Source organism: Meles meles, chromosome 2 (assembly GCF_922984935.1).
Source record: "Meles meles chromosome 2, mMelMel3.1 paternal haplotype, whole genome shotgun sequence".
NCBI lineage: Eukaryota > Metazoa > Chordata > Mammalia > Carnivora > Mustelidae > Meles > Meles meles.
In genome coordinates this window covers 37,474,386-37,618,564 of record NC_060067.1, presented here as the reverse complement: position 1 = coordinate 37,618,564, position 144,179 = coordinate 37,474,386, and the positions used below count along the sequence as shown (strand labels likewise).

The 144,179-nt window shown below is 44.1% G+C and overlaps 2 protein-coding genes and 1 long non-coding RNA gene across 6 annotated transcripts in view; 2 read left to right on the top strand and 1 right to left on the bottom strand.

Moving 5' to 3' along the window:
- Positions 1-41,524: 41,524 nt before the first annotated feature.
- On the bottom strand, positions 41,525-44,180 carry LOC123935370. The gene is made up of 3 exons (XR_006816895.1): positions 43,467-44,180; positions 43,274-43,313; positions 41,525-41,857 (listed from the first exon to the last, which is right to left on the bottom strand). It is a non-coding gene; the product is annotated as an uncharacterized LOC123935370 (long non-coding RNA).
- Positions 44,181-47,201: 3,021 nt separating this feature from the next.
- PGM2 (phosphoglucomutase 2) lies at positions 47,202-89,150 on the top strand. The gene is made up of 15 exons (XM_045996109.1): positions 47,202-47,219; positions 47,348-47,635; positions 52,681-52,848; positions 57,395-57,501; positions 61,867-61,951; positions 64,002-64,085; positions 64,208-64,401; positions 73,825-74,014; positions 74,737-74,834; positions 76,069-76,249; positions 76,338-76,431; positions 78,103-78,232; positions 79,069-79,258; positions 80,955-81,088; positions 88,363-89,150. The coding sequence occupies exons 1-15, from the start codon at positions 47,217-47,219 to the stop codon at positions 88,463-88,465; spliced, it is 2,049 nt and encodes a 682-aa protein (XP_045852065.1). The 5' UTR covers positions 47,202-47,216; the 3' UTR covers positions 88,466-89,150.
- Positions 89,151-113,692: 24,542 nt separating this feature from the next.
- Positions 113,693-144,179, top strand: part of TBC1D1 (TBC1 domain family member 1) — a 231,156-nt gene continuing 200,669 nt past the window's right edge. Inside the window, exons 1-2 of one of the 4 annotated variants that reach the window (XM_045993594.1) lie at positions 113,693-114,162; positions 123,118-123,619. In XM_045993594.1, the coding sequence (XP_045849550.1) occupies positions 123,203-123,619 (417 nt within the window). In that variant the 5' untranslated portion in view covers positions 113,693-114,162; positions 123,118-123,202. The remainder of the gene's footprint in view (positions 114,163-123,117; positions 123,620-144,179) is intronic. The other 3 variants (XM_045993559.1, XM_045993568.1, XM_045993576.1) reach the window with 3 other exon arrangements.

Below are 144,179 nucleotides of genomic sequence, written 5' to 3'. Positions count from 1 at the left end.
ACAGCAGGGAAGGCAGGGCTCTTGTGCAAAGTGGGATCACTAGGGGGTTGGGATTAGGGGATTATCACCTCAGACACCAGTGCCTTCACTGGCGCTCTCCCTGATGCAGACAACTTGTTTATTCTGCTTGCTTTCGGGATAAACATGCTTTGTGTTTTAAACTCCTCTCAAAAACAACGTATGTAATAACAAATTCATATAAACATTTTTATGACATCTCTTAATTTCAACATGTTTACCATTTATCACAGGGAGGTATAAACACACCATTGAAACAGGTTTCATTTTGCAGAAAGGGAGAGTGAGACATCCTCTAAGTACGAGGATAAGCCACACACATCACCGGGGCAGAGTGTGGCATGGGGAGGCGACAAGATTCTGAGTGGCTGTCCTGCCAGCCTGGATTGACTGGGGAGAGCAGAGGCTTTTTTCCTTCTTAAGCCACCGCATTTCTTCATTTCTTTGTTATAGCTGCTTACCCTTTATCCTGGCAAATACACTGACTGAGACAGAGAGGGTAGACATTTCCTGAGGGGTGCCTGGGTGGCTCAGTTGGTTAAGCGTCTGCCTTTTGCTCAGGTCCTGATCCCAGGATCCTGGGATGGAGTCCCAAGCTGGGCTCCATGCTCAGCTGAGAGACTGCTTCTCCCTCTGTCCCTACCCCCTGCTCCTATGCTCATTCTCTCTCTCAAATAAATAAAATCTTTAAAAAAAAAAGAAAACACTTGCTGAATAAATTAATGAATGCATGAGTAAAATGCAAGTAAGCCCAGATCTCCTCATGCTTCTAGAATTACGAAACATCCCGTACTGTTTCATTTCATCTGTTTCTGGAAGAGCGTGTCCCCAAAGACAGCTCCAAACTGACAAGGGACACACTGAGTCACACTGTGCCTGAAGGGGAGTGTCAGCTGCAGAGTGGGGAGCGGGGCCCACCTCTGCCTCCCACAGCTGCTGGTGCACCCCCGAGAAACCAGGGCAGGAACTCCGGCCTCCAGGTGCTCTGGGGGAATGAGCACAGCAGCATGGCCAACCTTCCCAGCACAAATGCTCGTGTGTCAGAGATTTCGGAATGAAAAAGCAAAGAACAGATGGCAAAATAAAGACTCTTTACAAATGTGAATGAAGTCTCTGCTTTGTCTGTATGCACATCACACTTTCTGCTTGCGCCCTTGGCATTTACGCCTCTTCTGGGTAATGAGATCTCTTTGCCAGCTCCATTTACAGCTAATAACAATGAACAGTCCTGGTGACTGACGGCCTCCTCACTGCCACCTTCTACCGCAGGAACATTCGTGGTCAACTCTAATACGAAGAAAAGAACATCATTTCAAGAGCTACCAAATCACGTCTCAGGGTAAAAATAGTCTTTCCTTGACTGTGGCCGCTTTGATCAAACCACCGCAAGATAAGCATTGGAATGTGGATTTCTTGAAAGAGCACATGGGTTGTTAAGAGGAAGGGGGAAAGAAGGTGAGCCAGCCGCCAGTGGATACGTTGGCTGTCTGATGAACCAAGGAGAACAGTCCGTAGGCTCTATTGGCATGGAACCCAACGAAGTCTAATTATGATCTTAGGCTCAGAGACCGTGGGAATGAGCCCCATTTCCTATGCATGACAAAGTGCCTGGTTAATGGCTCCTTTGACTAGAGAGGGCACAGGGAACATTATGGGAAAAGTAGTCTGAGGGCAGATGGTCAACTTACCTGTTCCAAAAGTGACTGGTGGTAATTCTAAATTGTAAACGCCCATCTTCTTTAAACCACTCCACAGCTGGGTTTCTTTTTTTCAACTGCTCAGCTCTTAACAAATACACCAAGCATGACAGGTTAAGTCCCTAATCATACAGGTGTTGAAGCGTGCGTGCACGCAAGCTTAGCTTTCGGATGAATTCACTGGTGTCATCAGGGGTCAGGGAGGGTGAGGTATCAGAGAGGGTAGTTCTAGAACGGCAGAGGAAAAGGAGGGTAAAAAGACACCTGGGGCCTGGGATCAGAAGGAGAGAGAGAATAGGGGACTCCGTTTCTCCTAGCTGGCTTTGCAGCTCTAGTAAATGCTAACTCACAGTCATAGGGTGCTTACTTTGATTAGGAACTTTCTTTTTTCGAAGACTTTATTTATTTGAGAGAGAGAGGGAGTGTGTGTGTGTGTGTATGAGTGGGGGGAAGGGCAGAGGAAGAGGGAGAAGCTGACTCCGCACTGAGTTGGGAGCCTGATGCAGGACCCCGGGACCCCGAGATCATAACCAGAACTGAAGTCAGACTCCCCAAGGACTGAGCCACCCAGGCGCCCCTGATGAGGAACTGTTTTTAACTTTTTGTGTGTTAAATCATTGCATCCTCATGAGAACCTTTGAAATAGGTATAGTTCTCCCTGATGTATAGACAACGAGCCCAAGTCAAAGAGAGGTGAAGTCAGTTGCCTAAGGTCACATAGCAGTAAGTGGTGGAGTGATAGTCCGATCCCAGGAACGAGGCTTGACCCATGCAGTGATAGTCCGATCCCAGGAACGAGGCTTGACCCATGCAGTGATAGTCCGATCCCAGGAACGAGGCTTGACCCATTCTGCTACAGTGCCTAGGCCCAGGGGACAGGTGGGGATCAAAACGCTACCACTTGTTCCGCCTTGGCTTGGGACTATGTCCGTGCAAAGAAAAGGGTACCTTTTTCTAACTGGCTCGAAGAGACTTCCGCTTGCTGGTGAAGGTCGGGCAGCCTGTGCGCTCCCTCTCATTACTCTGGACTAGCTCTCGGAGGGGGGGGGGGGGGCAGCAGGTGCGCGTGGCCTCTGCTGGGAGGCTTGCTGATAGACCTCCAAGCTCCTCCCACCCCTACTAATTACGGCTTTTGTGCTCTGCAGCCATCCACCTCCCCTCACCTGACCCGCCCTGCAGAAAGGATCTACGATGAGCTGGAGCCCAGCGCCCAGGGCTGGCCGCCCGCCAGCCCCTCCGAATCGTGAGGGAGGAACGTCGCGCTGCCCGCCACACTGTGCCCTGCCCGACAGGGGCCGGTCTTTGGGGATGGCTGGGGATGTTCACAACCGAATGAAGGGCCACGCACAAAGTTAAAATCTCCACCACAGAAGGCTTTTAGTGTTGCTTTATAAGGGAAGAAAAAAAAAAAACTAAACAAATGTTTTGACTGTTCTACTTTCGAAAATAAGTAGCAAGAAATTAACACCTTGATCGGGGGGTGCCTGGGTGGCTCAGTCATTAAGCGACTGCCTTTGACTCGGGTCATGATCTGCAGGTCCTGGGACCCAGGCCTGCATCAGGATCCCCGCTCAGCGGGAAGTCTGTTTCTCCCTCTCCCATTCCCCCTGCTTATGTTCCCTCTCTCACTGTCTCTCTCTGCCAAATAAATAAAATCTTTAAAAAAAAAAAACCACCTTAATCTAGGGATGATCAGATGTACACCAAGTTTCTACTGCAGAAGACAGACGTGGAGTCAAAAGACTCAGAGCTCGGCCACCTCCTAGGACACAGAGTTAGCCAATTACCTCAGTTCTCTGGATCCCGTGGTGCCCATCTCTTCCCTTCGTTCCTGACACAGAGCTCCTAAACCCCTTGAAAAGTGCTGGGTGATAAGAGCATATTTTGTTGTAATGAGGTGACCCTTAGGGGTGGGGCGGGGAATCCTGAATAGCTTCAGGGTAATCGCCGGAAAGACCAGAGTAGGATTAGAAGCCTGGAATTTACAGGTCCCCTTCTCTTCTCCAGGCTGGGGAGAGAAATCGGAGATGGAGATCGAATGAATAATCAGGTCTGCCTAGAGGAGGAAGCCTGCACAAAAACCCCTCAGCTACAGAATGGGGAGGGCTTTTGAGCTGGCGAACACATTTGCATGCTGGGAGGGCTACACACGCTAATCCCACAGGGACCAGCTCCTGCACCCGAGGCCCTCTGTACCCCCTCAATCGGCTGTTCATCTGTATCCTTTGTCAGATCTTTAGTACTAAAGCAATAAACACTAAGTGTTTCCCTGAGTTCCGGTGCTGTTATAGCAAATTCTCAAACCCGAGGAGGGGATCGTAGGAACCCCTACCTTGTACCCTGGCAGGACAAAAGCGTGGGGATCCTGGAGACCCACACCTTCAGGCTGGCGTCTGAGGAAGGGGCAGTCTTGTGAAACTGGCTTCTTGACTTGCGGGGTGTGCCCCAGCTCTGAGTAGTTAGCGTCAGAATTTATAAGACGCCGGTTGATACCAGGGAGTTGGACAATTGCTTGGCGTGGGGGAAATCCCATATTCTGACTGTCAGGATTGTGGCCAGCGGACTAAGAAACAGATTTACTTTCACCATCAAAAGGAAATAAGTAAGTCTGTCTCACAAGGTCATGGTGAGGACATGAGACAGTAGATGAAAAGGGACTATGGAGAAGCTAGGAAGGTGGGCTGAGCTCAAAAACCCAAAATAGCCTTGATTTGAATCTAGTATCCAAAAAGTGATTTCATGTTATGTTTTGCAACCCACTCCCTTCTGCTAATATTACACCTGTTCCAATACATAAGGCATTTCAGGTTCAGAAAGGTTAAGTGATTGGACCCAGTTCAGGAAGTTGGAGAGTGATTGAGCCAAAATTCAAAACTCAAGTCTGCCTGACACCGGGTCTCATGCCAGGCACAGAGAAAAAGGAGAGGCAGAGGGGAGAGAGGGGACAAGGACAGACACACTGCAGTGAGAACGGGAATTGAGAGCCACGCAGGCAGGTGAACGAGGCAGGAGGCAGTTAGCTCACCTCAGGTGTTGGGGGACACGGGACTGGGCTCCTACCTGGATCTGTCCTGTCACCGCCCGCCTTCATTGCGTTTCAAACTCTCCCGTAGTTAACTCACTATCTGAAGTGAACTTTCTTAGTTTTCAAGTTTTGGTATGTTAAGGATCTTGAGATGAGTGGCGGGAATTGTCCAGGTGGGTCCAATGTCATCACGAGTGTCCTTAGAGGAGGGAGGCAGCAACCGTCAAGGTCAAATGAGGGGCAAGCACAGAAGCCAGGGCTAGAGGAGAGAGAAGACGCTCGGCGGCGGACATCTTTGAAGATGGACGAAGGGGACGCTGACCCCAGGAATGGAGTCAGACTCGACCAGCAGAAAAAGGCAAGGAGGCATTTTCCCCTCAAATTTCTAGAAGAAGCCAGCCCAGCGGGATGGTTTCCAGACTTCTAACCTTCAGAAATACCGAAATTTGTGCTGTTCTTCATGATTTGCCACAACAACTACAACAGGAAACTGAAATGGTACCTCACCCCCTCCGCTTGCAAATTTTCGCCTCTACGGTTTGGTGCTGTTAGGCCTTTGTTGGAATTACAGAGTTATAATCGCTACTTGCACAGTGCTTCAAGATTTGCGAAGAGAATGGAGCAAAGCCTGAGCGTGTGTCCTGGGACAGGCATTCTGTGAGCACGCTCCATGCGCTGACCACTGGGTCCCCCGGATATCCTCCTGCTTGTCCGATGCACGGGAGTCCAAACTCAGACCACATGTGTCTAGCCTCATAACCCATGCTCTCGATTAGAACCCTCAACTGCCTCTTTACTTTATACATTCAATTATCTCCTTCAATCCTCATGCAAAGCCTTTAAAGGGGGTATTTTTAAAAATCATCCTTCATTTAGAGATGAGGAAGTCGAGGTTCAGAGAGTTTAAGTGATTTTACCAAAGCCATTCGTGCAAGAAGAATCAAAGCCAGCCCTCAAACAGGTGAAATGCTTCCTTGTCTCTGACCCATTCATGAGAAAGAATTGCTCCTGCCTTGAGCCCCACGGGACTTTGTAAATGCCTCTGTCGCCACAAAGCATTCCAATTCTGTACGTGTGTAATGGGAGCCTTTAGAATGCCAAACCCTTGTGGTTCAGTCTTTCTATGACATCGTAATTAAAGAGGCAGAGGCAGCCAAAGACATGCAAAAAGGAAATCTTTATTCTTTATCTCTCAAAAATGAAGGGATAAGGGTCTCGTTCAAAGTCTCCGGGTACATGTGTATCCCTGTCCTCCAATCCCTCCCAGTTCCCTCACCCCACAGCCCCATTCCCATCCACCCTCCTGACCCTGTCTTCTCCCGGCCCCAGGAGCCATTTTTTTTTTTTCTCTCACCTCCCCTCCTCTCTCACTCAGTGCCCTGTTGGGTCTACTTGGCCTCTCCTCTATGCCTGTCATTTCCTATCACCTAGTTGTTGTTTTTTCACTGAAGTATAGTGGACACGCAATGTTGCATTAATTTCCAGGGTACCACGCGGTGATGTGACAATTCTCAGCATTACTCAGTGCTCACCACGATCAGGACAGTCACCCCCATCACCCTACAGCGTTATTACAGTATTGTGGACTATCTTCCCAATGCTGTGTCATCATCCCTGTGACTTATTTTATAACTGGAAGTTTGTACCCCTAATTCCTCTTCACCTATTTTCAATTCTATATCCTCATCTTTAGCCTCACCCCCAAGAGTGTCTCACACCCGTAGAAGCCCACCAGCGAGCAGCCCGAAAAGGCGGTCTCTGTCTAGAGCGGGATGGGGGGTGGGCAAGGGATAGGCTGGAAACACTTGGACTCAATAATCTCTTACCCCATCACACTAGTTACTTTTGTCCCAGATGCTGGTCAGGTCAGCTTATCGGTGTTATTTCTCACATTCGCAGCACCCCTGAGCAGTATTTCATTTGAAGAAACCAGCTGTGAGATTATGTGGTATACCCAGCATTCCACAGGACACCCCAGGAAGCCCTCTTCCTCTCCTATCCCTCATCCAACATCACCTCCCGCCGGGTCTTCTCAGTAGACTAGGGGCTCCTCAAGGTCCCAGGTACCCTGTCTTACTCATCATTTTATTCCCAGAGCCTACCACAGAGTCAGGCACAGGAAAGGTATTTAACAAATGTGATGTTCTCACCACACCTTCAGCACAATCTGAAGAAGTCATCCTGACCCCACCCCCGCCCCCCAAGAGCAACCATTTCCTTGCCCTCCATGACTGAAGCCACAACGTTCACACCTATCTGTGTTCTTAGAACCCCCCCTCAGGCATTGGGTTGGGTGGACTCGTGCATACATCTCATCCACAAGTAAAGGAGTTCAGGAAAGTTGGTCATCTGGTCAGTGACCTTGTCCAGTACTTTTTCTATTCTGTGCCACGGTTTCTCCTTGCTGAAGGGTAGTTGCAAATTCAAAGCAGGAATTTGGCATTGGCATTCATCAAGTGGTTTTCTAGGTGCCAACCTGGACCTATTCCCAGCAAGCATATGGCAAACAGGTTATCTTTTTTACATAATTTTCCAGGAAGTTTTATGCTCTATCACTGAACTCGGAACAGGTTGAACCCCAAATTCTCCTTCAATTCTGGGAAAGCCATTTGACCTCTTACAAGTTTTATTTATTCATCAAAAAAAGGAAAGCTCACCGAGCTGAGAACAAAGGAGACCTGAGTTCCAGTCCTTACTTTGATGTTTGATCTTGGGCAATTTCCCAAACATCCGACAGGAACTTTCACTCAAGGGCTCCTTGATGGTCTTTGAAAAACTATACAGCAATCTAGGATGCTTCTACCCCAACTTTCCTTTTCTCTCTCTCCTTTACTCAGGGTCTGCTGGCTCACCTAGCTTTGCCTGGATCCCTCTTCATTTTGTCTTGGGTGCTTCCCTTACTAGAATCCTTGCACATTTCATTGCACGTGGTGTCTGTTTCTTGGAGATAACACAGGGTCCCAACCTACCTTTCCAAACACATTGCTTCATTATTCAGATCAGTTTCATTCGAGTCCTTCCAAGACCCAGAACTTATTTTCATCCAACCAGGATTTACAGACTGTCCGTCTTGTACCAGGCACTGTGCTGGGTGCTGGTGGCCACAGTGATGAGTAAGCCGGACACGGTCTCTCGGACCCTACATTCTGAGGCAATGTTCTTCCACCTTAACTCTCATTATTGGAATCCCACTCCGCCTTCAAGAGGTCCATCCGAGCTCTTCCCCACACTACTCAACCATCCTGCCCCAGAGTCCTCTGGGGTCTGCAGAACCTCCCTTCTCCTCATTGCTTATATTACTCCTTGAGTACTTACACTGCCTTATGTTACCTTTTGCATTTATATATTATCTATGCAACTTGATTATTAAGTGTTTGAGGATAGGAACTATCTTTCATATGTTTGCATGCTAAAGCACAATTGGTATATAATAAAAATGACATTTAGGGGCGCCTGAGTGGCTCAATGGGTTAAAGCATCTGTCTTCGGCTCAGGTCATGATCCCAGGGTCCTGGGATTGAGCCCCGCATCAGGCTCTCTGCTCGGCAGGGAGCCTGCTTCCTCCTCTCTCTCGCTCGCTCTCTCTCTCTCTCTCTCTCTCTGCCTGCCTCTCTGCCTACTTGTAATCTCTGTCAAATAAATAAATAAAATCTTTTAAAAAATGATATTTAGCATTTATTGAAGCCCTACTATTTTCCAGTCAAAGAGATTTTCAAAGCTGTGGGAAGGGCTGAGTGTATTAAGCACATCTTTGATTTTCTGTATCCTGATGCTTTGATATCTGGGGCTCTCTGACCTAGCATGACTTCTCTTCCCAGGGTTTGTCAGTTCCTAGAGAAGATAAACAACTCACCCGCTGGTGTGCTCTTCAAATACAAATTAACCAATCCAGAGTCCACACCCCAACCATCTCACCCTCCAAACCACTATCTGTCCACCCTCGTGCTCACAATGTCAGGTACCAGACAACTACGGACAGCTCTTACCTATGCACAGCCCACTGAAATTACTCAAACTACCCAATAATTAAGACAGTTTGCTCCTCTTCACCCGTTCATTCCTATAATAGCAACGATAAAGAGTCTTGCCCACGTTTCCTCTCTCCTTCTGCCTCCTGACCGAGACCCCAGCGCTTCCCTGTGTGGCCCCAGACCCTTTTCTCTTGAGAACAGTAACAAATTATCTTTTCAGTGGCCATCAACTCCTGATCTATCGGCTTTCCTGTACCTCAACTTTCTACTAATAGACTATATTTTATTTTTTTTTAAGATTTTATTTATTTATTTGACAGACAGAGATCACAAGTAGGCAGAGAGGCAGGGAGAGAAAGAGAGGAGGAAGCAGGCTATCCTCGGAGCAGAGAGCCCGATGTGGGGCTCGATCCCAGGACCCTGAGATCATGACCTGAGCTGAAGGCAGAGGCTTTAACCCACTGAGCCACCCAGGCGCCCCTAGACTATATTTTAAAGCAGTAAGGGAGGTATCAGATATTTTTTCAGAGTGGGGAGCTTGTATGGGAAAAATTAAATAAGGTCCTTTTACATCTGGTAAAAATATCCAGTTTTTCTAGAACTTTCAATAAAGTCATCTGACTCCATTTTCTTGGTGGGTGGAAATATCTAGAATCTGCAGTGATTTTCCACCAGAGTCAAGAGGGAAATAAATACATGAGGGGAAAAGGAGAGACATGTTTGTCTAGATGGGGTTGTATTTGCTAGGACAGGACTACGATCTTGTCACAAAGGAGAGCAGCAGGAGCTGAAGAGGATGGAAATTTGTTGCTTGCCCAAGGAGCCACTAGTGTGAGGTGGGTATCTGAGGTTGTTAGACGCTCTGCTCCGGTCATTCAGGGCCTCGGGGACTCGGTCTCATCCACATGGTCAAGGCTGGGCAGACCCATAGAAGAGGAACATCCAGCATCTTAGTCCTTAGACCCCATGGCCCACGTGGTGTCCACTCACATTCCACAGGCCAGAACTTAGTCACGTGACCACGCGGACCTGCGGACAGCCTGGAAGTAGAGAGTGGCTGAGCCGCCCCTACCCAGCGGCCACTTAATGGCCACGGGAGGAGAGAAGTGGCCGGGCAGGAGAGAGGCTGACTTGGCTACAGCACCAGAGACTGGAAACGCTTGAGAAATCCAGCTTTGCCGGCATCTTGGGAGGTATTATTATTTTCATCGGACAGTTGGGCACACTTGAACTCCGAGTGATAAATAATTAATTAGTCCGAGGCCACAGCCTAGATGAAAGTAGTACTGGAATGTGAAGCCAGCACTGTGAGATTTTAAAGCTTTGTTTCAGCTTTCTTTCCCCCCACCCTGCTTTATTGAGGCATCATTAAATAAAACTGTAGGATGTTAAAACCACAACGGGATGTGGAAGGACTCCCTCCCTCAAGGTGATTAACACATCACCCCACCCTTTTTTTTTTTTTTTTTTTTTGGTGAAAGCATTTAACTTCTCAGCAAATTTCAGTTACACACTGCAGTCTTACCAACTATCGTCCCCATATTTTACCCTCGATCCTCGTGCCTTATTCATTTGACAACTGAACATTTGAACCCTTTGACCAACTTTCCCCTAGTTCCCCCAGTCCCCAACAACCACCTTTCTATTCTGTTTCTGAGATTATTTTAACCTACCTTTCTTTCTTTCTTTCTTTCTTTCTTTCTTTCTTTCTTTCTTTCTTTCTTTCTTTCTTTCTTTCTTGGGATTCCACATGTCAGCGACACCGTGAGGTATTTGTCTCTCTGTGTCTGGCTTAGTTCACTCCCAGGTTCATCCATGTTGTCCCAAGTTACAGGATTTCCTTCTTTTTCTTAAACATTTAGCATACTTAGCATCTCTTTCTCTTCTTACTCACATTCTTCAGTTAATATTTCTTGACTCCATTAGCCTAGAGTTAAGTTTTTATCTTATTCTCCCTCTTTTTCTTTTAAGCCTGTAAGTTACAAAATGTGTCTATATTGATTTTTTTTTCCAGCTCGCCTATGTCTTATTTGGTTTTGCTCCGGTTCATTATTCTTGCGTTGGGTCATCCTTCTTTCATTACCTAAATTATAATTCCAGTGTTGTTGTTCTATTCACTATATCATTTTTTGTTGCTTTTTCTTACCTTATCTTTTTTTTAACAATTTATTCCTGAGGGAATAAGCTAATTCAGACCACAGATAGTCCTACCTTGATTGAAATGAATCAATAAAGCCCATGAAATGTTACCTTAAGTTTTCAAAATGTTTGAATATTAAATATCAAGCTGTTTTATTAAATAAACTGGAATTAGTATTGATTCTTTTAATTCAATGCACAAAACAAAATGTCCTATACTACAGTCATTAAAATCACATAGTGGGTTCCTGGAAACAGCTAAATTCTAAGCAATGACATCATTGTTCCCTAGAAAGAAATTTAAGAAGGTAAACTTACAAGTGTAGGGACCAACTTGACAAGCAGCAAAAACTTGATCTCTTGGTTTTCATTTAGGTAGCCTCTCAATATACTCAGGCTTTAGTCTGGGGCAATGATTACATAAATCAGTCAGATTAATAAAGGGAAAATCAGTTGGATTTCTAACTTACTGATGTCAAAAGAATACTTCAGCTAGCAAGAAAAAATTTATTTTCCTTTTATAAGTAGATCTACGCAAACATTGTCCTAAAACTTCAATAGCTTATATCATCAAAAAAAAAAAAGTTAAATACTATTTCATTCCCCCAATATAATAAATATTCTCTTGTGTGTTTTGGTAGTCATAGGATATGGATTATGTTTTTATGTTTAAAAAACACAAAGAGGTCGTGGGGAGCCTGGGTGTCTCAGTCAGTTAAGCATCTGCCTTTGGCTCAGGTCATGATCCCAGTGTTCTGGGATCGAGCCCCGTATCAGGTGCTCTGCTCAGCGGGGAGTCTGCTTCTCCCTCTGCCCCTCTCCCCTACTTATGTTGGTGCTCTCTGTCACTCTCTCTGAAATAAACTAATAAAATCTTTAAAAAATAAAATAAGATAAAATAATAAAATAATAAAGGCAAGTAACAAAAGTAACACCACCAGATTAATGATACTCCTCTAAGCATCATGTGGAGGAGCCCTGGGGCCACAGGCAGGATGAAATCCATCAGGGGACGTTAACTGTTGTGACAGTCAGTGCTTGGCATAAAGAGTTTGCTTTCGGGGCGCCTGGGTGGCTCAGTGGGTTAAAGCCTCTGCCTTCGGCTCAGGTCATGATCTCAGGGTCCTGGGATCGAGCCCCGCATCGGCTCTCTGCTCAGCGGGAAGCCTGCTTCCTCCTCTCTCTCTGCCTGCCTCTCTGCCTGCTTGTGATTTCTGTCTGTCAAATCAATAAAATATTTAAAAAAAAAAAAATAGAGTTTGCTTTCACTCGTGAAAATGCAGTGTTCCTGGCCAGGCAGTCCTACTATGTGATTGTCTTCCAAGCAATCACTCAGGACCCAGGCTCCTTCATCCTTGTGTCTTTGCCATCCTCCGGGGCAGAAGAGTCCTCTGATTCCTAACTTCCTAGATGGCAAGACACCAAGAGAGTAGAGGATTGTGCGGGAGGGTAGTTACCGGACGATCCAAGGGGGAGCCTGGGTAGTGTAGCCTGGTTCTGTATCCAAAGGGAAAGGAAGAAGTCTGTGGCTTCCTTGGCTTCCGTGACGGTCACTACCACTATAGCTTAAATAAATAGCAACTCGTTTTCAAAGTGTTCCCACCTACACCTACTTTCATGGGGGAGCAACCCTGGAAATGCAAGCTCTATCATACTAGGGTCAACAAGCTTGCATCCATGAATAGTGGTATCTGGGAGGAGGAAAACATTCAACAGAGGTAAACAGAGGCGTCCAAGGATAGCTTCTGAGAGGTTAGCTTCCTTTTTTGAGGATACCAATGATGGGCAAAATTTTAAGATCACCTCCAAGACTGCCACTCCATAAGCTACCACTCTTGTGATTAGGTCATTTTCTATGGCATAGGAAAAGGGACTTTATAGCTGTGATTAAGGTCCCTAATCAGTTGATTCTGAGTTATTCAAATGGGAGAGGTCCTGAGTGGGCCTGACCTAACCAGGTGAAGCCATGGAAAAATAAGTTGAGATCAGAAACCAAAGTCAGAGGGATTCAAAGCAGCAAGCTCTCCCATTGGCCTTGAAGAAGTAAACTGCCATGTTTTTTTAAAGAACTCAGAGCCCAATATAAATGTAGATAATGCCTCTACCATTTACAAACAAAATGTAGCTTTCTAGTTTAACTATTTCATGCAGAGGGATAAACCAACAAGGAATTTTATTTATTTTTTTAAATTTTTTTAAGGTTTTATTTATTTATTTGACAGAGAGAGAGAGAGAGAGAGAGATATCACAAGTAGACAGAGAGGCAGGCGGGGGGGGGGGGAGCAGGCTCCCCTCTGAGTGGAGAACCCGATGTGGGGCTCGATCCCAGGACCCTGAGATCACGACCTGAGCCGAAGGCAGTGGCCTAACCCACTGAGCCACCCAGGTGTCCCCCAACAAGGAATTTTATACTGTACAGGTCACTGCATATATATTATCTCTATTTGGGCCTGTGTCCCCGTGGGGACCCACTGTCCCCTGTGGCTTTCTCTAACGGTTTTAAGACCAACATTGCTACCTAGCAAAAAAAAAAAAAAAAAAATTCCACAACTAGACTTTCATGGTTTGCCACTAGCAATATCATTCCTTCCACCAAAGTATTCTCTGCATGCAGAAGCCACTTAACAGCAAACCTTTGGAAAGACTGAAACCACAGAATCTTTCACATTCACAAATCTGATCGTGTCACTCGTGTGGTTAAAATTACCGGTGGCATACCATTGTCTACACCACGAAATCCAGTCAGTGCTCTGAACAACCTCACCACTGTCTCCCTGGCTAGCTTCCTCTCTGGCCCCTCTCTGTGTCCAGGCTTTCCAGCCTTCTTTTGTTCTGAATACAAGTGCTTAAGCCTCGCTTGTGCACCTCCGCCGTTTGGGCCTTTCTCCTTCATCTTTGGACTAATGTCTATCTACCCTCGAGGTGTTATTTCAAATACCACCTTCTGTGGCTTTTGGTATATGCCTCAATATACAAGGATCATTTCCTCTCCAAACACTGTTTCTGATATTGAGTGGTGAGAGCTTACGTCGCAACTCTTGGTACAGGTAGATAAACACGCACACACACACACACACACACACACACACACACACTCCCCTAATCCGTTTCTGACGTTGGATAGCAAGAATTCCGAAAGTGAAGCCGACTTGACTCCAGTTTTGTTTCGTAACGCACTTCTGCGCATATGAGAAATGCGTGATGCTGTCTAGAGGATTAATGGCACAGGGTCAATGGCGAAACTTCCTGGGTTGAAATCCCAGCTCCGTGGCTTATCTTCCTCACCTCCACAGCTGTATGACAGGGATCATAATAATGCCAGTATCATTACGTTATGGGGATTAAATGACTTTTGTTTGCTGCAAAAAAGATATATGGCATATGGTGTGCGTGTGTGTGTGTGTATGTGCCCTTCATTCTTCAATTTGACTCTATGCTCCCTGGGACGACAACCATGCTTTCTATCTGTGTATTTCTCGAATGGCTACAGAGTGCCAACTATATGGTGAGCACTTATTAAATATTAATCCCACCCCCTTTCCCCCAAGAATACACACCATTCCGGCACATCTGTCTACTCCCATGATGCTGAGCACCATGCTTGGCCCAGTGGTAAACGTGTGCTGATTGGCTGGTTGAACTGTGATTCACTGCTGCCGGCTATCACGTCCTACAGAAGTGCCTTGATCTAGGGTGGACATTCAGTGACCCATATGAAAGGGTTCCAACCATCCTGGTCGCCATCTTGTTTGCAATTCAGGTGAGAAGTGATAATGGGCTCTGACAAGACAGGAAAGACTAGTCTCCTAAGAACAACGTAAAATCACCCACTCTTCTCAAAGGCCTAAAGCTGGAACCACAGTGAAATACAATGAAGAAAATTGTGACTGAACCTCCATTTGAAAGAAACTGTGTCTTATATTTAAAAATATGTGAAAAGCCATGAGCCTAAATGAATACAGTGATTTCAGAATTTTCTAAGCAATCACTGCTGCCAGAGAAGAGAGAGCTGACCCCAGAAGACCCTCCATTCTACCCTTTCTCGAAGTATCTCCCATGGAAGCTTCATTATGAATGAAAGCCTTTCAGCAAGCTGGTTAGGGGATTCAGGTATGCGAGGAGGTTTGTTTCAAGCCAGGGCAGAATGTGTGGTTGTTCTTCATGACCTTCACGTGTAACCTCCAAAAGCATGCTACCTACACCATCTCCTGGGTCCCCAAGAACTTCTTTGTCCCTTGTGGGCTCCCCCACAGTCCTGCCCATGGAGAAGCCAGCTCCTGCTCCAAGAAGGAGTTTGCACGATGCAAACATGGTGAGATCCCGTAGGGAGGGAAGACTATTTGTCAGGCTGAACTAAAACAAATCAAAACAAAAACCTGCACTAACGCTCAGGCATTTCGATGCTCATATAAACTCAACAGCTTTACAGGGTTCTTTGATGTGTCTGCCATCCCTCACATACCCAAATTACCCATTTGCTTTTATTTTCCTTTGAAAGAGAAAAACTTCAATCCCTCCGCCACTTCGCATCTAGATGGATCTTAAGGTGATGAGCTTTTGCTCCTCCCCACAATTTTATGGTGGCTCGGGAGGAGAGAATGAGCATGAAAGGGGAGACAAAGGCCAATAAGGATATAAAAATAAGTGACCTGCTTCCTACGTGTCCCCTCTCTCAGTGGCATCTGCAAACTGCTTTTGTAGGTCGTTTTATGGCTGCTTCAAAGCTGTCTAAGCTGAGCCACAGGTAAAAAGCCGAAAGGACCTGGGATGGAAACTGCAGCAATTTCCTGGGGAGAGAGTGCCCCTGGGTGGTCCACTGAGCTTCATTGTTTCCTACTAGACACGTAGAGCTCTCTACCTCCAATAAAATTGAGCACCACAAAGGTCTTTTCGGGAGGATGCTTTGTGAGTATTTCTTTATTCCTTTTCAAGATTGCCTGCTGCTTTTGAGCATATGGGCCAAGATTTTGCAAGCACAGAGAAAGAGCATTCTGGCTCTCCGCCCTCGAGGTCCTGGGGGAAAAAAAATCTGAGAAACACAAAACAGGTTTGCATAAAGCTGAACAGCACAGAGTAGCAAAACTGGTTGAGTCTCCACATACTTTGTAAAGGGCAGTGCTACTAATTTGACTTAAATGCTCAGCATGATAAATCTAAACCAAATTCTTTTGCACCAAGTATGCTCTCGACAATCAATTAAGCATGGGAAAATTCAGAATTCTTACCTCTGTGACTGCAGCAATACTGTGTGGTTATAGCAAAAACTAGGAGCGCACACAAAGAAATCACAAAGCCGCGGAACAAAGGGGGTTGGGGTGTTCAGAGTCTAGCATTGCAGGCCGTTCTGTTAGAGTTGACTTGTTTGTCGGTACCTACAGCTGGACTGATTTACCTCTGGGTCTGTCACCCTGTTGGAAATAACCCCATGGGAAGGCATTTGCCAGTACCTGTCTTGAAGTGAGAGATAGCAGATCTGTGGGGCTTGGCACTGGGTGGAGGGTGGGGTTAGCTTCTAGAATCGTCCTGGCAGCTTTCGTGACAGGCTCTCACTTCAGGCTGCCAAAAAAGCCATGGAGGGGGGAGATTGTTGGTGAACTTTGATCATTTGATTATTTTAAAATAACATTTTTTTGATGAGGAAAGTACTACAGCTTCATCTTGGAAAAATTAGAAAATACAGATGAAAACAGAGTAAGCTTTTTTAATAATCCCATTATCAAAAATCATGCTGCCGGCTTTCTCATATACAGGATATCCATTTAAATCTTCTTTTTTAATGTTGATATGCTGACTAGCAAGTGATTCAAGCTTTACCTCTAAAGTCAGCTTAAAAAGGGGCAAATTTGCAAATTATCCCTGAGCTACCCTCAAATCACTCATAAATTAAGACTGTACACGGTTTTATGTTTCCAAGCCTGGAAAATGCTTCTTAGGCATACTGAAGTCAGAGAATGGCTCAGCTAGACTAAAGAAAGAAAGAAAAGCAGTATCTTAAAATACCCGGGGTGGGGGAGGGGGTAGGTGGAGAATTTTAAAGTTGGCCTGCTTACTCGAAGTTTCTACTCTGTTACATTTTAATATTAAGCAACTGCAACCTTGATACATATTAATATATTGGCTATTATGTAGATTAAACATGATCATGGAGACACACCTTCCTGGAGATGAAATTCTAAACTTAGTGCCCAAGATGAACGTATAATGCAAAGTTTCCATGTCTCTCGCTCTGTATTTGAGAAAACTCAGTCTAAGCATCCTGATTTGGAGCCCACTTCTCCCATTCAGCAAGATATTTTAAGCATTTTACCAAGACAAATATTCTACAACACATTTCCTATTTATAGATCTTGTTCAAGGCTTGTTTTATGATAATTATATTTCTGTTGCTTGTTATGGAGAGGTGTGACCTATCTATTTGAGCTTTGCAGATAATTGGCACCAGAAATTATTGGTGTGGGCTTTCTTGGTACTTGGGAACCTAGAGGAGCTCTGTGCCTCTCTGACAGGGGGCTAGAGAGCTGAGGGGGAAGGACCTCTGTGTTTGAAGATGGAGCTCTCAGCAGTGAATGAGGGGACATCTCCACCCCAGCTTTAGGATGAATGTTTCCGTTACCAATTTCTCACCACCATGTAAGACAGCCCATCTTCTCGCCATTTATTCATTATGCTATTTCTCCCCGAAAGCAATATTTTAGTTTTTATAGGTATTGGGCAATAGCTAGATAAACAACAAGCTACAAAAACATGAACTAGAAAGAGAAAACCTGAAACAAGGCAAGTGATGGAAAGGTGGAGAAACAAGGCAAGTGATGGAAAGTTCCAGAATGGCATGCAAGACATTAGATTTGACGTTAAAGAAAAGACTGTGTGAAAGCGGCAAATTTGAAGACCGGAGAGAAGAATAATTAGTAGGAACTGGTGATTCACTAGGGGCTGATACAACTCAGACATCAGTCATGAGATCTAATCCTTGCGATTGCCCCGCCCCTCAAATCCACAGCCTGTGAGCTCTCACCACGATTTCTGCTTCTTCTGGAAGGCTGCATTCTCCTGACCTTCCTTGCTTTGTGACCTCTGACTCTCCCATGACTGCTTTTGTTCACACCGGAGCAATTCCCAGGATGAAACTCTTTGCCCTCTTTCACACAGCTGACTTCACGAGTTCAGCAGAGGAGGCAAGTGGTGGAGCTTGGCTGGCCCAGCACCACGCCTTCTCCCTTGCCTGCCTCGGTTAAAGAGGATATAAAGGCTAATTATTTCCTTTCGCCCCTTGAGCTCAGGGAGACCACGTGTAAGTAGTAAGAGTTTCCATGAAAGATTTCACTTTTTTAAAAGAAGAATTTGGGGGCGCCTGGGTGGCTCAGTGGGTTAAAGCCTCTGCCTTCGGCTCAGGTCATGATCTCAAGATCCTGGGATCGAGTCCCGCATCGGGCTCTCTGCTCGGCAGGGAGCCTGCTTCCTTCTCTCTCTCTCTCTGCCTGCCTCTCTGCCTACTTGTAATTTCTCTCTGTCAAATAAATAAATAAAATCTTTAAAAAAAAAAAAAAAGAAGAAGAAGAAGAATGTTGCCAGGGGCGCCTGGGTGGCTCAGTGGGTTGGAGCCTCTGCCTTCAGCTCGGGTCATGATCTCAGGGTCCTGGGATCGAGCCCTACATCAGACTCTCTGCTCGGCAGGGAGCCTGCTTTTCCCTGTCTCTCTGCCTACTTGCGATCTCTGTCTGTCAAATAAGTAAATTAAATCTTATAAAAAAGAAGAATGTGGCCATCCTTGGTAGCTTTTTCCCTCTTTTTCCTTCTTTCTGCCTTAAATACCAACTCAATGTGTGAGCCCACAGCAGCTCCCCAAGACCACACCTGGTAAGCAGGAGCAAAAAGCCAACAGGATAAGGATGATAACATGGAAATACAGAAAGCGTGTGGATCCCTGCTGGTATCACCCAGCAACTGAATCCACACCAACAATTACGTATCTCTGATTTTAAATGAACTCCCGTTTATTTAAGCCACCAGGAGTCTGGTCTGGTACTACCTGCAGGCTCATAGATCCCTAAAAAGAGAGGAGATTTTTACTTTGGGGAGCTAGGGAGGGTGAAAATTGTACAACCTTTTCCCAGCTTGCTTATTCCTCCTCCTTTCTATTTCTCTCTTCCCCTGTCCCTTTTATTTCACTCTCTCCTCCAAAAGGCAAAGCAGAATCATCCCTTTGCTTCACAGAAAGCATTGGTAAACATGATCACCCTTTTCACTTAAAATGCAACAAACACCTCTTCCTTCATTCCATGTATCCATCAAATGTTTGTTTTTCCAACAACATCAGCTCTCCCTAAAAGGAACTCTGATGCCAAATATTCAGATTAAAATATCCTCCACTCTCATACATAAAATATAAGCATTTCCTAAAAGGCTACCAATGCTTACATCCCTAGAGGTCGAGAAGAAAACATTGCCAGTATCGATGAGGTAATTCTGCCTAGCAGTAAGAATAAAACCCCGTGTTGAGCCCATCTGTCCGGAGAGCACCACCCATCAAAAGCTGAACAATTTGGTTTGCTCTCTCTACACAGGGAAGGTCATTTCCATGGGGCTTAGTCACCTGGCATGTTCCCCATATCTTTCACAGTCGCTTTATTTTATCTATTTATTATTTTCTTAAGTAATCTCTACGCCTAATATGAGGCTGGAGCTCACGACCCCAAGATCAAGCGTCATACGCTCTGTGGACTGAGTCAGCCAGGTGCTCCTTCCTCATCCACTTGGAGAGAAAGGTGTAAATGCTGGGGAGAGGCCATCTGCCCCAACCAGCTTCACCTTAGCCCCTGCCCTGAGGTTGATAAGTCATGAAATACTCATCAAATAAAAGCTTGAGTGTCTGTCCCAGACTAGGCCCAGAAGGTTCCTGCACTCAGCCAGCAGAGGTCAGCTGCCAAGAACATCCAAACTTTGGTTTGGAGAGCTCAAGACAGCCGGTGGCTTTTTTCAGAAATAATATTGTGTGTTTTCTACCAGTAAGAGTCAAGACTTCTAGGAATAAATGAGAGCAGAATTCCTTGAATAAATGTTTTTAACTGTCTTTATTTTTTTCTTTTCTCACTGTGCCAACCCCATACTCTACCAACCACATGTTTAATCCTTTGTTAAACCAATTTAGGACTTCAAAAAATTTTTTATCTAAATTAGTGGTTCTCAGGAGGAGTGATTTTTGCCTTCCAGATGTCATTTGCCAAGGTCTGCAGACATTTTTCGTTGTCACACTGAGGGGTGGGGAGGAATGGTATTGACATCCAATAGGTAAAGAACAGAGATGTTGCTAGACAGCTAGAATGGCACAGGACAGCCCTGAACCTCAGGGAATTATCTTGCCCCAAATCTCAATAGCGCTGATGTTGAGAAACCCCAGTCAAATGCAAGGACTAGTAAAACTTAAAAGAGAGAAAGAGTTTAATTCCTAGATGTACTGATGCATTTTTAATTTATTTCTTTTATTATACGCTGTCAGTGCCTCTGGTTATACCTACTGTCTCCTAATGTAATAAATATATTTTTATAATCCAGTGGCAATAACCGGATATCTAGAATCGCTTGCCAATATTGATTTTCTTGCCCTACCTTCTTTCGTATTATGTTTCTGCTTTTTTGGTCTTGAAACAAAACTATCCCTTAACATCCTTGCTAAAATGGAATCATTTATCTGGCTTTTTCCCCTTCATCATGCCCTGAGCATTTCACCTGGGGAAGTCTACAGACAAGCCAGTTGGTGTGTACAGTTGCTTGCTCTGCAACAGAGGGCCTACCATTGTGCTACCACTGGTGAAGTTGTTTCCTTGGGGCTAAGTAGTTACCAATTCCATGCTTGTGGGAGGAATCAAGTTGTGGGGGAAGGGGGGGCGAGGAGGGTTGGTCAGTAACAATTCCCCAGGAAACTTCCCTCCCATCATTTCCTCCCCTGAACCTTGCTATTTCAAATTCTACCAATCTCATCTCCTTTTCCTTTCTAGAAACTTCTCTGAATTGTCTTCAATCAGCTCTCTTCCTTCAGAATTCTAAATGTATATTCTCTCTTCTACTCGAATTGTATTAAATATTCCTTGCAATGGTTGCCATATTTTGGTCTGTAGAGTTATTCAACATTTGGTTTCTCTCCAACTACAGAAGCTTTCTGGAAGGATGGACCATGTCTCACTTTTTATTAAATCCCTGAAATACCAGGCTATTATAGAGCCTGATTAAAAAACAATCCAATAAATGGTGAATTCATGAATAAAATATAGATCACAGATGTATATGCTTACCACAACACGGATATCCTATTTTATATCCTCAGGCTCCTAATTTGGCCATAATGAGGCAAAAGAAAAGCATCTTGTTTCCCTGAGAACATTTTTTCCTACAATTAAAGTTATAGGTAGGAGCACCTGGGTAGCCCAGTGAGTTGAGTATCCAACTTCGGCTCAGGTCATGATCTTGGGGTCCTGGCATGGAGTCCCAAGTCTGCTTCTCCCTCTCCCTCCGCCCCTCCCCTCACTCGTGCATGCTCTTCTCTCTCTCAAATAAATTAATAAAATCTTAAAAAAAAAAGTCATAGGTAAACTTGGCCAAAGTTCACGTGACTAAGTCACGACCAAAAAGAAACTTGGTCCGTGACCTTCAGTGAAATGCTTGAAGTAGAAAATGCAAATGAGCTTAATGATTAGTGATGCTTGTTGAAAATTAATGCTTTAAAAAAATTTATTTATCTGAATTTTAAGCCTGCACATACCTGGAGGTAATAGGTGATTCCCTTCTGACCAAATTTCTGTTTCTAATGTTTCTTCTAACAGTCTTCATTCAAAGCAAACAGAACAACTTCACCAATCGGAAAAGCGACAGGAACATATTTTCCATATACCTATTGTCCAATTTCCTTTTAGATGAATCCTTGGTCCTGAGACAAAGGGCTTGCTCCAAAACAGCTCGATTTAAAATACCTCCTTCCTCTAAGTTCCATAATAAAACTATGTCTACTATTCATATGGTCTGAGGGTTTATAACTTCCTTAAAAAGTTTTTCTTTTGCCAGGAAATGTATATCCTATTATTATGCACTATTTGTGTTTAAAATATTTTTCTGAACCCAAAATGGAAAAAACAAACCAAGACATCATATAAAACAGCACCCCACTAAGGAAAGAAGTACGACAGAGTCTAGAGTACATCCCTGCTACGGTCCATGGGAACCCCCCATCAGGTTCCCACTCAGTGGGGAGCCTGCTTCTCCTTCTCCCTCTGCCCACTCCTAACACCCCCTGCTTCTACTCTCCCTCTCTCTCAAATAAATAAATTAAATTAATTCTTTTAAATGCCAATTTTACTACAGCAAAACAGCTAGCGAGGATAAAAGATCAAGGAAATGTAGGATGAGGAGTTCCAGGCACTTGGGCATTGGCGAAAGCCCTTGACCTGGTGAAGGGCTTCAGAATCAGCACCACAGCCTGCCAAGGCTGACCTACACCAGAGGACACGGTGGCCACAGGCAAGGAGTGACCTCAAGGGAGGAGAGCAAGTGCCAATGCATGAGAAAGGATGGCTCTTAAGGACTGGGGTGCCATGCACTCGACCCTTCATTTCCAGGAAGGAGTTTCATTGTCCCCAAGGCAAATTAAGAATATGAAAGCCTGATATGCTTTTCCTCAAATTTAAATGCAAGCGTCTTTGGGGCGCCTGGGTGGCTCAGTCCGTTGAGCATCTGACTCTTGATTTTAGCTGGGGTCACAACCTCAGGGTTGTGAGATCAAGCCCCACATGGGGTTCCATGGTGGGTGTGGAGCCTGCTTGGGATTCTCTCTCTCCCTCTCCCTCTCGGCTGCCCCTTGCATGCTCTCTCTTTCTCTCTCTCAAAAAAAATTAAATAAATAAATAAATGCAAGCATCTTTGTTCTCCATATTTCTGTGTTCAACTAAATTCTGTTAAGTGTCCTTTGCTGAGCACTAAGGGTATAAAGGCAATAAGACTTCTCATAAGAACCCACAGCCTCACCGGACCAGGGACTGAATCTTCTTTGCCCCTGGAGATCCACACTCCACCCTGCCCAGTGCCCCCGAGGGCTGACTTTTATGGACCTTTTTACGACTAGGCTCCTTTGCTCCCTGGCTCAGATAGGCTTACTCAACGGGAGGTACAGTAGGAAAAGGGTGGGGGAGACAAGAGTAAAGTTTTGTTTTTGCTTTTTTATTGGCCCTGGCTCCGTGGGCCACGCCGTGGCTTGACGGGGGCTGCATTCCCTTCCAGCCACAACTAGAGAGGAGCCGCCTTCTCCCCGAGCCCCAGCTGGCGCCAGATTCCAGTAACCACCCATCCCATTGGCTCTTGCAGGCCCAGGGCCCACAGTGGCTTCCCCCTGAGGCAGAGTGGGAGTGTCTCATTACCCCCTGGGGCTCTCCTTGACCTGGAAACATCCTGCCTAAACTCTCTTTCATCTATTTCCTGTAGGCTGATAGAGCAGGCAAGCCGAACAAGAAAATGTCACAGAGCTTCCAGTGTGTGGTGAGGGTTCAAAGGAAGGAGTCATCAGTCCAGACCAGGAGATCAGGTGAGGCTGTGGTTTATAAAATCCTCTTCCTATATACCCTTTCAATTACCCGTTGATGTTTCCTAGGAAGACGGTATCAGCCACATTATTTTCCAGCCACTGCGGTGGAAAAATGTAATGACAACACCAGGAAAAAGTTCAGCGGTCATGTGATTGATTACATAATGAAATTCCATTTAGCTAAAGAGGGTATATAATCACATCGGTGTGTCCGAAGGTTATGTAAGTTGACCTATGAGTTACATACCTAGGGCAAGGGAAATTACTTTTAAAATCGATTCCATTTTCTAGTTGGCTAATAACAAAAAAGGTTAACAGTTCTTCTCACTAATTATTCTACTAATTCATATAATGCAGTATAATATAGCAATTACACATGAAATGGCATGTATAGACATTACCCATAGTAATTGGGACAGGATTGTTATTAGGCCCATTTCACAGATGAAACTGAGCACTAGTGACTCACTCCAAGTCAGACAGCCCATAAGTGGCCAAGCAGGATTCCAAGACCATCTATCTCCATTTTTTTTTTTTAAGATTTTATTCATTCATTTGACAGAGAGCAAGAGAGAAAGTGAGAGAAAGCACAAGCAGGGGGAGCAGCAGAGGGAGAGAGAGAAGCAGCCTCCCCACGGAGCAGGGAGCCTGCCCTGGGGCTCGATCTCAGGAACCGGGATCGCAACCCAAGCGGAAGGCAGAAGGCAGATGCTTAACCAACTGAGCCACCCAGGAGTCCCCATCTACCTCCATTCCTAACCACTATCCTCCCAAATAGAAAATTCTCTTAGGTTAAACATTAGTTCATGTAGCATTAAGGCTATAACAAACTCCCGGATCTCAGGGACTGTCCAGAAGAGTTTACCTCTCACTCATCTCAAATCCAATCGGCAGAGGTCTGTGGTGTTAAAAGGGTCTGCCCCACAGTCACGGGGCCAGACAGGAGGAGGCTCTGATGGCTTCAAAATCTGCTCCTAGAGTTGCCCCAAATGTTAAAGTCCAGTCAGCAGAAAGGGGGAGAGAAAGAGCAGGAAGATTTTTCTGGCCGGGCCCGGAAAAGTAGATATAAATTCCATCCATATTCCATTTGCCAGCAATCCACTGTATGGGATTGGGAAATGGAGTCTGGCTGAGTGTCTAGGAGGAAAACAGAAAGGATTTGATGGATGGTTAGGTTCTCTGCTTCGGGTTATAACTCCCCATTTGAACAGAAGTGTTCTCGGGGGACAGGAAGCTCTGTCTGAGTCTGATGGCTTTAGACTTCACCTGAAGATGAAGTAAATTTCACAATATTTTGTTTTCTCTATGAATAGTAGATCAGTCAGGATCCTGTCAGAACAGAAAACACTTTAGGGCTTTCAAGCAATGAGAATTTCAAACGGTAAATTTATAAAAATGTATAAAAATTTAAAATCTAGTTTAAATTTAATTTAATTTAAATTTTTAAAAATTTATAAAAAGGACTTGAGAAGCCAAATAGGGACAGTGAGACCACCCAGATATTAGAGACGTGGGAAGTCTCTACCACCCCCAGGACAAGAGGGTCAGTAGGACAAAATGATGTCATCAGAGTCCCCAAGCTGGGGCTTTCTGGTGGGAGGTGCCCAGAAGGAGAGAGGGGGCTAACGGAGAGGAGGCGAAGCCACAATGGCCGGCCATCAAAACATTTCACCAGAGAGAGAAACATGGCGGCAGGAGGGAGAGAGGGAGGAAGAAAGAGAGAAAGAGAAGGGGCGGGGGAGAAGGAAGATGGAAGGGAGGCATGCACAGACCCACAGAGAGAAGTACTCTGGCTTCTCTCCACTTCCTGGCCCTAAATCTGCCTTTAGGCCTTTAGCTGACCTTATCAAGAAGCCAGTAGATGAGGGACCCTGAGAAATGTAGGTCCGGGTAGTAAAGAGCAGATAGGGAGAAGGCAGAGAATGACTCTAAGAGCAGACAGGCAAGGGGTACACAATAATATCTAACCTGGCCAAACAGACCCTTTAAACCAGAGAGCCCACAGATGTACTGAAAATGTTTAGCTTATATCTATACACATGAAGCAATGAGAACACCTAGTTAATGAAGCAAAAATCTAGTAAGGCTGGGATTTAGGTCCTTGTAAGTCGGGTAGAAAATCAGATTAAGTGGGGTACCTGGGTGGCTCAGTGGGTTAAAGCCTCTGCCTTCGGCCCAGGTCATGGTCCCAGGGTCCTGGGATCGAGCCCCGCATCGGGTTCTCTGCTCAGCAGGGAGCCTGCTTCCCCTTCTCTCTCTCTCTGGCTGCCTCGCTGCCTACCTGTGATCTCTGTCTGTCAAATAAATAAATAAAGTCTTTTAAAAAAAGCAGATTAAGTCATTATCAGGGCAGTTAGTAAGCACAATTTTCTTTTTTTTAAATAAATCAGAAATATAGAAAACTCCGCAGAAGGAAAAAAACCTATTCGACATTCATTGACTTATGTATTAAGAGCTGCCCTCTCTGCTCTGAGCTGGGACAGGTCTGTCACACTGAGCATCACCTCTGTCCCAGTCCTGGCATTCCACATTCCACATTTTCTTTCAGTTGGCTTTGATGTATAACTGCATAGTATCCATGCCTAGAAGTCTTGCGAGCTCGTCCTTTTACTTTCAACCCCTGATGTCCTACTGACAGCCTCCTATCTTCCCAGCACTCTCATTCCTGACATTCAAACATCTTCAAAATCTCCAGTCCCATTATCTCCCTTTTCTCCAAATCTTTTCAACTACCATCTTTTCCTCTCATCCCAGAACCAAGGGTCCAAAACTCAACCACTCTCTCACAACAGTGAATAACAGGGTTGTGTTGATCGTTTTCCTATTCAGGGTCTAAACCCCCTTCTTCATGGGGAGAGGGGATTCCCATGGTGAGAATCTGCTGGGAGGTAGAGACTCTTTTCCAGAGTGGAAGCTGAAGGGGCCAGACACTTCTCCCTTCCTCCTAGAAGCAGACTGGACACATGACCAAGGGTTAGCCAGTTGGATGCTCCCACCTGAGGTCAACTCTTGACTAGAGAGGACAAATGGCTAGTTGAGTATGTATTCATGGCTGCAGGATCCGGGCAAGGTAGGTCCAGATATAGAGGGAAGGAGGCCCCAAGGTGCAGTGGGCCACCTTGCCAACAGTGGTAGCCATTCCAGCAGGAAGCCCTGGTCATTCCTTCCTGTGTGAGCTGTCTGGTCTCCCTTGGTTCACATCTGTTTTTTAAGCCTGAGTCTCTAACCTTCCTGTTCATCTATGAGCCGTTCATTATTTACTTAAGTCAATGTTTCACGTCTGCTACCTTCAATGAAATGACCAACGTATTGGCCGATACTTCAACTCACCCATTCCATTGTCATTCTTTTCACCTCTCTGCAAACTCTGAACTTCTGTTTACGGACTCTGTCCCCATTTTGTTGCTCCCACGTTCTGACTTGGGATCACTGCCAGGAAAAAAAAAAAAAAAAAACACTCTTCAGACTGCAACAAAGTCATGATCCGTAACTTCAGCCGTCAGTCCTTCCAGGAATACTTGTTCTTTATCCCATGCCCCAAAGCAGCCACTTCAGTTCTTAGACAGCCTTCTCTGGTTTCCGCCTCCTCATCTCCTGCCCTCCTCATGCCCAAGTGCTTTCAACGAAAAACTCGGTCTTCTGATTCACGGAGGAAACAAGACCATGAGACCTAAACTCAACTGAATAATCATCACATGAATGGGTTCAGCGGCACTCAGTATATAATTACGATCTGGTGCTTCTCCTTTTCACCTTAAGATTATTTTCATACAAACAATTCCAAGTACTTACACTTCACACAGACCACATTAACTTTTGCTGCCTAGAGAACATATCAATGGGTGTATAATATTATGTATCCTAAGTACACACATACATATATATAGGTACATACATACCTATACATACACACACATGTGTACACAAGTTCCATATTTTTTCTTCTGGGTAAAATAAACTTTCTCTTTCTATTTACTTTGTACTATAAATGGAGAAGCTATATTTGTGCCCTTTTTTAAAAAGATGTTATTTATTTATTTGACAGAGATCACAAGTAGGCAGAGAGGCAGGCAGAGAGAGAGGGGAAAGCAGCCTTCCTGGATGTGGGGCTCGATCCCAGGACCCTGAGATCATGACCCGAGCCAAAGGCACAGGCTTAACCCACTGAGCTACCCAGGCGCCCCAATATTTGTGTGTTTATCACTGTTTTTCCTTCTGTGTTTATTTCCTTAGGGAATATTTCCAAAATAGAACTAATGGGTTAAAGGGTACGAGTAGTTTTTAGTAAAAGGCGAAAGATTTATGCAATCTGAAGAGAAACCAGAGTATATGGGTATGGGTAGTTTTTAAAGAACCTGCTACATATTGGAAACTTAATCTCCAGAAAGATGTAACTCTTCTGTAGTGAGAAAGCACATTTTGTTTCCTCATGATGACCATGTAGCTCAGGCTCCATTGAACATTACTATATTCATTAATCTTTGCCACCTTACTTTGTATGCCTTCTTCCCATCAGCTCGTGGACCCTCTCCATGAGATGATGCACTGTCTCTTGCTCTGGGTCACCTTCAGTGCCTCCTGTTGCTTTTTGCATTGACGTGCCTGCTGTATTTGAACAGTAAAGCTGTTATCCGATGCTCATTTCCTCTATCCTTTTAGTTTCTTTCAATATTCATTTCAGTACAGTTAGAGTGCCCGCAAATGTTAGTCTGACTTCCCATATTGCATCTCTGACCTTAGCCAATACTTGCAAAGTATCAGAGATTTATCTCTCCTCCACAGCTGGATTAAATCTGGCATTCCATTTTTTCCAAGGACTTGTTTTGTGGTGTCTTTAATAGATTGGTATTAAATATTGAACTTCTGGGTTCCCCTGAAGTTGAATTCGGTAAGTAACATGAAGTACGGATCCAAGTGAATTTTTCTCCCTACTCTTCTGCTTGCCTGAGAGCATTTATGGAACAGTGATGTACCCCATCATCATTTTTTAAAAACTCCTGACAATGATTTTCAATCCAATTATTTTTTAATGGGTTCCACACCCATCGTGGGGCTTGAACTCACTCCCAGATCAAGAATCCCATGCTCTACCAACTGAGCCAGCCAGCGCCCTTCCATCCAAAATTTTTCATTACGCATTTAGAGGAGTGAATTATTGTGGGAAGCTGATGTAGACGATTCCGACCTGAAAACCCTCTGAAAAGCAGGGATTTGAGACTTCAAAATACCAACTGGTGAGCACATGGAAAGTTAGGGCTAAGAGGGATTTTTAAACTATTTGGTTCAATTTTTTCCTTCCTAATACAAATAAGGAAACTGAGGCACCAAAGAATTAAATATAATGTATCACTCTGTTACAGACTGTGGGAAAATACAGAGAACATACACATAACTAGTCATTACGGAGATGGATTTCAGACGAAAAACACACATAAGCATTAAAAATACCACTAATAAAAAGCAAACAGCTAATACATAAATATGTAGCTAATAATAATAAGTACACAGCTAATAAAAATATATTCTTAGTAATGAGGGCAGCTTCTATTAATTGAAGATCTACTGTGTTTCAAGCACTCCCTGTCTCTTTTAAGCCCCGTGACAACCCTCTAGGGTATATATTATTATTCCATATTAAACCCGTAGCAATTTCCCCACCACCTGCCACCCAGTGGTAAGAGCCTGCTCCCTGCTCTGTCTCTCAGACTTGGAAGCTCTTTCCCGCTATACAACACTGCCTCCCAGCTACCCAATGGTAGAAGACTGGGCATGCCAATTGCCCTTTAAGTAACACAGTCCATTAAGATAAAGACCAATCTGCTACTTAAGTCCATTTGAAACTGGTTAAAAGGGTTAACTGAATTACTACAACTGTGTGATTTGGGACCAATCAAGTGGACACATTAGAATTCCCATTTATTCGGATGAAGGCAGTTGTCCTAGGGAGGGGGCAACAGACAAAATAATCTTTCAAGGGGCGCCTGGGTGGCTCAGTGGGTTAAAGCCTCTGCTTTCGGCTCAGGTCATGATCCCAGAGTCCTGGGATCGAGCCCCATTATCGGGCTCTCTGCTCCGTGGGGAGCCTGCTTCCTCCTATCTCTCTCTCTCTCTGCCTGCCTCTCTGCCTACTTGCGATCTCTTTCTGTCAAATAAAAAAATAAAATTTAAAAAAAAAAAAGATAATCTCTCAAATCTAAAGATTCTAATTCCTCTTGTCTATTTTTCTTTCTTCCATACATAATAAAAATAGTACACATTTTCAAAAGCAGCGCAACCACTTTTTTTACTCAGTTAATATGTTTTGCTGGAAAACAAGTTTACAGCCAATAAAACCCTTCATAGAAATTCAGTTTATGATAGCCATGGAAGAAAAGAAGGATAAGAAATTAAGAAATATGTCGCGATTTTTTCAAACTAACATATAATGTTCAAAAAAGGATTTCTTTACAAAGATTCTTTCTCATGCACTAGTGGTCTGATGATCTGGGAGAGAAAATACTATGATTTAAGGTTAAGATGACAGTAGGCATAAATAACTTTATTTGGTGAGTTAACAAAGGAACAAATATAACTAAATTGTAGCGGCTGGGTCAAAAAACCGGCTTTATTAGTTCCAATTCACTATTGCTACAACTTCAAGTGTATTTTTGGTAATTATTGACCAAACAGTAATTTTTGTTCAGATCCTTTTCAGAAACCGCAGTGTGGTGTTATATAGTAAAGGGAGATCTATGCTAGATATTTGGGCAAGCCAGGGCAGTCCCCACAAGATTTTAGATCTGAATAGAATCTTCCTCTTTGAATCGAATGCTGAAATACTTGTGGAAATAAATAAGCTGTTGCCGGTGACAAGAAACCCGGTCTTTCCCACCTACTGGAGTGATTACAGACCACAGGAGGCATCTCAAGCTAAACACTTCCAGACTTGTACCTTAAGTCTTCCAAGAAAGGGATCTAAGCGACTTCATAGACTGATAAAGAAGTAGAAATTAAGATATAAAGGAAAGGAGGATTTTAAAAACTAAACCAAGTCGTATTATTAAATGAAAATAGAAAAAAATGCTTCCCTAGAGACTTCTAAAAATAAATGACTTCAGCTTGACTAAGAATAAGCATAAAACAACTCAAAGAGTACCTCTTAGTCATGTCATTTTATGAGTTTCTGGTATTTTAAAAAGTCTACAAGTTTTCTGTTAAGACATCATTCACAGCATTGGACATATCGCCAGAAGAGGGCACCCTTTCCTACAAAACCAAGATCTGTCTGCTCCATCCCTAATATGTAAACAAATCCGTGGAATAAAGCACTGTATTAACTTCAAATCAACAGAAGCAATGCTTTTTAAAAAATTATATTTCTAGTAAAGCATACATTCATATGTATATTGTTTATAGATATACAATTTAAAGTGTGAGAAGGAAAGGAACTCCTATGTGCTCGGCACAATAATTTAGGAAATAGAAAAATTCCAGTAACTCGGAAGCTCCGGTCTGCTTTTCTCTGCTTCTCTCGACTCAGCCTCATCTCTTCTGGTCCCAAGGGAGCCACTGCCTCAAATTATGTGTTAATAATTTCTAGGACTGTCTTTATAGTTGGATCACCTATGTATTACTTAATTTTGCTCCCTCCCTTTTTTTTTACCCTCCATGTAACTATCATATTGCATGAATCCCTTTGTGACTTTTTTTTTTAATCAATATTAAGTGTTTGGGATCTATCTATAAGATACATGTAGGGATGCCTGGGTGACTCAGTGGGTTAAGTCTCTGCCTTCGGCTCAGGTCATGATCTCAGGGATCTGGGATCGAGCCCCGCATCAGGCTCCCTGCTTGGCAGGGAGCCTGCTTCCCCTCTCTCTCTCAGCCTGCTGCTCTGCCTACTTGTGATCTCTCTCTGTGTGTGTCAAATAAATACATAAAATCTTAAAAAAAAAAAGATATGTAAATGTATTCATGCCGTTTTAGGACTATGTAGAGTTCTGTCCTATGGCTACTCCATAAACTAGCGTTCACTGTCTATGCTTCTTTGGTAGACTTGTTATTTTGTTGCTATTACAGGAACACTTCTGGAGCCTTCTCGCAAGAGCTTCTCTTATTTTAGTATTTTATTTAAATACAATTAATATATAATGTATTATTAGTTTCAGAGGTAGAGGTCAGTGATTCATCAGTCTTATCTAATACCCAGTGTTAATCACATCACGTGCCCTCCTTAATGTCCATCACCCAGTTACCCCATCCCCCCACTCTCCTCCCCTCCAGCAACCCTCCGTGTGTTTCCCAGAATTAAGAGTCTCTTACAGTTTGTCTCCCTCTCTGATTTTGTCTTATTTTATTTTTTCTTCCCTTCCTCTATGATCCCCCAATTTGTTTCTTGAATTCCACATATGAGTGAGATCATATGATAATTGGCTTTCTCTGATTGACTTGTTTCGCTTAGCATAATACCCTCTAGTTCTATCCATGTCCTTGCAAGAGCCTCTCACATGTACATGTGAGAGGAACATGTACAACAGTTCCTCTAGGAAAGTCTGCTGCCTGTTTTGGTATGGCCCATTAAAATGGGAATCGTTTTCACATTTTAAATAGCTGAAAAAAGAAAGAAAGAGAAAAATATTTAGTGACATGTGAAAATTATATGAAAGTCAAATTTCAGTGTCTACGAATAAAGTTTTATTGGATAAACACACCGTTCCATTCCATGTTATCTATGGCTGCTTTCCACCTACAAGAGCAGAGCTGCGTAGTTGTGACAGAGACCTTCTGGCCCACAAAGCCCAAAACATTTACTGCTTAGGTCTTCACAGAAAGTCTGCAGACCTTTGCTCTAGGTTCTATACCTAAATTGGAAGTGCTGAGGCGGAGAGTACGTACCATTTTCAACTACACTTGTTTTCCAAGATGGCCCTGCCAATATACCAATTTATATCCCCATTTCCAGTGCATGAGCATTCTCAAGGTTGTCGTGGTGGGGACAGGAAAGCTAGATAGGCTACACAGGTACAGATGCTACATTTCTATGGACATATGAGTTGGGGTAGCCATTTGTCACACTTCTTTTTTTTTTCTTTTCTTTTTTTTTTAAAGATTTTATTTATTTATTTGACAGACAGAGATCACAAGTAGGCGGAGAGGCAGGCAGAGAGAGAGGGGGAAGCAGTCTCCCTGCAGAGCAGAGAGCCCTACGTGGGGCTCGATCCCAGGACTCTGGGATCCTGAGCCGAAGGCAGAGGCTTTAACCCACTGAGCCACCCAGGCGCCCCATTTGTCACACTTCTTATACTAATAAGCTATTAGTAATTATTTTGACTCTGTCTTGGCTAGCCTTGGATAAACTTTCTTAGCTTAAGCTTGTCAGTAGACAAGATCCTGGAAGGTTTCTAGAAAACTACCATACCTTGACCCAAGACCATGCCCTGGGGTTCCCAGCTCCTTCATCTAGAGGGCTATCATCTAGCTAAGACCATTCATGGGCCTCCTACGAAACCAGGAATTGAGTGTAGTTGACACAACGGCCACGTGCTTGTGCATTTATCCTGTAATCTTCTGCTTGTGAGATCTAGAATAAGCTCTAGACCGCCCAGGGCCAGGCAGTCTGCATTATGACCGCTGTGTCTTCACGCAGCAAATATGTTAACAGGAGGCTACCACTGAGCACTTGAAATGAGTCTAGTCCAAAGGGAGATGTAATCCACTATAATATACTCACCAGATTTCAAAGAGTTCATGCGATAAAAAGAATGTAAGATATTTGTTGTTTCTAGCTGCTAAACTTGATCTCGAGGTCATGAGTTTAAGTACCACGCTCGGCAGAGTCTACTTTAAAAAAAAAATGAAGAAGTGCTTGGTAGCTCAGTCAGTTAAGCAACCGACTCCGGTTTGGGCTCAGGTCAAGGTCTTATGTCACAGGTCTTGAGTTTGAGCCCTGTGGCGGCTGCTCCGCACGCAGTGGGGAGTCTGCTTGAAGGTTCTCATTTTCTGCCCCTCCCCCACTCGCGGGCGTGCTCTCTCACTCTCTCAAATAAATAAGTCTTTTAAAAAGTTAAAAATAAATAAATAAATAAAGATAAAAATATGACCTCAGGATTAATAACTGAATTATCAACTGTTTTGTTGGGGACACCTGGGTGGCTCAATTGGTTAGGCATCTGCCTTCAGCTCAGGTCATGATCTCACGGTCCTGAGATCCAGCCTGGCAGTCTGGTCGGGTGCCCTGCTCAGCAGGGAGTCTGCTTCTCCCTGTGCCGCTCCCCACTGCTCCTACTCTCTCTCTCTAAGAAATAAATTCAATCTTTAAAACAAATACATAAATGAATAAATTGTTTTGCTTGCTGCGTAAATTGTGCTTTAGAAAAGCCATTAAAAGGCAGTTTGGCCTCTTTTTCTCAATGCTTAACATTTTTATTAAAAAGAAACAGACTGGGGGTGCCTGGGTGGCTCAGTTGGTAGAGCATGTGACTCTTGATCTCGGGTTTTAAGTTCGGGCCCCACCTTGGGTGTAGAGATTACTTAAAAGTAAAATCTGTTTTTAAAAAATTTAAAAAAGAAAAGAAACAAACTGTCTGCAACGTCCGAATGGCAAGTGTGCTTATGCATAGGAATAGACATCCCCCATTGTGAAGCAACGTTCTGGAAGAAAAATCCCTTCCAAAGTGCAGTCCATTGACTTGAAAGCAAAACGGACATTTTAAAACAGGACACTGAAACACACACCAGATATGAAGCCAATACTTGACACAAGCTTCATATATGTGAAGCAGCAGTTAGAGCTGAGAACAGAACATCTGAGGTTTGAGGAGGAGCAGGGTTGGTGGGTGTGGCCAGTCCCCACCGATGGGCTATTGTTCGGGATACAGTCTAGCCAGGCCTGTGTCCCCCAAGCCTTGTGGACCGCCAGAATCAGAACTTCCACTTCTTGGGGCGCCTGGGTGGCTCAGTGTGTTAGGCCTCTGCCTCTGGCTCAGGTCAAGATCCCAGAGTCCTGGAATCGAGCCCCGTGTTGGGGTCTCTGCTCGGCGGGGAACCTGCTTCCCCCTCTCTCTCTGCCTGCCTCTCTGCCTACTTGTGATCTCTCTGTCAAATAAATAAATAAATAATCTTTAAAAAAAAAAAGAAAGAAAGAAAGAAAAGGAAAAAGAAAAGAACTTCCATTTCTTTTTTTTTTTTTTTTTTTTTTTTTTAAGATTTTTTTTTATTTATTTATTTGACAGACAGAGATCACAAGTAGGCAGAGAGGCAGGCAGAGAGAGAGGAGGAAGCAGGCTCCCCGCTGAGCAGAGAGCCGGATGCGGGACTCGATCCCAGGACCCTGAGATCATGACCTGAGCCGAAGGCAGCGGCCCAATCCACTGAGCCACCCAGGCGCCCCAAGAACTTCCATTTCTTGACATGCTCAGTCCTAAGCCCCGCGGTAAAAACCCAATGGTCTGACTGCGGTTGGAGTTGTGAGTGTGCGTGTCTGTTCCTGTGCATGAATGTAAACTCGTCCGAATAAAGGAGCTTTTCTTTTAAGGTTCCCAGCTAATTTTGGTTTGGGAATCACAGAGTTCTGAGGCTAATGGTTTCCTTCCGTCATCCCAAACAAATCCCTGCAACTTGTGTAGTCCTTACCCCAGGGGTAACTCACTGAACTTTCCTTCTGTCCTTGCAGCCACATTTCAGCATTTCCCACCTCGAACAGGCCCCTCGCTCACCTTCACGAACACCACCCCCGCCCCCAACCGTGTTCCAGCAGCATCTTCCCAGGAGTCTCCGAGGACTGGGGAGTCCAGAGCTTTCTCCTTGAAAGAAAACCAAGTGGGCCAAATTCACAAAGAGCCTATTCAAAAGTTCCACCTCAAAGCCTCTTCTCTGATACAGATTTTTTGGTTTATTTATTTATTTAGGGAGCTAGAGGGAATGGAGGGGTCGGTGAGGGGCAGAGGGAGAGGGAGAGAATCCTCAAGCAAACTCCCCATTAAACGCAAAGCTCAATCCCAGGACCTTGAGATCACGACCTGAGCCGAAATCAAAAGTGAGACCAACAACCAATGGAGCCACCCAGGCATCCCAGCGCCCCAATATTACCTATGCCTATAGTTTAAAGACTCGTCTGTAATTCTAAAAGGTTTGTTATGAGAAACCACAGGCTCTACAAACACCACCGCTTCCAAAATGCAACTTCATTGAACTCTTCAACTAGTTCTGTATTTTCCCCATAATTCTATATAACATGCTAATATAAACACACACTGGTGTTTTGTGGGGTGGTTTTTTTGTGTGTTTTTTGTTTGTTTATTGTTTGTTTTTTCCTTTGAACATTACGTACTGATTTTCCACCGTAGGAGATGAAGATTTTACATTTTCTGCAACACCCACATGCGCAGGGCTCTCTGAGATTCGCCCTCCCAATGTGTTGGAAATTTGGTTAAATCAATAGTCAGGGTTCCCATTTTACTGCCGTGTAAAATGGAAACCCTATTAACAGCTAATTAATTCATGGATTATTAATTTCTCTTTGCTGTCCAACTTATCTCCTGAGAGTTTTAAGCACTTTTTAACATTTCCTTACATTTCTAATACTTAACACTAATTTAGCCCCAATCACTCCTCCCATTAAGTAAATCATCACTTCCAAATACATCAGGTACTTTATCACTTACCTTTTTTTTTTTTAACTTTAGTTTTTTAGAGCAGTTTTGGGTTTTAGGTTTACAACAATATGGGGGAGGCGCAGTTCAGGGATTTCCCATATACCCCAGCCCTATACATTTTCAAACCTGTTTCTCCGATCTCACGTCTTCCTCTCATTTTGGTTCATTCCCCTGTCTGGGCAGAGTGTTCTGAAATTAATTTCACTATCCTGTGTCTTAATGTGGGTCTATCTAGATGTACTTTATCAGGGACTCAGTGGGCCCTTCAATCTGGAGCTTCATGTTTGGGAAATTTTCCTGAGTTATTTCTTTGATGATTTCCTTCCCTCTATTTTCTCTGCTCTCCTTTTCTGGAATTCCTAAAATACTTTAATTCCTTACTTTATATATTTTTTCCCCTCCTCTTTGTATTTTGTTCTGCTTTTTGGAAGATTTCCTTAACTTTTTCTTCCAAAAGTCTTTGGGATTTTTAAATTTCTACTTATGTTTTTAATTTCCATGATCTGTTTTGTAGTCCCTAAATCCTTTTATTTTCACTCATTCTGTTATAATGTTATAAGTACATATTTTCATTATTTATGCAAGGGACTAATTTGGGGTTTTTTTCACATTTTCTTTTCTATACATAATCACTTTCATAAGGCTATTTCCTTTCTCTTGTTTTGGTCTCTGTCTTTCAAAGTGCAGGATTTACTTAAAATCTGGTGATTCTTAGCTGTCTTCTCATACTTAAAAGTAGAACACGGGGCACCTGGCTGCCTCAGTGGAGTGTACAACTCCTGATCTTCGGGTTGTGAGTTCAAGCCCCATGTTGGATACAGGGATTACTTAAAAATAAAATCTTAAAAAATAAAATAATAATATATATTTTTAAAGGAGTAGAGCAACAAAGTATCCATTGGAAGTCCGGTGTGCTACATGGCTTCAGTGTAAGATGACTTATCTGCCTATTCCAATGAGCTTCTTTCTTCTTGGGCTGGTTATAAACCCCAGACAAGGCTCTACCCCATTCTGGGATGAGAGATAGGTAAGAAGCCTGGGGTGTTATCAATATTCAGCATAAAAATTTTTACTTATTCTTCCTATTGTCACTTTGGTAATCTGATCTTAACCCATATCTGGGGTTCCTCAATCATGATTCCCTTGATTTAAACACCAGAGTATAAACCTGCTTTCCTCTGCTGGTGCATTCAGCTAAGGAGCAACCGCCATTGGCCTGGAAGGCAGGAAGTCTAGAGAGCTAATCGCCTTTTTTTTTAAGTAGTCGCTACACCCAGCATGAAGCCCAATGAAGGGCTTGGACCCACGACCCTGAGATCAAGGCCTGAGCTGAGATAAAGAGATGGACTTTAACTGACTGAACCACCCAGGCGCCCCCACCTAACTTCTTCCTCAACAGACTTTCAACCAAACTTTCTGATCTTACTTTTACTTCCAGAAGTATCTGGGTTTACCAATTCGGGGGAGGGGGAGGCGGGGAGGTGTTCTGCCATTGGACTGCCTTGTTCCTGGCTTTCTCCATTCCTTTAGGATTTAGCGGTCTCAAGGCTGCTATGACAGTTACTTTCTTCCATTTGCCTCCCAGCCTCCAAAATTTGTTGCTGTCTCCCACCTCTTCCCATGCTCTCTGTTCCTGTGGCTTTATGTTCTCGTAAATTTGTCCCTTCATTTGCATCCTAGTGTGGTTTTAGAAGAAACGAAAGCAAATATATGTGGCCAACCTGCTATTTTCAGTGTAAAGTCTCAATGCTGGTCTTACCATTAATAAAACTAATATTTTAGTGTTTATCAGAATGATTCTGTGGTTTGAGGCATTTCTTCACTGTTGTGAGCCTTTTCTTTAATCCTGTTTTTCTCGTTCATCATAATAGCTGCTGCATCTAGCCTTTTGTGAAGTAGACACATGCCATCAATGTCACATGAAATTAAACCATTGTACTATTAGCACATTCTTGTGAAAAGCAGTAACATTTTAAAATGTAATTTTAAAGTTGAGCATGGAGCTTTTCCTCCATTACTAAAACAAAATATTATACACACATACATATGTACATAAAATGTAAGTGAAAGTTAAGACATAAAGCTAAGCAATGGGCCTTTTGACATTCAAAAATGATAAAATTCCCTGAAAACCTTTAATTATTTAGATGTCCAACTATATAATTACCTAAACCCTTAATTTAAGAAGGAACTTGTCTAGAGCAAATTACAGTTGTCAAACTACACTTTAATAAGATTTCATCAAGTCAAACTATGACACAGTATTTTTCAGAATGTGATAATTACCAGTATTCAAGAACTGTGGAAAAATGTTCATTTGTGCTTTTTCTCATTTGCAGAAGTCTATCTGTGTGCTAGTCAGAGGCCATTTGGAAAAGCAAAACATGAAAAATTTAATAGTAAAAACTTTTCAATTATTTAAGGTACATGGTGCCTGGAGTTGGTTGAGAAACAATTGTCTGTTTTTGTTTTGTTTTGCCATTGAGAGGAGGCTGAAAGCCCAGATTGTCCCTCATCAAGCAGGGGACCCAGGGGGAAAGCTCAGCTATGATCTGGGAACTTGTACTGAATTCTTTTATCTTCATACGCTACCAGAAAACTTAGAAGGGCTGCCTTTTAAAATCCAACATTCCTTTATTCCAGCAGGTAAAGGCCACTCCAGGATGGGCCAGTCAGCTTTGTTGCAATAGGGAATGATGGCGTAAACCCCTTGTGGCTTACAATAGCAAATACGTCTCTCCTGGCCCCATGACACCGCAATGGTGCTGGGTCAGAGTCAGACAACTCCTTGCTGGTGACTTCTCATCCCTAGATGGAAGCTGAAGGAGAAGCACCATCTGGCACATGCTGCTGGGTGACAGAGGGAGAAGTACCTAAAAAATGTGACCCTTGTCTCATGTCCTCACATTCCTCCGAGCAAAGCAAGTCACACGGCCAAGGCCAGCACTGATGGGGAAGGGAAGTTTCTCCTCCAACAGGAAGTCCCTGTATGTTGCATGGTAAAGGGTGAACGTATAATCCTCTAATAAAGAAGGGGGTGATGCATGAGTCACCAAAAATGATAATATAATCTCTACAGGTGGAGGAGGCAAAGAGAGAGAGAGGGTTTAAATCATTTAAGAAAGAAAGTGGATTTAAGAAAAGTTGATACAGCTGGGGAAAAAAGTTGAATACTGAGGAGTATGGGAAAGTCTACAGGTTTAAAATGTTTTTTTTCTTGAGTTAAACACAATGGTACTTTAAAGAATTTAAGCCTGGATTATCTATCTTAAATAATGATTTGTCCGTTATCCCTGCAACATAATTAATGTGACCAGTATTTCTTCTAGCAGTATGCTTTTGGATGCCTTTCTAACACTGTTCAGTTCCAGAGGTACCAGCTAAATTCCACTTTAATGCAGGTAGGATTAACAGACTGAGTTGAGAAGATAGTAAATCAAAATAATTTGGATGAAAAAGCAAACCGCACCCAATCAGTCAGTGTCATCTAGACACTAATCATTTACCTGATGGCTACCCAGAAACTGTAGGTCCTCTGGGTTCTGGCTTAAAATGTAAGGCTCAATATTCAGTTGATAAAACAGTGCTGTCTCAAGAAAACTAGGAATTAGGTGATGCTCAGAAAAAAGAGAAAAGAAAGAAAAAAAGGGAAAAAAAATCCCTTCCTACTAAGTCTCTTAAATTCAACACTTTGTAGGAATATAATTAAAAAAAAATTTTTTAAACATTATTTATTTATTTGACAGAGAGAGATCACAAGTAGACAGAGAGGCAGGCAGAGAGAGGAGGGGAAGCAGGCTTCCCACTGAGCAGAGAGCCAGAGTGGGACTCGATCCCAGGACCCTGAGATCATGACCTAAGCCAAAGGCAGAGGCTTAATCCACTGAGCCATCCAGGCACCTGGAATGCATTTTTTTTTAATGTAAGGCCTAGCCCCAAGCTGAGATGAGTATACTAACGCTTTAGTGCTCGAGTCTCAAGGGTGTTGAGTTTTGAAACATTAACCTCCTGGAGAGTGTTACCTCACTTACTCTGACAGTGTGATCAAGCATATGTTTATCTGACCAAAGCAGAAACCAAGACACACAGTAGTTCAGAGAATGAATGACTCTTTCCCTGAGATCCATCTAGTTGGGACAGGTTGGGGGTGAAGGGTGGGGGAAGGTGTGCTAGACTGGGCACCGTGAGAAGGAAAAAGAAACGTGGAAGTTTTGAAAGCAGGAGCTGGGGTAAGGGAACACAAACCAGGCCTGGTATTAAATTTCTAATGATCAGAAGGCCCAGTAGAAATTCAGACTCAAAGAATTATTAAATAAGTGATGAGAGAAAACTAAGCAAGTTCATGAATTAACTTAATGAAAATAGGCATAAATAATAGATAGTTAAATCTTGTCACCGAGAAAGACTATCGAACTCCAGCTGGTCTACAGAAATGATTGCTGTTGGTACAGTTTGGGTTTATGGCTGGTAATGAATATACTGATAGGGGCGCCTGGGTGGCTCAGTGGGTTAAAGCCTCTGCCTTCAGCTCAGGTCGTGATCCCGGGGTCCTGGGATCGAGTCCCACATCGGGCTCTCTGCTCAGTGGGAAGCCTGCTTCCCCTCCTCTCTCTGCCTGCCTCTCTGTCTACTTGTGATCTCTCGCTTTCTGTCAAATAAATAAATAAAACCTTTAAAAAAAAAGTATACTGATACAGTCTCCTGACACATTTTTTTTTTTTAAGGTTTTATTTGGCAGAGAGAGAGAGAGCACAGGCAGAGGGGGATGGCAGAAAGAGAAGGAGAAACAGACTCCCGGCTGAGCAGGGAGCCTGGTGCAGGACTCAATCCCAGGAACCTGGGATCATAACCTGAACTGAAGGCAGACGCTTAACCCACTGAGCCACCCTGCCGCCCCCACTGACACATTGTTATTCATTCTTTCATCAACCTTGAAATTGGGGCACTAGAGAATAGTGACAAGCATTTCACTTTTCTTGGTTAAATTCAGAAGTGCTAGCTTATTTTAGAGAAAAAATTTGTCTTGGTGTATCTCATATTATTATTATATTCAACCTTTCTTTTTTCTTCATTAATGTAAGGGGACCCAGTGATTCATTTTTCAACAAACACCTATTGAACATCCCTTATGAACCAAGCACTGTTCTAGGTGCTAGGGACTCAGACAAAAAAGGACTTACATTATAGCAGCGTAGAGAGACAATAATAAAATCCAAATTAAAACATTATGGCAGGTACTGATAAACACTTTAAAGAAAACTAAAGTAGGATAAGAGGATGGTGGTGAAGTTCCCATTTCAGGAGAGGCCGTGGTGTGCTGGTGACGGCTCACTCCACTGTCAACAGAACTGACTACATTTTTAGGAATGTTGCTAGTCATATATTAAACTGCCATCATTATAAATTAAATTACATAAGTTTATAAGTAAACATTATAATAAAAGCAAAGGTAATAAATACGCAAAACTCACCATTCATATTCATTTTCTACTTGTTACGACCATCACTGCTCTTCGTTTACATCCATTATATCTGCATGTTGTAAATTTCACATAACGGTGTGCTACTGCCCATGTCCTCCTGCCTCTGTGTTGAATGAGGTCACGTTGGCAGCTTGTAATCAGCCACGGTGGTTGTATTTACACCATGGAAATTGGCAAACAGCGCAAACCGGGGATTTTTTTTTTTTTTTTTTTTAATTCCAGAGAGCTCCTTAAACATTTGCCAGCACTTTCCAGAGAAGAGTCTTTCCGATGAGGTGATATTTGAGCAGATGCCTGAATTATATGTGGGCGTTGCCATCAGGATATCTGGGGGAGAGCAATACAGACACGGGCCTCAGACCAGCCCCTGCTTGAGATGGTCAAGGATCAGCCCAGTGAACAGTATGGCTGTTAACTGCAGTCAGTGAAACCTGTGGCAGGAAATCAGGGCAAGGGAGAGATTCTGCAAAATTTTGAAGTTCATGGTGAAAGGTATTTTTTATAAGTATATTATGAAGCCATGGAAGGATTGAAAACAAGAGAGGGTCACGATCTGATCTCTATCACAAAGCATCACTCTATTGCATAGAGGAAAATAGATGGTTCTATCAAGTGATTTGTTCTAAATTTCAACTGAGTGGTATCTAAGAATTCTTAGATTACCACTCCTCGCCTGTTGGAAATGTACCAGAACCAGTGAGATGTGCAATCATCCTAACAGTGAATCACAGACAAGACCAAGTCTATGGAAGTGACTGTGAAGGCTTATTCCTATCCACTTCTCTTCTCCTTCCTGTGCACATGAGTGGTCTATACTTCCCAACACTCTTGCAGTTAAGTGGGTTCCTATGATGGGTTTGGGTAATGAGATGCGAGTGGGAGTGATATGGGCCACCCCCAGGCAGAAGCATTTAGAAGCCACTGGGGAACCTTTACACATTCCCTCTCATCTTCCACGGCGACTACAGAGGCCACGTATTGAGATGGAAGAACAAGATGAAAGCCTCCCGATCCCTGAGTGACTGTGTGGAGTATACTGGCCACCGACTTGCCCTTGACATATAACAAGAGCAACGAAAGAAAAAAAAATCTTTGTTTCACTAAGTCCTGAGATTTCAGGATTAATTTCTTATTTCAGCTTGACCTAGCCTATTGTGACTAACACAGAATTTCAAGCGAGCTGTGTTTTCAGAACAATAGCTAACATTTATGGAGTGCTTACCCTAGGCGGGGCACTACGCCAAGCATTTTACACGTATTTCCTCATTTAAGGCCCAAGTCACCCCACGGAGGTGGACGCTATTACTGCTTCATTTTAGAAATGAGGAACAGAGGCCAAGAGAGGCTAAGTGACTTGTCCAGAACAAAGGGTAGAACTAAGACCAAGACCTGACTTGGTGCCTTCCCTTTTTCTAATCAGGAAAGAACACACAGCCTCCTGACTTCATTTGTTCCTTTACCCATTTATCAGGCACTTAGAGTGATAGGCTCTTGGTAGGCCAAGATAAACAAAACACCCCAAGGAGCTCACACAGTCAAGCGAGGGAGAGATCCTGAAGAGCCAATTGTAATGAAATGAATTTACAGGAAATACAGCAGACAGAAGGACGTGCCAGAAACTTCAGTCACCAAAAGCCAGATTGTAGGAAACCCTACACAACAAATAACCTGGTTTCTTCAACAAATAAATTGCAAGGAAACTGAGGCAGAACCTATAGATTAAGAGAGACAGAAAAGACTTACCAACCGATGGTAAGATATTCTGGCTCCTGGTTCAAGCAAACTGTGAACAAACAAATGAACAAAAAATGAAGACTCTTACTAGATATTTGAAAATTTGAGCACTGAGTGGACACTTAATGATATTAAGAAATTTTTAACTTTAAAAAGTTAGGGTGAAATAATGGTTTTGAAGTTATTTTGAGTGTGTCCTTACCTTTTAGAGATATGTGCTGATATTTATAGATGAAATGATATGATGTCTGGAATCTTCTTCGAAGCATTACAGGAGGGAGAAGTGGATAGACGAAACAAGCCCGGCCAAGGATGATCACTGTTAGCCTGGGTGATAGTTCCATGCGGATCGATTTTAGTAAATATTTAGAACTTCCCAAAATAAAAAGTTTTAGAATAACTATTCCTGGGCTGGATACAAAGGAACTGATAGAAATGCTGACAAGGTGTTTGGGGAAGTTGGGAAAGCTTCCAAGGAAAATGGGACATCCATGTGTGAAACAGTCCTCAGGCAGCAGGGAAGCACGCACAAACAAATGAAATTATTTTAAGCATCACCCAACATTATCGGTGCCAGAGATGGTTAATATTTGTTTTTCAACCACAGCCGGCTGCTATCACATGGAAACAGGTTACCAGAGTTCATGAAACTTCCTTCTCTGCACAGGCCTAGAAATGGGCTGAGAGAACAGGAGACTGAGCATTGGATTAGAAAGTCAGGAGACCAGGCATAAGAAGCCTGGCTCTGTTGTTGACCAGCTGTGTGTCTTGGAGAAGGATTCTTAACATTTTGTGTCCCTGTTCCCTCCTCTGCAAAACAAGGAGGTCCAGGAGCACCCAGGTTGTTCATTCGGTTAAGCATCTGCCTTTGGCTCAGGTCATGATCCCAGGGTCTTGTGATCTAGCCCTACTTGGGGCTCCCTGCTCAGTGGGGAGTCTGCTTCTCCCTCTCCTCCCAACTTGTGCTCTCTCTTGCCGTCTCTCTCTCTCTGTCTCTGTCTCTCTCTCTCAAATAAATAGATAAAATCTTAAACACACACACACACACACACACACACACACACACGGAGGTCTGAACCGTTCCCAAAGAACCCTTCCTGCTCCCACTACTCTACACAGGCTTCCACAGACATGAGCTGTGATCCGGGGTCCTGTGCGGGAATCAGCAGCTTCTGGTTCATTCCAGAACCAGAGAGACTCCCAGGGCAGGCATCTTAGTTACAAGAGACCCTGGGAAAGTTCCCCTCACAGAGAGACTCCCTGATGCAACCTTAGACTGTTTTCGACTTCACGAGGGAAGCAGACGGGAGCATTGCCATGAGACCATTGTCCCTTGTTTCCAGCACAGTACCCCAGATCCTGGTGCCCTTTGCAGAGGGAGGGAAGAGAATTTACTTATAATTTGGCAACTTCCTTGTTAACAATTCCTCTCAGTTTAAAAATCCTATTGCTTTCTCTCCTTGAATGTTGAATATTGAGAAATCTGCGCCCTGGATGTCCCAAATAGAGGTTAAAATGGTACTGACTGAATGATATGATGGACCCATAATTCCGTGCTGAGGAAAATAATGAAAAGTGTCAATGTATCCCCTGACAGCCCCACTCCCCAAACCTTCTGAACCGCAGCAGAGACTCACCTATAGTCATCCCCATCATGGAGGAAGAGATAAGACCTGAGGTCCAGGACCCCACTACCTCCCCATCCCACTCACCCTACCTGGCAGAAGCTGAAGCCACACAGAGCGGTCCGGGAGAGTTCTGGCATGTGAGAGGGACACAAAGGGCAAGTGAGACCCGCCTGGTCTTTGACTTTCTGGGTCCTGCAGCTTCTGTCCTGGCATGATTGCAAAGAAGGCTGGTCTGTCCTGTTGACAGAACAAGACAGCCCCAAGTGGGGTTGGCCGGCACACAGCCTGACAGACTGAGCCCGCTCATCCTTCTTCACTTCTTCTTGACTGTGCTCCAGTCTCTCCCGCCGTTTGGTTCAGGAGAGGGACCCCACTTGGAGAAGTCTGTGAATCTGGAAAGCGTTTTCCAGGCTCTCTCCTCTGCCATTAACTGTGTCCTTCCCTCATGTCTCCACATAAGCTTCGAGTGTGAAGGGAAGCTTCCCAGACTAGGACAACCCCCTAACGAAAGAGATTCCCCTCATGGAATCTCCTTGCTTCCCTTCTAATGTTTTTATCAGTCTGTAATTATATCTGGTGTCATTATAGGATCAATCTGCCTCTATAAACAAATACAACAAATCCTGGGTATACATTGTTCTCTCTCTCCCGTGGTTTGTTTGTTTTTTTAAAGATAGATTTATTTATTTATTTATTTATTTATTGAGAGAGAGAGAGAGAGAGATAATGCCCATGCAAGGAAAGGAGGAGCAGAGGGAGAGGGAGAATCCCAAGCAGACGGGCTCACGGAGGGTGAGCCCTCCTCAGGGCTGGATCTCCTGACCCTGAGATCATAAGAGTCAGATGCAACCAACTGAGCTACCCAGGAGCCCCTGTTCTCTTTTTAAAATTGAAATAGAACATATAGAAAATAAACAATTCATAAGGGCAGCCCAGTGGACAATTACAAAATGAGCCCACTTATGCACCCACTACACCAGACAATAAAACAGTCCCAGAATCCCAGAAGGCACTGTACTCCTTCCCAAAGTAAGACTCTCCTGACATCAATAGATTAGTCTTACCTCCTTTTTATAGTTTTAAATCTTGGGGCGCCTGGGTGGCTCAGTGGGTTAAGCATCTGCCTTCAGCTCAGGTCATGATCTCAGGGTCCTGGGATCCAGCCCCTTGTCCCACCATTCCATCAAGACCCTCTGCTCAGTGGGGAGTCTGCTTCTCCCTCTCCCTCTGACCTCCACTCCCCCTGCTTGTGCTCTCTCTCTGTCAAATATGTAAATAAAATCTTTAAAGTGTTAAATCTTAAGGCTTAAACATAGAGATAATACACTGTGAATTTAGGTACAATGAAATTTATCTGAGTATGCAGTTCTAGGATTTTTCTTAAACAGAGTTTTATTTATCATACTTCAATCAAGATACAGAACAGTTCCCTCACCCCCAAAATTCCATTGAATCCTTTGTAATCAATCCCTCTCCCCATCCCCAGGTCTTGGGACCCAATGATCTGTTTTCTTTCCCTATAGTTTTACCTATGGTAGAATGTCATTTATCTGGAATGGTCTAATATGGAGTGGGGACAGGAGGGAAGGTCTGGTTTCTTTCACTCAACAATGTTTACAAGATTTATCCATGATGTATATAACAACTGTTCATTTCGTTGCTATATAAATATACCATAATTCATTTACATCATTTTATGATCATACTATAGTATTAGCCATTGTATTGTTGACGGACATAAAGTTGTTTTCACCTTGCAGCTCTCACAGATAATGCTGCTAGGAAAGTTCTTGCACACACCTTGTTAGGCTCACTGCATTAATCTTTGTGGTTTAGTGATCCCAAAGTCGTGAAAATGTACTCCTATCTTAGTTTCTACAATTTTCACTCTACCTTTCACACTTAGATCTACAACTGACCTAGAACGCTTATTTGTATGCGATCTGAGGTGGGGGCTCAAGCTTCTTTTCCCTTCTCGCCACCTGGATACCAGCTGAACCATCACTATTAACTGAAAAAACAAAAAGTCCTTTCACCCCGCTCCACCGTGCCCTCTCTGAAATAAGCTGTCCATACACCTTTAATTTTGTTTCCAGGCTCTCCATTCTGTTCCACCGTCTCTTTATATTAATCCTCCACCCCCTCTTTTTTTTCCGAGATTTTTTCTGTTATTCGTGACTCTCAGAATTTCCACATAATTTTTAGGCTCCTACCTGGATTTACTCATCCGTGGCCCCGGCACTGACAAGGTGCCTGGCACACAGTAGGAACTCAGTGAATCGCTGTTGTGTGGGTGGAGGTGACCTCAGGACTTTTCAGAGACGATGGTAAAGACCTTCTCAGCCACACCCTCCCCACCTCCACTACCCTGGCCGGCCTCCTGCCCCCCTCTACTGCCCCAGCTCCGTTCCCCCTTTTTCTCCCCCTCCACTGACCCAGCCCTCGGTCCCCCTAGAGGCGCTCGGGTAAACTGCAAGGAGGCGGAGCTCGTTCCTTTCCTCCCGGACGCGCCTTCCAGCGGCGGGTCCTCCCCGCCCCGCCTCCTGCCGTCTCCGCCCCGCCCCTAACTCTCCAAGCCCCGCCCCCGCCTCTCTGCGGCTGGCCGGAAGGGCAGCCCCGCGGCCTCCCCAGCTTGGCTACTGGCAGCGCCGGGAAGGCAGCGGCGGCAACTGCGGCTCGGGGAGCGCCCGGCATGGACACCCGGTTGGACCAAGAGACAGCGCAGTGGCTGCGATGGGACAAGGTGAGGGGCGCCAGGGGAAGGGAGCGTCCGGGGGAGCCGTGGGACCCTTAGCATCCCGCAGGCACCCCGCTGCCTTTCCTGCGGAGAGCGCGGGCGCCTGCGCTTCCTTCCATCCTGCCGCTCGCCCCCGCCGGGCGCACGGCCCCGAGGAAGACCCGAGCTGCAGTACGGAATTTACCAACATGCAGATCCCGAGCTGCTGCGTGGGGAAACGCGAGCCGGCCCCGGAAGGCCGCAGCTCGCTCCCTCAGCAGCCGGGCTGCCGCTTCGGGGAAGTGGAGCCCACCCGGGCAGGTTGATGCTAGGCGCAGTTTCAGTGCATCCGCACAGAGGAAGTAGAGTCACAGCTGCATGCCGGGTCCAGCAGTGGGGAGTGGGTGCGGAGCCGGGGCGAGGTCAGCCCTCCGTCCCCGGTCACCGAGGAGTCGCAGAGAGAGCAGGGTAGCAAGCATCCAGTGTGGGGTGGTTGGGGGGCGGTCGCTAACTTTTCTCCCCGCAGAACTCTTCAGTGGTTATTTAAAAGGTGCTCCGGGAAAAGCAAAGCGAAAACTGAGGGCGGGAATCCCTCTGGGTGTGAGCAGGGTTATAAGGTTGTAAAAGGCTTGGCAGCAACGCAGAAAATCCAAGTTGTTTTTCTCATCAAATACAGGAAGACGGAGGAGGAGGAAGCAGGGGTGGCCAGGCCTCCTTGCATTTGGACTGTTTGTGGCACATCCGAAGTTTCCCCGGGCGAAGTTGTCCCGGGACAAAACCAGCCATCTGGCCGTCTGGGGTGCCGGTGGAGGAGTGGGAGAGCAAGCTGGAGCTGGTCTGGACTTGGCCGGTCCCAGAGGTCATGTCCAACTGGGGCGTGCGCGCGTTGGTGTCACTCAGACTGACGGCTCAGCCATTCTTCCGCCGCTCCTGGTGCAACCCCAGAGACACAATCCTTCCGCCCACCCTTTGCCTTTTGCTCCTGGGAACTTTGCAGAACAGTTTTCCCATCCACCTCTCCCAGGTAGTCGGTTGTGAACATGGGTCCTCCTGATGGGGCCCGCCTGGCTTCCAGCGTCTTCTTCCCCTCTCTGACTTTGCTGGAAAGATAGCACTGCCAGCTTTTCCCCTGTTTATTCTTAGGTGCTCAAGCAAAGAGAGAGAATCAGGGACCCCACTCCAGAAAGCGCCCCTTCTCTTGTCTAACTCTCCTACTTGCTCTTTGGGGCATGTAGTTTGTTTTCCCAGAATGTTCCTTGGCTCCTCTGCTGAACTTGTTTCTCCTGGTGTTACTTCTGTTTGGGGTCTGAACTTCAAGGTGTTTTAGGTAGACAGGCCTTGCCGGGCAACCAGTGGTAAATTATGTCTCCCTAATACTATCTCTAGATTGGTCAAAAAAATGAAAACAAAACAACAAAACACAAGAAAACCTTGTTTGTAGGTGTATTTGTTAATGTCTGGCCCCAGGGTTGACTTCAAAGGCAGGATGCCTTTGGTGGCACAGCCCCTGTTCAGGAGGGCCCAGCACTTGGTTTAATCCTCTGCTGTCCTGTTTTGAAATTCTTAAAACTTGTTAAACAAGGAGTCCCACATTTTCATTTTGCCCTGGGCCCAGACAAGTTAAATAGCTGTTCCTGTCCACTTCCTCATTAACTTCCGTGGTTATTAGGGCCTGGCCCGGTGCACAGCTCATACTTGTGGAGTGAAGGAAGGGAAATTGCAAGCTGTCATAGGAGGCCAGGTCTTCCTCTCCACCTCTAGCCCCTGTGTGAGAAATGAGGACACATCCCACACAGGATGCTATTGGCAAGTTCCTGGGTGGTTTTTCTTTTCCTGGAAAGAGGGCATTGTAATTCTTTAGGGAAGGAAACCATTTCTGATAACTTAGTAACTTGAGGTGGGTAGATTTGTTGTTGTTGTTGTTGTTGTTGTTGTTGTTGTTGTTGTTGAAGAGGATGGGGGAAACAGAGGGAGAGAGAGAATCTTAACCAGCCTCCATGCCCAGCACAGAGCCCAAGGTGAGGCTCATATCCCTGAGATCATGACCTGAGCTGAAATCAGGCACTTAACTGACTAAGCCATCTAGTGGCCCCTAGAATCCTTTTAAAGTCATAATCGTTAATGCATTTTTCAATGAGACTTTCCCTTTGAAGAAATAAAAACCCAATTTGCACAAAGTGTTGTATCTGTGTATGAAGAGAGAGTACCTCCCTGGGTAGAGGTGAAGGGATATTATCCTTTTTATCTATTTGTTTTTTAAGATTTTATTTATTTATTTTAGGGAGAGAGAGAGAGAGATCACAAGCAGGGGGAGGGATAGCGGGAGGGGGAGAGAGAGAATCCCAAGCAGATTCCGCACTGAACACAGAGCCTGTTGCGGGACCCGATCCCAGACCCCGAGATCATGACCCGAGTGGAAATCAAGTCAGATGCTCAACTGACTGAGCCATCCAGACACCCCTCCTTTTTATTTTTAAATTTCTGCCACTCCTGTTGCTCTTTCTTCTCCTTCTTCCTCGGTTTGAGACAGACGCCAAGTGGGGAACATCCCCCGCAACCAAAAGCTCTGGAGCGGTCTGGTCTGATTTCCCCCAGGGCCACAAGGCAGGTGCCTTCTGGGTTCCCACTACACCTTCATCCCCCATCCCAGCCCCATCCCTTGTGGTGCCTCTGCTGTCAGCTTTGTCGCTCTCCTGGCTGATGCTGATCTACTCTGCCCTCCTGACTCGGCAGTTCTAGCTCTGTCTCCTTTGGTTTCTCTCAGGCAATTGGGTCTTTAATGGCTACCAAAGGCCACCTGGCGTCTTCCACATCTACCCCGTGTACAGGAGACTCACCAGATATTGGGTGTGACCTTGAAGTCTGCGTTTCCTCTTTCACTCAACAAATATTTATTAAAGCTCTTCTGTGTTCCAGATCCAAACCTTTCCTTGAGGGGACCTGACAATCTGATTGGTCAGATTGTGCTCTGTCATCAGTGGCTATTGCTTTTAACCCAAAAGGTGGGGGGGGGGGGGTTTATCCGACCCCAAGGTGGAACAATCCGGAAATATGGGCTTGCTGCCAGAAAGCCTAGGTTTTATTGCAATAGCATTTCAAAGTTTAATTACGTGGCATATCTTGGCTGCATGTTCGGTAGTTGGATGATCACTGTGAGATAAAGTGTTTACTTGCTGGTTCCTCTGAACTCTTCATTTAAAAGTCTGATGTGGAATTAATGTGATTGTCATTTTTCCTCCATTCCTAACATTTTCTGCGACTCTTGAACAAAGAAAATTGGGCAATGTAAAATGAACTTAAATGATTCATGAGTGTCTATTTGAAACAGCTAGTGTAATAGAGAAAGTCACTTAAACTCTGAGGCTTCTCCTCTGTAAATTGGAGTGTCCGTTATTTGTCCGCTTCTTGTGGCCATTGCAAGCTTCACATTTGACCAGGTCTGTGAAAGGATTGTACAAATTAGAAGATACTACCGTTGTAAGATTTTGATTTAAAGTATATAATCTCGTAACTCTGTAGGAAAATTTGAAGATACTAGGGAAGAAAATGAACGTTTGAGTACAACTAAGTTCCAGACAGAGAAAGAGGTTTTGCATTAATTTAATGCAAACCACCTCCGACCAGCTTGTAAAGGAGGTTCTAGACTGTTCCCATTTTACGGATGAGGAAACTGAGAATTCAGGAAGCTAAATTGGTCTTCCCAAGGGCATCTGGTTGGTAGGTGATGGTATGGCTGGCATTCCACCCCCAAGCCTATGTGTTCATTCCGTTTCAACAAAAGCACTTGCCATGTTGGGAAAGAAAGTAACGCATTATAAAGGAGAAAACTACTTCCTTCTAGTCATGACACTTATTTTTTTTTCTTTTTTTTTTTAAGGTTTGATTTATTTATTTGACAGAGAGAGATCACAAGTAGGCAGAGAGGCAGGCAGAGAGAGAGAGGGGGAAGCAGGCTCCCTGCTGAGCAGAGAGCCCGATGCGGGGCTCAATCCCAGGACCCTGAGATCATGACCTGAGCCGAAGGCAGAGGTTCAACCCACTGAGCCACCCAGGTGCCCCTAGTCATGACGCTTCTGACACCAAATGTACGGGTTCCCACACCAAGTTATTTTCCAGTTCTCTATGGATACCGACCGACATCCTACAGTTTCCCTCAGTTCTGACACTCAACCGAGCAGACTGAACACAGACCCCGCCCTCAGCTTAGGGGCTCAGTCCCACAAAACGAACCCCTACCTCAGATGCCCATCAAAAGCCCCAGGTTGTCACCTGGTACTTCTGAGCAGCCAGCGATACATCAGGGGTACCCATGACCCACACTTCTCAGGTTTGAGAATTTGCTAGAATGGCTCACTGAGCTCAGGGAAGCATTTTACTTAGGATTACCAGCTTTCTTATACAGGATACAGCTCACGAACAGCCAAATGAAAGAGCTGTGTGAGGCAAGGTGTGTGAGAAGGTACAGAGCTTCCCTGCTCTGCCAGCGCCCCAAGAGTTCACCAGCTCCAAAGGTCTCTGACACTAGTAGTTGAGGGTTTGGGGGGATTTTCTGTTACCCTGGGCAGGATCCAGTCATTGGCTACTGGTGGGGGAAACTCTACCCCTCTAGTCACTAGTTGGTTTCCCTGGCAACCAGGTCACTCCCTGGGCATAAATTCAGGTTTGGCTGAAAGGGGTTTATTATGAATAAGAGAAGTTGTTCTTACCCTGCCACTCTGCAAATTCCACCGGTTTCGGTGAGAAGCTCTATTCCAGGAGTCAGGGACAAAAATGAAATCTGTATTTCGTACTGTATCTCAGTGTCACAGATTGTAATTAAAAAAGGAATCCCCTGAAACTAATGTAACATTGTGTGTCACTATACTTCAGTACACACACACACATAAAAACCTTACCTCATAGTTCGCATTTTAATGTCATCAGAAAACTGGACAGCCGTAGGTATAGGGCTTTTCAAAGATATACATTTTAACCCTATAGGTTAAATTATTATGGGTCTTTTAAAAATATTTCAGATGTTTAATTCTGTTTTTCACTTGGCTGTATCTGTTGTACACGTTTCTGTTTTGCAGAATCCTTTAACTTTGGAGTCAGCAAAACAACTAATTAAGGATGGAAATAAAGAAGAACTACAGAAATGTTTTGGGGCCCGAATGGAGTTTGGGACAGCGGGCCTTCGAGCAGCTATGGGAACGGGAATTGCTCATATGAATGACTTGACCATCATCCAGACTACACAGGTACCACATTTTTCTATTTCTTGGTTCTTCTTTTTTTTTTTAAGTTTTTTTTTTGTTTGTTTGTTTGTTTTTTTGACAGACAGAGATCACAAGTAGGCAGAGAGGCAGGCAGAGAGAGAGAGAGGAAGGGAAGCAGGCGCCCTGCTGAGCAGAGAGCCGGACATGGGACTCGATCCCAGGACCCTGGGACCAAGACCCGAGGGCAGAGGCTTTAACCCACTGAGCCACCCAGGCGCCCCTATTTCTTTGTTATTCTTAACATGTTCCCAGCTGTAACGGATAAACTGAGGAGTGTTAACAATTTTAAGCATTTATTTGAGCAAAAACCTGTTTGAGTCTTGGGCAGTATCAAGCTAGAAGTCCTGAGGAGCACCCCCTCTGGCAGGAGCGGGGAGAAATTTCCACAGAAGAAGCAGAAGCAGAGCAAGGAAATTAATAGATTGGTTATAGCTTCTGTGGTGCCTTTTTCGGGCAGGTCCCTCTGGCTGTTTGTAATTGGCTCTCCTTAGGTTTTAATTTAACCTTCAGGCCTTTACAGGCTCAGGTTTGGGTTTGCTTCTATAGGCTACCAAGACACTAAAGCCTCCTCAGTCTCATGGCCTCCTTGTCTAATTAATATAGCCCTGGGCTCCTTTTGTATTCAAGGGACCTATATAATTTTAATTATGGCCAGGTCTTACGGGTTTGCCAAGACCCAGGGAGTCACACACTTACTCAGTACAGTAAGGTTTGTGCAGTTGGTGTAAAGGTACATTTCAAAATTCATACAGCCTGCTTTTCTTTCTTTCTTCCTTTTTTTTCCCTTCCTCCCTCCCTCCCTCCCTTTCTTTCTTTCTTCCTTTCTTTCTACAGAGATTTATTGAATGTCTACCAAGTGCCAGGCTTTGAAGATACAACAATGACTAAAACAGACAGATTCCCTCATGGAACTTTCATTCCCGTGCAAATCCACCAGCTAAGCTGGAGACTTTTATGGTCTCGTACTTTGCAGTGGTGATACCGATGCACACACTGAGAAGCTTTTCTCACTGCCAGAATAACCAGAAGCTGATTCTGTTTCATGTGAATTGATAGTATAGGTGGACATTATTGCTGAGTTCCTTTTCCTTCATTTGTCAATTTTATAGTCAAGAGTGTACACCCAACTTTTAGGAATACAGATGAAACCTTTCTGCCACGGAGTAGCTAGAGTTTTGTTTACGAAGGAAATGAAGACTCGATTATTCTGTTTCTTCAACTACTTAGACTTGTTAAAAGATGCAGGTGACTTTAATTCGGAGGGGAGAAGAATCTAGAATGGTTGACTAACGATGATTATGTGTACTTTACATGTAGCTCCCAGCATCAAAGGCAGACCTGGGCATGTTCTAGTGAAACCCTAATAAGGAAGTCTTGCATAAGGGCATGGGGTTGCCATGGAAACGCTGGCTCGGAAGTCTTGTTCAGCACTAGGGTTCCCTGAGATCTTTTTGGAGGGAAGACTCAGAGTGGAGTGAGCCTGGGAATCCTATTGCAGTTTATGGCTAGCATGGAATCGTGCCCCTGGCTAAGGTCACCCTGTGCTCTAGGTACTACGGCTGTATAACACATCACCTAAGCACGGTGGTTTTAAACAGCCACATTTATTTGGCTCAAATCTTTAGGTGGAGTTCAGTGAGGACGGCTCACCTCTGCAGGGCTTCACATCATTGGAGCCAGCTTACAGGCTAGAATCACTGAAAGCTCATTCACACTCGAGTCTGCAGTTCCTGCTGACTTTCGGCTAAGATCTTAGCTGGGACTGGAGCCTTCCTACAACGTGGCTCGGAGAGCTGCCAGTGAGAGCACCCACAGGAGTGCATACAGGTCGCAGCTGTGTTGACTTTTCTTTTAGGACCTAGCCTTGAAAGTCACACAAATTCACTTCTGTCATAGTCTCTTTGTGACCCAAGAAGGTGGTTCCTGTTCAAGGAGAAAGCACATAGACACCCACCTCTCAATGGAGGAATGTCACTGTCCCATTAGAGGAGCACAGGGAACGGGATATAGGCTCATGGCTCTCTTTGGAAAGACCACTTGGTTCCTTCCCCTGTTAGGCATAATTGTTGGGGATTCTTAGGGAATCCAGATGAACCCAGAACCTTTCCTTCTGTATTCACCTACATCTCATTTGTAGGTATGGTGAAACTGATCCTCAGAAAGCTCTTACGCCCTATCTCATACATCTTTTCCCCTAGGGGAATCGGCCTCTTCCGGGAGTAGACCTTGTGATAGGTAAGAATCCCACAAAACTAAAATGAGTAGATCCTTGAAAGGTCAGCTGATGCAACCAGCCACTCCTTGTGATAATTTCCTCTAGAGTCCCTGCCACTTTGAAGTGGTTATCCAGCCTACACGGAACGCTTACAGCAGGCGACAAGGATGCTACGAGTTAGGACAATTTTTGAAGTCTTAGGAGTGGTTAATAATCAGCGAAAGAACTGGACAGACCAGCCAGGCTTCCATCCCCAGCCTGGGGTAGTGTCACCGGCCAGAATGTGCTGACTTTCTCCGTGGTCGGGGCCCTCCTGCTGCTGGCCTCCAGTGTAATCTCTTCCCCTAACAGTGCCCCAAAATTCATCTGCTTGGATTTAAGAAGCAGGTATATGTGAGTCATAAATGTCGTAATGGGAAACGAGGTAGAGACTGGAGGGAACTTTCTGTGTTGCTGGCCTCACGATAGCAGTTCTAATTTCCTCAAAGGCTACTTCACCAGGCCACCTCGCGTTGATGATGGAGAGCACTCACCGTGTTCTGAAATAGCCATTCTGTCTCTGGGTTGTTCTATTAAAGAATGGTTTCAGGGCGCCTGGGTGGTTCACTCGGTTAAGCAGCTGACTCTTAATTTCTGCTCAGGTCATGATCTTAGGGTTGTGACATCGAGCCTCCCACTGGGCTCTGTGCTGGAAGTGGAACCTGCTTAAGATTCTCTCTCTCCCTCCGCCCCTCCCTCCTGCTCTAAACAAAAAGACCAAAAAAAAAAAAAAGAATGATTTTGTGATTTTGAGCTTAAATCTGTCTTTAGCTTTTACATGTTGGTCATGGTTTGAGCTTTTGAAGCTGTGCAAAGTTCATTTCATGTCTCCTATAATCACATTTCAATTCCGTAAACCTCCCTCAGCGCACACTGAGTCTTTTCTCTAGAATAAACATCCCCTCTTCTCTTAGCCATTTTCTCAGGCCCTCAGTCCCAGCTGGCCCCAGAGTTTTTTAGAGCGACTTGGTGGCGTGAGGATTCTGGGCTAAGACTGGGTGCTTTTTGTGCCCTCAAACACTGAAGCCACAGCACAGGGATGGATGGGAGCTGGGGAAGAGGGTGCTGTCACTGGTATAAGCCTTATAGGCATCTGGGTACCTTCTGGAAAACCCATAGAACCAATGCACACATGTCCTTCTTATCGCTCAACCTCAGAAGGGCTGCCCAAAGCAATATTTTTGTCTAAGAAAAATGAAAGGCATTCTCCATTGGCACTGCTGTGGCCACAAAGCTGTAAAGTATCTCCCCTCCTAAACATAAAGAGTTATATTTACTTTTTTAAAAGATGTCCCTTTAAGGGTGGGGATAAAAAAAAAAAAAAAAAGACTTTCTTCAGTCAAAGTGAAATAAGTATTATTATTACTCAGCCCGCCTTCTCTTTGTTCCTTAATAAAAACCTATTTTGTCCCATGAGATAAACCTATCAAATTCAGGATTCAGTGTTTCTCTAATCTTCCATGTTTCCAATTGATGTGATTTATGGTGCCCACTGAGATTCGGGAATTGTGTGTTCCATCAGCAGGTGGGAATCGCCCAAAATCTGCACAATTTTTAGATGTGTAATTGGCTGAGCTGTGTGATGAGACTGAAAAGACCTCGGCCTGCTAGTCAACAAGATCACAAGTAGAACAGGTTTAGATCAAATAATCGTCAAAAACTTATAAAACATACCAAGTTTCCTTGACCTACTGTGTTACTGAGCAGGGAGAAATGTCTGAAACACCTCCCTTTCCTCAAACATCTTAGAACTCGTGTGAAGGGAAAAATGTAGACCTTGAAGGAAAGTAATAAAAATAATGCTCGTGACAGCAAACAGATAGTGCTTGCTGGGTGTCGGATGCCAGCCTTAAGGTTTTAATTAATTTAATCCTAGAAACAGCCCTTTGAGGTGGGTACTATTATTTTCCTGTTTTACAGAACAGGAAAGTGAGGCATCAAGCAGTTAAGGGATTCATCATTTGTTCTCGAAGGTGGCAGAGGAGAGTAGGAGCCCACAAGTTCTGTGTGCTTTTAACCCCTGCCTGTACCACCTCTAACTGGATCCGGGTAGATATCCGGGCTTTGTTCTTCATGTGTCTGGGCAAGCAAGCACCTCTGAACCTTAGCTTTCCCTTCTGTACAATGGGATTCCTTGGCAAAGTTTATCTGGGGGTTACTGAGAACAGATACTAAGTGTCTAGCACAGTGCCTCAGACATACAGGGAGACAATAAATAAAGCTGTTATTTTCTTATTGTTCAGTTTGTTTAATTATCCATGGGATATTTTTTAGGGGTTTTGCAGATACCTGGAAAAGCAATTTAGCGACCTGAAGCAAAGAGGTGTTGTGATCAGCTTTGATGCTCGAGCTCATCCACCGAGTGGAGGCAACAGCAAAAGGTATGGAAAGATACATAAGAAACCATTTTTTTAATGTATTGTGTGATTTTATCTTTAATCATCTCGCGTACATTTGTCAGCCCCGTTGCTTCCCTATGAGAATGATGAGTACATTCCGTTTGCAACTTTGACGAATTCTGGTTTTACGTTTGGGTTAAAAGAGTGAAATTATTCAGACAAAAGAGAATTTAAGATCTGTCTAAAGGAGAGACATATTTTTAAAGGGGCAGCATTATTTCTCCTCTCCCTTTCTTCCATTTGTCATTTTTTTTTAAAGATTTTATTTATTTATTTGACAGAGAGAGACCACAAGAGAGGGAACACAGCAGAGGGAGTGGGAGAGGGAGAAGAAGGCTCCCCGCAGAGCAGGGAGCCCAATGTGGGGCTCAGTCCCAGGACCCTGGGATCACGACCTGAGCCAAAGGCAGACGCCTAATGACTGAGTCCAGGTGCCCCCATTTTTTTTTTCTTCCCCCACTATTCATTATGCCACCTGAGCTCCTTCCCGTTTTGTGAGCACCTGTTTTCAGTTTCATTCTTGTATCATCCCCAGACCATTGGGACTCTCACGTAGCCACTGGCAGATGATGACAGAGATGCTGAGGCCAATGACAAAGATGCTATTAATAGTAATTGCAGCAATTGCTTGAGTGCTGGATATGAACAAGGCCCTTAGCTATTTACTTATTCAATTCTCACAACAGCTGATAAAGTGTGTACTTTTATCTCTGTGCTCTGATGTCATGAAGCGAGAGAAGGAGTCACAGTTTCAGCATAAAGAAGCTGACAGCAGTGGTCAGCTAACTTTATTTCTAAAGGGTAAAGAGTTAAACATTTTACACAATATGGGCCGTACAGTCTGGCACAACTACTCAACTCTGGCCCCGAGCACAAGCACAACCATAGCTAAGGCGTACTGAATGGGCATGGTGATGTTCCAATAAAACTTTATTGACAGATGGGCCGTAGGTTGCCACCCCCTGCTCTTAATGATGTTACATGACCCTCTTCCACTTGCACGCTTCCCCTATTATGATGAATCTTTGTGTCACTCCAGAGTGTATGTATTAGTAGTTTCTTAGAGTGGAAGAACATACAAATATTTAATATTAATGAAAGGTCTCATTACCTTTACAGCACAGAAGTTCATAGAGTCTTTTTTTTTTAAGATTGTTTTTTAAATTACAATATGAGTATGAGTGTGAGAAACAGAACGTGGGCAGTGAGGAGCATCAGGACCAGAGGGAGAAGCAGGCTCCCCACTGAGCTGGATGCAGGATTTGATTCCAGGACCCTGGGGTCATGACTCAAGCCAAAGCAGATGCCCAACTGACTGAGCCACCCAGGTGCCCCAAGTTCACGGAGTCCTAATCTTTGCCCCTGAAGAGCTTCTAATCTAAGAGAGAAGCATTGATAGGAACAAATGTGCAGCTCCGAGGGACTATGTCCAGGGCATAAGGTTAGGTATTGTTAGCTGCTAGACTAAACTCAGAATGACATAAGATTTTTGCCCTTTTTTCTTTTTTAAAGATTTTATTTACTTATTTATTTATTTATAGAGAAAATGCAAGATGGAGGAGAAGGACAGAGAGGGAGAGAGAGAACCTCAAGCAGACTCTGTGCTGAGTGACGAGTCCCAGACGGGGCTTAATCTCAGGACTCTGGGATCATGACCTGAGCCGAAATCAAGAGTTGGATGCTCAGCCAACCCAGCCTTCCAGGCGCCCTCATAAGATTTTTGCTCCTAAGCTACAGGCTCAAAAATGTGGTTTATGTTCAGTACAGCAAGAGAGAAGCCATAGCTCTACATTTTTAAGAGAGAGGCCTAGTATAAGCCAGAATATTAGTTCATCAGTTTTTAGTTAGTGAGTCTACAGTTAGAATTGTGTCATACTTGGGGCGCCTGGGGGTGGCTCAGTCAGTGAAGCATCTGCCTTCGGCTCAGGTCATGATCCCAGGGTGCTGGGATCGAGTCCCCTGCCTGGCCCTCCCTGTTAAGCAGGGCATCTGCTTCTCCCTCTCCCTCTGCTGCTCCCTCTGCTTGTGCTCTGTCCTTCTTTGTCAAATAAATAATCTTTAAAAATCTTTAAATAATCTTTTTAAAAAATCTTTAAATCTTTAAAAAAAAACTTTTAAAAAATCTTTAAACAATCTTTTAAAAAATCTTAAAAAAAAAAAAAAAGGTCATAAGCGTGCTTTCCTGTCCCCGGGGGCCGGGTCACCACCTCCAGCCAGAGCTTGTGCCATGCACATACGTGGCCAACTGTGCCTGTGGAGCTTCTGAAATTGCTTCTTTTGGGGCTGATTCTCAGCTTCTGGTTTACACATCCTTTGGATGTGTTCATGTTGGCGATTTAAGGTATGGATATTTCTTGCTCTGGCCTTGGAGCCATAGCATTTCCAGAAACTTACCGCTCTGTGAGTTTATGGCTCAAATCTCTGGGTTTGATGGGATGGCGTGGAGCCCAGGGTTGCTCTCTTCTCCCCCACAGCATGCAAGACGTTCAGAGATAGTTGCATAAGTATTGAACCAGTACATGGCAAACATTATGAGTAAATGGACTCTCTTTAAAGAGGCAGAAATGACTGCAGGTGCACAGTTTTATGTAAAGAATTGTTTATTAGTCTTTTCATATTCCAATTTTAAATATCTGATGGGGAACATAAATACATAAACAGTACCCATCAAGCATACACAGAGAATACATTGAATCTCTCCTGTGTAGATTTGTTACTTAGTTGGTATATATAATGTGTGTGCTGAGTGTCTCCCTTGCTTCTTTCAAGAAAGCGCCTTTAGGACACCTGGGTGGCTCAGTGGGTTAAGCATCTGCCTTCGGTTCAGGTCATGATCTCAGGGTCCTGGGATCGAGCCCCACATCGGGCTCTCTGCTCAGTGGGGAGCCTGCTTCCCCCTCCACCCCGCCTGCCTCTCTGCCTACTTGTGACCTCTGTCTGTCAAATAAATTAAATAAAATCTTTAAGAAAAAATTTAAAAAGCACTTTTAAAGTCAGCCAGAACACAAGAGAAACATTCCTTGAGGGGGAAAGTGACATCAGTTTGAAGTTACTTCAGTTCTGATGACTACAGTTTAGACTTACTTCAGATTTTTATTAAAATTGTTTTTGCTGAATTTTGTTATTTTTGTGAGTTTCCCTTATATAGAGGCTCTTTTTTCCCCCACTGTCAAAAATCTTGTTTTTATTACTGTGAGTCCTAGGAATTTTAACGCTCATGTTGTGAAAACACAGAGATCTCTTTGTGCCCAGCCAGCTTCCAGAATAGTGTTGGCTAAAGCTGGTGCTCAAGAAATATTTGGGAAGAGGGGCACCTGGGTGGCTTAGTTGTTAAGTGTCTGCCTTCAGCTCAGGTCATGATCCCAGGATCCTGGGATCCAGCCCCGCATCAGGCTCCCTGTTCAGCTTTTCCCTCTCCCATGCCCTCTGCTTGTGTTCCCCCTTGCTGGGACTCTCTCTGTCAAATGGATAAAATCTTAAAAAAAAAAAAAAAATTGGGAAGAGAAGAAATACATATCTGCTTATTTAATCCTGTAATGGTATAATGTGGTCCAGTTTAAGTAAACTGCTCAGCTTTTGTAATAAAATAGTCTACTCCAAGGCTGAAGAAAGATTTGATGCCCCGTTCTGTGTCCTGCCCTGAGCTAGCCCTGTGGAAGGTGAGAAAAATGTCAGTGTCAGAGATTTAAGTCTTGTTTTAAAGGGCTGAACGGAGTCAAGATGTGTCTCTGCCCGATGTATATTTCACATACATACTCTCCTATGTATTCCAATATGCCCTATATTTCATGAGACGATGTCTAATCAGATGCTAGTCTGTGTGGCTTCTATTGGATTGTGAGAACTTTAGACAGGGGTTTCTCAGCTTCTGCCCTGTTGACATGGGACGTCCTCCTGGGCTGGGTAAGTCTTTGTTGGGGCCTGCTGTGTGCATTATAGGGTGTTTGGTGGCGTCCCTGGCCTCTAGCCTGCTCTAGCAATCCCCAGTGACCGTCAAAAACATCTCTGGCATTTCAGATGTCCCACAACAGGGGCAGAATTGCCCTTGGCTGAGAACCACCGAGACAGAACAGAAAAACTTGGGTGTGGCCCTCGGCCAGCTGCTGTGGCACTGTTTGACAGTTGTGGGGCAACTAGTCTGGCTTTTCTTGGCTTTAGTCCCATCTCTGTAAAACAAAGGGATGGAACGAGATGACTCCTAAGATTGCTCCAACGTCAGTGTTCTGTGCCACTGGAAATACAATGAATGACCTGAATGAAGGGGTCAGCACTCATTTCCTTCTTCACCGGCACCCATGGTCCTGACACCCTCCTCTCCTTTCTCCCCCCATCACGCTGCATTTCCAGATTTGCCCGACTTGCTGCAACCACATTTATCACTCAAGGGATCCCCGTGTACCTCTTTTCTGGTATAACCCCAACCCCCTTTGTGGTAAGTAACCCTTTCTGTATCTAATTTTCCCTCACGGGATCAGGGATGGGACGTGACTGCGTTCCGTGGTCTTTAAGCTGTTGGGATTTGGGTATTTATTTGACAGGAGAGCCTGTTGGCATTTATCCGGCATTCTCTCACCTCTCTGGGTACGTTCTCCCCACATCCTAATAATATTTCTCAGGTGTTCAACCTCTAATGCATCAGAGTTTATTTTTTTCTAAGTGCAATTTTCCTTCTTAGCATTCAAAGGGTATTTTAACTAGTTAGCAAACTATCTTTTGTTTGCTGTCTGTGTTTTCATTTGGTTTGTGTTTCTTTTTCTTGCTGGCACAGGCAGGAAACTCCTGGGGTAGAAATCTGAATTCACCTCAAACCGTGTCTCCCCTGAATGTTTTTGACAGGTTGATTAACCAGCTTTTGCTACACACGTTTTGTTCTAAATACTGTTCGTGACCAGGACTTGAAGCCTGGTTGGCACATTTTAGGGAGTTTTTTTTATATCAAATCCTTAGAGAGAAGAACTCAAAGAAAAAGAGAATAGGAACTATGACAACTGTTGTTTTTAAGTAAATGGAACATTTAAAAACAGGGCCAGATGCTGCGAATGTTTACATTTTTAGAAATTAAGCCAAAAATGTGAGTGGAATGCAATTTCTTACATCGGGTGGACAAGAGGTGAATAAATAGAGAAGCCAACTCCAGTTTGGCATGTACTGGCTGGAGTGCATGGACAGGTAGATGCCGCACCTTCCGGGTTGTAAATAACCCAGTAGACACAAAACGGCACAGCCAGATATAGCTTGGATTTCATTGTTCGTTGGAAAAACTGCCATGTGTTCGAGCATCCTTGCCCTTCTGTACAATGTCAGTGTTAACTGCTATTATTTTTCTATCAGACATTAATTATAAGAGTATCTCCTGACCATTTTCCCGTGTTGTGGCGTGGTTCTCCCCTTTTCTTTCCTTGGGGGATATAAAATAACCCCTAAAGGGACAAATGACCTCAGAGATCTTGGTGGGAGGCTGGAGGGGGGCTGATGGTTAGAATCTCAGGCTTTCTGTGTGTAGTAAATCTTACCTGCAGCCCAAAAATCTTTTTTTTTTTAAATTTTATTTATTTATTTGACAGAGATCACAAGTAGGCAGAGAAGCAGGCAGGCAGGGGAGGGGTGGAAGCAGTCTCCCTGCTGAGCAGAGAGCCTGATGTGGGACTCGATCCCAGGACCCCGAGATCATGACCTGAGCCAAAGGCAGAGGCTTAACCCACTGAGCCACCCAGGGAGCCCAAGGGAGGAGAAGCCCGCCCCTCTCTCCATCTGGGGAACTAAAGTCTCACAAAGATGGGAGCCAAGTAGAAATATAAGAAAGGGATTTCCAACCTTGGAGCGGGCGATGAGTGAGCAGGGCATAGGAGCACTCCATTTCTTCAACATTACCCTGCCCTGTTCCCTAAAAGCAAATGGAAGAGAAGAGAAAGCAGCTGGAGGGAAGAAACAGAATCCATAAGCTTCTGCCCTGAGCCGAGGGCTGAAAAGAATGTGAGATGAAGGATTAGAACTTCTTTTTGTTTGAACAGATTTCTGGTTCTACCAAGTGGAAGACAGAGTAAGAAGAAGGCACCTAGGAAAGTACTCACCTGTCTTATTGGGGTAGGGTGCATGTCCCACAATTTTGAGCAGTCATCGTAAGGATCGTCCAGGTGTAGCCCAAACACGGAATGACACCTTCTTACAATGTTTTTCTATTAAGTGTATTAAAAGAGAGCAAGTTGGAGCCCCTGGGTACCTCAGTGGGCTAAAGCCTCTGCCTTCAGCTCAAGTCCTGATCCAAGGTCCTGGGATCGAGCCCCATCAGGCTCTCTGCTGAGCCTTCCTACTTTCTCTCTGCCCGCCTCTGCCTACTTGTGATCTCTATCTGTCAAATAAATAAATAAAATCTTTGAAAAAATAAAAAAATAAAAGAGAACAAGTTGATACAAACAGTTTACAAGACCCAGGCCGAGGATCTCTGATTTTTCGCTTAAAAGTGTCGTTTCTTGCCTTTACAGCCCTACACGGTGTTGCATTTGAAACTTTGTGCTGGAATCATGATAACTGCCTCCCACAACCCAAAGCAGGATAATGGGTACAAGGTATTCTGCTTTTTCTCTCCATACCCGCATTCTTCTGTCTGCATCCTGTTCTTTATGGTGCAGGTACGGAGGCTGTATTCCCACGAACCTAAGCCATCTGGATACGTGCCTGCCTTCTCCAGGTCTACTGGGATAACGGGGCTCAGATCACCTCTCCTCATGACAAGGCGATTTCTCAAGCTATTGAAGAAAATCTGGAGCCGTGGCCTCAAGCTTGGGACGATTCTGTAATTAATGGCAGTCCGCTGCTTCGTGACCCAAGTGCTTCCATCAACGAGAGCTACTTTGAAGACCTAAAAAAATACTGTTTTCACAGGTAAGTGGATTGTGAACTCACCTCCTGTGAGCTCAGATAAGGTGATTCAGCCAAATGCTCCCATTTTTCGTTCAGTTTTTCTCTCGATGGGTACGTAGACTGTGGCTGCATCAGATTTTAGAGGCTGTAGGTCAGGGGTCAGCAGTTTTTTCTTGTAAGGACAGATGATTCATAATGGGGCTTTGTGAGCCACTGTCTTACAACTGCCCTTTTTCCCCCCAGCTCATTTGTCATGGGTCCCTCCTGTGCTCGCCCCCGGTCCTGACTCTTCCGTTGTCACGCCGCACCCCTGTGTGTAACCCCGGGACGCAGGCTCAGGACATGCCGTGAGGGAAGAAGCTGTCGAGCAGACGAACAGCGTTGTCCTACAGTGACATGCTATGGGGCCCCACCACCCCTGACTGTCCCCCCAGCAAAAGACCACTGATTTTAAAAAGGCACAGTTTCTTGGCTATCTCTAATACTCTTTCTGTGGAACCACGGGGAACGGAGGCTGCGGGGTACAGTGTGGACCCCCATTGCCTCTGGAGGGGGTGGCCCTCCTCACCCGGTGTTACCATGTGCAGATGGAGGTCCGGAGTCTCCAGATGGCCAGATTTGTTCTCCCTGACAGGAATGAGAAACCTACATTTTCTTTTTCTTTTCTTTTTTTTTTTTTTAATTTTATTTATTTATTTATTTGACAGCGAGAAAGAGATCACAAGTAGGCAGAGAGGCAGGCAGAGAGAGAGGGGGAAGCAGTCTCCCTTCCGAGCAGAGAGCCCGTTGTGGGACTCGATCCCAGGACCCCTGAGATCATGACCTGAGCCAAAGGCAGCGACTTAACCCACTCAGCCACCCAGGCACCCAGAGACCTACATTTTCTATGCGAAAGCTCATTTTTGAATGTGGGGGACCATTCTGTCAATGGTGTACACACCAAACGGAACACATGTGTGCGCCTTCCCGCTGTCCCTCTGACTGGATGTCACGGAGACAAGGGTTTTGACTTACTCGCTCCTCCAGGAAGTACCGGTGACAATGCACTCGATGCCTTCAGTACTGGTGTGGGTGTGCATGCAGGGTATCCATAAGTGGCAGGTCCTGTAGCAACATTGCACGGGCATCAACGGAGTTGGCCACGAGTATTAAATCACTCTCCAAACACGTTCTACCAGTTGACGCTCCCACCAACAGAGTCCCAACTGTATCAAGTTCAATGACGTAATATCTCGAGTATATCAGAACAGTATGTGATCCACACATCTTACCCATACTGAGAATCCTCAAATTCCTTATTTTGCTGGATGAAAGCAATATCTTACTTTATTTGGATTCTTTAAGTATGAATAAATTATTTTTTCCTGTTTATGTCACCTATATTTTTCTATGTATTTATTCATTTTTTTGCATTTTTTTAATTTTTTAAAATTTTTTATTTATTTCTTATTTTTTATAAACATATAATGTATTTTTATTCCCAGGGGTACAGGTCTGTGAATCGCCAGGTTTACATACTTCACAGCACTCACCATAGCACATACCCTCCCCAATGTCCATAATCCCCCTCCCCCTCTCCCAATCGCCCCTCCCCCCAGCAACCCTCAGTTTGTTTTGTGAAATTAAGAGTCACTTATGGTTTGTCTCCCTCCCAATCCCGTCTTGTTTCATTTATTCTTCTCCTATCCCCCTAACCTCCCATGTGGCATCTCCACGTCCTCATATCAGGGAGATCATACGATAGTTGTCTTTCTCCGATTGACTTATTTCACTAAGCATAATACCCTCTAGTTCCATCCACGTCATCGCAAATGGCAAGATTTCATTTCTTTTGATGGCTGCATAGTATTCCATTGTGTATATATACCACATCTTCTTTATCCATTCATCTGTTGATGGACATCTAGGTTCTTTCCATAGTTTGGCTATTGTAGACATTGCTGCTATAAACATTCGGGTGCACTTGCCCCTTCAGATCACTACGTTTGTATCTTTAGGGTAAATACCTAGTAGTGCAATTGTTGGGTCATAGGGTAGTTCTAGTTTCAACATTTTGAGGAACCTCCATGCTGTTTTCCACAGTGGTTGCACCAGCTTGCATTCCCACCAACAGTGTAGAAGGGTTCCCCTTTCTCCGCATCCTAGCCAGCATCTGTCATTTCCTGACTTGTTAATTTTAGCCATTCTGACTGGTGTGAGGTGATATCTCATTGTGGTTTTGATTTGTATTTCCCTGATGCCGAGTGATGTGGAGCACTTTTTCATGTGTCTATTGGCCATCTGGATGTCTTCTTTACAGAAATGTCTGTTCATGTCCTCTGCCCATTTCTTGATTGGATTATTTGTTCTTTGGGTGTTGAGTTTGCTAAGTTCCTTATAGATTTTGGACACTAGCCCTTTATCTGATATGTCGTTTGCAAATATCTTCTCCCATTCTGTCAGTTGTCTTTTGGTTTTGTTAACTGTTTCCTTTGCTGTGCAAAAGCTTTTGATCTTGATGAAATCCCAATAGTTCATTTTTGCCCTTGCTTCCGTTGCTTTTGGCGATGTTCCTAGGAAGATGTTGCTGTGGCTGAGGTCGAAGAGGTTGCTGCCTGTGTTCTCCTCAAGGATTTGGATGGATTCCTTTCTCACATTGAGGTCCTTCATCCATTTTGAGTCTATTTTCGTGTGTGGTGCAAGAAAGTGGTCCAATTTAATTTTTCTGCACGTGGCTGTCCAGTTTTCCCAGCACCATTTATTGAAGAGGCTGTCTTTTTTCCATTGGACATTCTTTCCTGCTTTGTTGAAGATTAGTTGACCATAGAGTTGAGGGTCTATTTCTGGGCTCTCTATTCTGTTCCATTGATCTATGTGTCTGTTTTTGTGCCAGTACCATGCTGTCTTGATGATGACAGCTTTGTAATAGAGCTTGAAGTCCGGAATGGTGATGCCACCAACTTTGGCTTTCTTTTTCAATATTCCTTTGGCTATTTGAGGTCTTTTCTGGTTCCATATAAATTTTAGGATTATTTGTTCCATTTCCTTGAAAAAAATGGATGGGATTTTGGTAGGGATTGCATTAAATGTGTAGATTGCTTTAGGTAGCATAGACATTTTCACAATATTTATTCTTCCAGGAGCATGGAACATTTTTCCATTTTTTTGTGTCTTCCTCAATTTCATTCATGAGTACTTTATAGTTTTCTGCATATAGATTCTTAGCCTCTTTGGTTAGGTGTATTCCTAGGTATCTTATAGTTTTGGGTGCAATTGTAAATGGGATTGACTCCTTAATTTCTCTTTCTTCTGTCTTGTTGTTGGTGTAGAGAAATGCAACTGATTTCTGTGCATTGATTTTATATCCTGACACTTTACTGAATTCCTGGACAAGTTCTAGCAGTTTTGGAGTGGAGTCTTTTGGGTTTTCCACATACAGTATCATATCATCTCTGAAGAGTGATAGTTTGACTTCTTCTTTGCTGATTTGGATGCCTTTAATTTCTTTTTGTTGCCTGATTGCTGAGGCTAGGACTTCTAGTACTATGTTGAATAGCAGTGGTGGTAATAGACCTCCCTGCCGTGTTCCTGACCTTAACAGAAAAGCTTTCAGTTCTTCTCCATTGAGAATGATATTTGCGGTGGGTTTTTCATAGATGGCTTTGATAATATTGAGGGCCCTCTATCCCTACACTTTGAAGAGTTTTGATCAGGAAGGGATGCTGGACTTTGTCAAATGCTTTTTCAGCATCTATTGAGAGTATCATATGGTTCTTGTTCTTTCTTTTATTAATGTGTTGTATCACATTGATTGATTTGCGGAAATGAACCAACCTTGCAGCCCTGGAATAAATCCTACTTGGTCGTGGTGAATAATCCTTTTAATGTACTGTTGAATCCTATTGGCTAGTATTTTGGTGAGAATTTTTGCATCTGTGTTCATCAAGGATATTGGTCTGTAGTTCTCTTTTTTGGTGGGATCCTTGTCTGGTTTTGGGATCAAGGTGATCATAAAATGAGTTTGGAAGTTTTCCTTCCATTTCTATTTTGGAACAGTTTCAGGAGAATAGGAATTAGTTCTTCTTTAAATGTTTAGTAGAATTCCCCTGGTAAGCTGTCTGGCCCTGGGCTTTTGTTTGTTTGGAGATTTTTGATGACTGTTTCAATCTCCTTACTGGTTATGGCCTGTTCAGGTTTTCTATTTCTTCCTGGTTCAGTTGTGGTAGTTTATATGTCTCTAGGAATGCATCCATTTCTTCCAGATTGTCAAATTTGTTGGCGTAGAGTTGCTCATAGTATGTTCTTATAATTGTCTGTATTTCTCTGGTGTTAGTTGTGATCTCTCCTCTTTCATTCATGATTTTATTTATTTGGGTCCTTTCTCTTTTCTTTTTGATAAGTCTGGCCAGGGGCTTATCAATCTTATTAATTCTTTCAAAGAACCAGCTCCTAGTTTCGTTGATTTGTTCTTTTGTTTTTTTGGTTTCTATTTCATTGATTTCTGGTCTGATCTTTATGATTTCTCTTCTCCTGCTGGGTGTAGGGTTTCTTTCTTGTTCTTTCTCCAGCTCCTTTAGGTATAGGGTTAGGTTGTGTACTTGAGACTTGTGTTTTCATTATCATTTGTTTCCATGAATTTTTTCAATTCTTCTTTAATTTCCTGGTTGACCCATTCATTCTTTAGAAGGATGCTGATTAGTCTCCATGTATTTGGGTTCTTTCCAAATTTCCTCTTGTGATTGAGTTCTAGCTTCAGAGCATTGTGGTCTGAAAATATGCAGGGAATGATCCCAATCTTTTGATACCGGTTGAGACCTGATTTAGGACCCAGGATGTGATCTATTCTGGAGAATGTTCCATGTGCACTAGAGAAGAATGTGTATTCTGTTGCTTTGGGATGAAATGTTCTGTATATATCTGTGATGCCCATCTGGTCCAGTGTGTCATTTAAGGCCTTTATTTCCTTATTGATCTTTTGCTTGGATGATCTGTCCATTTCAGTGAGGAGACTGTTAAAGTCCCCTACTATTATTGTATTATTATTGATGTGTTTCTTTGATTTTGTTATTAATTGGTTTATATAGTTGGCTGCTCCCACATTAGGGGCATAAATATTTAAAATTGTTAGATCTTCTTGTTGGACAGACCCTTTGAGTATAATATAGTGTCCTTCCTCATCTCTTATTATAGTCTTTGGCTTAAAATCTAATTGATCTGATATAAGGATTGCCACCCCAACTTTCTTCTGATGCCCATTAGCATGGTAAATTGTTTTCCACCCCCTCACTTTAAATCTAGAGGTGTCTTCGCATCTAAAATGAGTTTCTTGTAAGTAACATATTGATGGGTTTTGTTTTTTTATCCATTCTGATACCCTGTGTCTTTTGATTGGGGCATTTACCCTATTAACATTCAGGGTAACTATTGAGAGACATGAATTTAGTGCCATTGTATTGCCTGTAAGGTGACTGTTACTGTATATTGTCTCTGTTCCTTTCTGATCTACTACTTTTAGGCTCTCTCTTTGCTTAGAGGACGCCTTTCAGTATTTTCTGTAGAGCTGGCTTGGTGTTTGCAAATTCTTTCAGTTTTTGTTTGTCCTGGAAGCTTTTTATCTCTCCTTCTATTTTCAATGATAGCCTAGCTGGGTATAGTATTCTTGGCTGCATGTATTTCTCGTTTAGTGCTCTGAATATATCATGCCAGTTCTTTCTGGCCTGCCAGGTTTCTGTGGATAAGTCTGCTGCCAATCTAATATTATTACCATTGTATGTTACAGACTTCTTTTCCCGGGCTGCTTTCAGGATTTTCTCTTTGTCACTAAGACTTGTCAATTTTACTATTAGGTGACGGGGTGTGGACCTATTCTTGTTGATTTTGAGGAGGGTTCTCTGCACCTCCTGGATTTTGATGCTTGTTCCCTTTGCCATATTAGGGAAATTCTCTCCAATAATTCTCTCCAATAGACCTTCTGCTCCCCTCTGTCTTTCTTCTTTTTCTGGAATCCCTATTATTCTAATGGTGTTTCGTCTTATGGTGTCACTTATCTCTCGAATTCTCCCCTCGTGGTCCAGTAGCTGTTTGTCCCTCTTTTGCTCAGCTTCTTTATTCTCTGTCATTTGGTCTTCTATATCACTAATTCTTTCTTCTGCCTCATTTATCCTAGCAGTGAAAGCCTCCATTTTTGATTGCACCTCATTAATAGCTTTTTTGATTTCAACTTGGTTAGATTTTAGTTCTTTTATTTCTCCACAAAGGGCTTTTATATCTCGAGAGGGTTTCTCTAATATCTTCCATGCCTTTCTCGAGCCCGGCTAGAACTTTCAGAATTGTCATTCTGAACTCTAGATCTGACATATTACCAATGTCTGTATTGATTGGGTCCCTAGCCTTCGGTACTGCCTCTTGTTCTTTTCTTTGTGGTGAATTTTTCAGCCTTGTCATTTTGTCCAGACAAGAGTATATGAAGGAGCAAGTAAAATACTAAAAGGGTGGCAAAGACCCCAGAAAAATGCGCTTTAACCAAATCAGAAGAGATCCCAAATCGTGGGGGGGAGAAAGAAAGGTGATAAAAAGAGGTTCAGAAAAGAAAAAGAAAAAAATTTAAAAAAGAAAACAAAGAAAAAATATAAAAAAGAAAGAAAATATATATATATTAGATAAACTAGTTAAAAAACGTTAGAAAAGAAAAGGGTAAAAGTTTTAAAAAATTTAGCAGAAGAAGAAAAAAAATTTGAAAAAAAAATTAAATTAACCACAAGACTAAAGAATCATGGGGAGAAAGCCATGAGTTCCGTGCTTTGCTTTCTCCTCCTCTGGAATTCTGCTGCTGTCCTTGGTATTGAACCTGCTTTCTTTGGTAGATGAACTTGGTCCTGGCTGGATTTCTTGTTGATCTTCTGGGGGAAGGGCTTGTTGTAGTGACTCTCAAGTGTCTTTGCCGGAGGCGGAATTGCACCGCCCTTACCGGGGCCGGGCTAATTAATCTGCTCAGGTTCACTTTTGGGAGCTTCTGTTCCCTGAACGCTTTCCGTAGAGTTCCGGAGGACGGGAATGAAAATGGCAGCCTCCCAGTCTCCGGCCCGGAGGAGCCGAGAGCCCGGGGCCCCACTCCTCAGTGCGTCCCCAGAGAACAGCACCCAATCACTCCCATATCCCTGGCCTCCGGCCGCGCTCCGAGCTCACCCAGCCCGCGACCAGTTCAAAGTAACCCCGAGCTGAGAGCTCAGTCCTCGGCTCTGTCTCTGTAGCCGGCTTCCCCGTTCTAATACCTGCGAGCTCTGCGACACTCCGACAACCCCGATCCTTCTGTGACCCTGCGGGACCTGGGGCCACGCTGACCCCGCGTGGGCTTCACTCTGGTTTAGCCTCTAGAGCAATGTCCCTCAGTGGAACAGACTTTTAAAAGTCCTGATTTTGTGCTCCGTTGCTCTGCCGCTTGCCGGGAGCCGGCCCCTCCCCCCGCGGTCTATCTTCCCGTCGTTTTGGATTCACTTCTCCTCCAGTCCTACCTTTCAGAAAGTGGTTGATTTTCTGTTTCTAGAATTGCTGTTCTTCTTCTCTTCTATCTCCCGTTGGATTTGTAGGTGTTTGCAATGTTTAGATAAGCTATCGAGCTGATCTCCTGCTACCTGATGTAGTCTCAACCTGCTACTTCGCCATCTTGACTCCTCAATATCCATTTTTTTGCATCTGTGAAACCTCTTTGCTCGTAGAGAAAACCGGTCTTCATTTATTTCAAATGTTGTTTTCCCTTCTGTTGTTACCTTAGGACTTTTTTATTGAAACTTTTTGATGAACTCATAAAAAATGGATAATGTCTATCAGTCTTCTAATTTATGAGTTCTGGGTTTTGTGTCGTACTCAGACTTTCTTTATACCAAGATTATGTTTACCCCTTGCTTATTTCTAGGGTTTGCATATTTATATTTTATAATGTTTAAATCTTTTCAGTCATTAGTGATTTTTTTAATTTTGTGTGAGACATGAAATAGCAAAGCAGATTTTTTTTTTTTTTTTTAGGTTTTGCTGTTACACCAACACATTAAATTAAAGAATCTATCTTTGTTGATTAATTGGAAATATCACTTTATCAACTAATTCCCCACTTGAATTGAGTGTTTATATAGATAGTTTCTACAGGCCTTTACTTTTACTGATTAATTTTTTTATAAAGTTTTTTTGGTTTTTTGTTTTTTGTTTTTTTTTTTGGACAGAAAGAGAAATCACAAGTAGGCAGAGCAGTAGGCAGAGAGACAGGGGGAAGCAGGCTCCCTGCTGAGCAGAGAGCCCAATGCAGGGCTTGATCCCAGGACCCTGAGATCATGAACTGAGCGGAAGGCAGAGGCTTTAACCCATTGAGCCACCCAGGTGCCCCTTTACTGATTAATTTAATCTCATTTTAATCCTCAGAGTAATGCTGAGGGTAAGTTCTGATTGTATCACCATTTTATAGATGAGAAAATTGTGACACAGAGAGGTTGAGTAAGTAACCAACAGTCACACAGTTTGTGACAGAACTCTAGAATTTACATTCAGAGTCTGTCTTCAAAGCATGTTAACCATAAAGCCATTCCTGCTTCTCATATGTATTTCCCATTTCAAACTCAATCAACTTCTGCTCTCTATTCTGTTCCTTTAATTGCCTTTTTAATCTAATTCTAAACTGTTCTAATTATGATAGCTTTATACTTCACTTAACATCTGAGCAATTTTTTCCAGATTTGTTCTCACTAGTCTTGCATATTTATTTTTCCAGATGCACTTTATTTCCTATTTTAAGAGAAGACCTTGTGCATTTATTCACTTTCAAAAGAGATGGGTTAGGTTAGCACAATAACCTAAGATTCGAGCATTTAGAACACAGGAATTTTTATAAGTCTTATTTTTACCTTTCTATAACTTTACTTTGGATATCGATTGTTATTTTATTTTAATATCCAGACCCCGGATAATTTGACAAACAGGATGGTTACTTGACAAAGAAAAAAAAATTTTTTATTCATCCGTGTATAAGGTGTTCCTTCCCATTTTGTGAAAAGGGACATTTTGAAAAGCATTTTGAACCTAGTAGAATTAGGAGCTGGGACATTGGCACCAACAGACAGCCGTGAGTCTGTCCTGGAACCTGAGCCCCAAATTCTTTCTTGAATCCCACTCTAGGTATAAAAGCTGTCTCATGAATCAAACTGAAAGTAATCAGATTTTCTGAAAATAACTACAGAGTGAAATTTAAAACTTGGATGTATTGGGGGTAGGGTGTATATTTGGGAACGGGTCCGTAAGTTTTGCTTCTTTTTTTAAATGGAATTAGAAGGATAGTCGGTTATCTGGTAACTTCTTAATACACTGATTTCTTCCTTTCTTAGGAATCTGGTTCCTTGATAGCAGAGTTTCTAGTTTTGCAAGCCAGGTTTGCGTCTTTCATCTATATTTTATCGTTTTCCATGCTGTGTTTAATCCCAGGAGTGTGAACAGGGAGACGAAGGTCAAGTTCGTGCACACCTCTGTCCACGGCGTGGGTCATGAGTTTGTGCAGTCGGCTTTCAAAGCTTTTGGCTTTGCTCCTCCTGAAGCTGTTCCCGAACAGAAAGATCCCGATCCTGAGTTCCCAACCGTGAAATACCCGAATCCTGAGGAGGGCAAAGGTGTCTTGGTAACGTCATCTTTTTTGTTCTAAAACCGACCTGTTACATCCAAAATTCTTACTATCCAATAAAATAACTTTGTATGTGTTTTCATTGTGCTGAACAAAAAACCCAGGCTCATCATGAGAAATATTTGTATGTATTAGTCACCCATTTCTTCCAAGAGGCTTCAAAATACATGTATTAGCATCAGGATGTGAGAGGTGAAATCAACATCATATTTTAAATCGAAGTAAATTAAGTTTAAATTGACTTTACTGTTCTTGCTAAATGTGGAAATGGAACAGTAATAGAATGGCTATTCATCAACTGATTTTTATTCCTTCATTTTTTTTATTCCTTCATTTTTTAAATACGAGGTAATACTACTTAAATTATGGTTGCTTCAACCTTTTTAAAGGTGAGGGTCGCAACGATATTCAGAGAGTCCATTTATTTTGGTTGGTTTTTGAGGTTGATCACTTGGCAAAGCCGAGAAATACCACATACAGGTTGTCGGGTGTGGCAGGAATCCCACGGGCAGGTGTGGGTCACGTGCCGATGTTCCCATTACCTGACCTCTGGCTTAGGAAGTATTAGGTGACCCACCAAGACCAGCTCCAGAAATAGAATTCAGCCTTCATTTGGGGAGAGTTCCCTCAGTTCTTAAAGAACGAGATGTTTTTGTTCGAGACTGCAATTTGTTCGATTCTTGACTGAAGTAGTCCTTTATGTTCCTGTTCTTTTTCAGACTTTATCTTTTGCCTTGGCTGACAAAACCAAGGCCAAAATCATTTTAGCAAATGATCCAGATGCTGATAGACTTGCCGTGGCTGAAAAGCAAGACAGGTACAAGTGATTGTGATTACCCATCTCATAAAAAAACATAAGCAATAAAATGTGCTTGGGGAGACCAGACCTATTGGGGAATATTTACCATTTATCACACGAGTTGTCACTGTATCACTAACATACGGTGAAATGCTGTTCTGGGGACCACCAGCATCATGCAGAGTAAATCAGCCCAGGATGAACTTGGAATTCAAAGTACTATTTATCTTCTCTCGTTTCATCATTGATTTTGTTATAATTAATGGCTCAGTACCTAATGCCTGCGAGTGCATTGTTTGGAGCTGGCGTTACAGTGTGGGATTTGCTGAAGGGTTTGGTGAAGGGACTGGACCTTCAAGGAAATGTTGAATTTAGTTTGAGCAGACCACAGAGGAAGAGCAGTGGAATACCCAGCTTTTAAGACAAGTTTGACCCCAGAGTTTGTCCAGAATTAATAGGACATAAGTGGAGAGAAAAGATGAAAGGCGGGCAGGGTCCGAGCAGTTTTGGGTATCAAACAGCACATGTGATGTTTTGGGAGCAGTGGGGTGCTACCAAAGGATGGAGGGGTTTATTTATTTATTTAAAGAGAGACAGAACAAGATCTGTGGGGGGGGGGGGGGTCAGGATCTGAGCTGAAATCAAAAGTCGAACGCTTAACCTACTGAGCCACCCAGGCGCCCCAAGGGATTAGGGTTTCAGATTATGATCAGACAGATTCAGTTCTAATCCCTTTCTGGGAAGTTCAGCCAGGATAATACACGTTGAAACACAAAACATACTTGTAGCCATGAGGACTGTGGAAAGGAGAAGAAGTCCCACATCTGTCGTCTGGTGTCCTGATCATCCTAACATGAACCTGCTCTTGAGACCTGCTAGGCTGTTGCCTTCCAGAACCCTCAATACTGTCCAGACCGAAAGCGGAGACACACAGTCTGTTATCCTGAGGTGGGATCCTGCCAGAATATTTCTATCATCTTTAAAGCCAAAGCTTTTGCCAAAGACGGAAGCATTGTGGATCGTCGCTCTTCCGAGATGGGAGGTTTGTCGAAGCAAACCAGCACAGAGGAGCTGCTCGGATGTTGGTGAAGCAGCAGTCATGTTTCCAGCCAGTTCTTTAAACAAAAAAGACAAGAACACTTGCAGAAACCATTCTGAGTCTTGTTTGGCTTAATTGTCCTGTCCCAGTCGTTTGCAGTGTCTCTCTGAAGGTCACAGTAACGCATTGGTTGGTTTTTGGGTTTTTTTTCAGTGGTGAATGGAGAGTGTTTTCCGGCAACGAGCTGGGGGCCCTCTTGGGCTGGTGGCTTTTTACTTCTTGGAAAGAAAAGAACCCAGATCACAGCACCCTCAAAGACTTATACATGTTGTCGAGCACCGTCTCCTCCAAAATCTTGCGAGCCATTGCCTTAAAGGAGGGCTTTCATTTTGAGGTAACATGTTTCCAGGAATTGCTCTTAGATTTGTTTGGCTCTGTAGAAGGTCTAAGGCACGTCTTTCTCTTTTGGGTTATCCCTTTAGGAAACACTAACTGGCTTCAAGTGGATGGGAAACCGAGCCAAACAGCTCATAGACCAGGGGAAAAATGTCTTATTTGCATTCGAAGAAGCTATCGGTAAGAAGTGATAATAGTGACTGTAGCATTATTTAGTATATAGAACACAAATAAATGGGATTTGGATTGGGGTTCAGAAAATTAACAGGAGACTAAGAGCACAGCAGCGCTCAGAGGGTTGAACTGTCCAACCCTAAAATTGGCTTCTTAGATTTTCTTTTAGCTAAAAAGAATATCTTACAAATAACCAAGCCATTGGGGCCCCTGGGTTGTTCAGTGGATTAAAGCCTCTGCCTTTGGCTCAGGTCTTGATCCCAGCGTCCTGGGATTGAGCCCTGCATCAGGCTCTCTGCTCATTGGGAAGGCTGCTTCCTCCACTCTCTCTCTCTGCCTGCCTCTCTGCCTACTTGTGATCTCTGTCCGTCAAATAAATAAATAAAATCTTCAAAAAAACAAAACAAACAAAAAACAAGCCATTAATGTCAGAAAGTGAATCCTTACCCTGGATGAAAACAGTGATGTTCTACATATGGTGCTTGGAGCCCAGGACCCCACATATTTGGGGGAGTAGTGATATTCCCTCAACCGTGGTGGTGATCTCACATCTGATACGGTTCGCTCCTCTTCCGAAAGTGCTAGGCAGAGGTCTGTCCAGAGGAAAGGGGAGGACTTAGTTGTGGGGCTTTGATCAAAGTGACTGTCACCTGAAAAGACAGCCCCAAGTCCAGCCAGAACGACTGAGAAACACTTGTCTTAAATTGTCAGTGTAGGTGAGGAGGAAGGGGAGCTAGGTAGAAAAAGCTGAAATTCAGATGTTTGTGTGAGGGATACTTTAGCTGTTTGTTCTGTAAAAGCTATTACACTTACATAAGAAGATTCAAAGGGGGCATGTGGGTGGCTCAGTTGGTTAAGTGTCTGACTCTTGGTTTTAGCTCAGGTCATGATCCCGGGGTCCTGGGGTCAAGCCCCACATTGGGCTCCCTGCTCAGCGGGGAGTCTGCTTAAGATTCTTTCCCTTTGCCCCTCCTCCCGCCCATCACTCTGTCTCTGGCTCTCTCCCTCTCTCAAATAAATAAATCTTAAAAAAAAAAAAAAGGAGATTCATCTGTATTTCCTTCAGCACAGATGCTCCCGCATATCATTTAGTTAATCAAAAGAAGTGTGTGATAGCTCAGCATTTCCTTTTCCTTTTCGCTGCAATTACCTTTCTATAGCTTTTTGTTAAAATTTTCTTCCTTGCATTTGTTTATCAACTTTTTATTGCGCATCGGTTACATAGCGACTCTGAGAGAAACAGATGACACTGACCTTAGCCTCGAGCCGTGAGCCGTGTGCACAGATCCTGTCCGTAACCACACGAGAGTACGGGCTGGCGGTCAAGGTGAAGGATGTAACTCACAAGAACTGTTGGAATTTAGCAAAGACAGAATAAGCGTTGATGAGAACAACTAGAAACCATTTTGTGTAAGCAAGAGGGGTTTGGGCCGGAACGGTTTGTCTAGGAGGGAGACTCTCTTTCTAGGTTATTCAAGCAGGACATCTGGAAGGCCTGCCTCGAGCTAAGGCGTTGGCCTGAATTCTTGCATGTAAAGGTGGTCGAAGAGAAGCATTCACATATTCATACTGTAGAACCTCTCAGGCCATGGGCAAGGTGTGCGGAGATAATGCACACGTCCAGTGTTTTCAAGGAACCCACCCCCAAGCGTGGATGCATGACCCATGTTTCCACAGGATACATGTGCTGCCCGTTTGTTCTGGACAAAGACGGAGTCAGCGCCGCCGTCATCATCGCAGAGTTGGCTAGCGTTCTAGCAACCAAGAATCTGTCTTTGTCTCAGCAGCTCAAGGCCATCTATGTGGAGTAAGTTTCTATTAACTCTGTTGAATTGAAGTAATAGTTTTCAGTGTTTTAGTATGTTTTATGTATCAGACGCTAACATTCTTTCTAACGCTCTTTGGTTGTGGATTCTCTTCTGGAAATGAAGGAAAGGATCCCCTTTTCTTTTGATGCTTATCTGTTTAACACTTATTATCAGTCATCACTGCGGTCATCCTTAACAAACAAGAACATCGGTTGCAGAAAGCTAATTGAAGAAGGTGATCTTAAGTGTTTGATGTCAGGAAAGATGCCAGGTGTTCATGAGACATCTACTGAGTTTTTAGAACCATTAGTCAAGTCTGCCTTTATGGTGCAGAAGCAGCCAGGGGCGGTATACAGGGGAACGGGGTGGGGTGTGGCCTCTGGGCAATGAAATGTTTACCCCCAGATACAGGCTGAAGGCCAGGCAGCAGTTTGGCAATTCCTGGGGCCAATCATTGTACATTTTTTAGGCTAAATTATTCCCTTGAAGCTAGTTATGGTTACTTGTTTCACTTAGTTTAAAACTGGTTGATCCGTGTTCTGGGTACATCGTGTGGGAGTATTTGTTCCTCGTTTTGCATATTTGTATTTTTTCTGTCAAGATGTACTGACATGAGCTTCAGGTATACAACATAATGATTCGATATTTGTATATGTCACAAAATGATCATCGCAGGAAGTCAAGTTAACATCCACACCACACGGAATTACACATACTTCTTCTTGTGACGAGAACTTCTAAGATCTATACTCTTAGCCACTCGCAAGTCCATAGTATGATATCATTAAATAGAGTCACCGTGCTGTATATTACTTATTTGTGTTTGTTTTCATAGATATGGCTACCATATTACCAAAGCTTCGTATTTTATCTGCCATGATCAAGGCACCATTAAGAAATTATTTGAAAACCTCAGGAACTATGATGGGAAGAATAATTATCCAAAAACTTGTGGCAGATTTGAAATCTCTGGCATTAGGGATCTTACAACCGGCTACGATGATAGCCAACCGGATAAAAAAGCTGTAAGTGATACTGTCTTTTACCCACTAAACTCTTGTGTATTTACCTTCTATTATACTTTAAATAGCTTAACTTATCTAAAAGCTGATTTTAGGCATTCCGGCATTTATTATAAATACGCTATCGAAATAAATAGAAAGTTAAAAATCATGGTCTCGAACTACAGGAATTGTCCATTTGTCATCTGAACCAGCGTCACCGTGTTACACACAGGAAATCAGTGCTCGGAGGTTTAAGACCCGCCCACTGTCTCACAGCTAGTCGGTGATGGTTGTGGTCAAATCTGAGACTTCCGACTCCCGATCCCGGTTTTCCTCTGTCCGGGCACCTGCTCAGTACATCAAGTGTAGCAGCCTGCCATGGTGTTTCTGAATGAGTAGGTCTGGGCTGGGGGCCAAGAATTTGCATTTGTATCAAGTTCCCGGCTGATGCTGATGTTACTGGTAGACCCTTCAAGAAACACTGTTTGCGTCCTAGTTTGTTTCACTCCATTCTCTGAATGTCCTGGCGCTGTTAGCTGTCACGCACGAGTTTGCATTCTTCACATCACGTGGATCCTCCACTCAAGTCCAGAGAAGGCTCAAAAATGGCGGCCGAGTATTGCTACCTAGTGGCAGGGGATCAGGAAAGGAGAGTGAGACTATCCTCATGTGTTATTAGATATCTTTGTTATTTCCTTTTTCCTTTTTTTTTTTTTTAATTTTCCTCTGCGCACAATATATTTTTAAAGAGAAATATTTTTGGAAGTGTCACGATGAAACGTGGCAGCTCCAACCCTCGCCATCTCTTTGCCATGTCGAGACAACACCCTTCCCTCTCAGGCGGTGATGCTTGGGCTCCTCAGGGTTAGAGTTTATTATTTGCTGTTGCGGAGGTGAGGACTGAGATCTGGCGTTCCCTCCGTTCACTGTTCTCCCTTCTCGCCTGTCTTCACGAGCACTTCTGCCACAACGTGGGTAGAGTTCAGAGCCTGTGCTTGGACCGTTACGACTGGTAACTGTTGTTCCCCACTTAGCTAAATAGTGTACTTTGATTCGGTTCCCCCAGATTGTGTAATTATTTTTTCTATAATTAATAGTTCTGTGCTTTCATTTCCTTGGATTTTTAAGTAACGCTCTCCAGTCTTCCCACATTCCCTCAGATGCCTCTCAGGGGGGTTTTCCACGTGGCCCCATGCCATTTTGTCCATTCTGTTTTGTTTCCACTGGCCTCCCTCCCGGGCCCCTGTCCAGGCAAGGCCAGTTCCTCTCTGGGTTGGGCACACTCGTGTCATCCTGGGAAGGCCCTTCGCCAGTTATGGGGTGGGTCCTTGGCTCCTGGACCCCATGACTTCCTCTTGCTATATTTATTTTCCTAAATCACCTCCTCTAGTAGTTTCCCAAAAAAGAGTGAAGAGATGAATTTTTGGAGGCACTGAAGTCTGAAAATGTCGTACTCTGTACTGATGCCTGATTGATGCGCCATTTTGAAAGCAGTGCTCCATTATTGTTTGGTTTCCCTGCTGCCGAGGGTCCCATCTCTCATTCCGTCAGGAAATGGCCGAGGCCTACCGTGGGCCACATAAAGGGATGTTGTCGCCACACTTATTCAGTCCTGTCCATGCAGCTTGTTTTCTCTCTGCGGGAAGATTTCGGGAATTTTCCCCTAAACTTTTCTTCTAAAATGTCAGTGATCTGCTTTGATATGGGGCTTTTTCAGGTTCTCCCTACTAGCAAAAGCAGCCAAATGATCACCTTCACCTTTGCTAATGGGGGCGTGGCCACCATGAGGACCAGTGGGACCGAGCCCAAGATCAAGTACTATTCAGAACTGTGTGCCCCGCCTGGAAATAGGTATGATGCACCTGCGACCCTTATTCCCCAAGGTTCCTAACTGGTTCTGTGCAAATGCTAAGTAAAACATTTTGTCTTTCCAGTATGTACCTTAATTAGGAATGTTGTTTCAGAACCGGCAGCAATTTTGTGGTGTGAACAGCTGCTTGAAGCATGCAGGGACAGGGACGGGAGAGCTGATTTTCTACATGCTTATTTCTGTTCTGCCTTTCTTTGTAGGGAAAAATCTCATTCTGAATTTCAGTAATAGTAATACAGTTTCCTTTTTCCAGTACTTTTATTTGAGACTAGCACCCATGAGTTTTCCTCTTTTTCTCCCTATCTCTGGTACATTAAATTAAAATCCATTGCACGTACACTGAACAGATGTCCTCGAGCCCCTGTTGTGCATAGGTCTGTGCTGGGTTCTGGGGAGGAGAAAGTACCTTAGCAGAGGGAGTCCTTGCCACCGAAGAGCTGATGGTCTGGTAGCTTCAGGGTCGTGTTTCTGTGACCTTGGCAAAGGGTCTGAGTTCACTTTGCAGTACCATAACGTCTTCAACTTTATTTTCTTTTAAAGATTTTATTTATTCATTTGAGAGAGAGAGAGCAAGAGACAGAGAGCACAAGGAAGGAGAGCAGTAGGCAGAGGGAGAAGGAAAAGCAGACTCCCTGCTGAGTGGGGAGCCTGGGCTCGATCCCAGGACCTGGAGATTGTGACCTGTGACCTGAGCCGAACGTAGACGCTTAACCATCTGAGCCATCCAGGCGCCCCACATCTTAGACTTTAACAGCCATGGTACATGCAGTCGGGATGTATAAATGTGATACGGCACACTTATTGAACCCTGCGGTAACCAGTGCTCCTCTAATGAGAATAAAGAATAGGGAAAATGGTTTTTAAAGGTCGATTAAGTAAGTCACTACTGTCCAACAGAAATAAAATGTGAGGGGTGCCTGCTGGCGCAGTTGAGCTTCCAACTATTGGTTTTCACTCTTCGTTTTCGGCTCTGGTCATGATCTCAGAATTCTCAGAGTCTGGCTCTGTGCTCAGCACAGAGTCCCCTGGTCCCTCTCCCTCCCCCTCCCCCTGCCACCACCACCTCTCTTGCTTGCGCCACTGTGCAGGGGCTTTCTTTCTCTCTCTCAAATAAATTTGAGAAAATTTTAAAGAAAATCTTAAATTTAAGAAAATCTTAAAAAGAATTAAGGGACACTATTAAAAAGGGAAAGAAAAGGTCAACCACATAATGCAATTTGAAATTTTCTACTAGACACATTTTTTTTAAAGATTCTATATATTTGACAGAGAGAGGTACAGCGAGACAGGGAACACCAGCGGGGGGAGTGGGAGAGGGAGAAGCAGGCTTCCTGCCCATGTGGGGCTTGATCCCAGGACCCCAGGATCATGGTGATCTGAGCCGAAGGCAGACGCGTAACAACTGAGCCACCAGGCGTCCCTAGACACATTTTTCAAATAGCAAAAAGAAACAGTTAAAATTAATTTAGTAATTTATTCTACTTTATTTAATATATGAAAATATTGTTAGACCATGTACAATTTATATAAAAATGATTAGTGAGATACTTTACTTTTTTCACACTGTATTCAAAATCCATTTAGGATTTTACACTTACCACATATCTCAATTAAAATGCTAGATCTTTTTAGAAATACATGTTCCAGGGGCACCTGGATAGCTCAGTCATTGGGCACTTGCCTTCAGCTCAGGTTATGATCCTGGGGTCCTGGGATCAAGCCCCGCATCGGGCTCCCTGCTCAGTGTGAAGTCGACTTCTCCCTCTCCCCCTCCCCCTGCTTGTGTTCCCTCTCTCGCTGTGTCTATCTCTTGTCAAATAAAGAAAAAGAATCTTTAAAAATATATAAATAAATAAATACATACATACACACATATATAAATACATAAATAAGATCTTTAACAAGAGAGAGAGAAATACTGGTTCCATACAGTTCACCTTGAACAGCACAGGCCTGAACTGTGTGGGTCCACTTATATATCGATTTTCTTTTTTACAAATATAGTATAATACTACAAATGATTCCCTTCCTTATTATTTTCTTTTTTTTTTTTTTGAGATTTTATTTATTTATTTGGCAGACAGAGATCACAAGTAGGCAGAGAGGCAGGCAGAGAGAGAGAGGAGGAAGCAAGCTTCCTGCCAAGCAGAGAGCCCAATGCGGGGCTCGATCCCAGAACCCTGGGATCATGACCTGAGCCGAAGGCAGCCTTAACCCACTGAGCCACCCAGGCGCCCCTCCTTATTATTTTCTTAAGAACATTTTCTTTAGTTTATTTTAAGAATACATTGTATGATACATGTAAGAAACATAATACATGTGAACTAATTTTTTTATTTTAGAGATTTTATTTACTTGACAGACATCACAAGTAGGCCAAGAGGCAGGCACAGAGAGAGAGAGAGGGGCAAGCAGGCTCCCTGCCTAGCAGAGAGCCTGATGTGGACTAGATCCAGGACCCTGGGACCATGACCTGAGCAGAAGGCAGAGGCTTTAACCCAATAAGCCACCCAGGTGCCTCTCACCTGACTTTTTAAAAAAAGGATTTTATTTATTTGTCAGAGAGAGAGAGAGAGAAACAGAGCCAAGGAGGGGGACCTGCAGGTAAAGGGAGAAGCAGGCTCCCCATGGAGCAAGGAGCCAGATGGGGGGACTCAATCCCAGGACCCTGGGATCATGACCTGAGCCTTAGGCAGACTTAACCAACTGAGCCACCTGTCAATTAACTATTTATGTTACATGAATAGTAGGGGTTTTGGTCAACAGAAGGCTATTAATAGCTGACTTTGGGGGGAGTCGAGTTATATATACATGGATGTTTGACTGCATGGGGGGGGGGGTCATTAACTCCTTAATCCCCATGCTATTGAAGTGTCAAATTTATTACCATTTCATAAAATTTACAGTTGAAAAAGGAGATTTTGATACCTAAGTTGTTCAAACATATTTAAATTTTCCAATAACTGAGTTAAATGTCAGGGTTTTTAATTTGCATTTCCACTGCTTAGACTTACTGATATTAAGAGTTCAGTTCCTGGGTCTCAGTAACCCCATTTCCAGCCCTCAGTACTGCAATGGGGAGGATGGGTCTAAGCAGTTGTTAGGACATTTACACATCAAAGCTTGGCTCATTGAAGAGTTGCTCTGGTCTTGGGAAGCAAATTTGCAGTCTTTGGAAATAAAAGCAGAAGAAGTTTTAGCAGATTAAGTGTAACAAATTTGGGGTGCCTAGGTGGCTCTGTGGGTTATAGCCTCTGCCTTCGGCTCAGGTCATGATCCCAGGGTCATGGGATCGAGTCCCGCATGCCTGCTTCCTCCTCTCTCTCTGCCTGCCTCTCTGCCTACTTGTGATCTCTCTGTCAAATAAATAAATAAAATCTTGAAAAAAAAAAATTAAAAAAATAAATAAATAAATGTAGCAAATTTGAGAGGCAGGAACAGAATTGTGAGCCTTACAGTTGGTTAAGCCCCTGCCTTCAGCTCTGGTCATGATCCCAGGGTTCTGGGATCAAGTCCTGCATCAGGGTCCTTGCTCAACAGGGAGCCTGCTTCTCTCTCTGCCTCTGCCTGCCACTCTGCCTGCTTGGGCACTCCCTCTCTCTCTCTCTCTGTCTCTCTCTCTCTCTCTCTGACAAATAAATAAGTAAATAAATCTTAAAAAAAAAGAATTGTGAGCCTTAGACTTTTCTTGGGCAGGAAGAAAGGATTGCTGATAGCAAAGAAAGAAATACTAAAATGAAACAACTATGAAACATGGACACAGGAACTCAGAATGTTCCCCACTTTATCGTCCACATCCACATGGGCCCCACATCTTCTTCTGAATAAGAGCTCCAGTCCAACCGTCAGAGTCATGTTTATGGCTTTTAAATAACACAGCAGCCAGCTATATCTAAGAAGCCATAGACTGTATCCTATGTTTTGCTACCAAGTTCCATTCAAAAGCTTTTTGTGGGGGCGCCTGTGTGGCTCAATTGTTAAGTGGCTGCCTTCAGCTCAGGTCATGATCCTAGGGTCCTGGGATCGAGTTCCGCATCGGGCTCCCTGCTTGGTGGGAAGCCTGCTTCTCCCTCTCCTACTCCCCCTGCTTGTGTTCCCTCTCTCGCTGTGTCTCTCTCTGTCAAATAAATGAAATCTTTAAAAATAAACAAACAAGCAAAGAAACCGTTTTGTGCTGCCAGGACAAAAACTCAGCTGGTAAGCCTCTTGAGGAAACCCATAAAATAGCTCATTTTCTAAGCATTCTGGATTACTAAGATTTTAGTGTAGTATTTGCTGGTGTCAGTGTTCCTGTGTGTGTTACATGTAAAGCTGTTTGCTACTCTTGAGCATGGGGTTTTCCGCAGACATTGCTTTGTAACTCTCCTTCTCAATGTTTTCGTATTCCTATGCCTCTTTCATTTGAAAACAAAGGAACAATAGTCCAACTTTAAAGATTCATTTTCTCTCTGTATTTGGCCCTTCCTTGTCATTACTCTGTGAAAATATAATAATTCAGAAACTGTATAATAATACTATGTAATACTGTATAGTATTATTTAGTATTAAATAAGTTGTATTAATACAATACTGTATTTTACAGTTTTCAGATGGGGTATTAGGTGGCTTTAACTTCAAATATTAGTTTATAAATTCCTGAAAATGTTTTGAAAAATTGTCCTTTTATTATATTCATTGAAATGCTGCTCCAATTTATAAGAGGGCCACTGGGCACTCGGCCAGTCACCGATAGGCTTCAGGTCACCAGCATACCCGACACAAAGCAGCAGTCAAGCCACAGCTGTGTTTCCTGATTTTCTGATCACTTTAATGACTTTAATATTCTTAGTATATTTTATATTCTAGAGAATGGGAAATCCTTTCCAAATTTAAGTCCTGCTTTTACAGAATCTTTTTTTGTTCAGTAGATGTCTTTTGTCCAACTTTGTATTTTAAGAAAATTTCAATGAATACCCACATCCTTTTCACTTAGACCAAAGGTTGGCAAATTCTTCTGGAAGGAGCCGGATAGTATATGAGCCCTATGGTCGCACTCCTCCCCTCTGCTGTTGCTCAAAAGCAGAAAGAAGTCATATACATAATGGAATAGGTGTGACTGTGTTCCAATAAATCTTTATTTACACAATTTACTTACAAAAATGGGCTGCCAACAGGCTGCCAGACAGAGCTAGCCTGCTTTAACCTAGGCTCAGCCATTGCTAACATTTTGCAATATCTGCTGTCTCTCACAGTGTATTGTATGTGCTGGTTTGGGGTTTGTTTGTTTGTTTTTTTCCTTTCTTTCTCTGAACCATCAGAAAATAAGTTGCAAACCTCAATACACACACAGTTCCCAAGAACAAGGACATTCTGTTACTGTCTCGGGGTTTAGATACCAATCACATCAGGCAAGGTTCTAACAGAAACAAAACCAGTAGGAGATAAATACATTTATAAATTTATATTTGCATATTCACTGGTGAGTTTAATTTTAGACATATTGTTAGGGAAAAAAAAACAACAAACCAGTAAGGATTGGTTATGTGCCTTCCTGAGAAAGGTTGTTATCTTCAAAACACATTTATGGAAAAGGAAATAATGACCTATGTGATTCATATGTATTTATGAAGCCTAATTACTTTATATGTCACCTGTGGGGGTAAAAATAATTTTAAGGATAGCTACATTTATTGGGTTTTCGGGCCAGGTTCTGTGCTAATTGCTTTATATAATTTATCTCAATCTACACAACACCTCTCTTGAGAAAATAAAGTCTTTATCCCAATTTTACAGATGAGACATCTGGGTCTTGGAGAGGCAAAGCCACTCGCTGGAGGGCACACGGCTGGTGGTGGAGCCAGAATTAATGCCTACAATGAAATGGGTTGTTTCAGTTGTACTGGGGAGCGATGGCAATGTAAAAATGATCTTAACTCATTCCAAGAATTTCGATTTCCATTAAAATAAAGTTGCATATATTGAAGACAGCCAATTATGAAGTCATACAAGTTTGAGCTGAAGGATTTGGTTTTTTAAATTCAGCTTTTCGGTTTCAAGTAATTACAGTGAACACCCAGCACTAGTAATCCCACACTAACGGGAACGGCTGGAAACCTGTCTAATCAGAAATCCGTTTTATTATTTCCTATCTTCAGTTGTTTGTATTTATTTTATTATTTTTTTAAAAGATTTTAATTATTGGGCGCCTGGGTGGCTCAGTGGATTAAGCCTCTGCCTTCAGCTCAGGTCATGATCTCAGGGTCCTGGGATCGAGTCCCGCGTCGGGCTCTCTGCTTGGCAGGGAGCCTGCTTCTTCCTCTCTCTCTCTTTCTCTGCCTGCCTCTCTGCCTACTTGTGATCTCTCTCTGTCAAATAAATAAATAAAATCTTAAAAAAAAAAGATTAAAAAAAAGATTTTATTTATTTATTTGACAGAGAGAGATCACAAGTATACAGAGAGGCAGGCAGAGAGAGAGGGGGAAGCAGACTCCCTGCTGAGCAGAGAGCCTGATGCGGGCCTTGATCCCAGGATCCTGGGATCATGACCCAAGCGAAAGGCAGATGCTTAACCCACTGAGCCACCCAGGTGCTCCAGTTGTTTGCATTTAAATGAATGTTTTCCATGTGCTTGAAAATTTCATTCCTTACAGGGATATAGTTCCCTAGATTTTTGTTCACAACTTTGGTTGTGACCTTTTTGTTCTTGAGGTAGAATAGAAAAGATTGACATGGGGGGAGGGTTCTGAGTTCCTGGTGGGTGATCAGCAGGCCCGCTAGGAGGTTCCCATTCTCTGTACCTTCTAGGACAGCCTTGCAGACCAGCTGCTGCTTGGCTTCCAGGAGTTTGAAGGCAAACGGGATGAGGAGCATTCCTATCCTGGGAGCGTGGGAACAGATTTATCCTTTGTTAAAGTTTAACAGGATCAAATGACAGCTGAAGTCATAAAAGTTTTCTTTGCACAATTAAGTACAGACGTTGCAGAGGATGCTAGAGCAAAAAACTCTGTTTCTTAAAAATTCCTATTTGTTTATCCTAGAGGCCTTGGGAAAACCTTGGGGGAAAGAATGGATGTTGTCTCATGGGGGGGTTTGTTTTTGTTTTTGTTTCTGTCCAACTCAACAGATGCATTCCCATGCTTCAGACACTGGGGTTCTCTTTTGTCTGGTTGAGCCCTCCTCTTAAGGGTAGTTTCAATGTTGCTTGATCAATGCGGGGAGAACCTCAAATATGCTTTGGAATAATGCACTGATCTGGAATTTCCCCCTTATTTTCCAGTGATCCTGAGCAGCTGAAGAAGGAACTAAATGAGCTAGTCAGTGCTATTGAAGAACATTTTTTCCAGCCACAAAAGTACAACCTGCAACCAAAAGCAGAGTGAAATATTTCAGCCTTGGGCATAATTAGAATTCGCTCAGCAGTGTTTTTGAGAACCAAATGACTTAAACAATTGATACAAGTATTTATATATTTTTAATAGCCCTACATTCCTCATTGTTCTATTTTTGACCTTTAAGATGAATCAAGAAAAGATGGCCAGACGTAAGAAACCAAATATCTATTGAATGGTGGAGACTAGAATTTTCTGAATTCAAAAAGGAAGATTTTAAAAATAGCCAACTTTTAAAAATATACTGTAATTACTATGCCTTAATTAGAATAAATAAACCGTGTATCTACTCTGTAATACTTTTTATGCATAACTTAAATTGCCAGAAAGCCTATACAATTTCTAAATTCTGGGCTCTCCATATTATAGGATAACCACTTTTTAGGTCTATGTATTTTTACATCTCTGTCAGTTGCTTATAAGGTAAAATATAAAAAGTAAATGTCGTGTTCATGTGTAGGGAACCTAAAGTGGAGGAATTTACAAGAACCTATAAGTTGGAGCAAAAGATACTTCACAAAGATATATTTTTTTGACCTAAAACTTTTTGGTTCTAATACTACATCATTATACATTGTATATGTGCTATAGGAAAAAACAGCCTAATCACCTTTGTTCTGTGTATTAACATTCTTCTCTTCAAAACTTGAATTAAAAAATTGGGTTTTTGAAACTGCAAAGTTGTTTGTTTTGGTTCACGTTCATGTAATTTTTGGTACTGAGGCAGCAAAGACTAGGAGCACTAACTATATACCTGATTTGGGGTTTTTGCCTTGTTCGTATGTGATTAAAATCTAAAACCATTAGATTGCTTTTTCCAGGTTTGTATAACGTGTGCCTTCTCCCCTCCTCATAACCAGTGGCCTTAAAACCATCCACAGTGACTCCCTTTGAGGACCCATGAATCAGGACCACACTGTTCTTTGTATACTTTATGTATTTTATGTGTTTTTTCTATTTTTCAAGCAAATGATTGACTGTTATTATGATTAACCTTAACAGTTATAGTTTCAGAACAATGAAAAATTACAATCTGATGGGCAAACATTTTTCTAAAGTCAAGGAGAAAAATGTTTTTATGTCTGAAGGATACATAGCTTGTGCCCTTTCAGAGAACTCCTTTTTTAAAGATTTTATTTATTTTGTGGGTGCCTGGGTGGCTAGGTTGTTAAGCGTCTGCCTTCAGCTCAGGTCATGTGATCCCAGGACCCTGGGATTGAGCCCTACATCAGGCTCCCTGCTCAGCAGGGAGCCTGTTTCTCCCTCTGTTTGTGCGCGCGCTCTCTCTCTCTCTCTCTCGAATAAATAAAATCTTAAGAAAAAAGATTTTATTTATTTGAGAGAGAGCAAGAGCGAGCACAAGCATGGGAAAGTAGGCAGAGGGAAAAGCAGGCTCCCCGCTAAGCAGGGAGCCCGGACACGGGACTTGATCCCAGGCACCCCCCCCCCTTTCAAAGGACTCTGAACTCTACAATATTTGATAGTTTGTCAGCTGCTTCATTGGAGAAGCTGTGTGTATTTTTGTTTTATGATGTTTTCTAGTCTCAAACTATACTCTAGAAATAAGCAATGTCAGATCTGTATCCTCTCCGCAGATTTGGGAGCGTATCAACTATACTCCAGTTTGTTACTAGAAATACAAAGGTGGTAGAGACCTACCCGACTGTAGTGATGCTCACAGGCTAACTGGAGGGCTAGTGAGTAACTGGAATGCTCACAAGTTCCCTAATGGAGTTATTTGCAAAGTACTGAGCATTCAGAAGTATGAGACAGGGATCCATTCTGCCAGAGAAAGCTTCACGGAAGAGAGCTGAATGACCACTTTGCCTTTGGGGATGAGCCATTCACAGGAGCAGGTGATTCTGTTGGACCTGGAGAAGACCCCCCTAACTCTGTTCTCACTTGAACTTCTAAGAAAGAGCACATCACGTATGCTCACTGAATATTCTGTGAGTTTTTGTGTTTTTATTGGATGGCAGGTAGCATAACGAGTAGTGCACAAAGCTTGCAGCATCAGACCCCAGGGATGTAATCATGGTCTTCTATGAGCCATCTTTGTGGCCTTAGTGAAGTCGCTTACCCTCCTGAAGTCTAAATTTTGTTATTCTTGTAAAAGACTCCTTTTTTTTTAGAGTAGTTCTAGTTCCCAACAAAAATGAGAGGCAGGTGTAGAAATATCCTAGATCCTCCCTGCTCCCCCCACCACCAGGTAGCCTCTCCCATGATCAACATCCCCACTGGAGTGGTACCTTTGTTATAACTAATGAAGCGACATTGACAATTTGTCACCCAGGCTGCAGAGACAAAAGATCATTGCTCCTGGGGAGGGGGTGTGGTGGGGGCGGAGTGGGGACCGGTGAATAGGGGAGCACAGAGGGTTTTTAGGAAAGTGGAAATACTCTGTAGGGTACTATAATGGAGAATACATGTCATTATACATTTGCCCAAGTCCATAGAATGGACAACACCAAGAAGGACCCCACATGTAGACCATGGACTTTGGGTAATAATTGTGTCCATTTTAAACAGAAAGATTTTGCTAAATGATCTCGAGGTTATTTCATTCCTCAAGTCTTCAACTTACGTGGAAAATACGTAAAGGACAACAGCAATGATAAATCATTGGCAGTTCTCTTTGCAGAATGCGTAATTCGTCCTCTCACAAGACTCACACACAAGATCTAACATTGGAGATCAGTGGGAAAACACTTGGTACCGAAGATGGGGTAGGAAGCCTGATGTTCATACCCCGCCTGGCCTTGCAGCCTGGTGGGTGTGAGCTGGAAACCCTGAAACCCAGGACAAGCAAGGCTGAACCCCATGGCCGGTAGCGCCGGGAAATGTTTTGCAGGGGAGAAAGGGGAAGATCAGGACTGAGCACCATCCCAGCCGCACCGTCTTTCTAAGAGCTACACATGCCTGGGGAAGGTGGTCCTATGTGAGTGGAGAGATGGCACTGTTTTCTCTTGGTGTCCCTGAAAGAACAGATCCCGTTGAGTATGAAAGACTGCCTTGCGGGAGGAAAAGCCGGGCCAACTTTTTTTCTTTTTCTTTTTCTTTTTTTGGTGGTCTATGAAATAACAGCTGTTACTCTTTTTTTTTTTAATATTTTATTTGTTTATTTGACAGAGATCACAAGTAGGCAGAGAGGCAGGCAGAGAGAGAGGGGGAAAGAGGCTCTCCGCTGAGCAGAGAGCCCTATGCGGGGCTCGATCCTAGGATCCTGAGATCATGACCTGAGCTGAAGGCAGAGGCTTTAACCCACTGAGCCACCCAGGCGCCCCCAGCTGTTACTCTTTAAGGAAAAATGGGAGTGCCTTTTGTTTATCTCATCAGTGTACCTCAATCATCATGCTATCAAGGGAAAGTATTGTAGTTTCGTGACACTGGAAACTCTTGGCTTTAAAAATAACTGCTTGGGGCCACCTGGCTGGCTCCCTCAGAAGAACAGGTGAGTCTTGATCTCAAGGTCATGGGTTCAAACCCCACACTGGGTGTAGAGAGTACTAAAAAAAAAAATAGTAATAAATGAACTTTAAAAATAAAAATAAATGCTTTTTAAGTGATGGAATGAACGTGTATGTCCTACTTTGGAGAGATTTTGAAAGGATGACATCTAACGCTTATTTATAATTTCTACGTTTTCAAAGACCAAATCCTATTTGCGCGTTCATTCACATGTTCCCTGAGCGATTTGTACATTCATCCGTATGTTCACTGAGTCCTGTTGGAATCTGGCTACGAGTCAGCCACTCTCCAGATACTGGGAATAACCCACCACCCCGCTCTCAGAGTCAGCCTAGCGGGGGCAATACACTCGCGCAGCTCACGGCGGTTCAGCGTGGTCCTGCCATCAGCCCCGACCGTGGGCAAGCACATGTTGTTCCAGCCGTGATGCCCCCTTTCGGACTCGCCTTTCTAGGGACAACCAAATTCAAATCCCTAATAATTTTGTTCAAAACATTTTGACTCCGGGAGGCTCTTGGCTGGTCATTTCCCTGCATCCTCCCCTCGTTCCATCCTCGCTCCAAGCAGAGTTGTGGAGAGCAGTGACTGAAAGCAAGATGTCACACTCTAAGGCAGGGGAGAAGACGTGGACGATACCATCACTCTCCTCAGCTCCTCCATGAAGGCTCATTGCAGTCAGTCCTGGGGTTCACTGGAGGAGAAAGGCAGCTAACCGGAGAGACGAGAGCTTCTGGCTGACTGTCCAGCACGACCGCGTGGGCACCAGGTTGGAGAGCAGTGTTGGGGGGCCAGGTGTCTTCCTTCCTGGCTCCCCTCTGTCAGTCCTTGAAAATACAGAGGAAAGAACAGAGCTGTTTCTCTGTCTCTTCCTGCTCGGGTCCAGTTAAAGTGGCTTCGGTGTTAAAGCCCTGATGTGGTACAGAAGGCAGCTGGGCACGTGGACCCAAGAGCCCGTTCCGGGTCTAAGTAGCTCTTGAACCATTTCAAAATAGTGCCCGTGAAACTGCCAGCAGGAAGTCTGGGCTGCAGTTCAGAGATGATGAGCCTGATTGTGTCCTCAAAATACTTTGTTCGGAATTATTTCATTGTAACTCCCAAAAAAAAAAAAAAAATGTTTTAAGGGGTGCTGGGTGGCTCAGTCAGTTAAGCATCTGCCTGCCTTTTGCTCAGGTCATGATCCAAGGGTCCTGGGATCCAGTCCCACCTGGGGCTCGCCGCTCAGCATAGAGTCTGCTTTTCCCTCTGCTCCGCTGCTCCCCTGCTCGTGCTTGTTCTTTCTCTGTCAAGTAAATAAAATCTTTAAAAAACAAAAAACTTTTAAGGAGGGTGAAATGCAGCTCATCTCTCTGATAAATGGTCCTATCACGGAGCGAAATGAACATAGGGGTGCCTGGGTGGCTCAGTCAGTTAAGCGTCTGCCTTTGGCTCAGGTCATGATCCCAGGATTGTGGGATCGAGCCCCATATCGGGCTCCCTGCTTGGCGGGAACCCTGCTTCTCCCTCTCCCACTCCCCTGCTTGTGTTCCCTCTCTCACGTGTCTCTGTCAAATGAATAAATTTAAAAATCTTAAAAAAAGAAACAAAGAAAGAAATGAATGTAAACTTCAGGTGGAGGCTAATTCAGCTGGTTTCCTTTTTGTTTGTTTTTTTTCCTTCCAAACCCTAAGGTGGTTCATTCCCTAGGATGTAATCATGTATTCAGTGCATTCAGGAAGCTTCTCTCTGCTCACAGCTGTAATTGTCCTAAGTATAGGACTCCAGACCTCTCCCGGTTCCACCCCTTGGTTACCACCTGCCTACTTAGACTGTCCTCCTCAGATGTCTCAAATTGTACTCAGTGCTGCTCAGCCCCAAATCCGTTTCCCCCTCTATTCCCCAGCTGCACTCCCTCCAATCCACTGAGTGCATCTACACTTCAAACACCTATCCAGTCTTCGGTGACTTTAATGCCTGACTGTAACCTGGTCTTTTTTCTAAAAACTTATTACAGAGAATTTCAACACATATAATGGGCGCCTGGGTGGCTCAGTCGGTTAAGATTCTGCCTTCAGCTCAGGTCTTGATGCCAGGATCCTGGGATCAAGCCCCGCATCAGGCTCCTTGCTCGGCGGGGAGCCTGCTTCTCCCTCTCCCTCTGCCACTCTTTCCAGCTCATGCTCTCTCTGGCGCTGCTCTCTCTCTCAAATAAATAAAATCTTCAAAATACTTTTTAAAAAAATAGAACAGTGGATCTCTGAATATCCATCACCCAGCTTCACTCACGGCCAGTCCTCCATTTGTGGCCAATCGGTTTACATCCATATCCCCCTCATGTCCCATCCTGCTACGGAACAATTCTGAAGCCAGTCCCAGACCTGTCTTGCCTCTGCAAGTATTTCAGTATGTATGCATAAAAGATGGGTCTCGGGGCACCTGGATGGCTCAGTGGGTTAAAGCCTCTGCCTTCGGCTCAGGTCATGATCCCAGGGTCCTGGGATCGAGCCCCACATCGGGCGCTCTGCTCCGCGGGGAGCCTGCTTCCTCCTCTCTCTCTGCCTGCCTAGTTGTGATTTCTCTCTGTCAAATAAATAAAATATTTTAAAAAAAAAGATGGGACTCACTTACACCCGTCACTGTGTTATTGTCACACCTAAACATGTCCATGGTTCCTTAATATCCTCAATTATCCAGTCAGTTTGCCAATTTCTCTACCCTTTGCTTGAACCAGGGTTCCAATAATGTTCACTCATTGGATTTGGTGGATGGGTGTCTTCAATCTTTAATCTATAAATTCTTCATCTCTTTTTTGTTTCCTTTTTCTAATTTGTTCCCAATGACCAACTCATTTGTCCTGAAGGGGCTCCTTTACTTTGCATTTTACTAATTGCCTCCTCAAGGTATATTTAACATATGTCTCTGTGCGCTCCATTTTCTGAGAAGAGGTACAGAAGACGGAGAGGCGTGATCTGTTTCAGATTTGATTTTTTTGGCAAGAATACTTGACAGAAGTGGAGGAGGGGTGCCATCTTGGTTTTCCAAGAGCTCTGGATTGGTTATCACCAGCCAGATTGCCTACTTCTGCTCTGTCCTGCATAACACAAGTAATCGGGTAAATGGTAAAAGGGTTCCGTTAGGAGGGATGAATTAATGTAGCGAGTGTCACACAGAATTGCCACAAGACTGGTGAAGCCCGGCCTCCCAGGGAAGGAGCAGGAGAGGCGGATAAACAATTTCAGTTGGGATTTGTTGCTTATATCAACCTTAATGACAGAGCGCTGCTCTCCATTCCCTTGGGCTCCACTGGCACAAAGAAAGCGATTTGTCCCACCTTTAGGATCTTAGTAATTATTCCTTTTCCTCCCCCCCTTCTCCTTCTTCTTCTTCTTCCTTCTTCTCCTCCTCCCCCTCCCTCTTCTTCTTTTTATTCTTCTTTCTTTCTTTCTTCCTTTCTTTTAAGTAAACTCTGTGCCCAACGCAGGACTGGAACTCATGACACCAAGATCAAGAGTTGCATGCTCTACCAACGGAACCAGGCAGGTGCCCCCTTCGTGATTTCTCTTAGCAGGTTGCTGGACCTAAAGCTTTTAAACTGTGCCATGCCATATAAAATCCGCCCTGGGCTATGCATCTGTGTAGGAAAGAACAAAAATCAACCTCACAGAGTAAGACACCAAAAGAAAAAAAAACAAAACAAAACACACAAATCCTGAAGGAAGCCTGTGAAGTCACTGAGTTTGGTCAATGTTGTGTTCTATCATGAGGATCATCTTCATCATCAATAACACAAGTAAGATTAAAGGATTTTTCTGTTTTGAGAATCTCCATTTACCACCGGAGCCAGACGCGGCTAATGAGTGGACACACGAAGAAGAAGAGAGAAACATGGTTGCAGTTGAATGGACTGACCTTGTGGATGAAACAGACCCTGAGCTTGTGGCCAAAGGATACTTCTTATGAGGAAGAATGTCGACTATCACAATGTAGAAAGACATACTGAACAGACCGTTTCTGAATTTAGAAACTCAAAAGGATAAAGAAGTTGAAATATGGGTCTGCTCACAAACATTAGCACAGAGACACATTGTTCCGCCTCTGCTTTTCAGTCCCTTACATGAAGGACGTTTAAATTGTTTCCAATTCTTTGCTCATGTAACAGCAATGAATAGCATTGTCTCTATGGCATTTTCCCTTTCATTTGGCTATAGGACAAATGCTATCTTAACTGCTAAAACATCTTGTTGAAAGAGTGACATGAAGGGTGCGGGGTGGCTCACTCCGTTTAACATCTGGATCTCGATTTCCGCCCAGGTCGTGATCTCGGGGTGGTGAGATTGAGCCCTGTGCTGGGCTCCAGGCTGGGTATGAAGCCTGCTTAAGATTCTTTCCCTCTTGGGGCGCCTGGGTGGCTCAGTGGGTTAAAGCCTCTGCCTTCCGCTCAGGTCATGATCCCAGTGTCTTGGGATCGAGCTCCACATAGGGCTCTCTGCTCCACAGGGAGCCTGCCTCCTCCTCTCTCTCTGCCTGCCTCTCTGCCTGCCTCTCTGCCTACTTGTGATCTTTGTCTGTCAAATAAATAAATAAAATTTAAAAAAAAATTCTCTCCCTCTGCCCTTCCATCCCTAGCCCCCGCATGCATGCTTGCATGCTTTCTCTCTCAAAAAAGAAAGAAAGAAAAGAATGACATGATCTGATTTTTGTGAGAACACTTTATAAATTGCGAAGTGTTAAGTATTACTGTCATTGGATAAATGAACCTATTAGAATTATAAACTACGCTTCATGAGTCCCGCATTCAGTGTTCGTAGGTCTGTTTTAGAAGATCACTTATCTTTTTGCTGCTCTCATTTCCCCAGATACTGACAGTCATTTTTAAAGAGAAAAAAAAAATCAATATATCTTACACCCACTACAACCTATTGGGGTTAAGGTTGAGGACTCCGTAGCAACAACCTGAGTTTCGATTCCAACCCCACGGCTTCCTAACTGTGAGATGCTTCTTAACATGGCTCACCTTGATTCCCTTATCTATAAGGGGGATGAAACCGAATTATTTTTCAAAGTCACTGTTGACATTTTTCAATTGTCTAGGTCATGCAGGACACTCCTGGGTGCTTTGGGAGAAATGGAAGTTTTCAGTAGAAATGTATTAACTATTGGAGAAACCCCACGAAGGACATTAGGCCCCACGGATCGACGTGCAGAGGTACCCACGGCTGGTCTTCCCCGGAGAAAGCTGTTCTCCCGGGGACGTGAGACTCAGGCAGGACCTAGGGAAGTGCTGGAAGAAAATACGGGATTAATTCTTTTCCAGCCTCCGAGTGAGAAAGGCCTTTCTAAGTCTCATGTTGAAAGAAAGGATTGCAAGCTGCCCACATGAAATAAAATCTGCGACAAGCTGGGCAAAAATGTTCACGATTTCTATCCCAAAGGGCTCCTCCCTGTTATGTACAAGGAGCCCCCGGATATCAGTAGCAAAAAAGACCAACTATCTAGTGGAGACGAGGGCAAGTAATGTGGGAAGATAATGCACAGAAAAGGAAACATGGCTCTTAAGTCTACTTTTTAAAAAGGCATCAGATAGTTTATTTTACCCTCTTTGTTTCCTGGTCATCTTAGCTGTATATTCAATTCCTTGTGTGTGTGTGTGTGTGTGTGTGTGTGTGTGTGTGTGTGTGTGTGTGTGTTTACTCTTAAGATCTTAACGTGTATATTTCCTTAAACATGTCTGAAGTTACTATCTCTAGTCTCCACCCAAAACGATGGGGAATTTAATTTTTGCTTAGGTAATATATTCAAATGGAAGAAAATTCAAAGGTATAAAAGGGTTTACAGAGAGTGAAATGTCTCGTCTACCAGTACTCATGGTCACCAATTCCTATGCATGAAGGCAATCACCTTTGCCAGTTTCAAGTTTATTTTTCCAGGGATCTTGTATATAAAAAAAATTATGTGATGGATTATTTCATTTTGATTTATTTTATCTGAATGGTAGGACACTGCACACTCTGTTCTGCATTTTGGGGTGTGTGTGTGTGTGTGTGTGTGTGTGTGTCTGTGTCTGTGTCTGTGTGTCTGTGTTTTACTGAGCAATTCTGAAAGTGTTTTGTTGTGTTTTGTTTTTTTAAAGTAGGCTCTATGCCCAGTGTGGGACTTGAACTCATGACCACAAGGTCAAGAGTCAAATGCCCTTCCTACAGAGCCAGCCAGGCGCCCCTGTGGAGGTGTTTTAATGTTTGCAATGATTCATTCCTCCCCTGTAGATGGAATGTAGAAGAAATCCACGTTCACTGTTATAATCAACTGACATGTTATAGTTGTTAATGCAGAAAAATCTGACTCTATACACAATATATTTATTCTATAATGTATCAAAAATGTATATCATTCATTTTCATGGCCAAATAGTATTTCAATGTATGAACGAATATTGAGGTTGTTTCTAATTTGCACTCTTTCTAACAATGCGGTGCTGAAAACCTTGTCACGTATCATTTTGTGTGTGTCTACGGTAGGACCCGCCTAATTTTCAAAACCCATTGAAATAATTATTATTGAAAATTAATGCTTACACAGATTCACTAACCTATTTGCTATTACGATTCACGCATCCCACCCCTTCTTGCTGAAGTATATATATATATTTTTTATTTTGTAAAAATTTATTTATTTGCTTGAGGGTGGAGGGGCAGAGGGAGAGGAAGAGAGAAACTGAAGCAGACTCCCTACTGAGCTCAGAGTCCAAGGTGGGGTTTGACATGGGGCTGGATCCCATGATGCCGAGATCACCACGCAAGCCAAAACCAGGAGTTAAAAGCCAGGCAACCCAATGACTGTATCACCCGGGCATCCTGATACATATTTCAGAGGTTGTTTTAGTCTCCACCTTGAAATGTCTTTAGCCGGCTTCATCTGTTAATAATGGTTCTGCTGGGTAATGGACTCTAAGTTGATGTTTATTTTCCCTGGCACTTCGAAGTCTCCATTGAATTATTTCCTGGCCCCTCCTGTTTCTGTTCATTTAGCTGTAATCCCTTTGTCAATAACTTTTCCCCCGTTCTCTGATTGCTTTTTTTTAAGCATTTTTACCAAAGTGTAATATACATAGAAGAAAATGCACAAAATCTTAGGTGTACGGCTCAGTGACCTCTGATATGCACCCAGCAATGCACCCATGAAGGTGTAAAACATGTTCAGTATCTCAAAGGGAACCCTCATGCCCTTTATAGCTAGAACCTTCCCTCACCCGCCAGAGACAACCGCTGTTTGAACAGCTAACAGCATAGGTTAATTTGGCCCGTTCTTGGACTTCATGGATGTGAGGTGGTGTCTTTTGCTCACTATTGATTGCTTGTAAGACTTCGTTTTGTGCTTGGTGATTTATAGTTTCATTATGATTTTAGAAACATACGTATTGCTTTCCATTTCTTTATGTCTACGTTGCTGTCTCAGCCATTTCCTCAGGGCTGTCTCCCAGAACACTAACCTGTTAGCTTTCTCTAATTGGACATCTAATCTTTCTCTGGAGGTTCAGCTTTCAATTGTTTTTTTCCCCCTAGAAGTCCTATTTGATCTAGTTTTCAAAACTTTCTTTTTCTTTATTATTCCAGTCTATACCATGCCATTCTCTTGGTTCCCATTTTTGCTTTTTGAGTTTTTGAAAATAAATTTCAATATGCTTACTTCAGCGTATTCATCTAAAATTCTAAGGCTATTTCTTCATTTTGCTGTGTGTGTTGACCATCTCTTGCAGTGGGTGGTTTCCTAGTGTTTTGTGAATTTGCTTGTTGTTATTTTCAACAAAAGTTCGTTTTTTAGTTTTTTGTTTTGTTTTGTCCCTTGTGGCCTACTTTATAGAAACGTGATTACAAGGCTATTCTGTATTTACTTCTGCGAGGTCCCAGGGTGTTCTCTGTTTTGTTGCTATTGTTCCTGCTGTTATTTTGTTTGCTTTTGAAGCTATTTTTGTTGTTGATTTCCAGTTTCCCTTTATTTTTTTTATTCTTATATGATTTTATTTTTAAGTAATCTTAACACCCAATGTGGGGCTCAAACCTACAAACCTGAGATCGAGAGTCACGTGCTTCACCGACTGAGCCAGTCAGGCACCCCTGCATTCTCTTTAAACTGTAAATTGCTGGGCACTTTACCTGGCTCAGTCAGGTAGGTGTCTGCCTTCAGCTCAGGTCATGATCTCGGAGTCACAGAATCGAGCCCTGCATCAGGCTCCCTGCTCAGCTTGGAGGCTGCTTCTCCCTCTGCCCCTCACTCTGCTCACGCTCAATCTCTCAAACACATAAATAAAAATTAAAAAAAAAAAATAAAGCGATCATTGTTTTGCATTCCTACAACTACAGTTATTAATTAGTTGTAAGATATTGTTTATAGGTGGTTGTGAAGACTGTTTTTTGCTGTTTGTTTTTAAGAGTGCGTTTTTAAATGATTTGGATAAATTTATATCCAGCAGCAGTCTATCCAAGACAACTATACAAATTGATTTTAAAATTCATTTGGCAGAGTAAAGGGCCACAAGAAGCTAATACTGAAGAAGCATAGATATTGGGGGATAAGGCTCATTGGTCTCTTGCATGTCTGCACGTCTAGGCACAGGCACTGACTTTCGGGTTTTTCTTTTATTTGGACTGTCTTCCGGCATGTTTGCATAGAAAATAGCTTGGGAAGATAGAGATAATGTCTCCCTCCAGTGCAGGGGGCCGATTCAGATGTACAGGATATTTAGGAGATGTCTCTCTCTGGGTGAAAGGAAGGGCAGCTTTGCTTGCACCCCCCATCAAAAGTCTGGGGTTTCCTTTTTCTTAAGATTTTACTTTTGAGTAATCCCTACAACTAACATGGGGCTCGAATTTATAACCCCGAGAACAAGAGTTGCACGCTTCTCTGACCGAGCCAGCCAGGAGCCCCAAGTTTGGGGTCTCCTCCTCTTGGGTTCGTCAGTGTGATAGGTACCGCATTGATTTCAGCTCATCTGTGTCCCCCATGGGACTCATGAACAAGGGTAGCTGAGGGGAACGAGAAACTTCCACTGTCTATGCACTGAAAGCACTAAATAAGGTCCTTTGCTCCTGACCTACCAACCTCTCAGGTCTTCTGCTTGCATCCACGAAAGAGCGACAGGCTTTTTCGCTTGCAAATGAGATAAATTCTCAGACTCTTCAGTCTTAACAACAAGAGGAGAGGAATTGCACCAAATGTTAAAATTTATTATAAATATTAAATAAATTTGGCAGAGAGATAGACAAACAAACCAATGGAAGAAAAGAAAAAAGCACGAGTATGTAGAAGACATGGGTATGCGACCAACATGGCGTCCTAAGTCTGGAGGGAAAGAGCTTTTGAGTAAGAAATTCTGGAACAAGTAGCTATCCAAATGGAAAAGCTAAAATGAGATCCTTACCTCAAACCATATCCAAAACCATATCAAGAAGTAAATTGCAGTTGGATTTAAAATCTAAATGTGAACATTTTACGCACTTTAGAAGAAACTGTAGGAGATCATCTCTATTATATCAGGGTAGAGGAGGATTTCTTAACCCAGAAAAAAAGCTGGAGCCATTAAGCAAAAGAGCCGATCCCGTTAGAATTTAAAATTTTTGTGTAGGGTCACTGGGTGGCTCCGTTGGTTTGGACTTCTGCTTTCGGCTCAGGTCATGATCCTGGAGTCCTGGGATCGAGTCCTGCATGGGCTCCCTGCTCAGCAGGGAATCTGCTTCTCCCTCTGCCCCCCCTCCCCGCGCCCCTCCCCTGGCCTGTGCTCTCTCTCTCTCTCTCTCTGGGATAAATAATTAAAATCTTAAAATGTGTATATATACAGAGTTTAAAGATAACGTACAATCTGGGAGAAGATATTCACAACTCTTCTAACAATATTAGTGATGAGTTTTTACGTGACTTTTATTAGCTTTGGATTCCTATACTGACTTGAGAGCATGAATTCACACTTCATCCACTGTGGGACTCGGGCTTGGAGTTGTGATTCCGGTCATGAATTCACTCTCCCCTCAACCCCCTGCCCCCCTCCCCCATCCCCTCAGTCCCCACCCCCACCCCCACCCACCACATCAAGCAGTTACAAACTTCCCTGATCCTGGACCAGGAGTGCCTTTGTTTCTAGTTCCCCTTCACAGAAGCACAGTCCTTTCAGGATTCTTGGACACTAAGGGACAAGATAGGACACCATGAATAAGAACAGGAAATTTGAAAAAAGAACCCCATAGAACTTTCTTGGGGTGCCTGCCTGGCTTAGTCCAGAGAGCATGAGACTCTTGATCTTGGGGTCATGAACTTGAGTCCGTCTTTGGGTGTAGAGATTACTTAAATAAAAACTTTAAAAAAAAATAGACATTTTTTCCTGGGGGATTGGGACAAAAACAACTGAGTGAGTTCTAACTCCCTGCCTTCTGTCAGCCCAGGGCCGTATTTCCAGTGTGTGTGCGTGTGTGTGTGTGTGTGTGTGTGTGTGTGTGTGTGTGTGAGAGAGAGAGAGAGAGAGAGAGAGAAAGGTCTCAAACTCCTAGCTCTTGAGGCCCTGTGTCCTCTCATACCACCCCCCAACTCCACCCCCCACCCCCCACCCTCGCCAAGGTCATGGCTTCTCCAGCTGCTGCTTTTCTGCTCTCCCCATTTCACCTTGGAAATGTTTCTCAACACCTTGGAAGCTTCCTTTTCTTTCTTTGGAGCTCTCTGTATTTTAAAACTTATTTACGAAATACTTTCTCTAGCTCATATACATTTCAACTGTGAGACTTCTCCACATCTGCACAGCCCACACAGCCCACGGGTAGCCAGAATTGCCTCACTCCTGACTGTCCCTTCCCACACACCCTGCCGGCCCTGGGCAAAATCCCATTTGGGGTGAACAGGGCTTGAAAGAATTTTGAAAGATTGTTAAATCATTGCTGTTCAATTTTAATTTAAAAAAAAAAATGTTCTTGTGTTTGGATAAGCTTGCCTGGCAAAATCTTTGCCATTTAGAAGAGAAAATAATGCAAAAAAAAAAATTTGTTTTTTTACAGTGATCACTATACTGTTTCTGAAGCAGCCCAGCAGCTAAATTCCTGAAGAATCCCTGAATTCCTGAAGAACTCCAAGAAAAGATTGGAGTTTGTTTAATTTTCACCTGAAAGAAATAGTCTAAGATTCACATCGTGTTCTGCCTACAGAGAGAGAGAAGAGAAGACCCGATAAGATCCAGAGATGAAGGAAAAGAAGAGAAATTGTAGCCCTGAGTAATAATGATCATCGCATGCTTTGCTACTTACTCGATTTTGTTCCAAGTACTTTACCTTTATTCACGTGCTTAACCCACTGACAACATCATAAGGAAAGTACTATTATTTGCATCCCTGTCTTATGGGCGATGACACGGAGAACAGAAAGAAGTCAGTGAAGTAACGTGCCTACATTTCCTTGCCATCCAGTGCTGGTCGGTGCAATGGATATGGGATCTTCCTTCAAAGGAACATTCAAACCTAAAGGAGCTTCTGGAGTTCTGGAGCAGTAAAGAGGAATTTAACACAGATTCGTGGAGAGAGTCTTGTCACTAATTACAGGAAGACGTGAGCTGTGATGATTGGTGGGTGAGGTTGAGTCCAGGTGTGAGTTTGCGAACATGCCCAGAATTTCAAAGCCCTGGGTGGGTAAGAGACACAAAGAAAATACTGGCCACTCAGAAGAACCTCTCTGCGTTTTGAGAATGTCTGTAGGTGTTATTCCAACACACAGCATATTAATCTTGGAGAATTTGTGGAATATGGGACAATTACCAGGAAACGTAGATTTGGAAAACATTACTCACTTGTATAAATTAGCTTTTGCTGTGTAAGTATCAACCCCTACACACACACACACACACACACACACACACACACACACACACGTGAGTGACTTAAAGCAACAGACGTTTAATTAGCACAGTGTGTGGGATTGGCCATGTGGGCTGGGCTCAGCCTGGCAGTTCTGGCTTAGACAGGGCTGGCTGGACTTGGTTGAGGCTCACTCCTGAGTTTGCAGGGTGAGTGGATAAGAGATGAATAAAGGGATTACCAAAAGGTACTGAGGCCTGGTTAAGGTTGAATAACTTGGAATTGTATGGAAACCTAATTTTTTTTTTTTTTTACTTTTCCTTCTTTCCTTTCTTCCTTCCCTTTCCTTCCATCATTTCCTTCTTTCTTCCTTTCTGTTTTCATCGAATTCTAATTCAATATTGAGGAACAAGGCTGACTCTCTCCTACAGATGAAATATCCCAAAATAAAGAACAGAGATAAACCTCAGACTTTTCCCATTATAAAGTAATACACAATTATTGTAGATAATGAGAAACATATAAAAATGTAACAGTTCAACAAAAAGAATCACCCTTTGTTCCCACCGGTAGAGTTGATATTAAAGAAGTCACAAGTGCTTCTGACAAGTTGGGGTGTCTTCTTGGCAGAGAGTAACTCTGTTCCAAACCACTCTACATATATACTGATCATGACCTCAAATTATGGTTGTTATTAGACCTATGGCCAGATCTTGTTATTTCATGTTATTAAAAAAGCATCTATGAACTCTTATGGGATATGTGGTTTGCAAATGTTTTCTCCCACGCCTTTTCATTTTGTTGCTATTTCCCTTTACTGTCCGGAAGCTTTTGAGTTTGATGAAGTTGTTTTTATGTTTTAAGTGACTGAAAAATACTTAAAAATAAAATAGTATTTCATGACACGCCATAATCTGTGAAACCCACGTTTCAGCGTCCATCGCCACTAGAACACAGCTGCATTCGTTTGTGTATGTCCCGTTTGTGGTGACTTCTGCACTATAGTGAAAGAACTCAAAGTCAAAACAGAGACCAAATGGTCTGCAAAGGCTGAAATATTTACGAAATGGGCCCGAGTTTGCATTAACAGTGCTGAGGACAGGGACAAGGTCTCATCTGTCTTTCCATCTTCTGTGCCTAGCTCAAGTTTGTAGAAAGAATTGCTGATCAACAAAACTCTGCTGGTTAAAAGGGTGTACTAAGCCCCTTGTGGTACATACCTGCCAGTTTAAAAAGCTTGGTATTTTAAATCTTAATTTTTTCATCTTAATTTTTCTCTAAGCTTCCAATTCAAAGACTCACGTTCCTTTCCCTTGAATGATAGGAGAACTTCAACTTATGTTTTATATTTAGCAACAGGAAAATGAGAACAGGGCCGAATGTCTCTAGCTCAGCGTTACTGTTAAAGAAAATTACTAAGTGATGAAACGAGCTCCCGCTCTGTGCTGTTGCCCAATGTGAATTATTATGCAATAGAAACAGGGACCAAAAGGAGACTACCCTGCAGCCCATTGCTTCAGTATGTGCTGATCAAGGGAAACTTGCTTCTGTTCCGTGGATGCTCCTTCTGACTAAAGGGTCAAAGCGGCCTCATGGAAGTACAGCCCTCCCACAGAACACCTTGCAACAAGGAAGGTTATTCTGAAAGCAAAGGAAATAACCAGGCTCTCCTGGTATCTCCTGAAAAACAAAAGCAAAAACAAAACCCTCACATGAGGGTTTTGTTTAAAACAGTAGTTTTAAAGGGTGGTAAGATGGTATAGAAGAAAAGAATTGGGCTTGGAGGGAAAATATCTAGGTGAAAATTCCAATCTCCAACTCCCCCTCCCAGGTCTTCTGCCCAGGAGGGAAAGGTAGAAAATAACACCCCTGAGTGCTACTGAGAGGATTAAGGAAGAGGAGGCATGCCAATTACAAAGCACAGTATACTTGAAGACAAGCATGTCAATTACAGAGCACTGTATACTTGCAGGTAACACTCAGGGTGGGGATGAATGAGAACATTTGGTGCAGCAGGGAGCTGGAGATGGGCTAAGCAGGTGCAGGTGGACCTGTTCTTTGCTTTGTATAAGCTCATTCCTTCCTTCCTTCCTCTCTGCCTCATCCAAGATATAATAGGAGTCTGGGTTTTTTTTTTACATTTATAGAATGCTTGGGATTAAAAAAAAAATTTTTTTTTTTTTTTTTAGAAAGTAAGCAAGAGCATGGGGAGGAGGAACAGAGGGAGAAGAAGAAGCAGGCTCCCCACAGAGCACGGAGCCCAATGCAGGGACTCAATCCTAGGACCCCGGGATCATGACCTGAGCTGAAGGCAGATGTTTAACCGACTGAGCCACCCAGGCATCCAAAACCCTTTCGATTTTTACTTATTTGTTAAGTAATCTCTACACTCATTGTGGGGCTGGAACTCATGATCCTGAGATCAAGAATCACATGCTCTATCGACTGAGCCAGCCAGGTGCCCCTGGAAGGCATCTTAAATGCATACAAGGCAACAAAAAATCCTAAAAACAAGTGAAGAAGAAAATAGGACCAAAGGAAGAGAAAATAGGTAAGGCCGAATGAAACTAGAAGTAAGGGAGAAAACCACTGTTTCTTAGACTTTGGATTTTCTAAACAAGTAAAATTCTCCAAAACACTAGGAAAGGACAGAAGGGTGCCAGCATATTCTTTTTGCCAGGTAAAGGCATTCACCAAAAAAATAAAGCAAGACAACAAAGGCTCCTACCACTCCCACCATCATTTCATAAAAGAAAGACTCTTTTGTTAATACCTACAAAGTGGGAGTAACGTGATTTCAGAGTACAAGATAGTCGAATTCCGTTTTGTGAGATTATACATTACCTTGTTCTTTATATTTGTCCTGGATGGATGAAAACACACAAGCTGGCAAAGGCTTAGAAAGAGCATCTGTGAATCAATGACTTCATATACAAAATAACCTCCATACTCATCAAGCAATGGATCCTAAATCCTACCCATGAGCCAGTTAGTTAGTGCAAGGAGGAAGATAAATCCAGTTGCCAAAGAACAGTTATTCCTTGTAGAACCCTAAAAGAATTGTTTTCTCCTTAAAAGGACATTGTGTTAGGTATTAAACTATATCCTCAGACTGAATAGGGCATCTTTATAAAATACATTCCCTTGATATGGGCAAATAGGATAATGTCAAAATGCAACTCAATAAAAGGAATTTCTTTTAGATACAGTGTAGACAAACTGCTCTTCACGTGGGTTGACCTGATATGAAAACTGATTTTAGGGGACCCAGATCTAGAGGGCCAACCAGACTCTGTATCTTTCAGACAGTTCTCCAAAATGGTATTTTTCTTAGCCCAACTTGAACCAAATATGCTGTGTGGATGAATTCTCAATTGTTCCATGATTTTACAACCCCTTTATAGTATATCTGGAAATCAGGTCTTCTGTTGATGGTGAAACGACCATTCAGCTCACCTGAAGGGAGGGACTGAACTCTTAGGACAGTTGAGAAAATGGATGAGAGCACAAGGGGTTAAATAGGGGAAAATGTGGGGGCGCCTGGGTGGCTCAGTGGATTAAGCCGCTGCCTTCAGCTCAGGTCATGATCTCAGGGTCCTGGGATCGAGCCCCGCATCAGGCTCTCTGCTCCACAGGGAGCCTGCTCCCTCCTCTCTCTCTGCCTGCCTCTCTGCCTGCTTGTGATTTCTCTCTCCGTCAAATAAATAAATAAAAAAAATCTTTAAAAAAAAAATAGGGGAAAATGTGGAAAAGTTTCTGCTCTGAGGGAAGTGCTATATAGACAATCAATGAATTCACATATGTCATGCATTATAAATTGTTTTCATTCATTCATTCATTCATTCATTCATTCATTCCTTATTTATTGACTGTCTCCTACACGGTATGTTCTATTGTATACACTGAAGAGACAGCAGGCAGCAGTGAGCAAAGCAGAAAAAATTCTCTGCCCTCATGGGGTTTGGTGGTGGAAGAGGGAACCATAACAAGATACACAAATGACAAGATACACAAATAACAACCACGAAATATGTATAAGTGTAACATATTAGAAAGCAATACATGCTATGGAGAAATACAGATCAAGAAAAGTAGATAAGAAGTCTTGGGGGGGGGGGTGTAGCAGTGGTTTCCATTATCAAAAATTTAGAGAGGGGCACCTGGGTGGCTCAATGGGTTAAAGCCTCTGCCTTTGGCTCAGGTCATGATCCCAGGGTCCTGGGATCGAACCCCGCATTGGGCTCTCTCCTCAGCAGGGAGCCTGCTTCCTCCTCTCTCCCTCTCTGCCTACTTGTGATCTCTGTCTGTCAAATAAATAAATAAAATCTTAAAAAAAAATTTGGAGAGAGAAGGCCTCATGGAGAAAATAATATTTTAAACAATGCCTTAAGAAGGTAAATTAAGTAGGGCTAATGTGGGTATCTGAAGCAAGAGTACCCTAGCAGAGAGGATAGAGTCAAAGGCCCTGGGGCAAGTGTATGCCTGGCAGGAATGAGGAAGAGGAAGGTCAGTGTGTGCAGAGTGACCCAGGGCTGGTAGCAGGCAATGAAGTGCAGAGGTAGCGGTGTGGGTGGGGGAAGGGGAAGGTCCCATAGGGCTTTACAAACCATTACAATGACTGATCTTTACTCTGGGCTATCTGGGAAGCCTGGGAGGGCTCTAAGCAGAGTAGTGATATGGCCCAACTAATATTTCAGCACCTTCCCTTGGCTGCTGTATTAAACATAGACTGTAGGGTGGTGAGGACTAAAGTAGGGAGACCAGTTAGCCGGCAACTGCATTTTTCTACGTGAGATTACACTTTATGCACCAACAAAGTCGTAACAGCCTTTGGGATTAAGTGACGTGGGAATCTTGCAGTGTTGGAGGTTCGGTCGTTCTGCCCATTCAGGTCTGGGTAAAATCCCCGAGACCCAGGACTCTTACAATTTATGCAGAGAAATTCCCACTGACTCTAGACAAATTCAGATGTCATAACAGAAGGTGACATGCTGTCTAACACTTGCGTAGCTTGGTGCTTGGCATCCAAACCCACAAAACCAGCTCATGTGGCCAGTGAGAACCCCAAGTAAAGGCTGGATACTGTCGGAGGGCTGCGTGGAACCCTTGCTGGTGTAGAGAGAGCAACGATTTTACAAACAGGAGAAGAAGCTGAAAAGGGAAATGGAACCAGTGCCCAGAGTTTTACATGCTTTGTCCATAAAAGGCAATTAGACACTTGACAGAAGCCCTCTCGTTCGCTCTGTAAGTTCCCTTCTTCTCACGGCACAGAGATTTATGTTGTCTCCTCCATGGTAAGCATGAGTCTCCCATGCAGTCCAATTTTTGTTTATTTAAACTGCTGAAATTCCAAGATCCACATTGGTTATCTGTTCATTTTCTTTTATTGTTTACCGTAGTATGTTTTATCATTCTTGCGCTTTTGAGAAAGCAATCACAAGGCTCTTGTATTGTAGGCTAAACCATGTAATGTAGTCTCTCATCTGACTTCAATCCATTTCCTTGTCAATGAGGACTATTTCTTTTTCTTTTTCTTTTTTTTTAAGATTTATTCACTTATTGAGAGAGAGAGAGCGCGCACTTGAGTACACAGGGAGCAGGGCCCGGAGAGACGGAGAGAGAGAACCGTAAGCAGACTCCCCACTGATGTGGAGCCTGATGTGGGGCTCGACCTCAGGAAGCTGAGATCATGACCTCAGGCAAAACCAAGAGTCCACGCTTGACCACCTGAGCCATCCCGGTGTCCCAATGAGGAATAGTCCCTAAAGCTAATGACTTAATGTGCTGTTTTTAGTTATTCCTCTGGTTGGCAGGATTGGGGAATCACCCCGCGTTGCTCCAGCTTCTGCAATGCTGCCTTTCCCCATGCTTCTCATGCTGCTTCCCCATCTCGCTCACTCTGCCACTGAGCTCGGGCTTGCCTCAGGAACCTTCTCCACCTCGGGCTCCAGAAAGCCACCCCCCAGTCGCGGGAGCAAGCATCCCCAGTGAACCACCTTACTGTCCTAGGGTTCTCTCCTGGGGAATCTTAATTTCTTGCTTTTATTGATGCCAATTTTGGAAAGAGGCCCACTAGTCAAGAATGCTCCCCTTATTATGTATATTTTAGAAATTCGGTGAAAACTATCGTAGCAATGCGTTTGGGTTCCAAATGATATGATAGAGTTAATAATAAAGGTCGCTTTTCTACATTAACCAAGGACTTTTCATTCTAGATTTATATATGGTTCCCTTAGCCTTTTTCTTTTTTAAGATTTTATTTATTTATTAGACAGACAGAGATCACAAGTAGACAGATAAGCAGGCAGAGAGAGAGGGGGAAGCAGGCTCCCTGCTGAGCAAAGAGCCCGATGCGGGGCTCGATCCCAGGACCCTGAGATCATGGCCCGAGCCAAAGGCAGAGGCTTTAAACCACTGAGCCACCCAGGTGCCCCCCCCCCCCCCACTTTGCCTTTTAAAAAGTAAAGTGGCCTCTCTTTCTTCTTTCAAGCCCTGGGCTTCCCAGTTGATTTAATGGCATCAATGGCTCACAATTTTCTAGAGCTCCATGGTCATCTTAAAGTCAATATTAATGTTCCTGACCATTGACAATGAACAAATATGCTGCAAAGAACTAAATTAGGGGAAAAAACCTATAAAGGAAGCCCCCAAAAGAATGATTCATGGCAGGATTTCAGGAGGAGCTAGGGGTGCAGAGGTTGTCCATACAAGGAGGTGGTTTCACTCACGGAGCCAAAAGGTCAGTAAATTCCCCATGTGGGGAAGGGCTCTACGCGCCTGGGTCACACCAGTCAAGAGAATCAAGGGTCTGAAGCAGAGTGACGGCAGGGCTTAGCCCCACTCCCTACTCAGTTTTGTTATTGGTGACTTAAAGAACTATGGGCAGAGTACCTTCCTGGGCAGGCAGGGAGCTCTCTGTAGCCATTGCCAAGGCCCTGTTGTCCACCCCCGCCCCAGGCACAGTGATGTCCTTGGACAATAAGGGCAAGGACATACTTTCCTCCGAGAGCAATGGTACTTGGCAGATACCAGCTGGGCGGCTAGCTCTTACCTGTCCACTCTACACTGGGACAACATGGATGTCCCCTCCCAGTTTGCTGGTCTTCAACCTGCTAGCCCAGGTATCACCATCAATTCCAAAGCCCTCTCAACTATTTCTTCCCTTTGTGCTGGACATGAGTGCAAAAGAGACTGATGGTCGGCTATCCCCTACTCTCTGAGACAATGCTTTATGACAAAAAGATTTGAAAATCTTTCTCACATCTCATAAAGAAGTTCTGTATCCAGGAAGCTAAGAGTATTATAAAATCCCTTATTATCACTGAAGGGCACCAACTCGCCCTGGAAATTGGAAAAGTGATGCAGAAATCACTGCTTCTCCCCAGGCCATGGCCCTTCTCTAACCCAGGGTGTGGTCAGGGCAAACGGTCCCGTCATTTCCCACTAGGTTGTAACTCTGAGCTGCAACTTGCTAGATTTTAGCGGTGGGGGTGGGGGGGGAAGGAAGTTTGCCCCCTCCACACCACTATAATATGAGAGACACCGGGTCTTGGCCTACCTCTGCTCCTCACCCCTTTCACTTTCTACATTGGTGACCTGATGAGCACCCATCTAGCTGCCTTCCTGTACTAAGCTTTCCCGTACTCTGATACTGGGGGGTATGGATGGAGTTCGGGTGAAGGGGATTAGCGAGAAAGAGAAAAGGGAGTGGAGTGGCAGGTGGGAGGGGGTTTGAGCAGGGATGTTCCTTATGCAGTGCCCAGCCTTGGCCTGACCCCACCTCCCAGGGGCAGTGGCTGGCTGGCAGGGTTGTTAAGTTGTTAGGTCACAGTTTCAACCATCATCTGGCAGGATACATGTGGAAAGCAGTTTGGGGGTGTCAGTGAAATGGATGATGGTGTGCCTGTCTCGATATCCTAGCTCTCTGGAGGTAGCTATGTCCAGAGGGCTGCTGCAGAGAAGGAATGAGAACTGTAAGGGGGAATTGGAGATAAAGTTGTGAAATAATCATGGTGTGATTCAAGAGACAACAAGATGGCTTAAACGCTTTACCTGGTCTTTTAACCTAATGAAGAACAATTTCCATGACCCAATAAATGTTCCAACCACTAGAGTATTTATGTCTGCATATGTTCTTCAGTTCTCTTGAAAAAAATTCAAGGTCAAGTATACAAATAATTATGTGATAACAATGAGCTGAGTGCTACAAGAGGGGTACACAGTGGCAGGAGAGAAAATGTGTTACTAGTAGCTTTGGTTTTTGGGGGGCGTCCAGCACCAACTAGCTTGGGCTTCCAAGAGGCCTTAAACTCTTATTTTCCTCGTTAGTCAAGGAGGATTTAATCATCTCTGTACAACAGAATTTTTGTTAGGATTAGAGACAACCTATGTCAAGTATCTACCACAGTTCCCCAAATAGACTGGCCCCTCTCTGAATAACAGCTATCACTTAAAAAAAAAAAAAAGTATATATTTATTTGCGAGAAAGCGCATGAACAGGGTGAGGGGCAGAGGGAAAGGGAGAGGCAGACTCCCAGCTGAGCAGGGAGCCCCATAAGAGGCTTGATCCAGGAGCTCCAGGATCATGACCTGAGCAGGAGGCAGACAGACGCTTAACCAACTGAGCTACCCAGGAAGGTGCCCAGAAGAGCTACCACTTTTTATGAGCGTTTTAAAATCAAGCTGTGGATAAAACTTTTGTGTCCCACTGAAATATACCCTTTCTGGATGGGAGCCTCCAGAGGAATGGGATCAAGGAATCCCATAGGGTAGGTCTACGGGAAAAGGAAGAGAATAGAGGTCCAGCAGCTTGCCTACAGCACCCGGTGGTGGAGTTGGGATCTGGGTTTAAGTCCAACTCTGCTGCCCAAAGTCTCAGCCACTTCCTTCAAGCCAGTTTCCAGCTCCAATGAGGGGGAAAAAAAAAATTTCTGCAAGAGGCCACTGGGCTCCTCCATGGCTCTTTCTCTTCCCTGCTCTCCCTTCCCGGCTCACTCCTCTCTGGAGTTGGTGCTCCGTCCCCTACTTGCCTCAGATCCTCCTCGCGCCCCTGTCCCCCCCCCCCCCCCCCCCCCCCCCCGGGATTGAACCTGCCCCAGTTTACCTGCTGGGCAGGAGTGCGGCAGCCCGGGGGGTTTCCCGCGCCCGGCCATCCCCTCCGCCTGGGAGACCACTCCCGCTTCAGTCTCCCGGGTCTCTCCCCACACCCCGCGGCCGCCGGGAACTTCCCCGAACCCCACTCTAGGGTAGGCGCCACGAAGGGAGGAGAGGTGAGGCGAGGGGGGCGTGTGCGCCGTGTGTGCGTGTGTGTGTGCGCGCGCGCTGGACCCGCGGGAGGGAAGAGGACCCGGGTCGAGCGGCTGCGTCACCCGCGCGGTTCAGAAATGGGGGCTGACTGGGGTTTCGGGGGGGACCCTTCAGCCTTCGCTGTTTGAGCCCCTGATTGTCCTGCCTCGCCTGCCGGCGCCCCCAAAGAATGGCCTTGCCTTAGTTCCCTCCTTGCCATTGTGTCCAACCCTGGGACGGGACGAAGGGGCGGTGCGGGTGACGGCCAGGTGGCGAGGTCGCCTTCCCGCGTTCCGTGCGGTTCTCACTCCGTCCGTTCCGCGAGGTGAAAGCGAGGGTGCCGGGGAGGCGACGCTACCGCGAGGGAACGAAGAGCGGGCGGGCAGTGCCACCTGCTGAGAGCGCGGCGGGGCGAGAGCGGCGGGCAGCGCCACCTGCTATAAATAGGCTGCCGAGGACACGGCGTGCGACCGCACATCCCGCCGCGAGGGCCTTCATCACGCGCGGGGCCCCGCGTCCTCGGAGCCCAGGCGGACGGCGGGCCAGGACCCTGCGCCGGGGCTGGCTGGGGCGTCGCCCGGACGCCCCCTTCCCCCACCGCCCAGCCCCGCGCGCTGAGGATGGGCCGTCCCGCAGGGGAGAGGCGGGGAGAGGAGGGAGGCCGCGGAGGACCCGCACTGCAGCAGCTGTTACCCGCGTGTGACTCGCCTGTCCCGGCCGTGCCGCTCGGGCAGAGTCACAAGGCGCGGTGGGGAGGGAAGGAGCACTGCGTCCCCCTCTTAGATCCCTGGAGACCGAGTTGGGAGATCCTGGCTTCTGCCCTCCCCTCGCCTCCCCCGCGCTCGCCCAGCCGGGGAGGAGGAAACGCGAGCCGCGCGCAGACACCTCCTCCGCCGCCGCCGCAGCCCCCGCGCGGCCGTGCCTGTTGCTGCCGCGGCCGCGGGACCCGCCGTGTCCTCAGCCGGGTGAAGACGAGGCGGGAGCCCAGCGGAGGGGATCCCTCCCGGCCCCCCGCCGCGGAAGAGCGCAGCCAGCCCGGCACGATGGGCGCCCCGCCCGCCCAGGCCGGCCCCACGCCGCCCCGGAGCACCTGCGCGCCCCAGCCGGGCCCTGAGCTCTGAGCGAGCAGCGGTGCAGGTAGGTGCTCTCTGGGGCTTCCGCACCTCCGGCGGCATCCCGGCCGCCCCCCTCCCGGCTCCGAGCACGCCCGTGCGTTCCCGGGCCCGCGAAGCTGGAATCCGGCAGCCCAAGGGCGTTCCTGTGCTCGCCGCGCTGGGGGCTTCCGGGTGGGTCGGTGGGGTTCATTGCCACCTCGTTGCCCCCCTACTTGAACGAAAGTGAAACCTTAGAGTTCGTGACCGCGCAGGACCTCCGACAGGCACCCTCCTCCAGCACCCCTCCCTCCTGCTCGCTGGGCATCTACCCCCTCCCGCCAAATATCTCTGGGGGCTGTTGTGTTTGTAGGACGACCAGAATGGCGGGTGGGCTGTCAGAGTGACCCCTTGCCATCCTTTAAAAGTTCACGGTACTTTGCAGTAGTAACTTTGGCAGCTTCACCAGTGCGCACAACATTTCTTTCTATGGGCACATCCTGCACTCGTCATTTTGAAACCCTGCTTAATTGTTTCTAGCAGCTTCCTGATCCTTCTGTGCTTATGAGACCCCCTCAAACTTCGCCACACACTGTTGTTGTTTTTAAGAGACTGTTTTCCTTAAAATCCACTTAGAAGTGGCTTTACCTGTTATTTTATTTAAAATAGATTATTCTCTGAAAGTTGCTTAAAAAGGAAAAGAAATTGAAAGTGATGATTGTTCCTCCCACCAAACAGTTTAATTTCCAGAGGGCCTTACTTTAAGGGATCGGTATAGATCTCTTATTTTTCCTTCTAGGTGATTGGATGATTTCAGTTGTTAATATAATCAGACTTTGAAAGACATTTTTAAATGACCTGGTTTAAATGGGTCACACCCAAGACATTCAGCAGCTATCTCTACACGTCCAAACTTTGAAACTTCTCACGCTGTACTTAAGCAGAACTACAGAGGCCTTGATCGAAACCCCTTCTTTTCGAAAGCAGAAATTCATTCTCTGCCTCGATTTGATGGCATTGATAAGAGTTGGAGCGTGGCCACCTCTGGGTTTTGGGGTGTGTTGGGAGCCTTCTCTGTGTGGGAGGGGTTGGGGGGGAGACTGAATGAGGAGATGTTGCAAGGCTGGGGATCCACCTTGCTAAATGACTCTCCCATGTTTCTGAACACTTCATGTTCTAGGACTGTCTTGGGTTAGGGATCTCTGAAGCATCTAGAGTCGAGGTGGCTTCTCCTGCCTGGGAAGACGGTGTTCCTTGGGACCCTCTCCTTCCGGAGAATCCTGAAGACTGTCTTCAGGAATAAGAACGTTGCATGAAAAACTCTGTATAAAAAAGGATTGTCTGCTTTTGTAAACAGGTGTTTTAGAACTGTTTGAAACGGAATGCTTATCCTGGTCTTGAATCTCCCTATGTCTTTTTTTTCTGCCAAGTTATAGGGAAATCAGACCATGAAAAGGGGCTTTCTCCTTAGATTTGTCTGTAAGTAACACTTGACATAATATGAGTTACTGGACTGTGGACTCAGCTGTGAATTACAGGGTGTCATGTGAAATGTTTAGGGGATACTTTCTGGAGTGAACGCAAGAGGAATATCCTGAGATTATTAACTGAGTTCAAGGAGATGCAAAAGGGACTAAGTGTGGTTCAAAGCAGTAAATAAAATGATCAGGTGAAAATGAAAATAAATGTCTTTTTTTTTTTTAAGGTTTTATTTATTTATTTGACAGACAGATCACAAGTAGGCAGAGAGGCAGACAGAGGGTGGGGGAAGCAGGCTCCCTGCTGAGCAGAGAGCCCCATGCGGCTCTATCCCAGGACCCTGAGATTATGACCGGAGTCAAAGGCAGAGGCTTTAACCCACTGAGCCACCCAGGCGCCCTGAAAATAAATGTTTTTATGTTGATTTGTCCAGCCATGTGCAAACCAGCAAAATAGGGGGGAAATTCATGGGTGTACTTATAAATTATTAATGTCAAATTAAAGTTTTGTAAATGGGACTCCCTGCCTGAGTCAACTGCTGTCTTTCCCACTGAGAGGTCTGGGGATTTCCCTTTTCACTGTAATGGCATTTCTGGTTGGGTGCTGTTCTGTCAGTGTTGGGACGACTTCTCCCCCATGTGACATTGATTGTTGTAGGAAATACAGAGGGTATGAGGAGGAAGTGAGTGACTCTGGGGAAATGCAGCTTGCCTCTTCTTCCTCATTAACCAGCTGTTGACGGTCTGCGCCCTCCATTTCCGGAGAAGGCAGCCTCAGCCGGACAGGCTGCCTTACAATCAGATAGACTCCTCTGCAGTGCCGGGTGTGGGTGGCGGCTCCTGTCTGCCAGATCTTCTGGGATCTTCTGGGACAGACCACCGTGAGCAGCAGGGAGTGGCACATACCTGTTCTCCATTGACACCCAGCGTGCCCATCACCATGGCACCCGGAGTAGGGATGCCTGCCTGAGAGGATTGTGTCTTTTAATTTCATCTTGTCAGAATGGCAACTCCCTCAGGCCCCTTTTCCACTCTTTATGACATTTCTCTGAAGTTCCCCAGCCTCAGTCCTTACATTCCCCAGATGGCCTAAGTCAGCTCAGGTGTCGGGGTAGGTGTCTGGGTAGCTTCTTTGCCCTTTTCCCGGTCTGCTGGGCTGTGCTTCTTCTTCTTCTTTTTTTTTTTTTAAGATTTTATTTATTTGCCAGAGAGAGAGAGAGAACACACAAGCAGGCAGAGAGGAAGGCAGAGGCAGCGAGAGAAGCAGGCTCCCTGCTGAGCAAGGAGCCCGATGTGGGACTCGATCCCAGGACCCTGGGATTGTGACCTGAGCCAAAGGCAGCGGCTTAACCAACTGAGTCACCCAGGCATCCCGTGGGCTGTGCTTCTTAAGTCTCATGGCCATGAGGGTCCCCATACGTGGTATGTTTTCCAGCCCTCATCTTTTCTTGGTCATTGAAACTTGGAGGATCCCCGTCTGTGGGGGAAAGTGAATGATTCCACTCAGCAGACGGGCTGAGTATAATTTTGACATTAGATTTGGATTAATGAGACCAAGCAAAACATAGACAGAAAAAAATCACCCAGCTAAATCACTAGAAAGATATTTTAGGGTTGTTGACTTCTAGAGATGTTTCTATCACAAAGAATAGAAATTTGGGCCTAGGACAAATCCTGCCTACAGCACTAACCAGGGGATCCATACGGAGACGGGAATGATAAAACATAAATCTCAGAGTTGTAAGAATAGAGAAGATCTTGTATGGAATGTCCAAGAAGAGGTGGTTGGTCAATAAATATTCCCCTGGCAAAGTGGTTAAGAGCAAGCATGAAGCCTGGAGGGGAAGGCCCTGGGTTCAAAACCCGGTTCTGCCATCTGCTGCTAGGATGACCTTGGGGGAGTGACCTGTCTTCTCTGTGCCAGCGCCTCCTTCCTCATCTCTTATCTGAAAATTAGAGCTGATGATGGCAAAAATCCACTGGCGTCCTTATTTAGATACGATAATTAGAGTCTGTATTGTCCAGGATTGTTGTAAGAGCTCAGTTCACAGTCACACAGTAAGTGCTATTATGTCTGTGTTCACAGTTATTATTATTACTTTCAGGAGAATAGCAAGGCAGCCATGCCAGAGGGAGGGATAGACACCCCTGAGGGCCTGTGCCTTGTGTCATTTTATCTTGTGTCATTAGGTAGAAGAGCATATAGGAAGTGGCCATGGCATCCTAGGAGGCCAGGCTTACACTGGCCCTGATTTATGTAGGAGGGAAGTCGTTCCAAACATCATTACTTTATGTGTCAAATTAGAGAGGTGTGTGCTGGGGCTGGAGCATCCTGGATGACGGGGAGGTTAGATCCACGGGCTCCAGGAGCTCCGCGTGCTGGCTGTGCGTGAAATAGGGTACTGTCCGTAGGATCTTCCGAGCCTGTGGGCAATTCCAGGGTAGCAGCCCGCTGCTCTGACTGGGTGAGATTCTGGGGCACATAGTGTAGCCTTTCCCCAGGTGATCTTACTGCATGAGACTAGAATATTCAGGTGGAAGAATAATTCTGTTCAGCAGCATGCCCTTTCTATCTGGGATAAAAAGCAGAAGAACGAAGCCACTGATTTGCAAGGGGAAGTGATTAGCTATCCGGGGAGTATCTGCCCATCCTGGGTAGGGGGCCTCCTGGACAGCTCATCAGTCTTGGCTGGTTCCTAAGCTGGCTTGGAGCTAGAAGCTTCAATACCTCTCCTGTCTATCCCTCTTTTATTCCCTCCTCTCCCCGCCCCAGCGCTCTGAGAAGGTGAGGGCTGGATGTGCTGTGGCTGTGGTGTTTATTGCTAGCTTCTGGAAAGTCCCCCTCCCATTCCCCATGATTGGCTGGGACGGCACTGAGAGGGGTTGGGAAGAGAGGGGTTTTCCAATGGCCGCTTGCTAACTCCTACCATCTCTTCTCTCACTTCCTGATCAATAAACTCCATTCTTTCTTCTGGTACCTCCCCCGTATTTGTATTCTTGACAGGAAGATGGGAGCAGCTTTCTATCCCCACACAATGTTGGGGACATTTGGTATTATACATTATGAAAATTAGATTTTCCCGATTTGAGAGGTTGAAGACAACTTGAGGATGATCTTGTTCCATTCTCTTATAAGAATGAGCTTGAGATTTGGAGAAATTAAGTGACTTGCTTTCTCAGCTTCACCCTTGAAAGTGTTTTCATCAGGAAACTGAGATTCTCTGCTGCACTTGGATGGCAGTCAGGAATCGGACTGTCCTAATTCTGTCATCCAACTTGGACAAGGCACTAACTTCTGCAGAACCACGTTTCCTCATGTCAAATATAAGGGGAAAAATTTTTTTTAAAAATGTATTTATTTACCCGACAGAGAGAGAGAGAGCACAAGCTGGGGGAGCAGCAGAGGGAGAGGGAGAAGCAGGCTCTCCGCTGAGCAGGGAGCCCGATGCTGGGGTGGATCCCAGAGCCTGGGGATCATGACCTGAGCCGAAGATAGATCCTTAACTCCCTGAGCCAGCCAGGCATCCCTCAAATATAAGGGAAATTTCTAAAGAGCTGAAAAGGACATTTCTGACTTACAGATTTTATAATTCTAAGTTCATGCCTTCAGGGGTGTTTGATATAGAAGGACTCACTAACAAGACAATTGCAACTGTTCTAATAAAAACATCTTTGTGTTTGCGATGCCTACCTTGTTTATGGACTGTGGTAGGTAGGAATTGTGTAGCATACAGATGGTCTGTTTGAGGGACAGAGCTTGTACACAGATGAATCTACCAACAAAAACAGAGTTTGAAGTTTGCTGGGAGTAACAGATCACAGTATTTATTTCTTTCTTTCTTTTTTAAAGATTTTATTTATTTATTTGACAGAGAGATCACAAGCAGGCAGAGAGGCAGACAGAGAGAGAGGGGGAAGCAGGATCCCTGCTGAACAGACAGCCCAGTGCGGGGCTGGATCCCAGGACCCTGAGACCACGACCCGAGCCGAAGGCAGAGGCTTAACCCAATGAGTCACCCAGGGGCCCCTGGATTACAGTATTTCTTACTCAGGGTATGAGACCCAAGAGCTCTCTTAGAGTTGATGGTTCTACCTGGGAAGGATGGTCAGAGGTTGCATGCTGATCACGTGGACTGAGATGGCTTTAAAAATAATCTAATGGTATATTAGTATTATTTGAATAGATCTTCTATTTCACAGAACTTTTATTGAAAAATAGTACAGACCGTTACTCACCTAGTCTAAGATACCATGAATCTTACATCAGCAGAATCTGAATTATTGATAAATAATTATGGCTATGTTTGGGGGTAGAACTTACTTTTTCTTTAATTTTTACTTATTTAAGTAATCTCTCCACCCAGCATGGGGCCTGAACTCATGACCCTGAGATCGAGGGTCACGTGCTCTTCTGACTGAGCCACAGCCAGACACCCCTGGGGTAGAACTTATTATTTGAGGGTTTACCAACAGTGTTACAGACCAGCCTACTTTTTGCAGAGAAACTGAGAATGTGCCACAGCTGGTTCAAAAATGAAAACTCTAGGCATTTAGATAATTTTGTCAATGACATGGCAGAACAATTTGGTGACTATTTACTAAAGGTTTGAAATTCTAAATGGTGTAATTTTTTTTTTTGCACTATGTATATATTCCTCACAAGAAGACTGAAAACAATCCCGTATATTCACCATATTAATAATTGCCCCATCCACACTAATCGGGAGATCTCGGGTCTCCCCTTTGTAATAATTCTAGTCCCTCTTGCAGCATGTCTTGGGATTAGCGGCTGTCAACGGTCAGGACGTGAAGCAGATTCAGTTACAGCAGTGGGAGCTGAGCGAGGTATTTAATGCCTCCCTCACCGGGCGAGAGAGAGAAAAAAGAAGAGAGAGAGACCATTATTTATGGGGTTATGTGAACTTCAAGTCTGTTTTTATCATCAAGAGAGGTTGTCCCTTAAAGGAGAAGAGACGGGGAATACGTATCCACGAACTCTGTTGGAGCTCGAAAGTGTGAACTTATTTCTGAATTTTGGAACATTTAACATTAAAAAGTAGCTCTGAACTGTGTTCAGATCCTATTATAAAAATACACTCTTATCATTTATGCATCTATATCACATAGAAAAATATAGAGTTAAAGGAATAGACTTCAGTTCTATTTCAGAAAATGTTCAGAATGTGAATATTGAATATATTCCTGGTTCGTACACAGCCGTCTTGCCTCTTATTTCCTCACATGATGAAAAGGGGCGAGGGAGCACCCCAGGTCTCTTTTGAGGGCGCTAATCCCATTCATAAGGGCTTCAGTCTCATGACCCAGTCACCTCCCAAAGGCCTGACCTGCGAACACTATCACAGTGGGGGTTAGGAGTTGACCGTTCCATCTGTAGCAGTGACTCCTTGGCCTTTGCCTTGGCCAGGAGAATAATGATGCTATTTATAGAGACGGAGTTCATGGGCAGCAGGAGAAGTTCTGGGAACTGGGGAGATGAGACTGAGTTAGTTTTAAAATAACTAAATCGGGTGGTTCAGTGGGTTAAGCATCCGACTCTTGATTCCAGCTCAGGTCATGATCTGGGGGTTGTGGGATTGAGCCCTGCATGGGGCTGCAGGCCCAGTGGGGCGTCTGCTTCTCTCTCCCTCCCTGAGCCCCTCCCCCTGCTTGCATGCAGACACACAAGGTCTCTCTCTAAAATAAATAAATAAATCTTTAAAAATGACTGGTTGAAGCTGAGGTGCCTCTAGGCTATCCAGATAGAAATACCGAATGGTCTGCCCTGCTCTGGATCTCAGCAAAGAGGTTCAAGGGGAGACATTCACGTGGGAATCATCAGGGTCTGTGTGGCAGATGCCATTCTTGTGCAGCCCTCTGGAGGATGGGTGGACAATCAGGAGCCGAGTCTCCCACACCCACCTGTGACGAGCAACTGAAGCTCTCCAGGCCTCCGTGCCCCAGGTCCCAATGATGGCAATGCTAGTAGTCTGTACCCGAGGCTAGGGTTGGAGATGAAGGTGGAATGAGGTCACACTTGCGGTGTGCCCGGAGTGCACAAGTCAGCTGCTAGCAGCAGCAGCAATGTCTGAATGTGGTTATGGACCCACAAGCCATTAGGTGAGACTCTCCAAAGAAAGCAAGTGGAATGAGGACAAGGGATGGAGTGAAACAGGGGCCAAAAGCCATCAAAGAACCTGAAAGAAGCAAGCAAGGAGGTAAGAGGAGACGCAGAAGGGTTTCAGGCAGGAAGGAGGGATCACCCTTGAGAAATTCATCAGAAAGGACAAGGCAGTTAGGACCAAAAAGCCCCCCTTGGATTTCACAGCCCGAAGATGCGGATGGCCTTAATGGGAGCAGGTTCAGTGCCTAGGCCGTGCATCTGGTCGCAGTCGAGATTGTCCATGGGTACTGGGTAGTGAGCCAGTAAGTGCGGAAGGAAGTTGTGTGGGGAAGGAAGGCTTGGGGCTCGGGAGGATTGAGGTTAAAGGAAAATGTCTTTTTTTTTCCTCAGATGGGAGAGACTTCATTCCTTAGTTTACAATATTATTGAGCCTCTATTGTGAGTCAGACACTGGCAGGCGCTGGGGACACAATGTTGAGCCAGACAGATACAGTGGCTAGGTGCTCGGGGAGGGAACGATGAGCCAATGAGGAAGGACGAGGTTTCAGATCCTGTAGACAAGTCAGTTCTGCCCAGAAGGCTTTTGTGTCCAGTGGAACAGGAAAGCGTTAGGCTACATCAGAGGTGGTTGTTGAAAATCACGCATGGGGGGTGGAGGTGGGCAGGTAAGAGAATTTGGGACCACCGGAAGCAGCATTTTCTACTGATGAGCGGCAGTGTGGGCACAATGGCTGATAATACGTGAGTTGCGTGAAACTATTTATGGCGATCTGTGGGACATAACTGGCACCAATTACATGTTAATGAAATCTGAATTCCTGTTCAGCACCTCTGGGCTAAGTCAGGGAGAGGCTTTTAAAACTTAAGTGGCATCATAATTGAAAAGGTCAGTTGTTGAGAACTGGTCTGGTTCAGTGGACTCTGATAATGGGTAGATAGCCGCTATTTTTTTCTCTCAAGATTACTTGTTGCGGGGAGAATCACCACTACTGAATTTGATTATCTTGAAAAAAAAAAGTCCTTGAGGGATACCTGGCAGGCTCAGTCCAAAATTCCTTGAAATATGTGTTAATACAACAGGGTTTAAAGGGATCTGAACAGGACGATATTGTTTTCTGTCCTGCTTGTTTTTGCTGGATCAATGAGGCGTACAAACGTTTCACAGGAGTTTCCCGGTGGGATCTTTGTAACCTGTAGTGAGTGCGACGGTTACAGCATTCATATAAAGAAGCACAATTTCAAGAAGGCTCTTTCTAGGCCAAGCACCTTCTTTGAACTAAGATCTGTTTGTTTCCCCATGTTTGGGTTTCAGGCTTTTTAGTTCTTCAGGAATAATAACTCTTCGAAAGTAGCTATTGCTGTGATTTCATTAAATTCTAATGCCTTTGTTTTTCTCCCCCAGGATTCTGCCCCAGAAGCACATAAAATAGATTGCTCAAATAGAAAATAGTGGCAACGTTTTGCTGACTTTCCAGATCTTTCCCAAGATGGAGCCAATCACATTCACAGCGAGGAAGCATCCGTTTCCTAACGAACCCTCGGTGGACTTCAGCCTGCAGCTGGTGGGCTCCTTGCCTGTACATTCTCTGACCACCATGCCAATGCTGCCCTGGGTCGTGGCGGAGGTGCGGAGGCTCAGTGGCCAGTGCTCCAAAAAGGAGCCCAGTGCCAGGCAAGTCCGGCTTTGTGTTTCCCCCTCTGGACTGAGGTGCGAACCCGAGCAGGGGAAAAGCCAACAGTGGGATCCACTGATCTGTTCCAGCATCTTCGAGTGTAAGCCCCAGCACGTTCACAAACTGATCCACAACAGTCACGACCCAAGTTACTTTGCTTGTCTGATTAAGGACCACTCAGCCAGTCAGCAGAGTATCTGCTACGTGTTCAAAGCTGACGATCAAACAAAAGTAAGTGGAAGTGGGGACGAGAACGGGATGGCTTTCCTCGCCTGGGGGTTGGGACATTGACTTTGCAGATCCTGGAATGAAGAAGAGAACGCTGCGATCATACATAGATTATTTCACTGGGATTTTGGTTTATGAGGTTGTTTTTCTTTCTGTAGTTTTGAAGAACATTTGATAACAGCTGTTGGGAATTCTAAGTTTGTGAGTTTAAAAATTCAACAGAGAAATTTGCCTCAGCTTATAAACAAGAGCTGAACTGTGAGGGTTCAGATCATTTAAGGTGTGTGTTCTAAAGCAGTGCTTTTCCCACAGAAAGGTGCACACGAATCATCTGGAGATCTTGTGAAAATACAGATGTGGGTCCAGGAGGTCTGGGAGGGACCCTAAGACTGCATTTCTAACAAGATACCAGGGAGGTGCTGATGTGGCTTCTTTGCAGATTGTGGTTTGGGTAGCAGAGTGCTACCTAGGTCAGTGAGCTCCGCATCTTTGACCCGTTAAAAAAATATGTACGTATTTAGAAGCTATATCCGAAAACTGTTAGCCAATTTCCTGAGGTATCATGGTCACTTGGACAAAGACTGTTGATAAGAACAATGGGTTCGAAGCCAAGGTTTGATACATGAAGGTTTTGTGTGTGTGGATGCCAACTTTATGTCGGATCTGATTAACTCGTTATCGTTATTGCTCGTGATGTGGCTGAGAAATGTATCCTATGGGAAACGGAAAAGGTATCATCGGCTCTATGACTTTCCTGGGTATTGGTGTTTGCGTTGTTGTTACCTTGTTTTGCAGTTCGGTGCAGAACTCGTTGAAAGTCCATGTCCATTTTGTGAGGCTCAGTTTAGATCAAATTGAAAACATAATCCGCATGGCTACAATCTCTGTTGGGCGCATATAAACTGCACTTTGATAGAGCCTCCTCTGCTGACCAACCCCATGAGCTGAGGAATGCCCCTGCCAGGCCTAGCGTCCCTCTGTGGCTGTCTGCCAGGCACATGGAGTGAGGCGGCCAGTGTCAATCATGTGGTACATGTCAGTAAATAGAAATAGAAAGGCTGATGTTTTTCAGCCTGTACCCCACTGTTCTGTCTTGTTTTGGTTTTGGTTTTTTGTTTGTTTGTTTGTTGTGCATACCCTCCAGGGCGCAAGAACTTCATGGGAAATTCATGTTCTTGGCGACCAAGTAGACTCTTAGAGATTCACTTTTAAGCCAAAGTGGCTCTTTGATTCCTTTCGTCAGTGAGTGCTGCTCCAGGGTCAAGCAAGAGGGTCTCAGTACAGGCTAGAAGGAAGGCAGAAGCAACGATAGGTCAATATCACATGGTCCATGTCCAGGTCATGACTAGAAGACAGAGAACGGAGCCGAACACACTGGCTGTATGGAGGGTTTTCTTCAATAAAGGCTAATTTGAAGCTTACAACCACTATTTTACCCTCAGAATTCAGTATCTCCTCAGTCATAGATCATTTAATGTTGTCATCCATGCACCTCAAATAGATGGGACAGCACCCCAGTAAAGAGGTTCTGAGGGCCCAGATTCCAGTCCAGTCTGCCACTTATAAACTGGGTCACCTCAGGCAACTCTGAGCCCTAGTGTTTCATCCGTAAAATGGGGATAATTATCGTGTCTATCTCAATGTTGCCAGGGGGACCAAATGAGCTAGAACAGCACCTTAGTAAGCAGTTAATGGCCATAAAAATTTTCATTAAAGAGAGTTTTACTGAAAGCAGGTTATATGCTAATTTCACTTCATCTTTAAGGTAACAGGAAAAAGGAGGCTAAGATGAGTGTCTTCAGCTCCCAAGATCCTGGTCATCCTTCAGCAACATTTTTTTTAGAAAGTAGATACTTTAAAAAGTGCATAAATAAACTCAATGGTTCTTATTATTTGGGCAAATTCCAGAATGCAAATGAAAGGATGGAACAGCTTGTACTCCAGGCCCCCCCGATCTATATAAGGACTGAATTTCCTTGGGGAGACTCTTTGCGTGAAATACTTGCCCAGCACTTTCCACTTTTGACTCTTTCCCAGAATTTTTTACAGCCATCTGAGAACAGGCTCCTGGCCGGTCATTCAGACACCTGACAGGAAGAAGAGATTTATAACTAAATTCTGAAACTGGAGCTCCCTGTCTTGCTGAGAGTAGACAACTGGCCTTACTCTGCGTTCTGAAAAGCCATGGGAGAAGTAGGAATTAGGTCTGGAGTTATTTTTGGCTGGCATACAGTTTTTCCAAACACAGATTGCCAGGGCCCGGAGTAATATATTTCTGTCAGCCTGCTCCTCGTGTAAGAGAGTAATTTGTAGCACAGTTACCTCAGTCAGAGATTTGGGTTGGTTGGAGACTGAACGGTACATGAAATGGGGCCCGATTCTCCATCAGGTGTGACAGCTTTGATGTTCTCGGGACGTCCCTGGCACCGCATCTCATGGGAAAGGGTCATCTGCTGATGGAGAGCGTTAACCTCTGTCATCATTTCTTGGGATTATTGGAAACATTCGCTCAGTTGAATCATTTTCTAGATTAGGGCCTCTCCTGAATAAAGGAGGTCGCTTTCAGCCGTGCTTACCAGAGGAGATGTATGCATTTACTGCCGGGCTTATGAACATGGAGCTACTACTTGAGACGAAACCCTCCGATAGCATGTAAATTGACTTGCTGAAGAACGTCTGGGGAGAAGAGGCATATTAAGGAATATTTTTAGAGCGTAAGATGAGACTGTGTTTCCCATCTGTGTGTTGCATGGAATACACTCGAGGTGTTCCACAGAGAAAAGCTTCCACAGTCGAAAAGCAATCTCCACCTTTTTTGACGCGAGGGCCCCTTTTCAGTCTTAAAAATTATAGAGGATCCTGAGGAGCATGCATGTGGGTTATATTTATTAATAATCACTGCATCAGAAAGTAAAACAAATTGTGAAGGAACTAATTTCTTAATTTGTTAAAATAACAAAAACAAAAGGAATATGCCTCTTATGTGTTAGCATCAACAGTATTTTTCTGGGGGCGCCTGGGTGGCTCAGTGGGTTAAAGCCTCTGCCTTCGGCTCAGGTCATGATCTCGGGGTCCTGGTATTGAGCCCCGCATCGGGCTTTCTGCTCAGCGGGAAGCCTGCTTTCCCCTCTTTCTCTGCCTGCCTCTCTGCCTACTTGTGATCTCTCTCTCTGTCAAATAAATAAAATCTTTAAAAAAATATTTTTGTGAAAAATAGCTATATATTTTTCCAAAAATATTTAATGATAAGAGTGACATAGTTTTACTTCTTGGTTGGTTTGTTTGTTTGATTCACATCTCTTATTATCTGGATTAATAGACAACAGCCAGATTCTCCGCTGCCTCTCCATTCATTCTGTTGTGATATGTTGCTTCGGTTGAGCGTATGAAGAAAACTTGTCCTCACGCAGATGTGTGGTAGGAAAATGGAGAAACACTGTATAGCCTTTTTAGAAGATTGTGGGTATTTTACTTTAACTATACCAAAACTTGACGAGTGGGAGTTGCTTAAAGGCTTGTTGCAATATGAAATCTGAAACTGTATCAAGGCACTCTTGCACTTTGTTATATTAAAACCTATTGGTTTATCGTGCATTTTAATGAATCTTTTAAGCACTTATGACTGTGTAACATCATGAATAGGCTATCTGGAAGATATTGGTTCACATAGCTACATAGTTCACACAGAGAACCACGGTTTTAGAGAAGCTGTCTTCTATTTCACTCTTGATTTGGACACTCATCCATGAAATCCCCAAATTTATTGGGCCAAAGATCACATTTTTCTCATAACATCCAAGAACATCCCTAGGACACATCTGAACTCAGTAGGATAAGGTTCTGGGTTGAAGTGTCATTTTGAGTTTGGGTCCATGGTGGGAAGTGAAGACATCCATTCTGGAAAACAGATGGTTGCGTGAGTGACCCTGACTAGACCTTTCCCCCTCACATCACAAAGAAACCGGGAGTTCTGCCCAGACTCAGCCCTTGAAAATGAGTCTAGGTCTTTCTTCCTCCAGTTCTTCAACTTTGTCTCTTCTATGAAAATCTGTACTCAGAAGAACGTCAGATATTTCACTCACTTAAGTTTTCCTTGAGATCATTCATAAGAATATTTCTGTTTCTATCCTTTTCTTTATTTACGGAAGAAAAAACTCTACTCCCTTGAAAGGGAGTTTCCATCACTGAGTTGCAGGCGGTGTAAGTTCTGGGGCTTCTGAGTTTGTCTGTTGCTGTTTTGTGTCAATAGGAAGAAAGAGTGGATTTTGAAAGGGGAGTGTAGGCATTAGTGAGATGGTAATACATGGAGAAGTGTAGGTTGGAGAGAAGGTGAAGGGAGGGGACAGAGCAGGACCCCAGGGTAAGTCAGATTGGGTACAGGAGAGCAGTTTTACTAAGTGCCCATTGTTTTTTAAGTGATCTTCCTTTTCTACTTGGCATATGTCTTCGCTTTTCAAACACTGTTTTTGACTCTCTTCAGATTCTGATCTTCCGGATGCTGTGTCCAGCCTGGGCACAGCATGGGTGTTTCATAATTGTGATGGGACAGATGTCATTAATGTAAGAGTGCTCATGGGCCTTCCTCTTCTCCATCAGAGAACCTGGTATTTGCTAGAATCTTTTTTGTTTTAATATTGTGAAATTTCTGTTTTATACTTTCTACATTTAAATGTTGTATTTAAAAATGTTTTAAATTTTGGGACACCTGGGTGGCTCAGTTGGTTATGCGGATGCCTTCAGCTCAGGTCATGATCCCAGCATCCTGGGATCGAGTCCCACATCGGGCTCCTTTCTCAGTGGGGAGCCTGCTTCTCCCTCTGTCACTCTGTTTGCCTGTGTACTCGCTCTCTCTCTGACAAATAAATAAACAAAATCTTAAAGAAAAATAAAAAATAAAAATGTTTTAAATTTTTAAAGTTTATATTTTTTTAAGAGATTTTTTTTAAGATTTTATTTATTTGATATATATAGAGAGAGATCACAAGTAGATAGAGAGGCAAGTGGAGAGAGAGGGGGAAGCAGGCTCCCCGCTGAGCAGAGAGCCCCATGTGGGGCTCGATCCCAGGACCCTGAGATCATGACCTGAGCCGAAGGCAGAGGCTTAACCCACTGAGCCACCCAGGTGCCCCTAAAAGTTTATATTTTCTAAGCTTGAAAGTCAAAAATCAGGAGTATTTGAAGATTTGTAACTAGGTTATACTGACCATAATTAAGAGAAGAACACTATTCTGTTGCCTATGTAACCAAAGGGACCAGAAAAGATTTTGAGATAAACCAGGAGGACAACATGAGTTTAAGGCAACAGCACATTCCCAAGAAAAACTTTTCTTTAACAGCCGAGGACATGATAAAGTCATCATAAAAAACAACCAGTTATGCTGAAAAGATATAAAACCTCTGATAATGGACACTCTATATGGAAGAAAATGACTTTTTACTATCCTTTGTTAAGACTCTGAGACAAATTCAACGTTTTAACTGAGAAAAAGCATTAATATAATACTTAGATGAATATAATAATTCACAGTAAAATTTTTAAACTCCTTCCTTAAAAAGATAGTTGTACTTGTCATTATTTTTTTTTTAAGATTTTGTTTATTTATTTGACAGACAGAGATCACTAGGCAGAGAGGCAGGCAGAGAGAGAGAGAGGAGGAAACAGGCTCTCCGCTGAGCAGAGAGCCCGATGCGGGGCTCCATCCCAGGACCCTGAGATCATGACCTGTGCTGAAGGCAGAGGCTTTAACCCACTGAGCTACCCAGGCGCCCCATACTTGTCAATTCTGTTCCTGGTATAATTTCACCCACCCGTATTGATGATAATTTTTCCCCAAAGTAATAACTTCTATTCGCAGAAAAAACTGAGAGGCAAAAGAGTAAAAACTGTCATATACAAGTCTGCTAGCAGACTAGCAAAGCTTGTAAGTACACATAACGCATCTTTTTTTGTTGTTTTTTTAGCTTTTCTTGAATTTCTTTTTTAAAATTTAAATCCGATTAACGTATCATGTATCATTGGGTTCAGAGGTAGAGCACAGTGATTCATCAGTCTTACCTAAGAATAGCTAGTGCTCATTACATCACGTGCCCTCCTTAATGTCGATCTTGCTAGTATTCTTCACTTTTCCAGAGAGGAAGTGTCATTTCTCACTGGGAGAGAGGCTAAGTTATCTCAGTAATACAGTGCTAAACCCTTCCCGGGATGAGGAGGAGGAGGGGGAAAGGGTGGGAAAGGAGCTTGGGGTCAGGGGTAGAGTAACTGCATGAACTTGTAGTGGAAGTAGACTTCTAGAAAGACGTCTGCGTATAGATGAGGACTTTATGAAATGCTGCTGAAGAAGATGTATTTGAGAGGCCGTCAATGTCCTTGGAGGGAGTGGGTTTCCTTATCCATGATTTTTGGCATCTAAACTGCATTTCTTGACCGTGGCACATACTTGAAACTGAACCCTGGGGGCTCCCCTACCACGAAATTTAAGAGTACTTAACTATTTGTAGATTTAACTTCAGAGCGGTAAGTATTTCCCTTTAAGATTTCCAGTGAAGAACCAGTGTATTCTCTGAGGACATGGGTTTTCTCAGTAACCCCCAGGGTTTTCAAGCTCCCTCATCCAGGCTTTCTGGATTAGGTTACTTTACATATTCAATGAAGAGGTGGTTTTATTTTCTTTTCTCTGGATTAGCAGAACTAAGACTTCAAATCTCCATCTAAAAAGCCAGAGTTTGCTTTAGCTGAGTTTAATGATTTAATTTAAATTTTTTTGGAATTTGTTTTTTTAAATCCTTTTTTTTTTTTAAGATTTTCTTTATTTATTTGACAGAGAGAGAGAGAGAGAGAGAGATCATAAGTAGGGAGAGAGACGGGGGGGGGGGGGGGGGGGGGGGGCGGCTCCTGCCAAGCAGAGAGCCCCATGCAGGGGCTTGATCCCAGGACCCTGAGATCATGACCTGAGCAGAAGGCAGAGACTTAACCCACTGAGTCACCCAGGCACCCATGGAATTTGATTTTTGATTGCAGCTTTGTTTGGGTTGCATTTTACCCGTTACCGATTTGTCTTACTAACCCCCCATCTGCATGGGGTTTTACGTTTAGTCCCAACTGAGTACTGCTTATTTCAGGATTTTCAGTAGAGTCTGGCTCCCATCGCGTCTCTAGCTTGGCTGGTGCATTTGCCGGCTCATTACTTTCTTTCTTTGCTAGAGCGAAGATGGAAATTACAACACTGAGCTGGAGCGTTTTGTTCCTAAGGGTGATGATTCTGAGGAATATAGGATTACTTTTCAGATGTTCTTATCCGTTGCCTTTCTGCATTTGGCTTTCGTAATTTCTAAACTTCAGACGTTAGTCTCTTTTTGTTCCTCAGGGGATGGTTCTGAAAAGGTTTTGTTGTATATATTGTGGAGGACTTTTGATCTGTTTCATTCCTGCCACGCGACTTTGATCCCTTCTGGTTTATTATGTAAGGTTTCATTCGGGGTCCCACTCGGCAGCAATGACTCAGTGCACGGTTGCCGGGAACAGCGTATCCGTGTCAGCTAATCAACACTTGACCGTCTGTCCTGCTAGACAGAAGTCAGTTGCTGGGTGCAAAGGTTGGCAGGGATTCTTTCTCATCTATAAAAAGAACGTCCCGGACTGCGTGAACTCCGAAGTATTCGTTGGAGGGTTTGGGTTAGGGACACGGGATTGATTGCATAATTTATTTTTGACTTTGAGAAATGAGTCTGAGGGCTTCAGGAAGCACCCACCTTGTGAGAGACCCTTAATTTTTTAAAGGTCCTTGTCTTTCAATACATACCACTTTGTATAGCTTTGCATTTTTCACCCAATGTAATTATTTTTTAATATAAGTCTGTTCCTAAGAATAGAGTTTACAAGTATCTTGAGCCCAAAGTTGACTTGTATCTTAAAAGGATTTATTTATAGCCTAGACCTTTACCATCCAGTGCAATAATCAGTAGCCCGATGAGAGATGAGCACTTGTGATGTGGCTGGTCTGAGTTGAAATATGCTATAAGAGTCAAAACAAGTAAATTGCAAAGACTTCATTTAAAAAAAAAAGAACTTAAAACATTTCAATAACTTTCTATATTGGTTACAGTTGAAATGATAATATTTTGGATATATTGAGTTAAATAAAATATAACACTAGAATTCATTTCACCTGCTTATTTGACTTTCTTTGATAAGCCTCCTAGAAAATTTAAAATTACATATGTAGCTTGTAGCCTCTCCACTAGTCAGCACTGGGCTAGACTAGCTATCCAGGAAGTATTTCCAGAAATAATCTGAACATTCATCCCAGAGTGACTCCAGGTTCCCACTTTTCTTTGCTGCCTTTTATTTGTTAATGATAGAATTTTGCTCAAAGTTCTTCTGAAAAGATCACATTCAAAGCTACATCCTAGGGTGCCTGGGTGGCTCAGCTGATTAAGCGCCTGCCTTCAGCTCAGGTCATGATCTCAGGATCCTGGGATCGAGCCCCACGTAGGGCTCCCTGCTCAGGGGAGAGCCTCCTGCTTTTCCCTCTCCTCTCCCTCTGCCTGCCGCTCTTACTTGTGCTCTCCTATCTCTCTGTCAAATAAATGAATGAAACCTTACAACAAACAAATAAAAAGCTACATCCTGTTTTTAACTCTAGATTTGTACTGAGATGGACAAGAACCCTGTGAGCCGCTAGTTTGGGATATACTGAAAGAGACAAATCTCTTCTTTCTACTTTATCTCTCTCTCTCTCTCTCTTTTTTTTTTTTTTAAGATTTTTTATTTATTTGAGAGAGAGAGAAAGACAGAGAGAGCACAAGCAGGGGCAGGGACAGAGGCAGAGGGAAGAGGATAAGCAGATTCCCCACTGAGCTGGGAGCTGGATCCCAGGACCCTGAGTTCATGACTAGAGCTGAAGTCAGATGCTTAACCAACTGAGCCACCCAGGCGCCTCTCTCTCTTTTTTTGTAAGTACATTTCCACCCTTTGGATGCTTAGGGATGTGCTCCACTAAGGGTGGCCTGTGAGCCTGAACCAACAACCAGAGCAGGCCAAGTGCCCTGAGAACCTCTGACGGAGCGGGATGGCAGGTAGGGCTTAGGGGAGGAGCTGATGTAGGACCAGGAGAAGAGGTGGCCTTGAGTGGTGTGATCCCCGATGTTGGACTCTGGGTCTGACTGAGTGCTCACATCTGACTTCACAACAGCCAGTCCTGCAGAACACTTTCCTAGCTGCCTTGGCTCTGGGCAGTGTGTCAGAAGCTATGGTTTCTTGCACTCGAGTGAGGTAGGTATTTGAAATGTTGCAGATTCAACATCAGTGCATGCGTTGGAAGGTTACCAGTATGTCGTGTACTTGGCTGGGTGTTCTGGTACAAAATCAAGTGAGATAAGATTGCCCCCTCAAGAGGTATGATGATGTTTTCATGTTCTGTACTGCCAGGAGTTAGCAACATCTGTAAGTTATAGAAGAGAAAATTGGGGAGAATGGAAGGAGGCCCAGTGTAATGCCTGCGGTTGTTTGAAAAGCTGCCATGTTCGTACAAAAAGAAATAGACACACCACGAGTTGCTCTGGAGGGCAAAGTAGGAACGGTAGAACCTTGCAGAAAGACAGATTGTTGGCCCTTCCTAGCACTGATAGGGAACTGTCTCGAGCAATGGATGTGGATGGATTGTGTCCCAAGGAGATTTCACCCGACAAGTTATCTTCCTCCTGTTTCTACACTTCCCATAAGTGGGAAGTATCACCTGATAAGGTGATACTTGGATACAAGGAGTGTATCACCTGACAAGGTTCCCCTGTGGTTTCAGACAATTGACCTGCTCCCAAATCTATTTCACGTTGAAGTGAAGTTGTTCCTGGAATGTCTAGCTGTGTGTCATAGCTTTATCTTCCGGAAGGACCCTGAGTAAATGTATTTGACGTGGGATATTTGAATGGGTATTAAAGACCCACTAAAGGGGTGCCTGGGTGGCTCAGTGGGTTAAAGCCTCTGCCTTCGGCTCAGGTCTTGAACCCAGGGTCCTGGGATCGAGCCCCACATTGGGCTCCCTGCTCATCAGGGAGTCTGCTTCCCTTCTCTCTGCCTGCCTCTCTGCCTGCTTGTGATCTCTGTCTGTCCAATAAATAAATAAAACCTTAAAAAAAAAAAAAAGTAAAGACCCACCAGGTGTTTTCTAGGCCAGTGAGTTGGGTGGAGATTGAATGGGCATTCTAGGTAGAGGAAAGAGGGTGTGCCAAGCCATTGCAGGACAAGGGAATGCGGAGGTGCCCACGGTGGCTGGGGCTGCTCTATTAGAGTTTTGCAAATTGCGTGGTCTGAGATGAGACTGGGAGGAAGGCTGGGGACAGGTTTTATAGGGCTTTGTAAGCCTTACCAAGGGGGTTGGATATTCTTTTTTTTTTTTTTTTAACATTGTATTTATTTATTTGACAGACAGAGATCACAAGTAGGCAAAGAGGCAGGCAGAGAGAAGGGAAGCAGGCTCCCCGCTGAGCAGAGAGCCCGATGTGGGGCTCGATCCCAGGACTCTGGGATCATGACCTGAGCCGAAGGCAGAGGCTTTAACCCACGGAGCCATCCAGGCGCCCCGGAGGTTGGATATTCTTAAGAAGGTTGTTATTTAGAGGCATTGATCAGGGCAAGTGAAATAACCGGGCTTGTATTTAGATTTTGGAGTGGAGGACAAAGTAGAGGAATGAGAGGCAGATGAGGCAGACCAGCTAGGAGGCTATTGCAATAGTGAGTGTGAAAGCTCAAGAAGTGTGTTGACCCCCCGCGCCTGGCTGACTCAGTTGGCCTAGCATGCAACTGTTGATCTCAGGGTCGAGAGTTCAAGCCCCACATTGGGTAGTGGTTACATAAATAAATAGATAGAGAGTATCTTGATCCATCAGGATGATGTGAAATAGCTTATTCTCATGGAACCAAGTTGGTATCTTCAAACTCTTTCCCCTCTAGATAAATTAATGGTTTAATTTAACACTTTGTTGGTCTCTCATGAAAGAGAAAGTCAGTCATATTCTGATTTGCCTTCCTATTGACGCTGACCTACCTGGTTCCTAAGGAATGATGTGAAAAAGAACACAGAAGTAAAATTGCTAATCTAGTTCTGCTTGGTCTTCTAAAAATATTTATCCTGGCATCTCCCATCTTAAACAAACCCTCCACTGAGCCCAAATCCCATTCTGAGCTCCCTCCAGTCACTGGCCCAATTTTTTGCTCAACTTTTTAAGAGTCGTCCTGGTGATTATCTTCACATTTATGCACTGATTTTCTCCTCGACTTACCAAGTGGCCTTCCGTCCTGATCACCACTTCCAACTTGTGAGATCTGGTGATCCCTTCCCTGCTGCTCTCATCCAATTTCTCAGTAGCTTTTGGCACCGTTGGCAGGACAGTGTTTCTTCTGTCTTGAAACACTCTCTCCTCTTGGCTTTTGAAGACCCATACCCTCCTATTTCCTCTTTTACTTCAGTAGTGGTTTCCACCCAGACCCCTTTGTTTGTTTGAAGATTTCAACTCTGAATTTCATGTCCCCCGAGACCCAGTCTTCTACATTTCTCATCTTGACACTGGATGAGCTCACCCTGTCTCATAGTATTAAATACCACCTGTTTAGGGGTGCCTAGGTGGCTCAGTGGATAAAGCCTCTGCCTTCAGCACAGGTCGTGATCCTGGGGTCCTGGGATCCAGGCCTGCATCGGGCTCTCTGCTCAGCAGGGAGCCTTCTTCCCCACCCCCCCCCTGCCTGCCTCTCTGCCTACTTGCAGTCTTTCTCTCTGTGTCAAATAAATAAATAAAATCTTTAAAAAAAAAAGGCTATGTAGATCGCCTGTCTGCTTCCTTGTGATCTCTGTCAAATAAATAAATAAATCTTTAAAAATAAAAATAAAATAAATAAATACCACCTGTTTGATGGTGACACTCCAAAGTGAATCCATTCTTTCGAACTCGCCGGTGAGTTCCAGACTTGTGTCTCCAGGATCCAACTGGACTTGTCTACTTGGCTGTTACTTGGGCATCTCAAACTCAACCTGGTTAAAAAAGACCCCTCGAATTCACTCCCCACGAACCTTCTCCAGTCTCGGGCAGCTCTGAAGTGGCGATGAGGGTTGCTCTGGCTGAAATCTTGGCATTGTCTTTGATTTCTCTCTTCTTCACATTCTCATTCAGATTATTCAGCTCCCGGTCCAGATCCGGCACTTCTCTGATCCTGTTGCAAACCCTGAGCCCGAGGCTGTGTCATCTCTCATCTGGATTGCTATAATACTTCCTAGTTGTTCTCCCTGTTGCCATCCTTGCTTCTCCTCTCCACCAGCCAATCGTCCAGAGAGAACCTGGAGGCATTTTTAGAAAACCTATATATTCATGACACTCCCCTGCCTAAATCTCTCTTGTAAATTTCCCCCGAATAGGAACTAAAACCCCTGATCCTTTTTGGGGCCTACCATGTGGACCTTGTTCTTCACACTCTTCTAGGGCTGTCTGGACCCCAGCCACCCTGGTGTTTATATTCCTAAAGCGTGACAGCCTCGTTCTTCCCACGGGGACTGTGCGTTTGTAACCTCTGCCTGGAAGACTGCTCCTTCCTTAGACCATTTTGGAGTTGCTTTAAACCTTATCCTCTGGCCACCCTGTTAAAAGAACCTGCACACCAATCACTATCACTTCGTCTGGTTTTAATGTCTTCCTAACACTTACTAGTACCTGAAATTATCTTGTTGGTTGCTACGCTTCCTTGTTTACCATCGTCACACCAGCTTAAATTCCAAGAGAACAGGGCCCTTGGCTTTCTTGCTCATGACCGGACCTGGGCAGCCAGGACAGTGCCTGGCGCGTAGCGGGGACTTCATGAATGAATGAATGAATGGTTGAATGTTCCCTTTCTGTGGTCGTTCTTGGAGATGTGCTTCTCCTTTCTGTTTTTGATTTTTTTTTTTTAACCCAATCTCATCTGGAAGGCCCACGTGCAGCCATATGCATTTTCTTGCCTGTTTTGCCTTTCCTTCCTCATCAGGACAGATTTCTCTTGTTCAGTTGGGATTTCGTTCTTAGATACCATCCGTCTCTCCCCATCCCTCCTGAGATTCTTCCCTCTTGATCTTTGTTCATAACATGACATTCACTGGCTCTGAGCTCTTTGAAATCCGTACAGGTCTCTTGCTTTTATGAACTCAAATTTTTTTTTGGCATTTACTGGGGACTACTGTGGGAGAGATTTCATGAATATTGAGAAGTCTATTATTGAGAAAGTCTTGTGTGTAAGTTAAATCCTTTTAGCAGGAAGTTGAGCCCTTTTTTTTTCCATTGGTCTTTTGTCTTCCTTTTTTTTTTTTTTAAGATTTTATTTATTTATTTGATACATTGAGAGAGAGAGAGATCAGAAGTAGACAGAGAGGCAGGCAGAGAGAGAGAGAGAGAGAGGAGAAGCAGGCTCTCCACTCAGCAGAGAGCCCAATGTGGGGCTTGATCCCAGGACCCTGAGATCACGACCCGAGCTGAAGGCAGAGGCTTAACTCACTGAGCCACCCAGGCACCCCAGTCTTTTGCTTCCCGAAGTAAATAGTTTTTCTGATTATAGAAGCATTAATGTTGAATGTAAAAAAAAATTAGTGCACATGTGTTCAACTTAAAGTTCCCTCTGAATCCTTCCTCCTAGAGAGAACCTAACAAATTGGTGTCTGTTCTTGTAGATATAATTCTTTTATTATATAAGCAAATGTTTCTATAGGGAATTAATTCCTGTATTTATTTCTGCTATTTCTTTTTAAACTCTGTGCTCTCTCTCTATATATATATGTAAAAGAAATAAACACACAGGTATAGTGTGACTGTAGCTATATCGTAGATCTTTCTCGTGGTAGTACAGGTTCATTTTTTGGGTGACCGGCAGTTGGATGCAGCAGGCAGAAAGAGGGGCTGATCAGAACTGTGGCAGAACTGTTCCTGGGTGATAGCATCATCTTTGTTTAGCTTGGATGAGCCATTCTCATTATGAAAAGAGAACATAGCCAGGATGGGCTGCAAGTGACTCAGAGATGTCTAATCTGCTTAGCACAAGACACAAACAAGATTTGGGAGCAATAAAAGTGAAAATAAGCCATTGGGACCACATTAAACTCAAAAGCTCCTGCACAACAAAAAAGGAAAACCTATGGAGTAGGAGAAGGTGTTTGCAAATCACATATATGATAAGGGGTGAATAGCTAGAATATATAATGAACTCATACAACTCAACAGCAAAAAAAAAAAACAATTGGATTGAAAAATGGGCAGAGGAACTGAAAAGACATTTTTCCAAAGAAGTCATGCAGATGGCCGACAGGTACATGAGAAAGTACTCAACACTGCTCATAATCGAGGCTATGGAAATCAGAACTACAATGTCACCTCAACATGCAATAGAATAGTTATCTTCAAATAAACAAGAGGTAGCAAGTGGCAGCGAGGATATGGAGAAAAGGGAACCCTTGTGCACTGTTGGTGGGAATGTACATTGGTGCAGCCATTGTGGAAGACAAAATGGAAGTTCACCACCAAATAAAAACTAGAATTACCATAGGATCCTGCTATTCCACTTCTGGGTGTGTATACAAAGGAAGTAAAAACCACATGTCAAAAAGATGTCTGCCCTTCCATGTTCATTGCAGCATTATTCACAATAGCCGAGGCATGGCGGCAGCCTAGGTCTCCATCGATGGGTAAATGAATGAAGAAGTGGTGTTATATACACAATGGAATACTATGTGGCCATGAAAAAGAAGGAAATTCTGCTGTTTGAGACAACATGGATGGACCTTGAGCACATGATGCTAAGTGAAATAAGCCAGACAGAGAAAGACAAATAGTCCATGATCTCACTTATCTATAGATTATAAAAAAGCTGAAATCATAGAAACAGAATAGGATGGTGGCTACCAGGGGCTGGAGGTGGAGGAAATGGGGAGATGTTGGTCAAGGAATATAAACTTCCAGTTGTTTTTTAAATATATCTATTTTTTTTAGGTGGGGGAGAGAGAGAGAGGGAGCAGAGGGTGGCTAGAGGGAGGGGGGAGAGAGAATTTTAAGCAGGCTTCACGCCTAGCACAGAGTCCCTTGCAGGACTCAGTCTCACGACCCTGAGATCATGACCTGAGCTGAAATCAAGAGTCGGGTGCTTAACCAACTGAGCCACCCATGCGCCCCTTAACTTCCAATTATAAGGAAAATAAGCTTTATGGGTCTAAGGTACAAAATGGTGATTATAGTTAATAATACCATATTATACACTTGAAAGTTTCTAACAGAGTAGAACTTAAATGTCCTCACTCCCAGAAAGAAATGGTAATTATCGATGAGACGGAGGTGTTAGCCAATGGGGTGCCATGCTTAGCGATGGTGGTGATCATTTTGCGATACATAGTTGTGTCAGATCCACACCTTACACTCACACAGTGCTAAGTGTCAATCATATCTCAATAACGTTGGAAGAAAAGGTACACAAGAACAACAAAAAATAAACAAAATGAAATTTTTTAAAAAGGCAAGACAAGACAAGTTTGGAGAAAGTCAGGTCTCAACGTTGAGTATGGGAAGCAGAGGCCAGAGTGAAATTCCTATTCTCATAGGCAGAATTGGGGGAATGGCCAAGGTTTTCTAAGAACAGGAGGTCAGATATTAGTTTTTAGTTAGCTACGGTGGTGTATTATGTTGCAGTAAAATATCTCACTCCTCTCTCGCCATGGCCTCCGCTTGCTGATAACCCCAGATAGCTATTCTAGCCTACAGCCCAGAAGAGGTCACGTGAGTGTCATTTGGGGAAATCAAAGAGAAGGGGCCATGTAGTCTCTCTGCACACAGTGAACAGGGAAATGATGAGTAATAAGAGTGATAGGAGGCAGGGGTGCGGGGTGGCTCAGTTGTCTGCCTTTGGCTCAGGTCATGATCTCAGGGTCCTGGGATCGAGCCCTGCACAGGGCTCCATACTCAGCAGAGGGTCTGCTTAGGGATTCTTTCTCTCCCTCTCCCTCTGCCCCTCCCTCTGTGCTCACTGGCTCTCTCGCAAACAAACAAACAATAGTGATAGGCAAGACAGTAAAGAAAGCCGATTGTTGATACAGGATCTGGAAACTGGAGCAGGGGGACTAGGATTTGCTGTGGCCTCTTGAGAATTTCTGGAGAATTTGGGACAGATGCGGTCCTTCTCTGTTCCCCACAAGAAGAGATTTTGATCCAGTTTTTTAATCTCTCAAATGACAGAATGACCTCTGCTGCTTATCTGGTCTTTGTATGGAGGTACCCTCTTGTAGCCAGTCCTCACGAACAGTCATTTCGATTTTCCTGACTTTTCTCTCTTCATGATGGTTTTTTCCTGCAACAAAGATCTTGTGTAGCTCTGTGTCTCCTTCTGCACAGAAATAGTTAATTCATAGGGATCAACAGAAACAATTCTGCCTCCCACCAAAAAAAAAAAAAAGACTAAAAAATATTTTGACAATCCCCTTAGCAGCAGACATGGCTTGGAGCCCACAGTTGCCCTGTGTTACTTCCACGATGTTAAATTTCAAACCAGAGATTATATTTTAATTACGGTGGCATGCCTCGATGAGATTCGGAGCTTTGAAAAACAACCGGAGACAAGTTGGACAGGCAAGTGAATCAATGTCACATCTAGGCGATTTCCATTCTCAAAGGTTGATTTGTAACGCTTGGACTTCTAAATTCTGTTCTTGCCTTTCTTCTTCTACGATATTATGGATTTTCTCAGGACTACTTATAACAAAAGAGGTCACTGCCACTGATTTTTACAACAAAGCGAAGATAAAGCTGTATATACCACTTGTACACGAAATAAGATTTTCTATTTTTCTTTCTTGACCTTCATGTTTTAAATAGTGACTGAACCAATGTCATCATGGAGGGTGTCTGGCATTTTCTTTGTAAGGCTAGCCTACAATTTTGGATCAGTATCCAAAACCCAGATCTACAAATGTACACTTTATCTGTCAACTAATTACAAAGGATGCTTTTATTTTTGCAAGTATATGACATATACTGTTTTAAAATTTCTTATTATATTTTGCATATATAACATTTTAAAAATGTTAATTAATACAATTCAACATAGTTGTTGAATAACTTTTCCTTTAAGGTTTTAGTTGATATTTTACTTGTAACAAAATATCAAAACAGGGAGAAAAAGATGTGAAAGAAAATGATTCCTGTCTAGAGGCTTGAAGACTTATCCCCGGCCACACGCGTACCTTTTTTTTTTCTTTTGATGAGAAGTGTGCATCTTGGAGATAAAAGGTTCAAAAGAAGAAATAGACCAAAGAATTTTAAGATCATAGATTTTAATTTGGTCAGACAGTTTCTATGCAGTTAACTATACTGGAAAAGAACAACCACTCCTATTTAAGACTCATAATGTGATCACTGGTTAAAAAAATGCATGTGCATATTTCTGGAAATAAATACTCTAATGTAGATCCAGAATCTGCTATATCATCTGTTTCATAGTTTAGATATGTGAACCTCCTTTTTGTCTCTGTCAGTGCTGAGGAATTACATTCAATTATCTATACTGACTCTTGAAGGTTGACAAATTACTTTCATCACAAGCAGAATGCTCTTATTTAGCTTCACTACAGCGGGTGAGGATTGTTTTATTCAGTAAACAGTAACTGAACATGCACTACGTGCCCGGCACAGTGCTAGGCCTAAAGGGTACAGCCCAGCAAATTGCCCAGGCCCTTGAGGGACTCAGAGTCCAGAGGCTGTGAAGGTTGGGAGGAGGCTTAGAGGACAGTCACAAATGGATGCTTTAGTATAATCTGGTGAGAGGTAATGGGGATCAGTTGGACCACTAGATGAGCTGTCCTCCACCTGGGGCGTTGAGGAAGCTGTCTTGGAGGAGATGATGGGTAAGCTGAACCAGGTGAAGATACAAGGAATAGAACCATGGAAAGTGTGATGTGGGGTGGCCAGAAAGAGGAGGGAGGATGAGTGAGTAGGTTTCTGAGTAGGTGGCTGGCTGAATAAGGGGAAAGACCATAATAAGGGAAAAGGAGTTGATCACTTCCATTTGGGGCTTGTGGGGTAATGGAGTTGTTTGAGGGACATGCCATGGGCTGAAGCTCAGATGAGTGGAGTCTACACATGATAATCAAAACTCTGAGAGTGGTTGACAGCAGCCATGTTGAGAAAGGAACCCTCCAGGAATATGAGTATTTTAGGAGGTGGGTGAGGGAAGAGGAAACCAAAAGGAAATAGATAGGAGGAGATGCATGAGACCGCAGTGTCCTGAGAGCCAAGACAGTAGGGATTTTCAAGAATGAGGGCAAGAATAGCAATGTCAAGGGAAGTAATAAAGTTTGTATAGATAATAGCTGGCGGATGTTTCCTAGACGTGGCCCCAGGGGAGGACCCTGAGTGGGCACCTTTGGTTCAGTGAAGTAGTAGGAAGTGAATGCCAGGTATCATTGAAGAGTGGATGGACATCAAAGACATTGAGATGCTGTTGTGACTTCTAACCGAACCCAGAAAAAAAAATGTGTATGCATACACACACACACACACACACACACACACATAAAGATATATAAAATTTTCATTCTGATCTACTTTTTCTTTCCTTTCCTATTTTTACCTCTACTCAAGGCCATTTTGTTTTTGCTTTTTACCACCCCCCTACCTTTTGACTGTAAAAATAGTGATCATAATTAATTTGCATGACTCTAATCTACAAAATGCTTTCATATACATCAATGTATTTCATATGCTCATCCACCCTTTGAGTTGATATAAAAACTAATTTACAGGGTCACCTGGGCGGTGCAATCGACTAAGCGTTGACTCTTGGTTTTGGCTCAGGTCATGATCTCAGGGTCGTGAAATCGAACCCTACGTTGGGCTCCGTGCTGAGCATGAGGTCTGCTTAAGATTCTCTCTCCCTCTAAGACAACTATCATATGATCTCCCTGATATGAGAAAGTGGAGATGCAGCGTGGGGGGTTTTAGGGGTAGGAAGGGAGGGAGACAAACCACAAGAGACTCTTAATCTCACAAAACAAACTGGGTTGCGGGGGTGGGTAGGGAGAGGGTGGTGGGGTTATGGACATTGGGTAGGTTATGTGCTATGGTGAGTACTGTCAAGTGTGTAAACCTGGCGATTCACAGACCCGTACCCCTGGGGCTAATAATACATTATATGTTTATAAAAAAAAAAAAAAAGATTCTCTCTCCCTCTGCCTCTCCCTACTGCATGCACACACACACACTCTCTCTCTCTCAAATAAGTCTTTTTTTAAAAAACCGTAATTATTTAGGGTGGAGGCTCAGACATCCTAGATGCCTTATAATTCAACCCCCCTTTTGATAATTAGGAAACTGAGGTTCAGAGAGACTTGGTGTCTTATGTCACATGTCACCACTCTTTGGAGGGTCCTAGCACTAGAAGCCAATCCTGATTTTCATTGCATATTTCTCAGTACAGGGTAGGGACAACAGTGTGGTTCAGGCAACCGTGTTAGAACTCAGTGCAGAAGGAGCTTTGGCCCATAGCCAGCTAAGATCCTGCAGATTTAAATCACTCTGACTCACCCATGTGCTATTTGCCAGTGGAGGAGAAAACCAGACCACAGACCCTCCAGCCTCATGTGTGTTAATGACCTAAGCCTCCCCTACTTTGTTCCCACTTATGTCCCCTACTGTTGGACATTTGTTCTTTTTTGCCTGAGCAGCATCCATTCTTAATCTATCAATCGCTTCTCCATTTGGTCCCCTGGGAATGACCCAGGGCTAATTTGCATATTCTGTTTCCTTGGCTTCAGTGATTGGTTTAGGGGTGAGTGTGTGATCCAAGCCGAGCCAATCAGATTCAGTCTTGGAAACACAGGCTCCCTGCTGGGGACCACAGGGCCTGGAAAGAGCCTGTGTGAATGAAGCCCACATGGGGACAGCGCAGTGACTGATGAGGCAGCTGGGCCGCGATGACATCATCTCCACCCTGGGAGCCAGCGCGCCTAGACCTGGAGCTCTCCCTCGCAATTGCAGGTGCCGGAGCGGGTCAAGTCCCCACTGATGCCTAATCCCTTTGGGTGGCAGTTGGCAACCACAAGATCTTTAACTGATAATTCTCCTTTTTCCTCTTCAGTTCATTTGCCCCTTGTGTTGACTTAACTCACTGGGTTTGATCATTGAATTCTCTGGGATTTCTCTCCCATCCTCTTTCTCTGGGCTTTTTCAAGTATGCTCCCCCTTGCTGGCTCCTGCCCCGTTCCCCCTCCCCAAACTCTCATGGGATAGTTTCTCATCACCCTGCAGTGAGTTAGAGTTTATAAGTTTATGCGCGATCTGTGCTTTGTATCAACCGATGCTTGCTATTGTTAATAAGGACAGAAAAAAAAATTCTACCATTAATGCAGCACTTCTTTTTTATTGTGCTAAAATATGCCTGCCATAAAATTTATCATTTTAAACATTATTGCAGTCCAGTGGCTTTAAGTACATCTGCTATCTTGTACAACTATTGCCGCTGTTTCCAGAACTTTTTCATCATCCCAAACAGAAACTCTGTACCCATGAAAAATAACTC

Excerpts from the sequence above, each read along its gene's own strand:
- PGM2 (XM_045996109.1), top strand. Across the intron at positions 64,086-64,207 it reads AGCAGGATAATGGGTACAAG|GTCTACTGGGATAACGGGGC; the intron begins GTATTCTGCTTT and ends TGCCTTCTCCAG. Across the intron at positions 74,835-76,068 it reads GTGGCTGAAAAGCAAGACAG|TGGTGAATGGAGAGTGTTTT; the intron begins GTACAAGTGATT and ends GTTTTTTTTCAG.